This window comes from Ctenopharyngodon idella, chromosome 2, assembly GCF_019924925.1.
Source record: "Ctenopharyngodon idella isolate HZGC_01 chromosome 2, HZGC01, whole genome shotgun sequence".
Lineage (NCBI taxonomy): Eukaryota > Metazoa > Chordata > Actinopteri > Cypriniformes > Xenocyprididae > Ctenopharyngodon > Ctenopharyngodon idella.
The window spans coordinates 36,752,315-36,881,205 of record NC_067221.1 but is presented as its reverse complement, the minus strand read 5'-3'; the positions used below and the strand labels follow the sequence as shown (position 1 = coordinate 36,881,205).

The 128,891-nt window shown below is 36.2% G+C and overlaps 3 protein-coding genes and 1 non-coding gene across 5 annotated transcripts; 2 read left to right on the top strand and 2 right to left on the bottom strand.

Annotated features, from left to right (window-relative positions):
- Positions 1 to 14,773: 14,773 nt before the first annotated feature.
- Positions 14,774 to 44,305, bottom strand: acsl3b (acyl-CoA synthetase long chain family member 3b). The gene is made up of 17 exons (XM_051861294.1): positions 44,090 to 44,305; positions 33,511 to 33,751; positions 33,253 to 33,403; positions 32,264 to 32,464; positions 29,831 to 30,008; positions 27,995 to 28,104; positions 27,769 to 27,907; positions 24,951 to 25,101; positions 23,854 to 23,977; positions 23,573 to 23,644; positions 21,920 to 22,059; positions 21,622 to 21,794; positions 20,044 to 20,118; positions 19,762 to 19,953; positions 18,420 to 18,534; positions 18,149 to 18,306; positions 14,774 to 17,600 (listed from the first exon to the last, which is right to left on the bottom strand). Exons 3-17 carry the CDS (start codon positions 33,400 to 33,402, stop codon positions 17,443 to 17,445), a joined length of 2,136 nt encoding a protein of 711 aa, XP_051717254.1. The 5' UTR covers position 33,403; positions 33,511 to 33,751; positions 44,090 to 44,305; the 3' UTR covers positions 14,774 to 17,442.
- Positions 44,306 to 45,147: 842 nt separating this feature from the next.
- Positions 45,148 to 45,218, top strand: trnag-ccc (transfer RNA glycine (anticodon CCC)). The gene has a single exon. It is a non-coding gene; the product is annotated as a tRNA-Gly (tRNA).
- Positions 45,219 to 65,899: 20,681 nt separating this feature from the next.
- pax3a (paired box 3a) lies at positions 65,900 to 102,122 on the top strand. 2 transcript variants are annotated; one of them, XM_051877037.1, is made up of 9 exons: positions 65,900 to 66,420; positions 67,109 to 67,344; positions 67,960 to 68,086; positions 68,333 to 68,476; positions 84,405 to 84,604; positions 85,252 to 85,417; positions 86,288 to 86,508; positions 94,129 to 94,392; positions 97,329 to 102,122. In XM_051877037.1, the coding sequence occupies exons 1-9, from the start codon at positions 66,336 to 66,338 to the stop codon at positions 97,344 to 97,346; spliced, it is 1,461 nt and encodes a 486-aa protein (XP_051732997.1). In that variant the 5' UTR covers positions 65,900 to 66,335; the 3' UTR covers positions 97,347 to 102,122. The 2 variants fall into 2 exon arrangements, with proteins under 2 accessions (XP_051732997.1, XP_051732988.1); XM_051877028.1 differs by having other exon boundaries at positions 65,902 to 66,420; positions 67,957 to 68,086.
- Positions 102,123 to 124,364: 22,242 nt separating this feature from the next.
- LOC127501621 (uncharacterized) lies at positions 124,365 to 126,368 on the bottom strand (the record flags this gene model as incomplete). The annotated part of the gene is made up of 1 exon (XM_051873731.1): positions 124,365 to 126,368. A coding segment is annotated over one exon (2,004 nt), but the record flags the coding sequence as incomplete, so codon positions are not given.
- Positions 126,369 to 128,891: the final 2,523 nt, after the last annotated feature.

Below are 128,891 nucleotides of genomic sequence, written 5' to 3'. Positions count from 1 at the left end.
TTTAAAATATGTCCTCGCATCTCATTCTCACTATTTCGTCTTTTTTATCATGAATCATTACTATTGGTCAACATTTACATTAGTCTGTGGGTTTTGCAAATATTTAACCAATGAAAAGTAGGCCTACTTAAAAAGAGCTTGTGACTAAACCTCGTAACGCCATTGGATCATCAAACTGTCCGTCAAACCTCATGACTCCACCCGCCTCTATCGTGAATGAAGTGCCGTACGCAGTTTGGACCGTCTCTGCTTGTTTGCAATGCAAAGGTAACGAATGAACTGGTTGTTTGAATAAGTACATCGCTTTCTTTACACAAGACAAACTATATATACAGTGTAAAGGCTATTGTTTTATGTATTTGAGGAGCGGAGAAAAGGGTCTAGCATACTGTATTCAACAGCCTGTGTGAAGCACTTCATCTTTAATATGAGATTTTGGCCAAATGACAGAAAAACTAAGCGTCCACATAGCTATAATAAACTTAATAACTTGTAAGTTGATGAAAACGTAAACTTTTCATTGTTCAAAAGGTTCTTTTTTAGTAGAAAATGGCTCTTTAGATTAACTGTTCGCTGAAAGGTTCTTTGGAGAACCAAATAAGGTTAGTCAGTGGCTTCACTTCAAAACCCCCTTTTTGAAACCTTTATTTTTAAGAGTGTGCTGACCTGAAGAACCTATAATTTAACATCAAGAACTCTATTAATCCTCAGATAACCATATACAGCAAAAGGTAATATTAGTCCCTTACAGCACAGAATCAGACCGGAGCATATATTTCTTCATTAAAAGCGCTCCGCAGTTTGTTGACGTATTGTTTTTAGTGCATACTGATTCTGTACTCAACCCACAGTCAGCTGACTGCTCTCTGGGGAAAGAGGGGTGAGACAGGCCCTCCTGACGTTAGTGGAGGAGTCACATGATCAGATGAGTCATAAGCCTGTGTGTGTGCATTTGGGGATGTTTCCATGGCTGTAAAACCAAACAATCCTTTCTATTTTTGCTTCTTGATTCATAAAAAATACATATCTACTGACTTCCATTAGCAATTAGGAGGAGTGCTGGGTTTCAGCACAGCTGTTCTCCTGAAAAGCTGTCTAAAAACTCCTCCCTGCTTTCTCAATAAGATTACAAGGAAATCAATCCACAACTCACTGAATTGCTCAATTTTCTCCCCTTAACAATATTAGTGATTCTTTCTGTTGCAGTGATGATCATTGTAACAGAACCTAGAGAGTGAATTGGGAAAATAACGCTGAAGAGATGACTCTGAAACACGTCTTGCTGGAATTGGCTATAAATAGGCGTTGTGGAGGTGTGAGCAGGAGGTTACAGTCATGTGTGCGTGGACTGTGACGGATGATCTGATAGGCTGAAAGACGTGTAGGCGGGTTGACGAGGGATTCTCTTGGTATAAGCAGGATTCTGCACATTAATTGCATCTAATGAGATGCAAGAATGAATGCGTTTATGTTTTCAGATGTAACTGCTTTTTTTTTTTTTTTTGTCTAGTTCTTCACCTGTTACCAGCTGTGTGGCTAAAATAAGATCTGTTAAACAGGGGCAGAACTGGCCTTTAGATAACCATGGAGACAATAGAGACATAGAGAAATCACAAATGAGATCTCCTTAAAGTCAACATGAAAATGGACCCTATTGAATTTTAAAGAAAATTATGAAAAAATGAAAATTTGCTCTTAATTTACTCACCCTCAGGCCATCCAAGATGTAGTTGACTCTTTTTCTTCAGTAGAACAGATTCTAAGATTTTTAGCTGTAACTGTGGTCATCAGTAATTCATATAATGGAAGTCAATGGGTGCCGTCACTTTGAGATTCAAAAAAACATATGCAGACAAAACAATACCTGCAGCTCCTGACGATACATTGAGGTCTTAAGAAATGAAACGATCAGTCCATGCAAGAAACTGAACATTATTTACAACATTTTTACCTCTAATCCGCAGCCTTGGCAAACATTAAGAAGTAAAGAAGATTTTTAATTGAAACTGTGGTCCTCGGTGATTCATACAACCCGAATTCCGGAAATGTTGGGACGTTTTTTAAAGTTGAATAAAATTAAAACTAAAAGACTTTCAAATCACATGAGCCAATATTTTATTCACAATAGAACATAGATAACATAACAAATGTTTAAAGGGAGAAATTTTATTTACTAAATAAGCTCATTTTAAATTTGATGCCTGCTACAGGTCTCAAAAAAGTTGGCATGGGGGCAACAAATGGCTGAAAAAGCAAGAAATTTTGAAAAGATTCAGCTGGGAGAACATCTAGCAACTAATTACGTTAATTGATATCAGGTCTGTAACATGATTAGCTATAAAAGGGATGTCTTAGAGAGGCAGAGTCTCTCAGAAGTAAAGATGGGCAGAGCTGTGAAGCAGTCCGTAAAAGGATTGTGGAATACTTTAAAACAATGTTCCTCAACGACAAATTGCAAAGGCTTTGCAAATCTCATCATCTACAGTGCATAACATCATCAAAAGATTCAGAGAAACTGGAGAAATCTCTGTGTGTAAGGGACAAGGCCGAAGACCTTTATTGGATGCCTGTGGTCTTCGGGCCCTCAGTCCACACTGCATCACTCATCGGCAGGATTGTGTCAATAACATTACTAAATGGGCCCAGGAATACTTCCAGAAACCACTGTCGGTAAACACAATCCGCCGTGCCATCTGCAGATGCCAACTAAAGCTCTATCATGCAAAAAGGAAGCCATATGTGAACATGGTCCAGAAGCACCATTGTGTCCTGTGGGCCAAGGCTCATTTAAAATGGACTGTTTCAAAGTAGAAAAGTGTTCTATGGTCAGACAAGTCCAAATTTGACATTCTTGTTGGAAATCACGGATGCCGTGTCCTCCGGGCTAAAGAGGAGGGAGACCTTCTAGCGTGTTATCAGTGTTCAGTTCAAAAGCCAGCATCTCTGATGGTATGGGGGTGCTTAAGTGCATACAGTATGGGCAGCTTGCATGTTTTGGAAGGCACTATGAATGCTGAAAGGTATATAAAGGTTTTAGAGCAACATATGCTCCCCTCCAGATGACGTCTATTTGAGGGAAGGCCTTGTTTATTTCAGCAGGACAATGCAAAACCACATACTGCAGCTATTACAACAGCATGGCTTCGTCGTAGAAGAGTCCGGGTGCTGAATTGGCCTGCCTGCAGTCCAGATCTTTCACCTATAGAGAAAAATATGTCAAAGACAACCACAAACTCTTTAGCAGCTGGAAACCTATATCAGGGAAGAATGGGACCGAATTTCAACACCAAAACTCCAGAAACTCATAACCTTGATGCCCAGATGTCTTCACACTGTTTTGAAAAGAAGAGAAGATGCTACACCATGGTAAACATGCCCCTGTCCCAACTATTTTGAGACCTGTAGCAGGCATCAAATTTGAAATGAGCTCATCTTGTGCATAAAATTGTAAAATTTCTAATTTTAAGCATTTGTTATGTTATCCATGTTCTATTGTGAATAAAATATTGGCTCATGTGATTTGAAAGTCATTTAGTTTTCATTTTATTCAAATTTAAAAAACGTCCCAACATTTCCGGAAATCGTGTTGTATAATGGAAGTCAATGGGTGCCGTCACTTTGAGATTCAAAAAACATATGCAGACAAAACAAAATTAATACCTGTGGCTCCTGACAATACATTGAGGTCTAAAGAAGCAAAACAATCATCTATGCAAGAAACCTGAACATTTTTTACAACATTTTTACCTCTAATCCACAGCCTTGGCAAACGTAAAAAAGATATTTTAGCTGAAACTGTGGTCCTCTGTGATTCATATAATGAAAGTCAATGGGTGCCGTCACTTTGAGATTCAAAAAAACATACGCAGACAAAACAAAATTAATACCCGGTCTTAAGAAGCGAAACGTTCAGTCTATGCAAGAAACTGAACATTATTTACAACATTTTTACTTCTAATCCACACAGTGGGAAGCTGCATATTGTATTGTTCATCATGAATCACAGAGGACCACGGTTTTACATTTCTATTGAAGAAAAAAGTCACCTACATCTTGGATGGCCTGAGGGTGAGTAAATTAACAGCAAATTTTCATTGTTGGGTGAACTATTCCTTTAAAAGCCTGTATTCTCAAGGTCTTGTGTAATACTTTGCTCTACCTCTGAAATGATTTCCACCAATATCTCTTATTGAGCAATATAAAATGGTCATCCTGCTGCAAAGTGTGGTATACTAATGCACAAAAACAAACATCTATGATCTATGAGTCATTTCCATTCACTTTAGTACCTGGGTATCGAGGGCCACTGAAGTGCCTGTTGGTTTCTGTTGACTCTGGAATTACAACCCTTGATTGAGATTCCAGTAACCACACAACACCGCTGTCAATCTCCCCAGCAACCAGAGATAAGGAGAAATGGACAGAGGAAAAATAGAAAGAGACAGAGAGATGGAAGCGAGGAGCAGCATAGGGGACATAGAATGTAAAAGAATTAATTGACTGATAGATTTCAATGCTTGTATTTATGAGAATGACAGCAGTGAGACGATGCAGCCCTCCCTTTCTATTCTCATTGACATTCATCCTCTTCTCCTCCCTCTCTCCCTCCCTCCCTCCACTGTGCTGTCAGCCCATCCCAGAATACTGAACACAGCTCTGGGTAACTGATGCTTTCATTGAGCCGAATCAAATCAACAGCCTTCAGAACAGGCCAAGCATATAATCTCAACTCAAACTGTCAGTTTACGAGACAGAAAAAATCTTGTATTCTCAAAGCTCTGGGCTGCTTCAGTTCAGATGCATTAATAGAATGAATTATTTTAGTATAGATAGTAAAGATATCACTGATTTTAGTGATTTGAACAAGCGATAAGTAACAAATAACCTGCATTGTTTGTGCTATGAACATGATGACTTGTTGAAGTAAATAGGGTCTATAGGTTTCGTGTTGACTTTGAGGAGATCTCATTTGTGATTTGTCAATGAGAGGCACTATAATGTCTCTATGGTTGTCTAAAGGCCAGTTCTGCCCCTTAATCTCTCTCCCCCTCCCTATTTTTTCCATCTTGCTTGACTCCTTGTCTCCATGGTGATCTTCTGCTTTACGTCTTTCACTCATCTCTCTTGTTCACTTGTTCTGTAAGTGTTGAAGCGAGAGGCTACGTGTGTGGCAGGTGGGTTGTAATAAGGATGGGAAGACTATCGTTTATCTGTCATTTTCTTTCTCTTCCTTTCTGTCTGTCTCTTGTTCTCTCTCACTCACCTAATGAGGCAGATTTTGTCCGATAAAACAAACGGGTTAGTTTATAACAATTCTGCTCTAAAAACAAGCTCCTGCGGAGAACAGGAGGGGGCGAGAAGGGTCGAATCCATGACCTTGTTGGTGTTAGTGTTAGTGCTTTAACTGCTTGAACTACAGGAAATAGTTCACCAAAAAAGTAAATGACCCTCATGTTCCAAGCCCATTTCTTACACTGATTATCCACACCACAACAGAATATAGTGACTAGGTGGTTTTAATCACCACAAAGGTGCAATAACAGTATTAGTTATTCATAAAATTATTTTAAAAATTCTAATATTATAAAAATATAATATATATTTTTTGATTGTCTCTTTTATTTATAATTGCTTTATTTGCACTTATTTTTTATATAATTTTATTATTTTTGTATTATATTATTATAATTATAAATAAAAATATAATTTTAAAGCAATAATAATTTTAGTTTTTTTAGTTTTTTATAATTTAATTTAAATAAAAAATTAAATTGCGCAATAACTAAGTTATTATAAAATTATAAAAATTCTAATTATATAAAAAAGTAATATACATTTTATGATTGTTTTATTTATAATTGCATTATTTGCACTTTTTTTAAAATATAATTGTATTATTTTGGTATTATATTAATTATATTATTATAATTATAAATAAAAATATAATTTTAAAGCAATAATAATAATTTATTTTTGTTTTAGTTTTTTTATAATTTAATTTAAATAAAAACTTAAATTGCACAGTAACGATATTAGTTATTATAAAATTATAAAAATTCTAATTATTTAAAAAAATGTAATACATTTTATGATTGTCTATTTTATTATAATTCCATTATTTGCACTTATTTTGTAATATAATTGTATTACTTTTGTATTATATTAATTATATTATTATAATTATAAATAAAAATATCATTTTAAAGCAATAATAATATATATTTTTTTTAATAATTTAATTTAAATAAAAAATTTAAAACCATTAATAATAATAATAATTATCATTTATTATTTTGTATTTTATTTATAATTTTATTATGTGCACTTATGCAAAATTGTTTTTTTTAATTAATAATAATAAATATAATTCCATAGATTATTTTATTTATAAGTATTATTTGCATTTATACTAAATTATGAAAACATATTAATTTTTTACTGTTTATTTTATTTTTTTACATTTATTTATCATTTTATAATTTACTGTTTTTGTCCTACTATTCACGACCCAATAAAAACAGACCTGGAACCCATTTTTGGGTTGTGACCCACCAATTCATAAGCACCGTTTTAATATGCACATTTGTGAAGATCCAAACCCATCTTTGTGTTTTCTTGTTTATTTTGCTATGACTTTAGTCTTCTTTATTATTAGCCATTTCTCCTTCATTCATTCATTCAGTCAGTCTCTCTCTCTCCTCCCTCCAAACTCCTTCACCTTTCTCTGACTCATGGGTCTGAATGACGTATTCTCTTACGTGTGGAGCGGAGGCTCTTTTCATTTTTCTATCTTTTAACAATGCATCAGTATCCCTAATGAGGAGAAATGGACATTGACGTCAGCCGGTTTCTCCTAGTCTTTCCGTCTCTCTTGCAGTCTCCTACGTTCTCTATTCTGTTCTGTCCCTTTCAGAACTCTTTGGAGCACTGAAATGTCCAAACAGCCACATGTGATGGTGACCTTGTGCTTTTGTCGAATTACCAGCATATTCGGTGGTCAGATGTGTTAGGTTAGCTGCCACATTCACCAGCTGTGATAAGCCCAACACCATCTGCTTCGTTCTGGCACAGTTTGTCATCCTTTTTGAGCAGCATTCGGGAAAATATTAAAGCATTTAGGAAAGTATTCCAGCAGATGGTACAGTATTTAAGATATCTTCAGATGGTACAGCCGCACTGATATTGAGAATAAGTAGTGTTGTGTTTTAGAAGCTGATGTTTCCCCCAAGCATTTTAATTCACTTTTGAGACCAGTTAAAGGTGCAGTGAGCAATTTCTGAGAAACACTGCTGATATTTGAAACCCAAAATTACGCACTCCTCCCTTCATTGCTCCATCCCAAAATTCACGAACACGCAATGCAAGAGTGGATGTCTCTTTATCATAGCTGAAGCGAAGCAAAATAAAGTGAGGATAATGAATGAACAACAAGGAAGTACAAATAAAAAGAGTTGGTTGTTAGTCGCCAGCAGCACACCAGCTCCAGACAAATAATGACACTCAAAACTGTCCTGTCAACCCTCTACGGACACACTTAAGCTTGAGTCGCCATTGGCTAGTACATTTTTTATTTTACTCACCAGACATTTTACATGGAATGCAAGAACAATGCAAATGAAAAAATTCTATATAAATAAAATATGAAAATATAAATATATAAAATATATTGCCATATCATGTAAAAACCTTTTCAGGTAGATCTAAGAGTAGTTAGATACAGATTAGGTAGAGTACAAAAATTGAACAAGTAATCATATTTACATTAACACTGCAGCATTGTCTTCACTGTATAAATTCAATATAGATTAATCATTATTAAAGTTACAAAAGTTATTCAGCCAAGAGCAGTGAGTGATTTTTTGCAGTGAGTCTTTTGTTGTTTGATTAACATTAAAAACACAGACAGCAGCAGGAATATTAGGCTGCTGTCGCTTTAAGACATAATGCATGGATCCAATATACTGATACTGTTCCATATGCGTTTTCATTCTTGACTGTTTACATGCACTTAAAATAACCGACTATGTTTAGGTCATAAACCCTGCCCTCTCCATGTAATCTAATAGGACGTGAGACAAACTAAATAATCAAATTATTACACTTCAAATACTTTTTTTTTTCCAAAGATGGTTTCTGTTATTTTAGGTAGATTTTATCACACTGATGTAAGTTCAAGTGTTAAAATAAGTTTGGTTTTAGTTAGTTATTTGATGCTATAAAAACGGGGGTGTGATGTCATGATTGACAGCTGAGATTGACAGATTCTCTGAACGAAGTGTTCACTGACGCACCAACGGACTTTATTCGGGATTTTTGGGAGGAGATTGGAGATTTCTACATTTCTGTTTATTTCACACCAACATAATGAGTTATTCTGCAGTAAACTGTACTAACCAATTCTGCGGGAGTGTGGGCGGGGCCTTGATACTGCGGCTCCACTTAATGCTCACTACTGCGCAGACTTGGTTTCCAAGATGTTAGCGCCATATTGGGACATAAAGCTCAGCTGCCGTGACCCAGATGGGATTGAGGTTTAGGGGGGTGAGTGTCACGGAGGCCAGCTAGTAAAAGCTGTGAGGATAAACCTCACTCCCCTTGCCTCAAGAGGCGCACTAGCGACTGACGTTAGAGGCTACAGTCTTTAGCCTCCCTGTTAGTGTGCCTGCCTCCCATGCCGGAGACCCGGGTTCAAAGCCCACACAGAGTGGGGTGAGTATGACCTGAGGGGTTATATTAACGTATTCATATACCATAGCATTTATATGGTGCTGTAAGGTAGGAATACTATGGTAATACCATCTTGGTTGTGTCCAAAAACTGTGGAACCAGGTCCAAAACATACACTAGTACCATACTACTTTTATAACCCAGGATTATTGGAAAAACGTGCCTGTAGCATCATTTCTGCGTTATATTACATTGCATCTTGCAAAAGAGCCACATGGAGCTGGTTGTATGATGCAAACATCAAAATGTATTAGTTTACAAATCATGCATGATGGTAAAAGTGTTTTGAAGTCACAACATAGTATTGTGCAAGAAACCAAGTGGAAATATATATTTTGATAATCTGCCACATAATCATAATTTGTGTGAAAAGGAATAAATGTTGTTGGTGTTTTACTGCCATTACTGTTCGTTTCAGTTGGAAACTGCAGCGAATTGTATGAATTGGCATGTTTTTGGAGTTTAGCAAAAATTGAGGTAGAGGCATGTTTTTCCAACGAGCCAATGTTGACTTTTTTTGTAAATTAAACCAGCATGGATTTTCATTATTGGCTAGTCATTTCAGTAGGTTAGAGACTGGTTAATTGGATGTACTGTATATTTGTTGAATTGAGTTTTTTGTAAATCTCTGGCTACGACACTCCCTCGAGCCCACGCGTAACCAGCATGAACACACTGTTGTTATTGTGGCAGATTGTGCGAATTAGATTCCTCATACAGAAAATCGCAGATATGGTTATAATTATAAACAGTCAAGAAATGAGCCAAGCAACTGCATAATTTTGTGTTTGTGTATGTATGTGTGGGGTTTCATGAAAAGGAGTCCAGAACGTTTTCACACCTTTAATGAATCACAGTTCTGAGAAAAACACTGAGCACTGAGGGGAAAACACAGGAAAATGACCTTTGCTTGCATAGCCGAGCGCAGTTGGAGTCTCTCTGTTCATTAAAATCATCCAGCTCTACATCTGAGAGAGCCAGAGGAGGCCTGTACATAGGGGAAAGGGGTGACAGCCCTGTCACAGTGCTAAAAGTGCCAGAGTTTGACCACACAGTGAGTTTCTCATTAGATCTTCCCTTCCCACATGTACACAGAGCTGCCCGCTGACACCCTCCCTTCCTTTCTCTACCGCTCTCTCTCTCTCTTTCTCTATCTATCTTGGTGGAGGGGCTATAAATATATCCCAGTGATGACTCATATACCAGACATATCAATATCTCCAGCTACGCACACACACACACACACACACATTGGGTTTCGATGTTTTATGGGGACTTTCCATAGACATGATTTTTAAACTGTACAAACTGTATATTCTGTCCCATAAACCTACCAACCACAGAAAACATACTGCATTTTTACATTTTCAAAAAAATATCATTTACTTTGATTTATTAGATGTTTTCCTCATGGGGACACAAAATGTCCCCACAAGGATTTTGGATATTGCCATCTTTGTGGGGACATTTTGCATTGTACTATTTTTGTACTATTTATATTCTTTGTCATATATATCATATATATATTTATCTTATATATGACACATACATATATACAGTGGGGTCCAAAAGTCTGAGGACATGTATGAACATACTTTCTTTTTTTTAAATGAAATGTTATTTAATAACTGGTATTGTTATTTAAAATTGTATTATCAACATAATTTGAGTGACAAGTTGATTTACAGTAGAATGAATATGAGAATGTCTTAGTATTTGGTTTGTCCTCTTTTATTTTAATGACAGAATAATTTTATTTTCTATTTCTCATCATTTTTCTTTGTCCATCTTTCATAGTGTATATATATATATATATATATATATATATATATATATATATATATATGGATGCATTTGTTTGTCTATGTGGGAGTCTAAGGTTTCCCTAATTTTCCCCTGATGATTATTTTGTTTATTGCTTTTTTCCTGATTTGTCATTCTTCATCTCTCACTGCCAGTGTCACAGATGGAGAACAGCAAACACATCCTGACAGTCAGTCTGCTGTCTCTCTCTCTCTCTCTCTCTCTCTCTCTCTCTCTCTCTCTTTCTTTCTCTCTCAGACACACGCACGCAATGAACAGAACATTTTAGATTTATTAAAAAAAATAAAACAAAGAAAAATGACGAGAAATAGAAAATGAAATTATTCTGTCATTAAAATAAGAGGACAAACCAAATGCTAAGACGTTCTCATATTCATTCTAATATAAATGAACGTATTACTCAAATTATTTTGGTAATACAATTCTTAAATAACAATTTTTAAATAGCAGTTATTAAATAACATTTAATTTAAAAAAGAAAGTATGTTCATACATGTCCTCAGACTTTTGGACCCCACTGTATATACAGTATGTGTGTTTATGTTTAGGGCCAGTGAGAGGAGGACTGAGACACTGACAGTCAGGGTTGGGCAAAAATACATCAAAATGTATTTTAAAATAAAATACCAAATACCTTATTTTTAAGTGTATCAAAATAAACTACAAAATACAGCAGCCACACCATGTATCAAAATAAACTACTGTATTTTTGTATTTTAAAAATACTGAAAAATACTTTTACAAGGGAGCATGAAATTTCTTCGCAAACCTTCCATCAGTTGGCCTATTTGATCTATCCCTTCACCATTACACTGACTCAGTTGATTAAGAAAACAATGTTTGATAGCAACTGCCTGAGTCATACAATAAATCTGACATATGCAATCAGTTAAAGGCACAATACGTACAGTAGGATATGGATTAAAATATCAAAAAACCACTAGAACAGTGTTATATATTTTGTTGACTTGTGTACTTACATTATCCCAAATGTTTCCAAGAATGTTTAAATCCAGAGAAATAAGCAATTTTAACTTGGACACGGGCTGTGTCCATGCATCGTCTATCAATGACATCATACCCGCCTTACCCTCAGTTTCTGGTTTTATTTTGTAGAAACCATGGAAACACCAAAGATGCATTATATTCCTCATCTGTCTAATAAAACATATTATATGTTTTATTAGACAGATGAGGAACTGTTTGGATTCATTCATTGACAGAAAACTAATCATGTTATATAGTTTCTTGTTACCGCGAGTACCATGTTTTACCATGCCTAATATCGATCTAGTTTACTGCAGTGTGCAACAAGTGTCTCATAGCAGCTGCCAAGCGAATGCAGAGTAGCATTATAACAACTTTCAACACACAAATGTATCTAATATGATAAACAGCGCTGTTTTACCCCACATACGCTTGACAGGAAGAAGCGGAAGCGGTGACTGTGGCATAATAAAAGTTCTGCGGCTCTCGAGACATGTCGCGCTCGTCTCTTATTAGCAATCGCTCCAGCGGTCTCGTTCAGCTCCAACATCACTCAGCCCTGCTCTGCTTCACACTACAGTAACGTTAATAATCTCATCCATGAACATGAGTCCCATCCCGATTCTTTTCCACTGGCTGTAGACGTGAAGACAACACATACCATGATTCCACAAAATCAAGGAAAAGCGACTGAATAAGTGACCTCTAGCGGCGAAAATTTACATATTGTGGCTTTAACAGATCAAATATTCACATATCCCTGTGATCTTCCAGATTGTTAGTTTTAAAGTAACCAACAGTTTAATGTTTAACAGTTTGCGAATAACTCATAGTTGTATCCTAATTTAGTTACGTGGTGTTTGGTAACAAAAGGCCTACTTTGCATCAGCAATACTGACTCATTCATAAGAAGACTGATGGCACCTGTATTCATAGCAACTAGTTTCTAACTAATTAATCAATTGATTGTAAATCATAAATATAGGGGGCTGGTGCTTGTTATAATAGTTTTCAAGAACATTATGTAAATTAGTAAACTATTTAGCCTAGGCTACTAAAACGAACACCAATCAGAGGCTGCATTTTTATAATGTCATCATGTAGACTTCTTGCAAAGTATTTTACAGTATTTTAAAACTACAAAAATACAAAACACTAAAGTATTTTGATACAAAATACAAAGCCATTTTCATCAACCCTATCAAATACAAATTACAAAATACTATTTTGTATTTGAAATACGTATTTGAAATATATGTATCATAAATACTGCCCATCCCTGCTGACAGTGATCCATACCATTGACTTGCTGAGTTTGATGCACATGATTTTTTAATAATGGGGTTTTACTGAACAGTAAATGATTTGTGGATACCGCAATATTCATTAAGTTATGAATAAGTAATAATATTCATTATTCAGTCTCATTGGAACAATAAGTGCACGTCATAAATACAAAATCATACATGCTGTTAGAGAGGGTGAGGGAGAGAGGATTCTGAGGATTAGTCATAAATTGAAATTGGGAGAATCATGATGTGTTTGGCAGTGATCCATGTTTACCACAAGCTCCCAGCGGATCCTCTGATAGAAATTCCTTTTGCTTGTTGGGCTGATTTGCAGTCAGTGATTTGAGTCAAAGAGCCTGAAATGTACCTAAATATATCCATGCAAGAGTTAAAACATGATTTTCTATCTATCTATCTATCTATCTATCTATCTATCTATCTATCTATCTATCTATCTATCTATCTGTCTATCTGTCTATCTGTCTGTCTGTCTGTCTAACTGTTCGTCTAACATTTTTTGCAGTGTTTATAGGCGATAACAGAATGAAATTTTGTGAATTTTGACACCCAATCTCACAGGAAAACAAAACAATTTTACGAGGTGGGGATTTTGTATGCATTTGTATGTATTTAGGTCCTCCCCTAAACTAACCTGCCACTCGGGCGTAAGCAGATCATACTAAAACGCACCAATGAGATCGTACAGATTCATATCAATTAGCCACCAATTCACCAAAACATAAAACAGTTACCATGAGATTGAATTGGGTTTAATGTAGCATGATCGATGCACGGCTGAGTCATTTATCTGTTCCTGATCCACAGCTGTGTGCAGCGCTTGACTCACTCTGTTTAATTAAAAGAACTATGCTTGATTTGATGTTTTCAACACGTTTTATAATGCCATTCACTGACTTTCCTTTCTCTTTCACAAAGCTCTGCTGACTTGTCACCAAGTTTCTAAGAATTTCTTTGTTTCCTTCCATCTCCACCTCCTGATGATCTCAAAAGACAGTCGCTGTCGGCTTGTGGCCTTGGTTTCCATGGACACCGATACTTGTTCTAAGGACTGACTTGTTTAGTTGACTCTAGTCTTGTATAGGCGCGATTTGAAGCAGAAATCTGCCGAGCATTGAGTGCTACTTTCACACATCATCTGAGGATTCAAGCCCCGGATGTTTAAAGAGTAATGATTAAAATGTCTGACGTCAACAGAGCAAGGTCACAGATGTGCTTTATATATGCGAACTTATTCAAAATATGTCGTCCCACTCTTGAGCTTGCACAATTCTGACACACTTCTAATAGAAAATTGAGATTTCTTTTTAAAAAAGGAACTTTACTTTTAGCTGTATTAAGATTTTTTTTTGTTACAATTTTTAAACTTGCATTAAAGTAAATGTAAATGGCTTTTTGCAAACAATTTCCCTTCTGTAATGGAACAGTATTTTAATTGTGCATCTGGGAATCTGGTTCTGTGAAGTAAATAGAGTGAATTTTTATTTAATGTTAACTTACTTTGGAATAAGGCATATCTTGCTTAGACAATATTGCATTTTTTTTTTCATAAAAATGTTTACATGAACAAGATTGTTGCTTGAAGAACTCAAGTCATCAGGGGCTAGTCTCTCTATTCTGAGCTATAATAAGGAACATTCAAGCATATTATCATCATTATTATTATTATTTGACATTAGGCAAGAGGTACAGTAGATATGGATTTCAGAGTGATTCTCTCTAGGGTAAATTATCTGATACTGACATCTACTGGTGAATAACAAGAGATCCACCTAAATTAAATTACTTGTTCTCCTATAAAATTATATATATATATACACACAAATCTATTTAAAATAATTCAAAATCATAAATATGAACCATTCTGATGATCATTTCCTAAGCATTTTCTGAAAATAATGGCACATGAATAATACTCAAAGATCCCCTCGTAATTCACGAAACTTTATTCCGTATAACATAGTTTCAAGGCCAAATTACAAATAAATAATGGAGTTGTTTGCTATGACCTGCTTGTTGTAAGACAGTCACCAACAACACAGAGGAGAAAAGACCCCAAACCCGGTCAGTAAGAGACTAAACCTATTTAAAGGAGGTATTACATCTGTACATGTGCTAAATGCAATTGACTTTAAATTTCTGACTTAAAAGTCATATTTACAGAGCGGGCAACAGAAGGAGAGAGAATGAATCCACCAAACATCCTCCTTGTGTGTCTGAAATGCTCAATTAGGTCTGTGTGCAGACATTAAACATCATTCTGAATCAAGAATGTAAATTAGGATGTGGGTAATGTTGATGGCATCAGCGTCTAACGGGCTGTGATTCATTTGGGTTAGTTGTTGCCAAGGTCATGACTGACAGGTGAATACACCAGTCAGATTATGGAAATAAGGTGGAGCTCTCTCTGGACTAACTGCTGATTGGCCAGCTGCTTGTGGCTGGAACCAATGACATTGCAGGATGTAAATGAAGCACAATCAAGGTGAGCAGTACAGCAGCTCTAAGAGGAGATGAGTCACTCCCTGAATTTGAAGACAAAAATAAATTAATCAAAAGTATAAATTCCTATAAACCACTTTTAATTTCCACTGTGTAAAAAAGGCAACCAACATCCTCCATCGAGCTCAGGAAAGGCAGACTTGTCTAGTTTAGGAACACCATTTTGCTTTCTTGTTCCTTTTAGGACAAACAAAAATAACAACAATAATAAAACAAAGTACTTTCAGTAAAGAGCGTCATGTTGTGACAGTAAAGCTGGAGTGTTTCTACAACTAAAGATTAACCAAAACTGTGTCTAAAGGAATCCAGAAAACATCTCATATAAAAACCAAAAAAGAAAAAAAAGAAATGTTAAGTGCTGAAAATCAACAAATATAGTACATTTTCACATAAATAATGAATAAATGTACAGATTTAGAAACATTTGCATCATATTTGCAAATGCCACATTTGTTAATGTCCGAGATACAATATGTTCTTATTCGAAGCTTGTTTGGTTTACATCTCCTGAATCATGCAAAGTCAAATGCGAATCCTAATGCATCGGTTCTGGAATCATAGCGATCGGCACAGTCTGAAGCAGAATATATGCGTCTCTTCCGTTACATCGAGGAAGCTGGAGACATTCATGCTCTTGGGGCCGAACTGTGCGTATCATATGATGTATACTCCTAATACACAAGTCTATTGCACATTCAAATTCACACGTCTCCTCTTTGTTGAAGTCACTAATCATTTCATACAATGACAATATCACAATATAATAAAAAAATGGCCATTTAAGAAAACAAAAAGTTACCCAAACTACTCCACTTCAACACTTGGCTCCCTTGCAAAACATCCATGCAACACAATGGCTGACATCATACTGTATAAAAGAAATAAGGTTAAAGGCTTTACAAATTCAGACAAAAAAATGAGTTCAAAGGAATATACGCTGCAAGTATGGAGTCATACATTTTGTGTGATCCTTAGGCAAACCCTGTAGAGATGAGTAAAGGAACGTGGGAGAGCAGAGCGGTACGAGGAGTGAATTGTTCAGATGCAGATCAGATATTAAATGCAAAGCATAGACTTGGGTGGACACCAGCTCACTGACATAGAAACACAAAATTTGGATAATGTATGTGAGTGAAATTGGATTAATGTTAAAGTTTCCCTGACCACAAAAAAAAACTCATAGCTTTCTGTAGTATTAGAGCACATCTCTGGCTTAAGACCGCTCTCTTTGCAGCATCAAAACTGCTTTTGTTGCATTAGAACAGCTGTCTGGTGTAATAATGGTCTCTCCTGGTCTGGATTGTTAGGATTTTCATCAGCTCTTTCTAGGTACACAGTTCTCAATGTGTGCTAGCATCATTAATTTCATACAGGGCAACAATAACAGCCTTTGGATACAAGTAAACAACAGAAGCCGAGGTACAAAATGTCAAGTACACATGCCAAGATTCCATTTTGAGAAAAAGGTAACATTGTAACAGATACATTTAGAGAAACATTCCACACACATCCAAATCTCGCACGGCTCACAAAGCTGTTTCAGACCAAAACATCAGTCCTCAAACATCCAAAAAAGAAATTAAGTCTGAACAAATGGGTCAAAGCTAACAAAGAAATAAGCAACAAAAAATACAGCCAAATTGTAAAACGTTTCCCTGCATAGACTCAAGATGAGAATTCAGTGTGACCGCTTCGCAGTAGGGTGGAATCATCAAGCGCATCTGCCTACAGGAAAATGTAAGAGGGCGGGTCTACCAAAGAGAGCCAATGAGAGAAAAGGAAGAGAAGTGGGTGGGGTCCAAAAGTCTCACAGTCTGTAGGTTGTATTGTGTCTTTTCCAGGAGTCACTCTTGTGAATCATCTGAGAAAAGTACATTTAGTACCTGCTTCAGCAGGTGGCGTTTGCTTTCGCTCCGTTCCCTCTCATCAAACCATAACCAAAATTCAAGTGTGTCCCCGTTTTGATCGCAGAACATCACAGGAAGCAGGAAGGCAGAGGATTGTGGGTTGTTTTTTTCGTATATAGGCATTGTGGTATGGTGTGTCCTAAACCCCTTCCCCCCACATCACACCGCCGGCTGATGCCTGGTTTTATTCACTTGCCGCCGTACATCCTCTCGATATCGTCCTGATAATGCGTTTTTAGTTCCTTGCGTTTGAGTTTGAAGGCGTCGGTAACCAGGCCCGTCTCGGGCGTCCAGGGTTCGGCGCTCAGACGGATTTTCTTTGGGATCTCAAAGCGCTCCAGCTTACCTGTGAATCAGAAAAAAAAGATTTTATTTCAAATTCAGAGCCTTACAATGATGAGAACTGTAGCTTGATAAACTACTTAAACAAACCAAAAATGTAAAACATAGTAATAAACAGCAAGAAGCTTAAGAAGATGACAAAATGCTGTGCATAGTCTTTTGGCAGAAGTTTTGAGTGACATTTTAGGGGAATTGTTTTTTATTGGAACAGGGACAGTTAAATTACTCCAGTCTTCAGTGTCACATGATCCTTCAGAAATCATTAGAATATGCTGATTTGCTGCTCAAGAAACATTTCTTATATCTATGTTGAAAACAGTTGATCTGCTTATTTTTCAGAAAAACAAACTTTTTTCCAGGATTCTTTGATGAATAGAAAGTTCAAATGAACAGCATTTATTTGAAATATAAGATTTTTGGCATTATAAATTCCTTTATTGTCACTTTAGATCAATTTAATGCATCCTTGCTGAATAAAAGTATTAATTTATTTCAAGCTAAATCAATATATCCTATCCACACAATTGTTATTTTGCCCTGTTGTTGACAGACCTGTTATAGCCGCATCGGTGATGATACGTAGAACCTCTTTCTCCATCTCTGCGTGGTTGCAGATCTCTTCCCATGATCCTCTGATGCCCCTCTGCGCAGCTAGGGTGGTTAACTGCTTCTGATTGGGCACCACAAACCCAATCACATAAGACTCATCACTGTGTAAAGAGAGGGAAAAATTTATACATCTCATCTAAAACACTACACAACATTTATGAAGCATGTGCGAGTGCTCAATTGTCACAGTATGTATGTGCATGTTTGCACTCACCTGTTGGCATAAGCACAGATGTTGTCGATAAATGCGCAGTTTTTGAGCACAGCCTCCACTTTGCCCAAAGACACATATTCACCAGCTTGCAACTTCACCAGGTCCTTCTTACGATCTACACACAAAGGCCAAAACCCATTTAGAGAAACGTACAAAGAGAGTACTATGATAACACTTAAATAGCTCTGAGATTTTATTGCCCGGTTTCACAGACAAGGCTTAGGCCTAGTCCAAGACTAAAATGCATGTTTGAGCTGTTTTAACTGAAAGCAACTTGCACTGACATATCTTAAAATAAGGCACTTTTATAAAAGCTACTTAAATAGGGGCAGTCATGGCCTAATGGTTAGAGAGTCAGACTGTTAACCTGAAGGTTGCACGTTCAATTCTCAATACCGGCAGGAAATGACTGTGGTGCCCTTGAGCAAGGCACCTAAACCCCAATCACTCCCCGGACACCACAGCAAAATGGTTGCCCACTACTCTGGGTGTGTGTGTCCACGGTTTGCTGTGTGTGTGTGTGTGTGTGTGTGTGTTCACTACTCACTGCTCCCTGCTACTAATGTGTTCACTAACTTGGATGGATTAAATGCAGAGGACAAATTCCGAGTATGGGTTACCATACTTGGCCTTCACATGTCACTTTCACTTCAAATGTCCTAATTGAACTAAGGCCTACTCCTGGCTTAAAGGAATAGTTCACCCAAAAATGAAAATTATCCCATGATTTACTCACCCTCAAGCCATCCTAGGTATATATGACTATCTTCTTTCAGATGTACACAATCAGAGTTATATTAAATAATATCTTGGCTCTTTCCAGCTTTGTAATGGCATTGAATAGTGCCTTGAGTTTTTGAAGCTCCAAAATCATAAAAATTATCCATACGACTCCAGTGGGTTAATAAATGCCTTCTGAAGCGAAGTGATGGGATTTGTAAGAAAAATATCCACATTTAAAACTTTATAAACTATAATCACTGGCTTCCGGCAACGGCTGTACGCGTTATTCTTACAGAAACCCATCGCTTCGCTTCAGAAGGCATTTATTAACCCAATGAAGTCGTATGGATTACTTTTATGATGGATGGATGTGTTTTTTGGAGCTTCAAAAACTCTGGCACTATTCAAGGCCATTACAAAGCTGGGAAGAGCCAGGATATTATTTAATATAACTCCAATTGTGTTCAGCTGAAAGAAATTTATATACACTTAGGATGGCTTGAGGGTGAGTAAATTATGGGATAATTTTTGGTGAACTATTACTTTAATTTAAGACTTGTCTGTGAAACCGGACCTATGTCTTGAAAGAAGGTTTGTGTGTAAGTGCGTCTCTCCACACCGATAATCTTGAGGCAGCCGTCAGGGTGAAACTCTCCGATGTCTCCGGTGCAGAACCAACGCTGGCCGTTCGCATCCACAAAGAAGTCTTCTCGGTTCTTCTGCTCGTTTTTATAGTAACCCATGGTAACGTTGGGACCGCCAATCAGAATCTCTCCTCGTGGGTTTGGTTTATCTGTGCTGAAATAACCACCTATGGAGAAAAAGAAAAAGACATTAAAATGTGCAACATTTAATATTGTTTCAAATCTCAGTATCTTAATAATTTAAAAGCAGAACTGGCCTTCCTCCCAGTCCTTCAGCATGATCTCTGAGCACACCAGAGGAGCTCCAACACGTCCAGTGCTGTAATCAGAAACTAAACAAACACACTGAGTATTAACACACTTATTCAATTTTAGACATTAATTTTACTTAGCAATAATTGAATGTAAACTGCATTGAAGGTGTTGCTTCTATCATATTTTTATATGAGATATAATTTCCCCTCTCTTTACTATTAATACTGCCAATTAATGTTCCTGTAAACTAATGAATAGTTCCATTAACCCGGTGGATTAACCCAGGTTTTTATTCAAGACCCCATGGCATTGATTTAAATGTATTAATCCCAAGGTTCACATACTTTTTGACTCATGAATTCCTATTACCTTTTTCTTAGTCGTTTGTGATTGCTAGATACTATCTATAATTTCTAGCCAATTAAATATTTCAGAGTTGAACATGACACAAAAACAGGTTTTTTTCTTTATTCCTCATGCCAATATGTTATCCAAATGTAAACGTCTTGGGAGAAACACAACGAGTTGTATTAGCAACACTTTTTAATTCATTTTACAAAAGCTCTCAACCACTTTGATACTTCAAAAAGGTCATAAAGGGATCGTAAAACTAATCCATATGAATTGAGTGGTTCAGTCCAAATTTTCTGAAGAGACTCGATTGCTTTATATGATGAAAAGATTGAATTTAGGCTTTTAATCACACATAAACAAGGCCTAAATTAAATATGTTCATCATATAAAGTGATCCCGTCTCTTCAGAAAATTTGGACTAAACCGCTGAATTCATATGGATTATTATTAGTTATTAGTATTATTAATTAGTTTTACGAACTTTATGATGCATCAAAGTGGTAGTTGCGTAAACTGTCAATGGAGGGACAGATTTCATTTAAAATATCTTAATTTGTGTTCCGAAGATGAACGAAATTAATGACAGTGAGTAATTAATGACAGAATTTTCATTTTTAGGTGAACTAACTCATTAAGAGGTTATTTACAATGATTTTTAAGAACATTCTTTTGAGGAATTTGAATTCTTGAAGTTTTTTCCTTTGAAACAATCAAAAAAAGATAAAGAACATTCTTAAGAAATGTTTGACGTGTTTGCTGCCGCAATGACGGAACAACCTGTCACTCACATGAGATCGACCAATAGCAAACTCGACAATCCAACATTCCAATTAATTCCCGAAGAACAATATCAAGTCCCGTCCTACATTTTTCTTGTTCGAGAAGCAGTTTCTCTCAGATATACGTCACAATAGGGGAGAAAAGACTATTGCAACTTCCGTTTCATGCCAACTTTAAATTAGAAAATAAGGAAACAGCAGGATTCTTTTGTGAATCTGCCCAAGCTTTTAATTCTATATATTTATTTTAATACTAGAACCTACACCCTTGATTTAAAGTACTGACACACCTTTTAATTCTAGAGCTCACACTCTTGGTTTTACTGCACCTTACAGGTCCAATCTCTGATTGTATTAACATACTATGAGTCCTGTGAGGCCTACGTTTAGTCTCAATACTCCTGTCCGGAGCCCTAGCTTCACTTCTAAGTGAATCCCATTGCTTACACTCGCTGATGGTCCCGGCTCCGCAGGTCTCGGTGAGGCCATAGCCCTGTCCCACAGGACAGCAGAAACAGATGTTCATGAAACGCTGAGTAGCTGCGGATAAAGGAGCTCCGCCAGACAACAGCACACGTGTGTTACCGCCCAGCAACGAGCGAACCTTCTTGAACACAAGCCTGCAGAACACAAAAACAAGATGCAATTGGACATTTAAAAATATAACAGTGAAAAACATTACTGCATCTGAACAAACCTAGCGAGATTTGGAGGAAATCATTACGTTAATATTACTGTATTATACCTGTCACAGAGAGGTGTGCTGTATCCTTTAGAGATCTGCTCCATCTTGTAGTTGTACGCCAGAACAAAGAGAGTTTTCTGCACACTGCTCATCTCTTCAACTTTAGTCATTACATTCTTATAGATACGGTCCATAATCTCCTACACAGATATAATGAGAGAGAAACACTTCACACCTATTTTAAACTCAACAGCTATTATGACCAGGGCTGGGTATTGACAAATTTCGATTTGATTTTGATTTACAAGCTTGCGATTCGATTCAATTCCGATCTCGATTCAATTTGATTTGTTATCGATTTGGTATAGCATGTCAATTTTTTCTGTCAAGGACAAAAACTCTCTCAACTAAAGCCCAAAGTATACGTCGGCCATCCACGTCCGCTCACCATCAGCATGACGTAATTTTCGTCATCAAGAGGGTCAGTGGACATCCGCATACCCTATCCATGTGCAGCCTAATTTTTGAGACAGTGCGGATGGTGCGCATACAGCAGCGCATGTGTGACTGACTTGAGCGCTTGAAAGCTAAATCCACTAGATAGTGCGCAGGTACCAATGCGAAAAATATAGTATACCCGGGCCTTCAAGCTGCAAACTACACAGGGAACTGTGGAAGCTTGTTCCCGCCATGGAATAAGAAAGAAGTTAATTGCAACTTTTTATTTTACAATTTTGACTTTTTTTCTTAGAATTGTGTGATATAAAGTTGCAATTGCGAGTTATAAAGTCAGAATTGTGAGATATAAAGTCACAATTATGACTTTTCTCACAATTGCAACTTTATATCTTGCGATTCTGGCTTTATAACACGCAATTGATAGTTATAAAGTCAGAATTGTGAGACATAAACTTCTCCTCAGAATTAGACTTCATAACTCCCAATTGCAAGTTTATATCCTGCAATTCTGGAAAAAAAAAAAAAAAAAAAAAAGTAAGAATTGTGAGATAAAAAGTCACAATTATCTTTTAATTTTTTTATTTTGTGGCAGAAACAAGCTTCCATAGGGAACATATATTTAGCAAAATGCTCCTCTCTGGAGTTTATTTTTCTAGATAACTATCGAGCTATGGTCAGTGAATGGCTTTTCTGAGGTAAATGTGATGTTACGTGACAATGTTTACAAGCTATTTTACTGACGTTTTTCCGCAGTTAAAACACAGACTGAGCGATTACATGAGACATTTCGCTAAGCTGTATTGTATCTTTCAACATACCTTCTGATGTTCATTCATTTTCATTTTATGCTATAAATAGTTTGATAAAGAGATTATCTGTTCTCATATGCTCTGCTGCTTCACTTGAACTGGGGTGCTACAGCGATCTGTCACGCCACATTAAAGAGTGCCAAAACAGCATTTATTGTTTCAATTTTATGATAAAACTGAAAGCTGAGACTTTGTTTCATATACAAAGTAACAAAGCATTTATTAGACAGGAGGCATGCTACAAATAATGTTTAGTGAAGTTTTTTTTTTTTTTTTTTTTTTTTTTCACACAACTGAAAACAACAGGGACTAAAAGATTGATTTCTGGGATTTAAGAATAAATATAGGTTCATCAAAATGAGAATCAATTATAATTGAGGAATCAATATTTTCAGCCCAGCCCTAATAATTACCACTATGTGTTTATTTGAATGTGAGTTCTTACAGGTACAGCTGCCATCAGTGTTGGTTTAAGCACGCTGGTGTCTCCTTTACTGCCTTTTTTAATTTTAGATGACTGTGGGAGAAAGGACAAAAGAAGAGAAGATATTGCACACTAGATGCTACTATTGCAATTTTAGATTTTTTTTTATTATCATTATTATCATTGTTTGCAGTTATGATGCAAATGCTTTGGCAGTCAAAAGTATCCTGAGATTGTAAAAGAGTTTGACATGGTGATGATGTCACATAGCATGACTGAAGTGTTTGTGTGTGTGTTGGTACCTGGTCAGCAAGAGTCTGGGGTGACGAATATCCAATCCGGCAGCCATTTGACACACACACCAGCTCAGCGCTGAGTTCCAGGACATGAGCAAGTGGCAGATAGCCAATATAGGTGTCATTCTCACTGTCACAATAAAAAAGAAACATTGTTAACAGAAATTCTTTTACCATTATCTAAATAAGCTACTACATTTTGGACAATTTGGCAGGTCAGTGTTCAGTCACGCAGACACAGAAATCATCAAAATACAATACAATATTGTTTAAAAGTTTGGGGTTGATAAGATTTGTTAAATGTTTTTGGAAGAAGTCTCTAATGCTCATCAAGACTGCATTTACTGGATCAAAAATACAGTAAAAACAATATTGTTTAAAAAAAAAAAAAAAAAAAAAAAAAAAAAAAAATGTATATAAATAAAATATATATTTTTAATGTATTTTAAAATATAATTTATTCCTGTGGTGGTAAAGCTGAATTTTCAGCATCATTACTCCAGTCTTCAGTGTCACATGATCTTTCAGAAATCAAACTAAAATGCTGATTTTATTATTATAATTATCAATGTTCAAAACATTTGTGCTGCTTAATATTTTTGTGGATTCTTTGAAGAACAGAAAGTAAAAAAAACTGCATTTATTTGAAATAGAAATATTTTGTTACACTGTAAATGTCTTTACTGATATTTTTGATCAATTTAATGCATCCTTGCTAAATAAAAGTATTAATTTCTTTCAAAAATAAAAATTCGTACTGAACCCAAATGATAGTGAACATTAGTGAACATGAACCATAAGGTCAGGATCATGGGTAAATTAACTTTATAAAACAGACGCTTTATAAAGCAGTGCTAGTACCGCCAACATCACGGATTTGCTTCCCAGGCAACCATTTTTTGTCATTAGTGTCTTTAATCATATCGCTGTGATTAGCTTTTTTCTTTAACACCTTAATTAGTAAGACATTAAAATGCTAATTTATTATTCAGACATAAAATGAAGCACCGCCAATGAATAAAGCAATGGAGATTAGCATTTTAACAGCTAAAAATCAATGGACAGACAGAATCACGCTAGATAGAAGCGTCAGAGAAACGTACTTCAGATTAGGAATGCGTTCAGCCATGCCGGTGATGCCAGCGATGATGTTGCTATGGGAGATCATGACTCCTTTAGGAATGCCTGTAGAGCCGCTGGTGTACATGATCACTGCGATATCAGATGGGACAGGCTGCCTGCGGGACACCATTACTGCACACAGAGAAAGACAGATTCACATCCCTTCATTAGTGGCAGCCATGTTGTAGTGCCATTTCAGACAGAACTACATTGAAGGAGAAAAAACAAACTTTTTTTTTTTAATAGTAAATTGGTGGCCACTTTGCTGCGAAGATATCTCTTGCACATCATCAGAATTTCTCAGTCCAAAACAGATGTCATAAATCTGCCCAAGATAATGTAAATTAAACCACCGGCACCAGTAAATGTGTTCTAGTTTAATAAACAAAAAGCTGTGATACCCTTCATCTCTGTCGAGTCACTAAAAACCTTTTCATTTAAAACCACAATTTGTATGTATTTTGTATAGAAATAAACAGAAATGAATATTTTACCTAATATCAATATTAAAGGATTCGTTCACATTCCAATTAAAATTTCATGATAATTTACTCACCCCCATGTCATCCAAGATATTTATGTATTTCTTTCTTCAGTCGAAAAGAAATTAAGGTTTTTGATGAAAACATTCCAGGATTATTCTCCTTATAGTGGACTTCAATGGTCTCCAAACGGTTGAAGGTAAAAATTACAGTTTCAGTGCAGCTTCAAAGGGCTTTAAACGATACCAGATGAGGAATAAGGGTCTTATCTAGCGAAACGATCGTCATTTTCTAAAAATTGTTTAAATATATGCGCTTTATATTAACACATGATCGCCTTCAAGTGGTTCCGCCAAAACCGCACTTCCGTATTCTTCAAAAAGCATGTCCTACACCTTCCCTATTCAACTTACGGAACGAACGTGGTGCCAGTTCCGCTTTTTCCGTAAGTAGAATAGGGAAGGCGTAGGACATACAGCGTAAGCTTTTTGAAGAATACGGAAGTGCGGTTTTGGCGGAACCACTTGAAGGCGATCATTTGTTTATATAAAGTATATACATTTAAATTTTTTTTTTAGAAAATGACCAATCGTTTCTCTAGATAAGACCCTTATTCCTCATCTGGTATCGTTTAAAGCCCTTTGAAGCTGCACTAAAACTGTAATTTTTACCGTCAACCGTTTGGAGACCATTGAAGTCCACTATATGGAGAAAAATCCTCGAATGTTTTCCTCAAAAACCTTCATTTCTTTTCGACTGAAGAAAGAAATACATGGACATCTTAGATGACATGGGGGTGAGTAAATTATCAGGAAATTTTAATTTAAAAGTGGACTAATCCTTTAACATATTAAATTAATATTTGATAGTCAAACATCAATTTTTATTTATTTGTATATAAATATATGCTGACCAAGGCTGCATTTATTTGGTCAAAAATACAGTAGAAACAGCAATATTGTGAAATACTATAATGTAAAATAATTTTTCCATTTTATATATTTTAAAATGTAATTTATTTCTGTCATGCAAAGCTGAATTTTCAGCATCATTACTCCAGTCTTCAGTGTCACATGATCCTTCAGAAATCATTCTAAAATACTGATTTGCTGCTCAAGAAACATTTCTTTTTATTATTATCATTGTTGAAAACAGTGATACTTTTTTTTTTTTTTCCAAGATTCGCTGACCAGCATTTATTTGGAATAGAAATCTTTTGTAAAATTATAAATGACTTTGCAGTCACTTTTGATTAATTTAATGTGTCCTTGCAGAATAACAGTATTCATTTCTTTAAAAAAAAAGTTAAGGAAAAAATAAAAAAAATAAATAATAATTATATATATATATATATATATATATATATATACATAACTGATGTACAACTGACTGTGGTATCTGTCAAGACCAGCTAGACAGGCTCTCATAAAAAACAAAGGTCTAATTCTCCAGTGAAATGTCTAAACCTTTTATCTCAGTCTTTCTGAACAGAGAAAACCTGCTCTAATAATGATAACATCTCCCTCTCATATCTCCAGAGGGGTTTTCTAAACAGTTGCTCTTATCTGACACAAAGGCTGAGCATGTGAGCTCTCAACACCGGTCCGCATGCCCTCAAGTCTTCTTTTCATCTGACAGGAAGATCCTGCTGTCTTTCTTCCTCAACAAAATCTATGTTTACAGCTCTTTTGGTCCTTAGTCTGTTTATTATGTCAGTACCCTTCAAAACATGACAGAAAGTGGTGTTTTTATCGTCAGCAAGCAAAGGCTACAGTGAATTTCTCTCATACTTATTCTGTATATAGGCTATATTTAGACTGTTTAGTATATACTATATACTAAAGTAGTATGTGGACCCATATGCAGCATGTAAATATAAACTAGTGTTTGACCAATATGGATTTTGTGTAGGCCGATGCCGATATCTTGAGCAGAGTGGCCAATATAGGCCTATATAATATTAAAGATGGTAGATAACACCTGCATAACAATTTCTGCGATTAAATTTATATTTATTTGACATATTTACTAAAATAATTAGAAATAATCTGAAAATGAATCAATTTGAAAAAAATATTTAAACTAAATAAAATATAAATCAATCTGTAAAATAAACAGTGAATATGACATGAATATGATTGACATAGTGGTAAACTGGATATAGTTTAGCATAGTTTGAAATCAAGGAATAAATCTTGCTCGCTTGTGCGTGCCCAGTGACAGCATTAAAAATTGTCAAATATCGGCCTTGGTGGTCGACCACTAATATAAACATTTTAAACAAAACAGTATGCTACTTGAGAGTTTAGGCACTTACCATTTTCAGTTTTGGCCCCCAGTTCTTGCACTGCACCCATGTTGTGGACCAGGATGCCTCTGGGGAGATCAGGCCAACTGGTGGTCTTTATATCAACCAAAATTATGTGCTTCAGTCTGGGCACATCCATCAGAATGGCCTGAGAGAGAGAATCATTCAGAGCAATAAGCGACAGCAGCTTTGATACTTCATGATCCCACTGTTGTGTCGTCTGTCATGTTCTCACCTTGAGGCGGCTCTGCAGCAGGTCTTTGCTTGTGATGATGTGCGTGACCTCAGTCTCATTTAGACCATGAGCTATAGCTGCGCCACCCAATGTAGAGTACAGAGTCACCACTTAGATGGAGAAAAGGAAAATTATGTAGAAAATGAGTTACTGTGCCTTTAAATAAATAGTGAGAGATTATTAATATTATTTAGTAATAATTAATATTTATTATTTATCATTTAATAATAATTATAATCAGTATTGTTATTATTAAACATTTTTATTTTATTTATTTACATTTTTTAAATTAAAATCAATAAAGAAATGTATCACAATTGCAATAAAATTGCACCATAAAATAAAAAGCAGAGTATTTAATAAGAAATAGTAGGGGTGTCAAAATTAACGTGTTAACACATGCGATTAATTTTTTCAGTTGATTTTCAGTTCATTTAACGCAATTAACACAGCTTCCGTTTTTTCCTGTCAACCTTTGGATAGCGTTACATTATATGATGAAGCTATCATTTTTTAAGTGCTATTAAACCATTCAAGTGCGATAACATGCAAAAAAAAAAAAAAAAGGTGGAAAAAGAAATCTGTCAAATCTGCACTCGCGCGCTTTCTATGAAGTGGCTCTCTGTGAATAAACACCTAAAAACGTGCACAAGAATGCCACTTCAGACAGCACGTCAGCGCCGTATTTAGTTGTCTTTCATGACAAAAAACCCCACATAAAATTATGTTGAAATACCCTTTATTGGCGAGTATCCTTTTAAGCAGATTCTTACGAGTTAAAAAGTGTTACATGAACGTAAAGAGAAAATAGGATGCGTGTCAGATCTGCGTCGTGTGCGTCAGATCTTAAAGTGACAGCAGCCTAATAAACCTGCTGCTGTCTGTCAATTAATGTCTGTCAAGTTAATTTCAACATTTACTAATACATTATTAAAATCTTATTAACATTAGTTAATGCACAGTGAACTATCATGAACAAACAATGAACTACTGTATTTTCATTAACTTACGTTAACGAAGATTAGTAAATACAGTAACAAATGTATTGCTCATGGTTAGTTCATGTTAGTTAATACATTAACTAATGTTTAACTAATGAACCTTATTGTAAAGTGTTACCTTGAGAGCACTAAAAATAATAATAATAATAATAATAATAATAATAGTTAAAAAATACATAGTTACAATACTATTATTTATCCATTTACTATAAGTTATTGGCTGGAGAGTAACAGCATTTCATAAAGTATACTCGCCAACAACAATTTTTACATTTGGCACTTGGTGATATCGTAAAGTTATATTTACCACAGGCTTAATTTTACTCATAAATTGAAAAACCCCCATTATAAAACCCCATATGAAAATCTCGAATTAGTCTTCTGGGTTTTGATGTTATCCCTGCACAACTCTTTTAAGCTTCTCCATTTCTGCAACGTTTTGAATGAAACTCGAAACTCACAAATTCCTCTTCTGTAACATCCAAGACAAGGGTTGTGGGTAATGTTAATCTTAAAGAAAAATGCACAAATGGACAACTAGAAAATCCATCCGGATACCTTTGGCATACCATCTTCAACATCATAGTGCATCTATAATTTGAGATACACTAATTCACATCTTGCATACTTTTAGTATTGTGAATTAGAATGAATCAGAATGAGAATCAGATTGTGTGCTTGAATAGTGAATAACAGTTTTGTTTTCAGTGTGATATTGGTCTTGCATCTAGTACCACAGCAGTGCTGCTATTTTTGACTTTATATTTTTGTCCTAGTCAGCACAATACAGCGAATATTGGAAACAACACTGTGTGTGCGTGATTTGAATGCTCACAGGGGAAGTTGTACATGAAGCATGCCTGCGCTGCTATGATCCATTCAGCTCGAGTCTCGCAGAAAATGGCGATGTTACAAAGAGGCTTCTGACCCAGAGCGGCCAGACCGCTACCAAACCTCTGAGACAGATGGAAAGTTTCTTCATACGACAACCAGTTATAATCACCCAATATCACCTAGAGAGTGAGAGTCAGAGTCAGAGTTGCATTGTATTAAAATTCTCAGTGGCTTACACAGTAGCATGTGACTTCTTTTCAATTTCATGTAAACAGTTCTGGACAACAACAGACCAGAGATAAACTCTGTTTACAGAGAGAGACGGCCACTGTATTTCTTCCTGTAGAGCTCAAGAGAGTTTGTGAGCGAGTTCTCTTGGGATTTGTCCACTTAACCTTAGACACACTCTATATATACTTGAATATTGTGCGAGTATATGTTTAGAAGAGTGTTTAAACCATTTCTCATGGAAAGGGCTATGTTCACACTGACCGCCGAAATCGGATTTTAGTCACACTTTTTACTACTTTTATTCAGTGAGGCCGGATTAAATTAATCAAAAGTGACAGTGAAAACATTTATAATTTTATTTTATATTTTAAAGAAATTTAGAATTTTTTAATGTTCTATTTTTACATAATCCTGAAAAAAAACAAATATATCATGGATTCCACAAACATATTAAGCAGCACAACTTTTCAACATTGAAAATAATAGACACTAGTTGAGGTAGAGCCATATTCAATTTTTGGAATGAAAACTATGCTGTAAGGGATAGAATTGCAGTGTGTTCAATGGTTTGTACTGTTTAACAACATACATATTGTTCAGCTGATGAAACGTCTTTCCAAAAAATAATTCAGTAGACAAAAACTTCACAAAACAGTTTTAAACGATGTGAAAATGATGTGCCATTGTAAAGACTACAAGTCTATCCCTCACAGCCTAACCTGATTAAGGTCTATAACAAATGATTCCTGAGCACCAAATCAGAATGATTTCTGAAGGATCATGTGACTCTGAAGACTGGAGAAATGGCTGCTGAAAATTCGGCTTCGCCATCACAGGAATAAATTACACTTCCAATTACATTAACTGTTATTTTAAATTGTAATAGTAATTGAACAATATTACTGTTTTACTGTATTTTCGATTCAATAAATGTAGCCTTGGTGAGCAGAAACCTTTCAAAAACATTAAAAAAAAAATCTTAAAAATAATCTTTTTGCAGTTTGAACAGCGAATGAAATCCAAAAATTCACAATAAGCAGATTTTTGGAAATCTCTTTCAGTCTAAATAGTGTGATCAAAACTGAAGTTGTTTTATTGCAGACTCAACAAGTTCAGCGCCACACATATAGAGTTTTTCACACTTGAAATAGTTAACCCTGGGTCATTCTAAACCCCGGGTAAATGGAATCCTGGGTTATCTTGCTTCATGTTTAACACTGCTCATAATTTACCCGGGGTTAACAAGTAATCCTGGGTATTCATAAGCTGACGTTTCATTCCTAAACCCTGGGTTAACGTTGTTATGGTTATTTGCAGTGTCAGTGTCATTGATTGGATAAACGCAGCACGTGACTTGTTTACATAGGCTAGCTAGCTCTAGCATTGCGGATCCTCGTATTGCCGACTGTACTATCAAGTTTATACTGAATGGAATTGTCTCGCTTTCTGTCAGCATCTGATTTTTTTCCTATCAAACGCTGAATTTTCTGTTTATATACAATACGCAATGTTTCCGTGACCATCCAAAGCAGGCAAATATGAGTAAGCGATTGGTTGTCTGTTGCTAAGCATCTAGCTGTTACATTCTAACACTGCACCGTTTCACACTGTACAAGTTTGGCACCGCAATGCAGGGTTAACACTGCAAAAGCGGTGCTAACCCTGCTTCTAAATTACAAGTGTGAAAAATTCCTTTACCCAGGGTTAAAAGCGGTTTTTAGAACGATAATAACCCGGTGTTAAGCGCAGTGTGAAAAGCCCTTATATAATGCGTTTAGGGTGTTTAGTAGTCTAGATATTTTTAAAATACAAAAATTGATTTTCTCTAATGTGCCTTATTAGTTCAGGATCACAATGAGATGTCATAACATACATGAGCTCATGCCAAATCTTTAGTTTTCCATCCTTTCAAAACTAACTGCTTGCTACTTTACATAGAAGAAAGTCTCTTGCCATTGTGCTTCTGCTTGCATCATTATCATAGTAACCAAAGTGGATTTACTGAAATTTGACTATTCTGTGTGAACAATCACTTCTGCAAATTCTGGGCCGAAAACGGTTTGTAATCGTGCCTGGCCATAACAGGCTCAAGTGGAAATACAAATGAAACTGTTCAACAGTGAAAAAGTAGCTGAAGTTCCAAAGCCATTGAGAGTGTGTGGCCATATGAGTCAACATGGGGGGGTGTGTGTGTGTTTCTTACCTTCTTAAAGACCTTGCCGTTAGGCTGCATCTCATCCTCCTCGCTCAGAACCTCTCTTGTGCCTAGGCAGTCTCTTTCAGGAAAGTGTACTACAGCATATTCAAACACTTTATCTAAAGTATCCACACCCTCGTGTAGCAGGGACGCCAACCTCTGCTGGCTGTTCACGGCCCGGTATGGCCCTGCCGGATTCCCGCTTACCTGATGGGACAGGAAATTAGATTGAGGTCATGGGGGAAATGATCAACAAGCAGAGGGATTCAAATGTGTCAGGGAACATTATTGTAAGCTGGAAAATCATATTTTAGTTTCTCTAAAATATTATTATTTTTTAAACCAGCAATTTAATAAAGTGACGTTATTCAGTAATGAAAGTGACTCAAATCCCTCTGTTAATCTAAGATAAACTGCAAAAATCTCTATTTATAATAGGTACATTACCGTTTAAAAGTTTGGGCAAAGTAAGTTTTTTTTAATGAAATTAATAATTAATACTCAGCAAGGATGCATTAAATTGATAAAAGGGACAGTAAAGACATTTACAATGTTTTAAATTCAAATAAATGCTGTTCTTTTGAACTTTCTAAGAATCCTGAAAAAAAAATGTATCTGTTCTCACAAAAGTCGATAATTTATAATAATAAGATGTGTTTCTTTAGAAGCAAATCAGCATATTAGAATGATTTCTGAAGGATCATGTGACACTGAAGACTTGAGTAATGATGCTGAAAATTCAGCTTTGCTATCAAAAGAATTACATTTTAATATATATTAACATAGAAAAGTTATTTTAAAGTTTAAAATAATATTTTACAATATTACTAATTTACTGTATTTTTGATTAAACAAATGCAGCCATGGTGAGCAGAAGAGACATCACAAACATTTGAAAAAATCTTACTAACCCCAAACTTTTGAACAGTAGTGTACATCATGCCCAGGGTTTGAATGCTCATGTTTTGGGCCTATTCTTCCTAAACTCTACTCACTGTGCGCGCTTTGACCCTTTTAGCACGGGCCAGGTTCCCGCTTGCTCCGGAGAGCAGGTACCAGGGCAGGAACGTGATGACGGAATAAACCCAGACGACCGATCGAAAGACCTGCAGCAGGAGAGGAGACATGTCCTCCTTTAACTTCATCCTGAGGAACAAGAAATCAGGGGACAAGAAGACAGAAAGAAAAAGAAGTTAGTCATTACGGTCTACAAACCACACTAGCTTTACCTTTGATTTTTGTCCTCCACTCACTTTGTGTTGTTCTTTACTTTCCTCCAAGCACTTGATAGTATTCCTCTTTTTCTGAAGGTCTTGCTGGCTTCTTCTGGTTCTTGAAGTGCTCTATGGTATAGATGGTACTTCTTGACCTTTCTACTGCCTTTTGTCAAACCTGCTGGCTGAGAGGGCAATTTCCTGTTCCATTTCCTTTTCCCACTCCAGCTTCCTGCTCTGATGGGGTGCAAAGCCTCCTGGGTATAAGGATGTGCTCTCCCTATGGGGCAACACAACAAGCAAAGTTTGTTTTGTCAATATGCTTTTTAGAAATTACAATTCAGAATTTGTTCAATCATAGAATATTTTAAGACAAGGTGAATCACAACATTACAAACTTTGATTTAAAGCAAAAAAAAAAAAAAAAAAAGTGAAAATTAGACAAAAAGATAAAGGTACAAAACTGCGTACTTAATGGCTTTAATGAGAGAAAGAACTACAATCAGCAGAAATAAAAACGATGGTGAAATATAATGTTTATGTATATAAAACAATATATTTTATGTTTATTGCAAAATATGCATATTTAAGTAGTTTGAGAGCGTAGACTTGAGAGCATATATTACGTCATTTGCAGTGCTTTATGTAAGTGGCTGGGTGCTAAAGAGTTGTTTTGGTGCAATTTGTTTGTTTCGATTAGATTGATGAAGATATTTTGCAGAATCATGGGTAATGTAGTTTTTCACCAGTAATTTCACAGTAATTACACCATTGTTGAAATAATGTGGGCTTATGGCTTCAAAAAAAGCATGAAAAGGATCAGGAAATGATGCTAGCTGGACTCAAACTTAGGCTGTGTCCAAAATTGCCCAATATACCCTTAAATAGGCACTATTTTGTAGTAGTGTAGTAGTGTCCAAAACCATAGTGGACGTTATTGAGTGCACTCTTTCATTCCCACAATGCACCGCAATAATGAGTGTACAACCATTGTACACTCAACGGCTAGAGAACATTAATGCACCGTGAGAGTCGCGCACCGAATGAATTCCCGCATCTGACCAGAAGATGGCGCCCGCAGTTAAATCATCCATCCATTTTCCAAAACGCTGGTCAAATGTGTAACATTTTTGATTATTAAATTGCTTAATTAAGGTTTATACATAGTTTCTATGACAGAGTTCATTCTTTTTATTACTGGAGCTGCCAGTTTGCTAAGTTTCAAATAATTATTAAACAGCAAGCACAAACTATGCAAAAGCGGCAGCCCTTCCGGCACACTCAGTGTCTGAATTCACTCCATCGTTATCATTTCACTCCCTCAAGTGAACTATAATATTGGAATAATGTAGGGAATAGTGAATGAGGGCATAGGGGACGATTTCAGACGCAGCCTTACTCTACCCATATGAGCATGTGTGTTAACCATTATGTCAAGAAGTCTCTGACAGAATCATTGTGATTTAACTGGGGACGGCTGTTAGACAGTGTACGCTCTGAGCTCAGAGGTCAAACAAGACAGGCTTTGTCACTCTGGAGAGATGAAGCTCACACTAAAACAGTGTTCTGTTGGAGAGGAGGATGTGTTCATGAATGCATGTGTGTGTTGAGGGGAAGAGATGGGGGGTGGATGAGCATATCCAAAACATGAAATACAAACCAGGATATTTGGCCAAACTCTGAAATCCCAAATAAAGATTGACCTGATAATCCAGCAGCCCATATGATATGAGCAGTGCTGAACTTAAAAATGAGGTTTGAAATAGGTCAATGATTTTAGATGCATGTTTTACAACCACAGCAACATAAAACAAAAAAGGAAACAGCCTCTTTCCCATTTTCTTTCTGGGAAAAACAGAAACTGCAGACTTCTTTCTTTGGTTTTGATACTTTGGAGGAAGGTCAAAAAGACAATCCAGGATAGAGGCGTTCTCAAATATCAGCTATACAGCAGAAATGCGTTCTCTCTTTGGGAGCTTCAGTCGTGGACTCACCAGAGAGGTTTGTGGTTGGCCGATGTCACTGTATACATTTCTAGAGAGTCAGATGGCCTATAAAATGCCAATATATGATGTGTAATACAATTTAATGATAGTCTTGTCAAACAAGACCCTGAAATGATTAAATGCACATTTTACAGATTTACAGAACATTTAAATGGACAGTTCACCCAAAAAATGAAACTTCTGTCATCATTTACTGTTAACATCATTAACCTGTATCAATTTTTTTGTTCTGCTGAACAAAAAGGAAGATATTTAGAAGAATGTCAGTAACCAAACAGATCTCACCCCCATTGACTACCATAGTAGATAGATTTATGTGTTGAAAGTTGTTATAATGCTACTATGAGCCACTTGTTGCACACTACAGTAAGCTATCAGTAAGCTATGTCTAAGAAAACACATAATATATTAAAGCGTCTTTGGTGTTTCCATGGTTTCCACAAAATAAAACCGGAAATAGAGGGTAACGATTGTTCGTGTCCTGGTTAAAATTGCTTATTTCTCTTGATTTAAACATCTACAATAATGTAAGTATACAAGTCAACAAAATGTAGTTTACACTTTATTTCAAGGTGTCCTTATTTAAGTACTGAGTAATCTTAATTAACAACATGTACTTACTATAGAGTACCTCAGGGATGACGTGTTTTTGTAGGCAAAACCCGGAAGCGAGTTAGCATTTTAGGACTTCCGGTTCCATCGCCCTAAAGTCTATGGGTTTTTTGAATGGGTTTTTGCTAAATCACCTGAAATAAGTTCTGTGGTTAACAAAGCCTCTAAATATTTTCACATTTTGATCTCTGACATAAAACACACCAGTTATAACCCGCTTGTGATTTTTTAAACCTTTATTGTGTCTTAAAAACGGCGGTTGCTAACAAATTGCTAAAAGGGACTATTTCCTTTGGCGGGGACTTTAGACGTCATCATGACAAACAGGAAATTTGGACAGCATTTATCATGAAAAAGTGGATAAGTATTCATACACAGCGCAGATCATAATCAGTGAGCATGTTTTTAAATAAAGTTGTTTCTTAAATAAACTTTGAGCAAGCTTGGTGGTGGTGACGTTGATCCGCGACCATGGTGTGCTGTAGTCCGTTTATAGCCTACTGTTAGCTTTTTATATCTGACGACTTTATTCAGGCTTCAAAATGTATAAATGTTGTGTTAACTTGTAAAGATTATCCTGAAAGAGAAAACGTGTAATTGTTATAACCCTTTGTTAAACACAGAGCTTATTTTTTGCGATTTTCCAAAAGTCTATGGGAAAAATGCATAGGCTTTCGATTGAGGGAACCTGTGCGCCACTAACTTCCGGGTTGGCCTACAAAAACACGTCATCTCTGAGGTACTCTATAGGGTTAGGGTTAGTTGCATGTTATTATGCATAATTTACTGTTATTACTACAGTGAGTACATGTAACGTGTAACAAAGACACTGTAAAATAAAGTGTTACCCAAAATATATAACATTGTCCTAGTTGTAGATATTTGGATATTTTAATCCAAAAATCTTACATATTGTGCCTTTAATCAAGGTTCTTGACCTGTAACTTTTTTTTTTTTGAAAAATGTGCACAAAAGTAGACATTTTGAAGAACATTGGGAACCAAACATCATTGACTTCCATTGTATGGAAGACATTTCTCAAAATATCTTCTTTTATGTTCCACAGAAGAAAGGATATACAGGTTTGGAACAACATGAGGATGAGTAAATGTTTTTGGGTGAATCTTTTTAAGACTCTTATTGAAAATCCAATATTGCAACATGATCTCTAGTGTCTTAAAGGTTCAACATTCCTCTATCATGTGAGGAAAAATAGACTTCTCAAACTACTTGTGGATAGTGGATTGCACGCAGAATGTTGCTGTGACAAACATATGGTAAAGCTGTTGTCCTCAAGCACTGTGAGAGAGAGGGTTGAGTATGGTGCAGCAATAACAGACAGCACATTCCCTGACTCCTGTGAAATCCCAGACATGTTCGCCTAGAGACCGGCAGCACATGGACGTGAAAACCTTTCCTTCCAGAGAGGAATGTCACAGACTAGGGAGACGTGTACTATATAGACATACTCTAATTCTAATGTTCACAACTCCCTCTCTAGTCCACACAGACCATTTATAGAAACTAAGCTGCAAAAACTAGGTCGTCCAGAAATCAGTGATGTCATAACCATGAGCACATTAACATATGACAAGTTTGACCACTATATTAAGGCATATTCACTATTCAGCGAACTGATATTCTGATGGACAACAGTGTGGAATATGAAGAATGAGCTTAGCCAATCATAAAAGAGGTCATTTACATACCCAAAGAACAGCAAAAACAGGCTGTTTCAACTAATGCTGTTAAGGAAGGAAAAAATCAGTGCAAAAAAGAGTGAATACGTTAGGATCTTATAAATACATTTTCAACAGAAATAAATAAGTATGATTCCAACTTAATTTTCAACAAAAAAAATTGCTTGTTTAAACATTAAAAAAAAAAATTACATTTACATGACATTTATTCATTTAGCAGATGCTTTATCCAGGATCAGTATGATTTTATTTTTTGAAAGAAGATGCTCACCAAGGATGCATTTTTGATTTATTTGAAAATTGTATTGCGAAATATTATCAAATTAAAATAACTGCTTTCCATTTTTATATATTTTAAAATGTAATTTATTCCTGTGATGGCAAAGATGAAATTTCAGCATCATTATTCCAGTCTTAAGTGTCACATGATCCTTCGGAAATCAGTCTATAATATGCTGATTTGCTGCTCAAGAAACATTTCTTTTGTAACATTATAAATGTCTTTACTGTCACTTTTGATCAATTTAATGTGTCTTTGTTGCATAAAAGTATTAATTTCTTAAAAAAAAAAATCTTAGTGACTGCAAATTTTTGAACAGTAGTTTTATGAAATCATGATTTTAATTGATAGGCCAGAATATGAATTCTCAAATAAATAGCTATTAAATCACAAAAACAATATTACACAATAAAAGGGTCATGAATTAAGAAATCATCTTGATCTTCAAACATATAAGAGGTCACTGTACTATAAAAATATCCTGTAAGTTTCAGAACTCAAAACTTCCTTTCTTGTTAGTCCAAAAACAGCTTTTATTGAAACCAAGCTCAGAAAATGACTGACAGAAAAAGACCGCCTCTGCAGAAGAAGATCAATGCCTACTTCTACATCATTGTCTCTTTAGACCCGCCCACAGATTCGCACGTCATGTTGTAGTAAATATGAGAGAGACGCAAACACGGGATTACTCCAACAATAAAACCATAGAGATGGATTACAAGATGTTTTGAAGTGCCAAGTTGTGGAAAAACAGCCTTTGTAATGGCGGGGATGTTAAAAATTATTTTAATAAGCAAAACTGTTGCCCAATCATAGTAGTGGGCATTTACTTCCAAGTGTTGAATGCGGAACAGCCATCAAAATGAAATGTTCAACAGAAAGGGTCAAAAACAGGATAAAAAATAGCTTGTTACTTCTAAATTAGCATGTTTTTTTTTTATGTAATCTTGATAACATTATAAATGGACATTGGAGAACATTATAAAATGAAAAATGCAGTTCATGACCCCTTTAATAAAATCCTTTCCAAGTGGATGGGGAAAAGGAAGGACGTTGCTGAAGGTGTTCTGAACATTAAAATAGGTGTCTATTAACTTAAGGCCTCTAGCTGTCTAGTTATTTATTATTATAATTGCTTACTATAATGGGAGGGATTTAATTTTGTCAGGTTGTGACCTGCTGTGCCAGACATGTCTGGTGTAGACAGAGTAAGGATCAAACAAAGAGTGGAAAATGGCCAATACAGAGGAAAAACATGCAGAATATGGCCTTTTTTAAAAGATACGGACGTCTCAAAAATCATTTGGACAGTGGACACTAAACCTTCCTAAATGTCTTTTTTATACTTTGATGTCAAGCATTTAGGTTAACTCCACATTTACAATTCAAAAATGCTGGATGGGCGTAACCATGTGATGCCAAACCACTTCTACCATTGAAATATGATTAACAAATGTGCGATCATCCCATGTCCCTTGTACTTCCATTCTACACGGTTTCAATCACAATAGACCCTTTTCACAGACTGTGATGACGTTTTAATGGTCATCAATATCGTAAATACTGTTTTTTTTTATATTTTCATTTTTAAAAAAACGTATGTACATTTATAACACTATACTTAGTATTATATTACAAAAAAAAACTAGCTAATGCTGCTGTGAGGGTGTTTCTAATACAGTGGCTATGGGAGTGACGGTAAAAATGACATCTTTCTCTCTTCTGACTGCTGTTATCAATCGCTCTCTATTTTTTTCCTCTTTTTGAAAGTTGTGAAAACACTATTGTGGAGTTTTTCTTTTGCTATTTGAGCAAATGGAAACACAAAAAATATATTTAATGTATTCTCTCATTCACCGCTATAGAATTTTACCCAACTATGACGACTTCCGCTTCTGAGAAACCCGGAAATGTGAAAAGGGTCTATTTCATAACCATGTCCAGTACTAGTAACAAGTGCATCTATCTGTGATAGACTGGTGCATCTGATCTGAGGCACAGTAGTTAGTTACTACTAGATGGTCATCTGAGAAGTGGTCAGTGTAGTGATGATCTTCTGCAAAACTCAGGTGTCAAATATCATCTCCCCTTGGCAACCGGATCCAAACTCACCTGAACAACACAGAGTTGAAAGACAGCCTGTTCACCTGTTACTAGGGCTGCATGATTATGACAAAAATCATTATTCCCTTGAAAATGTAATTGCGATTATTAATTACGATTATCACAGTTACATTGAATGATGTTTTTAATAGCTTAATACCATTGTTTGAAGCAAATGCATGCTGTTATAAGAAGAAAGTAGACAGTATATGAAAAGTATTAGCGTTTGCCGTGTGGTTAATGCCCAGGATTTTTCCCATAGCGTAAGGTTAGGAGGTCCATCTATCACTGTTTTCCATGTTTGTAGAGTTAGTTTGTGGAGTAAATATATACTAGGCTATGTACACGGCTTTTTAAAAATGGCGGGTGCTGGTGTTTCTCGTTCGTTTGACCAATCAGCATATACTTACGTCACTGGTAGTTCTTTCCTATTGTGCCGGCTTAAACTTTTTACACTGAAGTAGTCGTTATTTGCCTCTCACAACGTAACATGCTTTAAACACCTCTTAAGCACGCAGAATAATAAGTGGATATTTTTTTGTAATCGCGCCACTGAAAATGAAATCATGGCATCCATAATCTGAATCGCGATTAGAAATTTGATTAATTGTGCAGCCTTACCTGTTACTTTAACATTTACACTTTATTAGTTCTAATTAATGATGCTTGCTTTACATAAGATTAATATACATGATTGAACAAGTGGAAAAAAATCCCATTGACTTACATTGAAGGACGGATCCGACTCCTGAGAAATATCAACCAGCCGGAGGAGCATGCTAAGTAGGAATGTGCTAGAACACATAGCAACCAAATAGCAACACTCTGGTGACCATTCACAACACACTAGCATTGAGACAGTGAGATTTACAAAGGCAAGCACCAACATGGTTTGCATGTGAAAATCTGATAACACTAAAGGCAAGTGACAAATCTTTAACATGGAGAGTACGGGTACGAGTCTGTTGAGTAACTACTAACATCAGAGACAAAAACGAGTTTGGAAAGTGTTCTCTTCCCTTTTTTTCTCTTGTGATCAAACTTCCCCACACAAAAATGCAGACAGCGGTTGCAGAAGTGGAGGAACAGACACACCTACTTAGATTACTGATCAGAGCCCTATCATTCACTACCCATAATCCCCATTATACACAACTAGAAGAGCTTGGGTGTGATCAGACTTGTTCAGCTGGTCCAGCACCTCGTGCTCAGAGTGTGAGAATAAAGACATTAGTTACACACTCCTGTAGTGGAACAATCATGAAAAATCCAGCCCATAGGGAAGTTGGAAATCAATTCACACTCTAACACTCTGACACAGTCTATGGTGCATTTTATGTGTGTAAACCAGGTTTCCAGTGACGGTACAGTATAAACCATCACTAGCTATGTTTCCATCCACCTATTTTTATGCGCATTTTGGGATATTGCATCAAAAACTGCTGGATGGAAGATGTGCAAGATGTGCATAGATTCTAAAAATGCATGTAAAAAATGTATGAGCTCGTTTGAGTTGGATACATTTTTTATCCGATAACATAACATGTACATAAACTATGATTGAAACACATTTTCCGAATAAATTCTTCAATGCGCATCAAAAAAATCATGTGACTTTGCGATGTGACAGCGTAACTGGACTAACCAGCGGACCGATCTCATTGCACAGCATCTGAAATGCTGTTTTGGTTGTTCTGAAATGCCTGAGCAAAGTCTGTTGTCAAAGTGGTTTGGTATAATTACCTTCCAGAACTGTCTTACATGACTGGGTTCCCAAACAGCAGCATCTGCCTTCGAAAACAAGATACAGTAACACGTTTGTTGCGGTTCGTCTGCACGGTCTGAGAAGCAAGTAATTTATTATATATAAAAATACAATGGCTTCTCCTGCTGTTCTTAGTGATATGGATGGAAACGCTGCTTTATTCGCAAATGTTTTATGCAATATTTTGCGCATAAGTTAAATTTGCAACTTTAGATGGAAACATAGCTCTAGAAACCAAAATAAAATCTAAGGATCACATTTTATTGCTATTGTAATCAGGCTTGGTGCATCTTTCTCTTCCACTAAATGAGTTTTTTTTTTTAAATAAATGTCATTGAATATGCCCTACAGCACTGATCTCTCTGTAAAAGATGCAGCATCTTGCTTAGGACTATTTATAGCGTTAAAGGGACAGTTCAGCCAAAAATGAAAATTCTGTCATTATTATTTACTCACCTCATGTCATTCCAAACTCATAAGACTTTTTAAACATACATTAAGATATGTTTAATTATTATTATTATTATTTTTTTTTTTTTTGCGAAACCTGAAAGAGCCTAAATTAAATCTGTTGACATGGATTCATTTTACAGCGCCTTTTTGGATCTTTTAAGTTTTATGGACTTTCAATGGAGGAACAGAAAACTATCAGGTTTCATTAATCTTTGAGTTTCAAAGATTAACCAAAGTCTTATGTGTTTGGAATGACATGACAAAAATAATCTTAAATACTAGAATTTACATTTTTGGGTGAAGTATTCATTTAAATATCATGGATTGTGAGCTGTGTGACCCTACATGTGTATTTTGGACTTGATTAGAATTAAGTGAAATTAAGTGAAATAAAGATTTGATGTACCTACAAGAAAACATGGAAAGAAAAATATGTGTATTACATAAATATGCTGTGAGCATATGAATAAAAAAAAAAAGTCAATAAATGTTTCAAAATCCGGTGCTTCTATTAAATGTGCAAATCCTTAGATACACAGATATCTGCAGTTCAAGAGTTCAGATATGATTCAATATAATATCACCTTTTCAACAATGTAAAAAATGTCTTGTGGTGACAAAAGCTACCATTTTCTTTTTAGTATCATCTTACATACTGTATATCAGAGAAAAATACACGCACACTTTAAGTTTTCATGTTTAATGGGGACTTTCCATAGACATAATGATTTTATACTATACAAACTGTATATTCTATCCCCTAAACCTAAACAACCCTCACAGAAAACTTTCTGCATTTTTACATATTCAAAAAAACATCACTTAGTATGATTCATAAGCTGTTTTCCTCATGGGGGACCAAAAGTGTCTCCACAAAGACAAGGATTTTGGATATTGCCATCATTGTGAGGACATTTTGTCTCCGTAACATAGGCTATACCTAAACCACAAACAAACACAAAGTCTAGTTCCCTAAAACTATATAAAAGCTCTTCATTATCAAACACTTTCTACAACCAAGTTCAAGTCCAGTCATCTAGTAAACTAACCTGCATGGTCACCATGGTCGCTTATTCTTAGTGCTGGCCTTCAACTGATAGCACATAATCCACAGGATTATCTCGAAGCATGTCAACCCACTATCTTCCCAATCACCCATAACAAACTGCAGTCCCATCGTGCCACCAGTACACTTGATATGTGCCCTAATTAAGGTAAAACATCTTACTCAAGACAAAATATGCTCGTCTGCCTTTCTATCACACAGAGAATCTAATCTGATGAGGTGTGAATTGTGTAAATGTCATGTTCGCTGATGTGAGATCGTGTTTGTGTGCGAGAGAGATTAGTGTGTGGTCATCACCTGAGTACTAATGTGTTTAGTGTGCATGCAAGTCTATGGAGAATGAGCCATAGAGCACAGACATGTTCCATGTATGTATATGGATGTATGTGTGTCATTGCAGCCTGGGAACAGAAGAGGCCTGAGAGATGATCATCAGTATCAAGAGTGGAATGCGATACCATCCATATCCTACATTCCTCCGGCTGAGAGATGTCAGAGCATTCAAACACTGCTCATACCAAAGTAATAACATGCATCTGATGCTTTACTATTATGCACGTGAGTCTTTAATATGATAATCAACCTTCTCCGCGAGCATCTGCACCATACGAACCAGAGACAATAAACACTCACCTTATTCTTGCACGCTGACGCAGTTCCTTCGGTCAGACTCACAACGTCCCATTTAAAATGACGAAAAAATGTTGTAGAAGAGCAAGACGCAGCAAATATATAGCGATGGTTGTGTTTTCTTCTGGGTCGTTGTAAATTGCGGTCGCTGACTCGCGCCGCCGTAGCTCTCAGCCCGGAAGTGATGGAAGCGTTGTCATGGCAGGGGCCGGCTTCTCGCCGCTCCCATTGGCTGACGCCGGGTGGCGCGTGTTGGAGACTGACGTGACATCACACTCGGGTTACCAGCGGTCATTATCGATTTGATTGATTTATTTGTCAATTTGCATTGTTATTTTTTTATATGTATGTATTTTAAGGCCAATCTTTTGTTTTTAAGTGACCTTTAGCGGTAGAGGGAAATTGCGATGCGTAACAGTGGATAGTGTCGTTGATTCTTTTGTCAGCTCGGTGAGAGCTGTGCTGCAGCGCCCCGAACAGCTGGCAGGCAGCTAGAGAAATTCGACTCATTTCCGCGAATCGATTCTTTCGAACGCTTCAAAGAACTGGTTCAAAAAGCGATTCAGTTAATCATTACGTCACTACGTCACCTGACATCCCAGCGTGGCATGCTCTAAAAAGTTATATTAATAAAAGTCATACTAAAATCATTGCTGAAAAATATTTAGTGTGTTTTAATAAACGCAGTTTATTAAAATAGACTCTTGTTTCGCTTTATTCTCCTTTGACATGCTTGAAACAGTTCTCGGTTTAATGGATCAGTGATTTGTTCACTCGAGAACCGCAAGGACCGATTCAGTCCGACTCCTGAACGAGTTGTTCAGACTGGTTCTGCGACCCATCATTGAAAAGATCTGACTCAAAAGAACGAGTCATTCACAAAGTGATATCGCTACAGCAGATTCCTTTTTGTCGTTTCTTGGAATGTAAGTTTCAAATATTCCCTCATGTAAAAAGATATCCTATGTTACAAAAGTGGAAGGTTTTGAAACGAAATTTTCACACCTTTCAGGTACACGTTGGGAAATTGGGATAGGTGGGATTTCCCCTCAATCATACAGGCGCCGCTGGTGTAGTGGTATCATGCAAGATTCCCATTCTTGCGACCCGGGTTCGATTCCCGGGCGGCGCACTGCTTTTTGAAGTAGGTATTTGACTCGTATCGTAAAAAAAACACATTAGCTCGTGTCTTCATTAGCTCAAATTGTCATTGCTGGGTAAAAAATGAATTTATAGAAGTAGAAATATGCCATGTGGTGTCTTGATTAACCTGAGGCCATAAAATCTGTATGCTAATGAACTAGCAAAATGTTTAGATGGATTTTAGTGGTGTATATAGTATAGTAGAGTATAGTACATCACAACACAAGACGTGTCAACAAAAATTATGTCATCTAAACTACCTTATTTTCTTGCACAATCAGAAGTCAAGTAAAAAAACAGCAATAAAGATGACAATATAAAGTTTGTTTTATATATTTTCAAATTGTACATGGCATCCAAATCTCTAATACCACCAGTGAAAATGTTTCTATATTGCATTTTTATAATATTATTCATTTTACATTATAACATTTTTTGTTGTAAATTTTATTTTTAAAAGTTCACATGTTAAAATTCTAAAACATGTTCCTTTATTTCTCCCATTGTTTACTTGCAATAGAACAGGTTGTGCAGATTCAGGTCTATAGTGTGCAAAAAGAAGTTGATGCCTCTGTCATCTCTATATCAAAATCTTAAACATTTCCTCATGTTCCTCAGTTTCCCACACTCTTCTGGTTCTGCTAAGGATCACCACTGACTGTAAAATGTCTGTGAAATAGTTTTGGATACAAACTGGATCACAAATCGCAACAATATGTAGACAAAGCTTGTTTAGACTGATGGCCCACCCATATTCAAAATGAACAGAGCCAAATGTGAGTCATGTTCTAAGTTGTGCTGTCTTTTTTTTCTCCAGAAAGTCAAATTATGACTTTGTGAAGCCATAACCTATAATGTAAAGGAACAGTAGTAAAGCATTGTCTCCTTATTAGATCCTCTAGGTGGTACACAGCGCCATCATTTGGACAAGTTTTTAGGCTGTAGGCCTTCCTGCTGTAGGATGTGGATTGATTTGAAGCCAGTAGAGGTCGCTCATTTTCTGGCTATAGTTTGGAAAAGCACCTGTTGGCGCGAATGATCCACAAACTTCAGGTGTGAACACCAAAGTTGTAACCTTCCCAAAAACAGACTAAACAGAGAGTTTGTTAAGTAAAATTAAATAAAAACTAGAATGAATGAATAAATGTCACTGAAACTAATAAATATTTTAGTCAAAAGGTTCTTGACATGGTAGTTTTTCTGCAATGTCGACCATGTTAGGCCATTAGGGGCTACAGATGGAAAGATATACTGTATATGATTAAGCATCTTCTGGTTCATATCAGAAAAGGATTTAGTGTACTTGTACACTGTTCCTATGAAATAAACTCGAAAAAAAAAAAAAAAAAAAGACAAAATTAACCAGTTGTGTAATATTACATGGAAATTATACCAGTTTATACTTGAGAGATTTAACTCAACGTCAGTGCCTTATGTTGGGGTAAGTTAAAACACTGGCTCAATTTACCCCACAGCATTTGGCTCACTTTGCCCCATAGCTGCCATTTTGGGAAAAACAAGCTAGCTTACCAACTCAGGCTAATATTTAGCTAAATGGCTTGGATGGTTTTATACGTTGCTAAATCACCAATATGCATCATAAATATTTTTAGACCTGGACAAATTTGCTTTGATGAAACAGCCTTACATCTGTGTTAAAATTTTACTTTGACAAGCCAAAAACAGTTTTTAAAGTAAATAAGCGACTTCCACTCCTCCCATTTGCTTCTCCTTTTCACAGTCTGGCAGAAATGATGGGTGGTTCCAAAATATATGGTCACATGACAGTAAAAGTTTAGATACAGGGGGTGGGTCAACTTACCCACTCCCTCATCTTACGCCACTCTCCCCTATATATATATATATATATATATATATATACACACACATACACACATATATATACACACCAATCAGGCATAACATTATGACCACCTTCCTAATATTGTGTTGGTCCCCCTTTTGCTGCCAAAACAGCCCTGACCCATCAAGGCATGGACTCCACTAGACCCCTGAATGTGTGCTGTGGTATCTGGCACCAAGATGTTAGCAGCAGATCTTTTAATTCCTGTAAGTTGTGAGGTGGGGCCTCCATGGATCGGACTTGTTTGTTCAGCACATCCCACAGATGCTCAGTTAAATTGAGATCTGTGGAATTTGGAGGCCAAGTCAACACCTCAAACTCGTTGTGCTCCTTAAACCATTCCCGAACCATTTTTGCTTTGTGGCAGAGCGCATTATCCTGCTGAAAGAGGCCACAGTCACCAGGAAATACCGTTTCCATGAAAGGGTGTACAAGGTCTGCAACAATGTTCAGGTAGGTGGTACGTGTCAAAGTAACATCCACATGGATGGCAGGACCCAAGTTTTCCAAGCAGAGCATTGCCCAAAGCATCACACTGCCTCCGCTGGCTTGCATTCTTCCCATAGTGCATCCTGGTGCCATGTGTTCCCCAGGTAAGCGACACACGCACCCGGCCATCCACATGATGTAAAAGAAAACGTGATTCATCAGACTAGGCCACCTTCTTCCATTGCTCCGTGGTCTAGTTCTGCCCACGTGCCCACTGTTGCCACTTTCGGCATTGGACAGGGGTCAGCATGGGCACCCTGACTGGTATGTGACTATGCAGCCCCATACGCAACAAACTGTGATGCACTGTGTATTCTGACACCTTTCTCTCAGAACCAGCATTAACTTATTGATCAATTTGAGTTACAGTAGCTCGTCTGTTGGATCGGAACACACGGGCCAGCCTTCGCTCCCCACGTGCATCAATGAGCCTTGGCCGCCCATGACCTCATGACCCTGTCGCCGGTTCACCACTGTTCCTTCCTTGGACCACTTTTAATAGATACTGACCACTGCAGACTGGGAACACCCCACAAGAGCTGCAGTTTTGGAGATGCTCAGACCCAGTCATCTAGCCATCACAATTTGGCCCTTGTCAAACTCACTCAAATCCTTACGCTTGTCCGTTTTTCCTGCTTCTAACACATCAACTTTGAGGACAAAATGTTCACTTGCTGCCTAATATATCCCACAGGTGCCGTGATGAAGAGATAATCAGAGTTATTCACTTCACCTGTCAGTGCTCATGATGTTATGCCTGATCGGTGTGTGTGTGTATATATATATATATATATATAATATAAAAATATAATAATATATAATACGTATAATATATAAACATATTAATTATATAATTAGAACATAGTGGGGGTAGGTGTGTAGTAATTTGTTTAATTTAAGAACAACTGAAGTCCATGGGAGGACTGACCCACTAGTGTGTGTACATGTTTGTGTGTATTCTGAGCCTCTTCACCTCTCATGGCCACTTAACCTTGAGTGCTCTCACCGTATGTTCAGCGGTGTCTGATTACACACACTCAAGCCTGAACACATGTAGGTGGACCTTTCCGCTTTGCACGTGCCTGTCGTGCCATTTATTGTGTCTTCCTGTGCCTGAGCCTCCATATGATTGTCCACTCAACATGATTGGCAGTGGTGTCCAAGTCCAATAGGGTGCTGCAGTCAGAGGCTGCAAAAAAATGTTTAAAATTAAGTTACTTTTACAGTTACATTACATTTAAATAATTTTACAATTAAAATGCTAAATATTATTTGTATATACCTTTCAAAAGTTTGGGGTCAGTAAGATTTTTAAAGCAATTAATATTTTTATTCAGCAAAGGCACATTAAATTGATCAAAAGGGACAGTAAAGTCATTTATAATATTACAAAAGATTTTCAAATAAATGCTTTTCTTTTGAACTTTCTATTCATCAAAGAATCCTAAAAAAGATGTATTGTACAACATGTATTGTGCAATAATTCTTACCGGTCTCTTTGAGATCATCAGTGTGAGACGTCAGTGTGTGTGGCTAGAGGGCAGATTAAATCTTTTTAAAAACTCTTTCATCTTTTCTTTTCATCTTGTCATGTCATGTGTGTGTCAAATGTGCTGATTACTGGCTGGATGACACACGGGAACAAACCTTCTGTTCTCTATCAGCCGCCTGAAGCTGTATTTGTTTTGGTGTGTGTCTATCAATTTGTATCACAGTCATGTGCATGTTCTTGTATGGTCATGTGATTTTGCCAAGTAAGACATGTTCCTGGATCAACATATTTTGTTGATCCTGGAGCGATATTTTTGTTCGAAAATTTTGTCCTACCCCTAAACCAAACCCTAACGTATCCTTAAAATCAGAAGGAAAAAGATGGTGAATAACACTGATGTTGTAAGCCTAAACTTGACATAAACTGTAAACTTGCCTCTCAAATCTGATTGGTTGATTGGAATGTTGTTCCAGGATCAACATCTTTGTAGCTATTTGGTAAAATCACGTTCACCATTCTGGTCCCATAATTTGGCATCATTTTTGCAATTTGGAAAGGTGTGCGTGTGGGTTTTTATATCGGTCAGATATGTGCACTACCAGTCAAAAGTTTCCTTCTGATTTCATATATACAGTACCAGTCAAAAGTTTGGGAACATTACTATTTTAAATTTTTTTGAAAGAAGTCTCTTATGCTCATCAAGCCTGCATTTATTTGATCAAAAATATGGAAAAAACAGTAATATTGTGAAATATTATTCCAAATTAAAATGTTTTTTTATTTTATTTTATTTTAATATACTTTAAAATATAATTTATTTCTGTGATGCAAAGCTGAATTTTCAGCATCACTACTTCAGACTTCATTACTTCAGTCACATGATCCTTCAGAAATCATTCTGATATACTGATTTATTATCAATGTTGGAAACCGTTGTGCGGGTTAATATTTTTTTATAACCTGTGATCATTTTTTTCAGGATTATTTGATGAATAAAAAGTAAAAAAAAAGAACAGCATTTATTTAAAATAGAAATATTTTGTAACAATAGACAGTATACCGTTCAAAAGTTTGGAGTCAGTAATTTTTTTTCTTTCTTTCTTTTTTTTTTTTTTTTTGTTGAAAGAAATTAATACTTTTATTCAGCAAGGATGGGTTAAATTGAGTAGTAAAGATTTATATTGTTAGAAAAGATTTTTATTTTGAATAAATGCTGTAGCAGATCAACCGTTTCTAACATTGATAATAGTATCAAATCAGCATATTAGATTGATTTCTGAGGGATCATGTGACACTGAAGACTGGATTAATTATGCTGAAAATACAGCTTTTCATCACAGGAATAAATTACATTTTAAAGTATTTTAAAATAGAAAACCATTATTTTAAATTGTACATTTATTTATTTATTTATTTATTTATTTTTTTTCTGTATTTTTGCCCAAACAAATGCAGGCTTCATGAGCATAAGAAACGTCCTTCAAAAAAATGAAAAATAGTAATGTTTCCAAACTTTTGACCGGTTACTGTACACACACACACACACACACACACACATATATATATATATATATGTGTATATGTGTGTATATATATATATATATATATATATATATATATATATAATATACACACACACACTACCGCTCAAAAGTTTGAGATCGGTAAGATTTTTAACATTTTCAAAAGAAGTTTCGTCTGCTCACCAAGGCTGCATTTATTTAATCAAAAATACAGTAAAAACAGTAATATTGTGAAATATTATTACAATTTAAAATAACTGTTTTCTTTTTGAATATATTTTACAAAATAATTTGTTCCTGTGATGGCAAAGCTGAATTTTCAGCATCATTACTCCAGTCTTCAGTGTCACATGATCCTTCAGAAATCATTCTAATATGCCGATTTGCTGCTCAAGAAACATTTCTTATTATAATCAATGTTGAAAACAATGTTGTGTACTTTTTTTTAGGATTCCTTGATGAATAGAAAGTTCAAAAGAACAGCATTTATCTGAAATGCAAAGCTTTTTAAACTACCGTTTAAAAGTTTGGGGTCAGTAGGAATTTTTATTTTTTTGAAAAGAAATGAATACTTTTATTCAGCAAGGATGCATTAAATCGATCAAAAGTGACAGTAAAGACATATTGTTACAAAAGATTATATTTCAAATAAACGCTGTTCTTTTGAGCTTTCAATTCATCAAAGAATCCTGAAAAATAATATTGTACACATATTTTGTACAGTTGTACACAATACATTTTTCTTGCAGCAAATCAGCATATTAGAATGATTTCTGAAGGATCATGTGACACTGAAGACTGGAGTAATGATGCTGAAAATTCAGCTTTGCCAACACAAGAATAAATTACATTTTAAAATATTTTCAAATAGAAAATTAAGTTTTTTTTAATCAGTTTTTTTAAATTGTAATAACATTTCACAATATTACTGTTTTTACTGTATTTTTAATTAAATAAATGCAGCCTTGGTGAGCAGACGAAACTTCTTTTAAAAACATTAAAAATCTTACAGATCCCAAACTTTTGGTACTGTGTGTGTGTATGTATATATATATACACACCAACTTTTATGTTAGATGTGATTAATTGTGATTAATCGATTTTGACAGCACTACCTAATAATGATTTAGGCCTATTAATGTTGATCAGATTATGCAAATGGGTAGATTTGTACTTTTTTGTAGAACATTCAAGAGGCTGTATATGCAAAACTAGTTGCTAGGAGGTTGTTTGTGGTTGCTAAGGCATTGCTAGGGTGTTCTGAGAGGTTGTTAGGATGTTACTTATTGGTCCAAGACAAGTCTATATTCTAGTCATTAGATATGACTCAGGTCTCTGCTACAACAATGTGATACAACAATTTGTCTGTTTTATTGTCCACCAGTCCTTAAAATAATATCCAAAACAATCACCATGTGACATATTAGTGGAGTCATACAGTTATGATGAGGTAAACCACATTAAAGAGTCATTCCTAAGCACAAATCTTGTTACTCCACTCACTCATTAAGGCAAATCCATTTTTTTGTTTTTTTTTCATGTACTGGTCAATGTTCAGATTTTGGGCTATTTTGGTCTTGCATAACATGTCTTCTTTCAGACTAGTGGAAAGAAAACCTCCAAAATAAACATTTAAGACAAGTGTTTATTTTATTACACTTTATTTATTTGTACTTTATCAAAAATCTCCACTTCAGTAGCACTTACATTCACCAAACATTCCAGTTTGTACATTTATAATTTGCCTGATTTAAAAAAAAAAAAAAAAAATCTCCTAAAAACATGATGAAAATTCAGCATTTTCTGATTTATATGATAAAAAGAGAGATCCAAAATCCCCTCTGTAAAACATTTAACTCTGTTATGTCAGCAAAATGAAACAAGAATTTTGAACCTGGCTTTAATCAGTGTTCAGATTTGTGTTATATGCAAACATAATGGCTTATTTACATATTTAAACATACATACAGAACATTTGTAAAACAAAGCAATTGTCTTAATGTACTGTGTTTAATCAACAGAGAAAGTATGGTGATTTCTATTAGTTAAAAATGTGACACTCTTCACCCTTGGTGTCTTGCCATATAACTTGTTTCTTATTGTTCGAGGTAACCTGCAGTGAAAGTCAAGCGTATTGACGTCCAACTTGTGAGGAACTCTGAACTTTGTAACTGAACAAGCGGTTTGAAACACGCAAGGGCAGATTCCTCGGCGTTCGGGACAAGCGCGGGTGGGGAAGAATGCCTCCATTGAGACCCTGAGCTTCAGCACAGCCTCTCTTTGAGGTCCAGTTGGGCTTAAAATGTTTAAGACCAGAGAAGGATTAGAGAACAAAAAGATCCTTCTCTGTCATCAAAGAGGATCTTCTCCGGGACTCATCTAACTGCTCTCCACGCCTGCCCGCAGGTCTGAGCGATGGCGAGAGAGAAGGAGAGTAAGAGAGAGAGGAGGGGTGCACATTTCAAAGGTAATCTTTAACTCTAAGCCTGGCAGACTGGCTGAAACAGACTCCCTCCTCCCAGTCTGAGCCAGCATGTTGTCCATCCCTCCCATTGGGCTCGCCGCTCCCCTAGTCGCCTGCATTCTTCCTGCCCTTTTGTTCCGAGGGCACTGAAGTGGCTGTATTCATGGCCGGGCCGAGCTGAGGAGAGAGGAGGATTTTGCATGACCTCGAAAGGGGGCGACTTTAACTCGAGACCGCTAAGTCTCTTCCTAAAACAACACTCCCTTGAAACAAATACCTGCTTTGTTCCGGCGGCTCTTTCAGGGCTGTGGCGGGCAGGCTATTAACACAAAAAGAGGGCAGTCCAGGAGAGAACGGCTGCTGTGGTCAACCGACATGATCCCAAAACAGATATGGCTTGTGTTGGCGTATGTAGATGACCTTCTCTGAAAGTCCACGCATGAGGAGCACACTTTGTTTGATTAAACTCCCCTCGGACGACACAGGACAATGTCTTTTGAAGCCTGGATTGTTGATCGTTATCTTTTGTAAAAGATTCAGAGGCATTACCAAGGGTTTTATGGTTTAGTTTAGTTTAGCACATGCATGAAGAATAGGCTGTTATGTTTGCTTGATTCAGTGATCTCTGCTGGCCTTTAAACAACTTTTCTTTTATGATCTTTTTGTCTCTGTTTGTATACGCACGTATAGACAGGACATTTATTTATGCATTTGACAGACATAGTGAAATGTTTGCATTTACAGTATTTGTTCGACTGGTATCAATGGCAAGGTCATGGGTTCGATTGATAAAATGGAATAAAACCCTTGACCTTGGTGTTGCTAGCGCCATGGTCTACCAGTTGAACAAATAAATCAACAAATATGCTTTATAATATTTTTTTGAACCATGTACCATTTGTAGTACCTTTGAAAATACCATAGTATATCAATATAATCATGCAGTGATATTGTGTCTGAAACCTGCTCAAAAAAATTAAAGGAACACTTTGAAAACACATCAGATCTCAATGAGGAGAAATATCATGCTGGATATCTATACTGATATGGACTGGTAATGTGTTAGGAACGAAAGGATGCCACATCATTTGATGGAAATGAAAATTATCAACCTACATAAGACTGAATTCAAAGACGCCCGAAAATCAAAGTGAAAAATGATGCAGCAGGCTAGTCCATTTTGCTGGAATTTCATTGCAGCAACTCAAAATGGTACTCAGTAGTTTGTATGGCCCCCACGTGCTTGTATGCATGCCTGACAACGTCCTAATAAGACGACGGATGGTGTCCTGGGGTATTTCCTCCCAGATCTGGACCAGGGCATCACTGAGCTCCTGGACAGTCTGAGGTGCAACCTGGCGGCATCGGATGGACCGAAACATAATGTCCCAGAGGTGTTCTATTGGATTTAGGTCAGGCGAGCGTGGTTGCCATTCAATGGTATCAATTCCTTCACCCTCCAGGAACTGCCTGCATACTCTCGCCACATGAGGCCGGACATTGTCGTGCACCAAGAGGAACCCAGGACCCACTGCACCAGTGTAGGGTCTGACAATGGGTCCAAGGATTTTATCCATATACCTAATGGCAGTCAGGGTTCCATTGTCCAGCCTGTAGAGGTCTGTGCGTCCCTTTATGGATATGCCTCCCCAGACCCACCACCAAACCACCACCAATGCTGAACGATGTTACAGACAGCATAACGTTCTCCACGGCTTCTCCAGACCATTTTACGTCTGTCACGTGCTTAGGGTGAACCTGCTCTCATCTGTTAAAAGCACAGGGTGCCAGTGGCAGACCTGCCAATCCTGGTGTTCAGTGGCAAATGCCAATCGAGCTCCACGGTGCCGGGCAGTGAGCACAGGGCCCACTAGAGAACGTCGGGCCCTCAGGCCACCCTCATGAAGTCTGTTTCTGATTGTTTGATCAGAGACATTCACACCAGTGGCCTGCTGGAGGTCATTTTGTAGGGCTCTCTGGCAGTGCTCATCCTGTTCCTCCTTGCACAAAGGAGCAGATACCGGTCCTGCTGATGGGTTAAGGACCTTCTAACTGCCTGTCTCCTGGAATCTCCTCCATGCTCTTGAGACTGGGAGACACAGCAAACCTTCTGGCAATGGCACGTATTGATGTGACATCCTGGAGGAGTTGGACTGCCTGTGCAACCTCTGTAGGGTCCAGGTATCGCCTCATGCTACCAGTAGTGACACTGACCCTAGCCAAATGCAAAACTAGTGAAAAACAGTCAGAAAAGATGAGTAGGGAAAAAATTGTCAGTGGCCTCCACCTGTAAAACCATTCCTGTTTTGGGGGTCATCTCATAGTTGCCCATCATTCATTAACACAAAAGCAGCTGAAACTGATCAACAACCCCCTCTGCTACTTAACTGACCAGATCAATATCCCAGGAGTTTAACTGACCTGATGCAATTCTCTGATTAAAAAGTGTTCCTTTGATTTTTTTTTTTTTTTTGAGCAGTGTACTATCTTTCAAATGTTTTGGTAAGATTTTAAAAAAAATGTTTTTGAAAGTCTCTTCTGCTCACCAAGGCTGCATTTATTTGATCAAAATACAGTAAAAGTAGTAATATTGTGAAATATTACAATTTTAAATAACTGTTTTCTATTTTAATATACTTTAAATGTAATTTATTCCTGTGATACAAAGCTGATTTCCAGCATCATTACTCCTGTCTTCAGTGTCACATGATCCTTCAGGAATCAGTCTAATATGCTGATTTGCTGCTCAAGAAACATTTATTATTATTATCAATGGTGAAAACAGTTGTACTGATTAATATTTTTGTGGATACATTTTTTTTAGGATTTGTTTAAGATTTCAAGATTTTTTTTTTTTTTTTCAGAATTCTTTTATTAATATAAAGTTACAAAGAACAGCATTTATATGAAATTGAAATATTTTGTAACATTATAAATTATTATAAATTATTACTTTCACTTTTGATCAGTTTGATCAGTTTGATCAGTCAATTGCTTGCTAAATAAAACGATTACTTTTTTCAAAAGGATAAAAAAGTACTGACCCTTTTAAATGACAATTTATGATTTTCCGAATCATGTTTATTTTAATCAATTTACATGAAATAATCTGTATAAATAACATGCTGATGACAAAGTAAGGCTTTTATTGATGTTTTTCCCCTTTTAGAAATAGAGTATCAAGAATTTCTTAGTTTGAATATGCATGTTTAAGTCAGCATGAAGCCAGACACTTTTTTCCAAAGAAATATACACTCCAATGAAGGCGTATTTTGGTGTTGCTAGCACCATGCTCTACTGTTTGAGCTTCAAGAAAGCACGCAAAAATAAAACAAAAACATTTAAAATTGCAATACTGTTTATAATATTCATATAATACAAATGGTTAAAAAAGTTAAATACAGTTTCATATCATACAAATGGTTAAAAAAAATTAAATGCAGTTTTAAAAATAATTTGTTCTCATGTATATTTTGTTGTAATATGTAAGAAGTACTAATTCTTATTTCTATTTCTAATTTTTATTTCTAATTGTATGAATTGGTACATCCTTATTTGTACGTTTTTGTATGATTACGCCTCAGCGGTGGTTAGGTTTAGGCTGGGGTTAGAGGAAGACCTTCATGCTTACTTTTTACTAAAAATCTTACATTTTCATATGATTTACATCATTCCAATTTATGTGAAATCGCCACCTTGTAAAAGTTACATTTTCCTGTGAGTTAGGATACACCATTAGGAAACAGTTGTTGTGGCGTTCAGCCAACACTCAATGCTTGTAGCGGGATGGTTGCTGGTCACGGCCAATCAGCATTATGCCCTTGAGCAAGACACTTAACCCCAGGTTTCTCCATAGGGATTGTGTCTGTATAGTACTGTTCTGCTTGGAAGAAAAGCTTCTGCTAAGTGGCTACTTGCTTAAACATTTCTGTACATTTTGAGGTGTACAATACAAAGACAACCTCTTTTTTTTTTTTTTTGTCATTTTGTGTATTTTCACAATCAAGTACATGCTAATGGCTGATGGGGAAATGACTTGCATGCATCATTACTGAAAACGGATTTCACGTCAAAGTGCTGTATATCCCCATGCAAAATTTGAGCTTAAATCAATATAATCCATTAGACATTTGAAAAGCACACAACAACTTGTGATATTGACAGGAACGGCCCCCTCTCACTGACCTTGCGAGGACCTCAGAGCTTAATGGACTGTGTGTGTGTGTGTGTGTGTAAAACTGGCTGACACATTGCAGAGATCAACTCTTCTGTTTTTGCATGTCTAATTTGATGATTACTGGTAGAACCACAAAAATGGGACATGCATATTTTGTTCTGTATCAGTTGAAGCTAAAGATGTTAACCTCTGGCATATGAAGCTGTTTGGCACAGCAGCTTCAGTAAGTTTACAATTAACTGTGATATAGATGTTTAAAGACAAGCATTGTTTAGCTGATGGTGTGTGAGATGTGTGAGATCATCCTGCAGCCTGAGGCCCTCTTTAAAACACAGATTGTCCCAAACAACGCCTTTCTCTGCCCTTGTGAAGGAGCACTGCAGGGGTAAAACACAGGACACAGAGATTGAGAATCTAATAAGATCCAGACATTAAGTCACAAAACTGATGTTTTTGTGCTTACTGAGGGGAATGTTGATTGGAATGTTTTGGTTTGGAAAAGACAAATGTATTTAGACAGATGAGTTCTTTAGTGTCATTTGGACATTAAGTAAAGATTTAGCTTTACTGGCCTCTTACTCTGTATCTAATTGTGAACACACACACACACACATAAATTTGTTTTTGTGAATTGTGGGGACATTCCATAGGCGTAATGGTTTTTATACTGTACAAACCATATTTTCTATCGCCCTACACCAACCCTACACCTAAACCTGCCCATCACAGGAAGCTGTGCACATTTTTACTTTCTCAAAAAAACTAATTCTGTATGATTTATAAGCCTTCTGAAAAATGGGGACATGGGGTAATGTCCTCATAAGTCACCCTCTCCTTGTAAATGTCAGTCATTATACAAATTTGTGTCCTGATATGTCACAAAAACACACACACACAGAAAGAGAGAGAAACAGATGTTATACAGGGAAAGCTATATTTTATTTTATTTTATTAGTATTAAAGGGTTAGTTCACCCAAAAATGAAAATAATGTCATTTATTACTCACCCTCATGCCGTTCCACACCAGTAAGACCTTCGTTAATCTTCGGAACACAAATTAAGATATTTTTGTTGAAATCCGATGGCTCAGTGAGGCCTGCATAGCCAGCAATGACATTTCCTCTCTCAAGATCCATTAATGTACTAAAAACATACTTAAATCAGTTCATGTGAGTAAAGTGGTTCAATATTAATATTATAAAGCGACGAGAATATTTTTGGTGCGCCAAAAAAAACAAAATAACGACTTACATAGTGATGGCCGATTTCAAAACACTGCGTCAGGAAGCTTCGGAGCGTTATGAATCAGCGTGTCGAATCAGCAGTTCGGAGCACCAAAGTCACGTGATTTCAGCAGTTTGGCGGTTTGACACGCGATCCGAATCATGATTCGACACGCTGATTCATAACGCTCTGAAGCTTCATGAAGCAGTGTTTTGAAATCGGCCATCACTATATAAGTCATTATTTTGTTTTTTTTTGGCGCACCAAAAATACTCTCGTCGCTTTATAATATTAATATTGAACCACTGTACTCACATGAACTGATTTAAATATGTTTTTAGTACATTAATGGATCTTGAGAGAGGAAATGTTATTGCTGGCTATGGAGGCCTCACTGAGCCATAGGATTTCAACAAAAATATCTTAATTTGTGTTCCGAAGATTAACGAAGGTCTTACGGGTGTGGAACAGCATGAGGGTGAGTAATAAATTACATTATTTTTATTTTTGGGTGAACTAACCCTTTAAGATCTATGACCCACACACATTTGGGAAGCGGTAACATAGCCTACTTGTAGTTACTTTATTATACCTCAAGGTGGCGATGTTGACTTTGTCTGTATTGTTAACGAAAATAGTTTTAGAAAACTGTTTTCTTGTGTTGACAGCGTTAAATATTAGTGTGTTAAATTAATACATATTATAATTTATTTTAAGTAGGCCTAGTCTGTTTTCTATTGCTTTAAATACAGTACAGTCCTTACTGAATGGAATACGTCGTTTGGTCTCAGGCTATTCGGCAGAGTCGTATGAGTGATCTCATCGGTCACGTGAGGGCAGGGTGGCAGTCAGGAGGTGTGAATCTTCCGTGTTGAGACCGCTGGAGCTGTCCGGCAGCAGAGGTGCTGAAATCACACACAGGTCGCTAATTATCTCCACTCACAGTCTGAGAGACATAAAGATAACGTACACAATATAGGCTAAATATTGTAATTCCAATAATACATAGCCTATAAATACACACACAGATCTTCGTAGAGAACAGTATACTTGCCAGCTACAGTTTCGGTGCAGTTCTTTAATAAAAAGAATAAATGAATAATAATAAATAATAATAAATGAATAATAAATCACATACGCACGAGGGTGACAGCATGAACTGACAGGTTCTCAGGTAAGCTAAGAGTTGGTTGATTAACTTTTCGAGTACATTTTGAGTAGAAAATGAACTCCAGATGTCACAAAACAGCAAGTTACTAAACCTAACAACAAAAGTAATGATAAAACAGTGAAAAATGCAACCTTAAATAATTATTTCCCAGTGCATGATGGGACACCAGTATCAGAAACTTGAGGTTTAACTTAATTTTATAACGTACTTTGTTTTTTAATTGTTTTTTAAGTTCTGAGCTAACTTATTCAGGTAGTAATTACATTTGTTTTTTTTTCTGTGCACTCTAAAAAATGCTGGGTTAAAACAACCCAAGTTGGGTTGAAAATGGACAAACCCTGCGGTTGCGTTAAATGTTTGCCCAACCTGTTGGGTAGTTTTATTCTCAACTATTGTTTAAAAAATAATGTATTTTTTGCTAAAAATGAACTCAAAGTATGTTTGGAAATTAATATTTATTAATATGTTTAATAAACGAACATTTATTATTAAATAAGTTTAATGAATAATAATTAAACAATAAACATTTATTAAATTGCTTATTAATAAATGTTCACCTTTTGATTATTATTGTTGCCTCTAGTAATTATGTGTCTGATTTTTCATTTCCAACCTATTTTGGGTTCATTATAAGCCAGCCATATAGTAATTTTTAAACAATAGTTGGGTTAATTAAAACTACCCGGCACGTTGGGCGAACATTTAACCCAACCGCTGGGTTAAAACAACCCAATCGCTTGGTTTGTCCATTTTCAAGCCAACTTGGGTTGTTTTTAACCCAGCATTTTTTACAGTGTAGCATTTACTTTATCAAAAAATATTTTTATTAGATTAAACCAGATTAAATTAGTTTAAACCAAATGGTCTCAATTTACTTTTAGATTACACAAGTCAGTCAAGAAATAATCAGTTTTATTCAGCAAGCAAGAGTATGAAGTCCCTACATTGTAAAAAACAAAAAACAAAAATGTATTTCAAATAATCGCTGTTCTTTTGAAAAGTTAAGCAGAACGATTGTTTTTATAATTGATAATAAGAAATGTTTCTTGAGCAGCAAATCGGCATATTAGAATGATTTCTGAAGGATCACGAGACACTGACTGGATTAATGATGCTCAAAATGCCATCACGTGAATAAATTACAATTTAAAAGAAAGTTAAAATGGAAAACATTTATTTTAAATGACTGTTTTATTGTATTTTTGAACAAACAAAGTCAGCCTTAGTGAGCATAATGCCACTAGATTAATTTATTTCTTTTGCTTGCTTACTGCCAACACATTTATATACAGAGCGTCAAAAACTTTGCCACTGTAGAGCGTTTATTATTAGTTTCATGCGCCCTCCGGTGGACACAAGTATATCACATGCAAAGAGGCTTTGAGAGCGCTTGAATCTTCATATCTCTCAGGCTTACCACCTGTTGAGAGGAGCGCTACTGGTTGCCGTGATCACCTGAGAGCGATAATGCCGAAGCACTGGCCCCGGGGCCAAGGTTCACCGCGGGGGCAATAAACTCCCTGTCCCCCTGCCATCGTGTAAAGACATTACTGTGCCCCGAGGCCCTCACAACAAACGCTTCATTTCCAAAGGCTCTCTGGCTCTTACTGGGTCACTTTATTTACCCTGTGTCATGCAAAATTCTTAATTTCCTTTGAATCCCAGTGCTACTGTATTGCCTTGAGTTACTTACATTCATTACCACCATTTAATTAGTACCATCAAACACTTCACGGTTTACAGTGGCTCAATGTGACATTAGTCGAGACTGTTAAACTCATTAGCAAACTCTGATAAGGGGTAAAGGTGAGATAGTTGGCATTTCCTACAGCCAGGAGCCTAGTTCTTTAAAAAAAAAAAAATCATTTTAACGTGCGATGGTGATAATAATAACGCTTATTATTATTATTTTCATGAATGTGTCCGTGCTTTGAAAACAATTGTATCCTCATCATGTAGTGACAAAGGCCTCAGTGATCATTCGACCTCTCTAAAATAATAATAGGCTAAACGAGTGAATAAATAGGCCTAACTAATCAAATAGGTAGACCTATCTCATGTCAAAATTGTTTGGCGATTTTTGTTAGTGTTGCTGTGAGCTGAACCCTGCCAGAGCAAACATTTAACATGAGAAGGAAACTGCTAACAACCATCCCTTTATAGTTATTCTAATGAGCACGGTAGTAAATAAAGTCATCACAACAGCAAGACGCCATTGTGAGGAGAAGTATTATTGAGTAGTTTGTCACTTTACTGTAAGAGCGATGTGTTTCCCGCGGCAGCTCGTGCTGTAAATATTTACTTAAGCATTCGACAGTGGGATGTTCTAGAAACGTTACATAGCCTACATAGGCTGTGTTTGTTATTTCATATATATATATATGTATATATATATATATATATATATATATATATAATACTTGGTACACAGATTTGTTCTGGAGACTGCCAAGCCTATTATGGCTTTTGAAGACCGTGTAGTTCGAATTAAATAAACATGATTTATGAAAAAGTCTATATTTTAGGTAGACTTATTAGTTGTACTATCTTCATCACTTTTTTTTTTTTTTTTTTTGGCTTTTTTGCATTCAATTTAAATAGTTTTGTGGGTGACAAATGAAATCAAAAGTACAAATTTCCATGTTGCTTTTCAATTGTTTTGAGGACATACAAACTGCATGTATAATATTTTATATATATATATATATATATATATATATATATATATACTTAAAAAAAACTATATATTATACTAAATACTATAAATATATATATATAAAGTATATATATATATATATATATATATATATATATATAGTTTTTTTAAGTTATAGGTTAACGTACTAAAACTGTAGCTGTGGACTTTATGTATCCATAGCCTATATTTTTATGTATATTTTTGTATTGTATCATGTAAAAGTGTTTCATAGTTATGCGATAACACCTTTTCTTTAATCCATTTAATATATTTATATTATAATATTGTTTTTCATTTCTACTCGATTTTCAAAGCGGACATGAAAAAAGTGCAATGAACTTACTGTACTTTGCAACTTTAATTTGCACCACTTAAAAACATCAATAATTAAACTTTAATTTTAGTTGGTTGAATTTTTTATAATGCAGCAAAGTTACATTTACAAATATATTTCAGTTTACTTTGAAAACCTAAGAATGGAGCAAAGGGGCCCTATTACATCTGAAGCCTGAAAACGAGAAAGTGAGTTATAAATTCTGAAAGTTATAAATTATGAACAGAAATGACCTACTGCTAAGAGTGTACATCAAACCATATCTTCAGTCACTTCGCTTCTGTTTCAGTCTATCACTTCGTTTTGCAGTCTCTCCTCAGAGCTGAAACATTGTTCTTGAGTTTAATCATGATGGCATTTTTTTTTTTTTTTTTCCACAGTTCTATGAAACACATCCCGGGGTTATTTGGTTTTCGAGTCTAAACTAAACCAGGGGCGCTTACATTTCTCCAGTGTGGCGTTTGCCTCTTTATTTATGATGTCTTTTCTTCCACCGATGTAGAAAATTTCTGACTTGGATTTTTCACTCCAAAATTGATTTGACACGGATATCCAGTATCCCTTTAAAGATAATCAAACTGAGTCTCTCCTCATTCCGCATATATCCCCACTCACTTTATGACCATATCGAGTTACGGCCAGCCTGTTGTGTGCAATAGACATTCTTCAATCTGAAAACATTATTATAGTGTTTATTGCACTGTAAGTAGGGAAAATAGCTCATGTTCGCCCTAAACATTTTGTTCATAGCAGGCTTTTCTGAGATAATGCAATGCAAAGAATTAATTAAAATAAAGTTTGTTGTGGCAATGCTATTAGACACCCCCCCACCACACACACACACACACACACGCAACCTGAAATGCACTAGCAACCAGGCCAAAGTACAAAGAAGCAATTAGTAAACAGTCAGTTGAGCCAAAAGTGGCCTACCGACACGCACACGAAAACTTCAGAAAAAATAATAAAAATAAACAGGGTGACTTGCTCAAATCGGAAAAAAACATCCATACAAAAACATCTGATACCATCGCAACATACGCGAAGCAGGTTGTATTACAAATATGCAAAATATTTATTAAATTACTGCCAACGTGTTTCGTCAGGAAACCGAAAATATGGTTTATGTGGTACTCTTAAATTAACAGCTTTTATGTCATGAAAGCAAGTCATGAATATGATATAATACATTTTAATAGACCTAACTACATTAGGCTACACCAAAGAGTTATTTTAGGGGTATTTTCTATTTTAGTATTTTCTTCAGATAGCACCTTTACATTTTCACTTTTACTGTGCATTATTTACTGCAGCCTATATTAAATTAAATATTTAAAACTACTGCGACATTTTCGCTATGTCTTTCCCTGAGACAAATTCCAGACCACTATATGCTCAGCTATAACACAATTTTATTTTATTACATTTGCGTGACTTACATGACTTCACCTTACAACAGTGAGAGAAATGTTATTAGTATATATGCGTAAATGAACGTCCTTTTCTCCATGGTCTGTTATCGAAGTATAAAGTGTTCTTTTATCTATTGTTATTATTATTATTAACCATTATTATTAATATTGCTCAGAATATTTATAATTAATAAAGAAAAATAACGACGCGTGTCCTTTTTTTGTTTAGCCTACAAATGAACGCATACTGTCTACATTAGTGCTAAATTAACGACAACAAAAAAAAACAACAACCATATTAATATGTAGTGTAATAATTACTATAATTATTTAATGGATTTTATGGGGTTTTCGATAGATAGATAGATAGATAGATAGATAGATAGATAGATAGACAATTATTTTCATGATTTGTTATCACAACAATTTTTTCTTTTGTCAAATCAACTTAATATGTTGAGTTTCTGTTGATTAAACCAATTGCCTTCATTGTATTAACTCAGATAGATAGATAGATAGATAGATAAAGAATCTCGTGTGGGAAATGTCCGATATTAAATGCAATAATTTCCCTTCACTTTTGATGTTTTGTCCCTCAGGCCAATCCGGCAGAAACGGTCAGATGTCAATTAAAGTCAGGATGGGCGGCTGTGGCGCGGCTCTTGTTCTGAGGGCAGCCTGGCCTGTGGCGCGCGGGCTCCGCTCTCCACGCCGCTGCGCTAATCCGTTTATGGAGCACCTGGGACCGTGGACGGCAATAACATGCGCTTATCCGTCGCCGCCGCGAAACATGCTCATCTGAGCAAAGCAATGCGATAATGCCCACATCCCAGAGGACCAGAGGGCACTTTACCCTCTGATTGAACTGTCGACGTCTCTGAGTTGATAACTCTGAGATGACAGCCAGCGTATTTGTCACATTAGTCTGAAGGAAATCGGAGATTCATAGGACTTTCTCGTCGTTTCATTTAGGTTCCCTTCTTTCAGTTTTTTTAGCAACAGAACTTAAGTATTTTTTAAATATTTTAACTCAGAGTGTGTTCTTCTGTTTGAACAGTTGAAAGATTTTTCTGTTTGATTGATCAGGGTTCTCTCTGAATGAACGGGGCCGTTTGACTGACGTGAGGTTCTCAATGAGCTCCTGCAAAGAAAAGGAACTTCAGTGACTGCGGGGAACAGAGGAGGAGCATCTGAATGTGAGATGGAGAGAGTGAGTGCGTGTGTGTGTGTGAGAGAGAAATGCGGAGTAATGCAAGAGAATGAGTGGGATGGATGGCTATATTGAATGTCTCTGCGTTATAAATAACGCTTCTTCACAATTGTATTCGTCTCCACAGACAGCTTTTACGGCACTCTCGGCGTCATACCCTGCTGAGACCCCCGCAAGCTGCTCCTTTCATTCTGTAGAGACTCTACTGTCCACATGCATACAATAAATACCTCTGTGCTGTGCAGCTTTTGGGTTTTTACTTGAAAGTTGGGGTTTGCTGAGAATTCATGTTCAAGACGGTTGTGGCAGTTTCCCAACATCGTTTCTGAAAGCTTCCCAACTCATCCCAGTACATTTTAGATGTCTCCCTTATCTGACACTTCCATTTCAGGTTTTGGAGCCTCTATTAACGATCTATGATGATAAGGAAGACATCCAAATTGTCTAAGTTTGGAGAGCGTCCGGGAACGGTCGAGAACCACTGCTCCAAACCACAGAAACTAAAACGAAATTATTTTAAGAAAACTTCAGTTTTATCTTCCAGATTGCTCTCAGCATCACAGTTTATGTCTGAGGGTGTTATCAGTGACACATCCCCTTGAACTCCCGAGGTCATGGCACAAGAAAGTTTTGAGATCTGGACCAATCAGAAGGCTTTCCCAGGTCTTTGGACCCTCCCTCCTTGACCAATCACAGTCCTCGATGGGTAGAAGGAGCCAACAACTCAACAACTAATAAAATGTTTCGCCACCGATCACCGTTTCAATTCACAACAACAAGTGTGTCAACAACAACGGAACTGAAGCTCTGAGAGTTTTATCTTCCAAACCGCTTTGAGATACACCACGATTGAAAACCTGGATATCCGTGATTAACTCCAGAGGATTGGCTTCGACGTTTTGACTTTTGAAGTTGACTTTTCGTTTTCAACTGAAGACTTCTTACTTCAACGGTCCACTGACACTTGACGATCAGCGCTTCTCTTTGGATAACTTCACTTCTTCTATCAAGTGCTCCGTGCACCCGTTTTCTTCTTGCAGAGGAGATATGACCGCATTAGCGGGGGGCATTTCCAGGATGATGCGCCCCACGCCACCCCAAAACTACCCGAGAGGAGGCTACTCCTTGGAGGGTAAGGTGTTAGCTTGTGTGGTTACTACATAGCCCGAGCTTAGATGCCTTCACAAAGTTGAATCTTCATAAGAGAGATTTGATCTGATGCACTTTAATATTCTGATTGGAGAATGTGACATTTATAAAAACTGAAATTACATTGTAAAAATTTAAAATCAATAACATTGAAAAGTTTAATTCTTTTCTGGTGTCATGGTTACAAAATTATAATTTTTCATCCACGTTCAAAATGAAAACAACAACATAATGGTGAACATTTTGTACAGTGAAATAAAATTTAGAAATGTATTTAATACTAAGCTAACGTGTTTTATAAAAACTTTGTTTTAGACTATATAAAATGTTAGCTATATATATGTATATATAAACTTGACAGCCTTTATATAGCCTACTTTTTAAATACTTGGTGTTCTGGCAACAAGTAACACATTTGCTAATTATTATCATTAATTTGGCTCTTTTTTTGCCAAATGGCCAACACTTTTTTATTAGCATTTATTAATAATTATCATTTGTTATTAGTATTAGGCCATTAGTTGTAGTTTTATTGATGTTGTATTGTAGTTGTTTAAATGTTGGCTAATATTTCAAACACAGGAAAGAACATACCGCTGTCATGCTGATTATATTTTCACTTTTAGCACAAGTAAATCGTCAGTCACTGACTTTTCCTCCTCTTACTGCAGTCTCCACGCCGTTAGGTCAGGGCCGCGTGAACCAGCTCGGTGGAGTCTTCATAAACGGACGCCCTCTGCCCAATCACATCCGCCACAAGATAGTAGAGATGGCCCATCACGGGATACGACCGTGCGTCATCTCCCGACAGCTGCGCGTCTCGCACGGATGCGTGTCCAAAATTTTATGCAGGTACCAGGAGACCGGATCCATTCGTCCCGGTGCGATTGGAGGCAGTAAACCCAAGGTAGGACACCACAGAGGCCATTTCATGTGTTGCTAGTGCTGAAGTGTATTATTGACTTTATTAGACAGTTTACATAAGTTTTACATTAAACTGCAATAAAGAGTTTTGTTTGACTTCAGAACTAACAAATGTTTGGGATTTCTTTCGTTGTGCCCATTGTTTTTTTTAAGAGTGTACACAATAAAAGCTATGATATTTAATGGTTCTCACCTATAGGTTCAGCAAAAAATAAACAATTTTAACTATGGTTTTAATTAGCCAAAAATGGTCTTCAGATCAGTTCATTTGTCTTTGGGACTTTTGAAGCACCATGCATAGATGATTTCTTAAAGAATTAGAGAATAAAAAGTTCTTCCATGGCATGAATCTGTAAAACGCGTATTTTTATGTGCAATGCGAATTTACTGTTGTTGTACAAAACACGATATATTTTTCCCTTCGTTTAATGACTGCCAAACAATGGAAACATCATAATAACATCATAATATGTTATAAACTAAGATACAAACTTGTTCTAATTGTTGCTAGATATTTTAAAAATGTTTTAGAAAATTATAGGCTATTAGGATAACCAAAATTTAATAAATTATCGTGTTACCATTGTAATAAAAGCAGAGCGCAACTCCCGATGTGGAAAAGAAAATTGAAGAATACAAGAGAGAGAATCCAGGGATGTTCAGCTGGGAGATTCGGGACAAACTTCTGAAAGATGGAATCTGCGACCGAAATAACGTGCCCTCAGGTACTGTAGCCTACTTTATCTGTCAATCTGTGCAGTTTAGTTCATGTTTTTAAGATATTGCTTACCACACCTGTTGCTTGAAATGAAATTAAAAAAAGATGGATTGTGAGACTTTAAAACAGCCCTATAACTTCATAAATTCAGATATATTTACATGCCTCGTGTTAAGGATTTTCAAGCGTTTAAACATTCAACAAGTGCAATTCTGTGAAGCCATTTCATGAAGCTTTTCATGTTTCTCCGCAGTGAGTTCCATCAGCCGCATGCTGCGCTGTAAATTTGGTGGAAACGGAGATGAAGATGAGGATGATGATGAAGTGGAAAAAAGGGAGATCGAGGAAAACGAAAGAAGAGCCAAACACAGTATCGACGGGATTCTCGGCGACAGATGTAAGTTCTGACGAGATTTCTTTTTCTTTTTTTTCCTGCGGAACTGAGATGAGCACAATGGGTTTAGTTTTATTACAGATAGAACACATTTGTGTATGTTCTTCTGCTTAATAATAATAACAATAACAACAACAACAACAACAATAATAATACAACCATCTATATTTTTATTGCTGTTGTTATTATTATTATCAGATGCTAATAGCCTATATGTTCTGTTAAGACAATATTTTAACAGTTTTGAAAAAGCGTTGGCCTGTAGGTTTGGAAGTGCGTGAATGTCATAAGTTTTATTTTTATTTTTCCCCCGAGTGAATATCGCTTTTAGTGTTTCAATTTGAATATTTTGGCACCAAATGCTTAATAGATTGATGGGAAAAATGGCCCTTGTCTTCAGCATATTTTTAGCGTTTTTTTTGGGGTTTTTTTTTTTGTCTTTCCTTAAACTCATTGAAACTGAATTGAGGAGCATCGGAGATTAACCTCCTAAAACGAGACGTTCCCTGAGTGAAACTGGCCGAATCAGTAAATCAAACATTTGTCCAAGAATAGCGTTCACTAAAAGACGCTCCTGCGGTGCACAATCGGACACTTGAGGATGAACTTGGGAAACAAAAGCGAAAGAGTCCATGAGACTCACGCTTCAGTTTCCCCAGGACAAAGCTCGGCCTAGCAGTAGCTTGGTCCTGACAAAAGACTCCAAGCTTTTCAAAATTTGGAAAGAAAGGAAGAAAAAACGGTCCAACAAAAGGTGCAGAGAGGACATTATGGACGGGCAATGAGAGATGAATTATTCACGAATGACCGTAGTCCCGACTCAGAAGTGTTTTATAGACTTCGAGGCCTGAATAATGTGTCCATTTTTACCTAGATCATGTCGTGGAATTTTCCCTTTCACCCCAAAAACGACGTCAACGACATTCGAAAACAACGTGTAATTTTAGGATGTTTTAATAGCATAGCATAAGCATAAAATTAACACTTGTTGATCAGCATGTATGAATTTTCAGATTGAGGCCATTAAAAATAATGTTTCACGTTTAAATATTTGGATTTAGCCTATGGAATTCCTTGTTCGATTGTTTCAAGTAAAAATGCATAATACTTTAATTTTATAACATAATTTAGCCTACATTTTTTAAAACAAGTTAATAAGTAGGCTATGCGAGTTTGATCTAACCCCTATAATTATGAATCTCCCAAAGAATGTCAAAATAAATATAGGTTGATGTCTGAAAGTGATCAATTCTTTTTGCATATGCTGTTTAAACGTTTCAGTAACCATAAAAGCTAGATTACGACCGCGCTGGTTCACTAGAGTCGAGTTCACATAGCAACAGTTTGCCGCTCTTTTCGAGGATCTGTATCTGACGGTATACATCGACAGAATAATCTCAGATTACTTTTTTTTTTTTTACAAATGTACACATCACAGGTATTTCATAAAAACGTTTTTGTGCTTAAAATTTTGCTGGTTTAAAATGCTTTACAGATAGGCTAGTTGACGGTTAACACGACTAGTATTGCTAACATTAGTATTGCGACTCGCGAGACAATATTACGCCGCGAAAATCGCTGAAAAATTCGCACAGATAGTGAATCGTTAGTTAGGCCTAATAAGTAAATAAAACAGCATTTTTTTTCACGGATTAATTATTTAATTAGTGACACTCAAATGTCAAAACAACGTGTCAAAATATCATGAAAATCTTCAACATCCTCACAGTCGATAGCCTCGAGGCAAAACCCATTTCCCCAGTTGAAGAAGAAATTGTATGTATTAACTTGGAAATTGATACAGGCAGCGCGTTTATCTAACCCCCACAGGCCTGAAATTCTTGCGCAGTGGAGTTTGTTCTAGATGTCAAGTGGAGAGAGAAACTCTGAGCTCTGTGCGCGCTAGCCGGATCACCCCGCGTCATGGGCCGCGCTACAATTGGCGCACATTATACTCAGTCATTGCAATGAAAACCTTTTCTAGTAGATTAAATCGAGCCCTTTATTCCTCCCCACTTTCATCTCAAGACAAAAACCCGCCCCCTTCCTCTCCGCCCGGGGCGCGCATTCATTCCTCACTGGCCTTTTCCTTCTCTCTTTTCCAGCACCGCCATCACGAATACAGATCAGTTGGTAATTAGTTTAACAAACGACTGTCGATATGTTGTTGTTGTTTGGAGATTGATGATTGATATGAACTTTTGAAACGCACAACATTGCAAATGCTCTGTAAAAACCTTGCTGCGTTAACAAAAAACTAGTAAAGTAAACTCCAAGATGTTTTAGTCATTAGTTCGGCTCCATAATGTATGGATTGACTTCATTGCTCAGACATTGATATAACTACATTTTACTTGCTTTTTAAACGTAGAACTGTATATTTTAAACAACCAACATGTCCTGCTTTATTGTTTCATTGACTTATTCCAGACTTATTCCAAAGTTCTCCATAACAAAGTGTTGTCAGGCATATTGGGTGTTTTTGAATCACATACATATTGAGCAATGTTGCTTATTTGTTAAGGGTTTTTTTGCGAGCTCCCAACATGGTTTACAGCACGACTGCGTTGGTGTTACAGTATGTTTTGCTATTTGCAGACTCTTTTCATGCGTTTCATTACACTTAATCCAGCCACTCTGAATTTATTTGTGATTTACTTGCCAGAAATTATTGTGATAAGTCAAATGACTCAAATAAACATCTTGTTAGAATTTTTTAACAACGTAGCAGAACTATTTTCCATGAAACTTTTTAGTGCTAAAGCATTAGAATCTTTTTGTTTTGTATTTGCATGCATTTAAACCTGGACTTGCAACAAAGTTAGTTAGATGTCTATATCTGCATTGAAAAAAGAAAAGAAAGAAAGAACAAAACAGTGAATGAAAGAAAGGAAACGCAAGGGGAAAAGGAGAAAGGAAAACAGCCTTTTCAAAGCCCCGTTAATGTTTTTGTTTTCCTAGAAGGATCAATCACCTCTGGCTTTTATTCACATGTAGATGTGTCTACATCATAAAACTCAATGAGTCCTGATCTCCATTGACACACTGTAAACTTCTCCTCTCTCCATTCACTCTCGTCCGTTTGTTTGCAGTGGGCTGATTCTGCGCCGGCTGTATTTCACTCTCTCCTCCCTGCTTGTGGGAGTTGTTGTTTTTTCCTATTCGGTACTCAGTTAAAATCTCAAAAGGGTGTTTTCAGAATCAAGAGGGTGTTCTCTAGCCAAATATTGATTAAGTACGTGTTTGCTGAGTCTATAGTTGTCGGGTAAGAGGGGTGTGTTGGCTCTGGGCCCCTGCTCCTTCAAAACCTATTGTTGGGCCCCTTAAAGGCTTGAGATCAAAGCAAAGACCCCTTCAGATTTATTTGTCTGGGAAAAGGCAGTGTAGAAGACCATTGCTTACTAATACTGGATTGAGCATATACACCTCAAAAGACATTTCTCAAAAGTTGTTTGATTAGGAGGCTCAGAGCAAACATTTTTATTTTTTGTAATAATTTGTGATTTTTAAATTATTTAAAACTTTTTTTTACTCCCTTAAAAACTCTCTTAAACTCCCAGTTTCAGTTAAACTTAAGTTCATCTAAATTAAAAGAAATGAGTTCATAAAACTCAAAGCAATGAAACTTGAAATATATCAGTTCTGTGAACTCGAAAGAAAAAGAAAGTGCTAAATACTCATAAAAGTTAATTTGTTTAATTGAAGTTTGTCCTACTCAAATCAATTAATTATTTTGAGCGTTAGGGTTTACAGTTGGCTTTTCCCCCCTAAAATTCCTCTCTTGTTTAGGTTGAAAATATTATAATGAGTTAATGAAACAAAAGCTAAAACTTTTGAAAGAAAGATTTCGAGAACGTCAAGTGATCGTTCTAGTGCCTGCCGTCATAAGTGAATCGATAAAACTTGTCCCACAATGCTGTGTTTGCCTGAGCACATCCCCTCCTTTTTCCTATACCATTAACTTTGGGAAAACTGACAATCCTCGAGCCTCATTTAGCTAATTAAAAGTAACTAAAGTCATCAAAGAGCCACGGCCCCTCTCTCACAGATTCTCATTCACGGCAGGCGAAAAAGAAAACTCAGAAATACAAACAGTCAAAGGGATCAAGTTTTTTTGAAAGGGAGTCCCGTGGAGGCCAATTGAATGAGCTTAGTGCTTTCAGACGTGCCATGGTGAACGCAGTCAACATGTAATAATTAGTTTCATTGAGCTGCATTCCAACAATCTGCTGCTTTTCTCCTGGGCTCATTGTCTCCCAGCAGGCCAATAGCCAGGAGGACAGAGAGAATCAAGCAATGACAACACATGAAAGATTCAGCTGCCTTTGTCCGAGAAAGCAAGGAGGACTTTGTTTGTGTAAATAAAATAGGGCTTTTGCCTGCTTTGCTGACTGGATACTTACTCAATAGAAAAAGGGGGAGATGCACAGAGATGCACAGCTGTGTCACACAATAATAAACAGATATTTTTGGGACAATTTATTTTTTTCGCAACCACAATTGTACTCGGAGCTGTAAAGCCAGATGTATTTTTCCAAAATTGGACCACAGATGGGCAACTATAGCCATATCTGGCTGGTGGGGGTCTAATTTTATACATTCTTTTGAGATCTGCCTCTTCGATCAATAAACAAGGGTTCTTCTTCTCTCTCTGCTGGAATGTTCCTCAGTCATGATTCCGGGACCCTGCGGGAATGGAGATGAGCAATCATCTGCCTTTTATTCAGCAGTTCCTTGAAACCTAACAATCTTCAGTCTTTTTACTCTGTCTCTCTAAGTTTATCGAGGTTACAGATCGCACGAAGTTATCTGAACATCAATCAAGCTTTTTAGGCGGCAATAAAGATTAAACGTCTTTTGACCAAGAGAGATTGTGTAGAGTTGTTGTTATCACATTCGCACGTTTGCGTGGCGTTCTCAGAAACGGCCTAGACCACATGATGTCATTCCATTTGATTTCAAAGTGGCACGCAAAGGAAGAAAACACGCATACACGCGGTCGCACCGAGCTTATCTCCAAGTGAATGCTGCCTGTATGCTTCATTAGGTCCGCTTTATACGCTGGCACCAGCATTGTGATCCTCAAATATTAATTCAAAGAACAATTAATGAATGCGAGCCATCTTTGAAGTGGGGGTGCGGGGTCAAACCCGGACCAGCCCCTAGCGACTGATGGACTCCTCTTCCACTCCTCTCTTCTCAAAGACGGTTTGAAGTGTCCAAAAGAAAAAGTGAGCAATAGAAGGTCAATGAGAATAGGGGCTCCTCGCCGAATAGAGCGCTCTGTTTTCTTGCAAGTGTTTGAGTGAGTGAAACTCTGGCAAAGGAGTGATGAAAAGGAGGGGAAAGGAGAGGTCGAGGGTTTCAGGGGCCTTGCCATAAAGACTCACAATGAGGCAGTTAATTGAGAAGAGCTAGACGCCGTTGTCAATCACTTAACTTGAGGAAATTCACTTCTTAACTGCCAAATGATGCTGGTGAGAGAGGGAGAGAGGGAGATAAAAACACACAGAGAGAGAGGGAATCTGTAAGAAATTACGGCAGAAACATACTGAGATGACTAAAAGCTTGAATGAGCTGTAGACTTTCACTCTGTCTCTCGTTGTTCTGGAGGTTTTAGTGGCTGGAGCTCCAGCCTTATGACTTTCAGCTTGTACAGTACACCATTGTTAGCTCACTTTCTCTACTTCATGTAACTTAGACTAGCAGAAATCATCATTTCCAACTCAAATGTGCAATTTTTGATTTGTTTCAGACAGAATTCATTTGCTTTTGGAGAATTTACAGAAGACTTTCTGTTGGCTTCATTTGAAACTTTAAACGTGTTCCAACTGTTGTCTTCGCCTGTTTACATAATTTTAAAAAGCAGGTTTAATGAGTAAAAATTGCAATGAAACACTGTCATTTTATAATACTATGTCTGAAATATGCTTTACTAAGTGTTTTTTATGCATTACACGCTTAGTTGTGTGGGTTTTTGAACTTCATGTTTCGTAATTCACCATTTATGTTGCATCATAGCCTTTGAATTTTGTTTCTTCGAAGTGCCTTAGGTTCTGTCATTATTTACTCGCCCTCAAATTGTTTCAAACCTGTATGAATTTCTTTCTTCTGCTGAACACAAAAGAAGATATTTTGAAGAATGTCGTTAACCCAACAGTTTATGGACCCCATTGACTTCCATAGTATAATTTTTTTTCGTACTTTGGAAGGCAGTGGGGTCCATCAACTGTTTGATTAACCATATTTTTCAAAATATCTTCTTTTGTGTTTAGCAGAAGAAAGAAATTCATACAGGTTTGGAACAACTTGAGGGTGAGTAAATGATAATTTTCATTTTTGAGTGAACCATCCCTTTAATTTAGTGGTATTTTGTTGGTTAAGAAAAACTTGATGCTGCATAGACCTAGTTAAATAGATTTAATATTTAAAATAGGTTCCTTTTGGCATTAGGCTTTAAAACACTTTTTTGTAAAGAACGTGGTGCATATTAGCTGTTGTTTTAAGAAATACAAGAACTTTTACCTACTTAGTGTGGTCACCAAGTTCCTGCTGAAATGTTTGTGTGTATTTGAATCAGGGCCGCAGGGCATTGGATAGGACTGTCAGTCCCTTATTCGTACCCCGGAGAGGGTGAGATGTGGCTGGGCAGGGTCAAGGGGGAGTCCTGGGTCAGTGGCTGTGCAAACTCCCTCTCTGTTGGAAGTGCGGGTTAAGATAATGTGTTTGTTCAGTGTGACAGGTAACAGACTCTCTATGATGGCCAATAAACGCTTTGAAACTAAAGAACACAAAGGAGAAATGATTTGCATTTAATGGTTGCATTATACTGTGTTTTGGATGTGCTATTTAGCATCATTAGAATAGATAATTCAGAAACAATGTAAACAATCCGATTTTTAATCAGTATATTTTTTTAGTAAAAAAATATTTAAATATTCCTAAAACAAGAGAAGAAAAATGGCACAATATATCAGATTTTCAGAGCATTCATACCAAATTTTGTCTTTTTTAATATTATAATAATATTTTTGTAAATATTTTTGTAATTATATTAAGCATACACAAAGAATATAATTATTTTAAGCATAAGCCATTCAATTAATTCTACAGTTTATTTTAAATTTTTTAATGGCCATTTTATGTGGTGTAATAAGTTCTTTAGGGGTAGAAGTGGATATCAAAGATAATGTGTTTTGTATCATGAGAGGTTTTGTCCAATGTATGGATTGTATCTGCAGTTATCATGGGATTCATTTTGTCAGCTTAGCATGTGACCCACCTGTCCCATTAATGGCTTACTCAATATGTGTTTGGTACAAAAGCATGCATAAATATAACGTGATGTCAATGTAATGAGCGTGCGTATATTTAAGAGCATGTGGTGTGTGTTCCTGCGGTGCGATCGCTGCGTGGGTGCTGCGTTTTGGCTTTGTCCTGTTGTTGGGAGTGATTCCATGCTGCAACAGGCACCTCTGTCCTGTTCTGACATCATAATGAGCAAAGCATGCTGGGAACCCATAATGCCTCAGCATCCCTCTTTTATGTTCCTTGTGTCCGTGTCCAAATATGTATCTTAACGTATTTCTTTTTAATACACAGAACAACAGGTTAAAAACTCACTGGCTCTTTTTCCTGATTTTTTGAGATTTTTTTTTTAACCATCATTCAGTTTGTTTGATTATATATTTTATGTATTTATGTATTACATTAGCTTTCAAAAGGTTTGGGTCAGTAATTTACATTCATGAAAATCAAGCATGGATATTTATGGACTTTTAATAAGGACTTTTATTCAGCAAGGATGCATAAAATTGAACAGAAAGAAAGACATTTAGAAATATTTCTATTTCAAATAAATGCTGTTCTTTTTACATTTCTATTCATCAAAGAATCCCAAAAGAAAAAACAAGACAATTTATCAGTTTTCACAAAAAATAAAATAAAATAAAAAATAAGCAGCACAACTGTTTTCAATCTTGATAATAATGTTTCTTGAGCAGCAAATCAGCATATTAGAATGATTTCTGGAGGATCATGTGACACTGACTGGAGTAATGTAATCCTGAAAATTCAGTTTTGCATCCAAGAAATAAATTACATTTTAAAATATATTCAGATAGAAAACAGTTATTTTAAATGGTAATAATATTTCTGTTTTTACTGTATTTTTGATCAAATAAATGCAGCCAAGGTGAGCATAAGAACTCATTTCAACATTAAAAAAAAATCTTACAAACCCCAAACATTTGAACAGTAGTGTATATTGATATATTGACTGACTATATAATGATATAGAAAATAAATAAATATGATATGAGCAATTCCAGGTCATTTTAATGCAGGTTTCATAGCTTTTGGATCATGCATCTAACCCATTTGCACCCATATACAGAAACAGGCAAGATCTGCCCCTGATACCATGCTATTTTTCAGTACCATGGTAAGAATAGGCTAGTCACAGTTAGCAGTTAGTCATCCAGAAGGTATTTCAAGGGTAATGATACTGTCCATAAGTGTGTCCGGTCATGTTTTATCCACCTGCAAGCTAAAAAATGATCTTTCAAGTGCGCTCCTCCTCTTTGTCTCTCTTTCTCCGTCTACCTCTCTTTCTCTCTCGCTCGGTTTCTCTCGGGGCAGCTGCTGGGGTCGTGGCTCTTTAGCGAGTTGAGTGACTCCCTGCTCCTCCCTCTTAACAAAATGCCAACCCCAGATGGAGTCGTGATCGTTCCGTTAACCATTCTTCTCCCTACATCTGCTGGGATTCTATATACTCCTTAATTCACTCACCAGTGGCTGGCTGGGGCGCGGGCTGAAAGGGCCAGCACTCCTCCACGCTGCAAATAAATGCTTCATTTGTCTCTTCTCTCTTTTGTTTTGTTTGGGGAACACATGTCACGAGCTCAATTACCCAACCATTTAACAGCCCCTGAGGAGGAGAAGACTCTCCCCTACTAGGAGCTATAAACTGCCCAGATGGTCGTCTGTGGACTGTGGTGCTTTCGCTCCAACATCCCTGTTTACTTTCACTTTATCTCTCTTTGTTTTTGCGGCTTTGTTTGCGTGTCAAAGTGTGTGTTGCATTAGAGTTACCAACCTGACTTTTCTGTAGAAAAATCACAAAGGAGATCTCTGTTAAATCTCAATTTCTTCAGCAAATGGAGTCTGTTTCTTCTGAGGAAAAACACTCCAGTAATCTCACATATTGCAGATAAGACCCCAAAAATGTCTCTAACTGTGCTCAGATTGAACTCAAGTGTTTCTTATGAAATTCTTCCAAGACTATATGATCTGATTCATTTTATTGTTCCATGTTTTTCATGTATGTCAATAATAAACACATTTTTTGTGTTTCTAGAAACAGAAGCATCTGAGACAAAGTTGATCCTTAAAGCGATAGTTCACCCAAAAATAGAAATTGTCATCATTTACTCATCCTCAGGTTGTTTTAAACCTGACTTTCTTTCTTCTGTGGAACATAAAAGAAAATATTTGGAAATTTTTTTTTGGTCCATGCAATGGAAGTCAATGGGCTCCAATGTTGTTTGGTTCCCAAGATTCTTTAAAATATCTTCTCGTGTTCCACAGAAGAAAGTAAGTTTGAGGGTGACGGAATTTTCATTTTTAGGTGGAGTATCCCTTTAAATGAAACCGAGAACTCAAGTCTGTTGAGCTATGAAATTAGCAACCTTTGAGCAATAGTTTTCCTCTGGGTTTCCAAGTCCATCATTTTAAAGTCAACAAACTCTCTTCGAGTTTCACACAAAGCTGCATTTGCTTTGCGTCATTTTGGCTTCTGTTTTTCAGCCTTCTCTTATTTCTCTGTGATTATGCCTGGAATTCACCACATCCACTTTAACGTCCATCCAAATGCTACGGAGCTCATTCAGTAGAGCACTCATCTCTCTCTCTCTCTCTCTCTCTCTCTCTCTCTCTCTCTCTCTCTCTCTCTCAGCGCACTGATAAATGCTGTGTGTAGCTGGCAGGCTGCAGGTTTGTGGGGTTTGTCCTGTGTGTGAGAGGAATATAAATCTGATGTGTGAGCGAGAGGCACCATGCTCTAGTATCATGAATTAACGCTCACTAAATAACAATAGACCTACTGGTGACTCTTCCTGTGGTTAGAAGCTCCAAAACTACAACATGTCCTCCAGCTAATGGGATATTTAAGCAATGATTACAGAATGAATGATGCTTGACTATTATATATAACTACTGTGAAGTTAAGCAGGTCATTTTACTATGTGTTTATAATTTAAGACATTAAAGTTTCTGTCTAGAGGTGTAAAAATCTGACAATGAAAGTTCAATGCATTGATTACAGAATTTTATTTTGATTTTAATTAGTAACAAAAATAATTTATTTTAGTTAATACAATAAAACCCAATGTAATACATGTTCATTTCCTATAAAAAATGTATTTGTAGACCTATATTCAGTAAAATTCCTGTATGTACACACTATAAACCCGAATAAGTTGGCAAAACATCAATTTTTTTAAGTTAAGAAATTCAAAGTTTAAGCAAGCAGAACTGGCAGATTTCAATTTTGTACTCATACATTTTAATTGCTCTTAACTTGAAATTGTTGAATAAGTTAATTCATACATAAAATTTAAAATTATCATGTAATCTTAACTATAGAAGTGGGAGAGAGAGAGGGGGGCGGGATCGGGAAAGCGCAACGGCACACTGCCCACAGGGATATTAGCGCCAACATCTTAAATTATATTTTTAGTAGTTTAAATTTAGCTAGCTATAACTAGCTAATTCAGCAAATGCTAATTGGTAACACAATGCTTTGATAACATTAGCATAGCAATTGCTGAAAGAGTATGGCAATATAGAACATTTATGAAATACCTGTTCTCAAACCAAGCCCATGCTTCACTCGTCACCATGATAGTAACTCTTCTAAATTGGGATAGCAAAGCATTAAACACTACTAATTTCCTACTTAACATTAATCTTGCACAAAAAAATCATTATATAACACTAGCATTTATTCTCCCTTTCGAGTGTCATGGCAAAGCATGTTGGGAAATAGAAATCCCAGCTCAGTTTCAGGTGAATTTATGTTTGTCTAAATTAAAAGAAACAAGTTCATAAAACTCAAAACAATAAAACAGTTCAGATTACTTAAAATGTGTCAGTTTCGTGAACTCAAAAGAAAAAGAAAGTTCAAAATACTCATAATTTGATTGAACTAATTTGTTTAATTTGAGTTTGCCCTTTTAATTTTTAATTGAACCAATTAATTATTTTGAGTGTTAGGGTTTACAGTGCAGATCCTGTCAACTTCTAGGTGTATATTGTCCCTCCAGTTACACTTTATTTTTGAAAATAATTATGAATCATACCAGAAGAATTCAAACCAAATCACGACAAAATTGTCAGATTTTATGACGCATGATTTAGTTTGTCAAAGCAAATCCTAGTGCTTATGTTTGTTGTTTAATTGTTGTTTGTTGGTTAATTTAATTTGGCTGAATAATGTCTTTACTTTTATAGCGTAATGCCAGTGAAGTGGTCCACAAGTTACCTGTCTTGCTTCCTCTGTCTTTTTCTCTTTTTTTCTTGGTACATAATATCACTTATTGTAGCTAGACTTTCAGTTGTCTGTTTTAATGAAAATTTTGCTAATGAAAGACAAAGCCTCTGTCAAAAGTCAAAGAGATGCAGAGTAGATGCAGAGTAGATGAGCCTGAGGGAGAGAAGATAGATGGGCTGAGCTGTCGGTGGTGTATTGGGACAGGTATGCCGTGGGAAGTGGACACAGTATGAGTTTCCTGTCCTGCTGAAATTCTGATGGACAGTGACTAAATCTTTTGGTGAGTCTGTCAGTGTTGCCATTTAGCAGTACAAGATGTTTTCAAGTCATAAGACCCCTGATTCATTTAGAATTCAAAACTTTTTTAGTGGCGTTTTCAGCGGCTTAACAAGTGTTTTCATACAATTCCAGACTAATGGTACTTTAACACGACAACAATGTTGTCAATGAGAAAAGTTTTTCCTTTGTGTTTTTCGTGTACAGAAGACAACGTTGTCAAAATGATCCCCGTTCACACTGATCCTCGAAAACGACTAAAGAAGGCTGCATTATTCTGCCAGGCCAGTAGTTGGCGACGTCACTTTGTAAAGAAACACTACGTGCCTGTAGACTGAACTCGTAATACACATACACATAACGTCACCGTCTTCACAAATTCACGGTGTTGTTGTTTACGTGGAGACGTTTTCAAAAACTTGCACTTCGAATCCCGTTTTAAAAAGTTTGTTTTCAGGCCCCCATGGCCAAAACGCATAAAAAAGTGTCCTGTTTTTTAGTTGAAAACGGTGTTGTGTAAACGGCCCCTAAAATTATTTTTTGACATACACTACTCTCCCTATGGGAAGCTTTTGGTTATTCTGGGAAAATTCTATGCAATTTTTTTTAAAAAGAGTTGATTGAAAGGATTTTAATATTGCTAAAATCCTGTTTCTTTTTGAGGGAAATTATGGGAGCAGTTTCTGTCTGTATTGATCTGGTTCATGATGTTGAATGATTCTCTAATCCGATCTATGGCTGTTTGTTAAAATGCCTTGTCAGTGAAGTTAAAAATCCATGGAAAATCATGGAATGATGAATTATTTGAGAAAAGTGCCTGTTTAGCGTACGTCAATGCTGTAAATGGACATGATGGACGAGACCGGGACTGACAATCATCTTAAATCGCTATTCCCACACAGCCCTCTCTAGTCGCTAAACTAGTCCCCCAGGTGCCATTGAGCGATCAGCCCCCTCTTCTTCTTCTTTTTTTCCCCTAACTCTCTCCGTATCGCTCTTTCCCCGTCACCCCCCCACCACCTCCACCTCTGTAACCCCCTGGCCACGGAGGAGGAAGGGTTCGGGGGCGGCCCCCCGCTGTTCCCCTGCGGAGCCCCCATTGCCCTGCGTCCAGCCCTCATTGTGCCCACCTCCCCCCCCGCCCCCTGCCAGGCAGGTGACAGGGGCCTCAATGCTGCCCGGACCGAGCTCATGGAACCTACAGATGGAGCGTGGAAATCAGACTCCAAAGAGCTCAGTCACCATTCTCACTAAACAGGCCAACAAAAGACTGCCAAATAACTCCCCAAAAGAGATGGAGTGAGAGAGAGAGAGGGAGAGCGCTCGAGAGAGAAAGAGCCAAATGCAACAGTGTAATTTACAGATTACAGTCTGTAGCATTTGACTTTTTTGCAGCAGTAATGATAGAAACTCAAGGGAATTATGTCAAGACAGAATTACTCAATTATTTTGTATTTTCAATTTTTTATTTTTACTTTATTTAGTATTTGATTTTTTGCAGCAGTCCTATTAGAAACTCAATGGAATTATGGGAAGACTGACTGACTTATTTACTTATTTTATTTTATTTTATTTATTTACTTTTTATTTTATTTTACCTTACTTTTTTTATTTTTTGCAGTGGCAATGATAGAAACTCAAGGGAATTAAGTGAAGACTGATTTTATTTTATTTTATTTTATTTTAGTTTAGTTTAGTTTAGTTTTGCAGTGGCAATGATAGAAACTCAAGGGAATTAATGGAAGACTTATTTAATTTTATTTTTTTATTTGCAGCACTTTTTGTTTGTTTTTGCAGCAGCAATAATAGAAACTCCAAGTAAATCACGGGAAGACCAAGAAAAAGAAACCGAAAACTGAGATGTTTTGCTTGTACCCAGATCATAAAGTGATTTGGAAGCTGTCTTGCCCTTTTTTTCTCATTCCCCTGCAAACTTGATTTGATGGTTTGATTTCTGGATGTTAGTTTTGGGAGAATAACATGTTTTTATGTGCTTTTCTAATTTGCGAGTCAGTTCTCTGAGGGCTTTCTGTGTGAAGGACATGATGGATACCATTTCCTCAAAAACTGTCTGTTCACTGTTCACTGCTGTCTACTGAAAATAGTCTAGACTTTTGGGGTAAATGGCATGAAAAAAAGAGAGAGATTTTTCTCTAGTGTTAGAAAATGGAAAAGTGGTAAAGGACAGGCATCCCTGTCTCTCTTTCCATTCCAATTCCTGTGAGATGCTGGAGAGATTCACGCTGGCAGTGGCAGCAGCATTTCCTGTGTGGCTCCAGGGTGGAGACAGAAGGGTTTGCTTTGCGTGACTCTTCACTTTCAATTAAACCTTGAATTCTCTCTTTCTTCTTCACTCTTTCTCTGCAGGAGAAATACACCTGCATATTTGTTGGGAAGTCCAGATGAGTTTTTGTTTGTGAAATAGAAGCATTACCTGGTTTATTTATGGCATCTGCATTACTTTTTCCAACAAAAGTAAACAAGCTTTTACATCTCAACTGTAAAATCGTATTAAATGAGTTTATATAGATTCTTAAAGGAAAAAGCATGCGATTGGCACATTGCGGATCTTACTTTTTGCATATCCCTTACTTTTTTGATTATTATACTTCATAAACTGAAACTTAATGAAAAGTAAGTTTAATAGACATTTTTAATTGCAGATGTAATTTTAGGGTCTGCGGATACGGTTTCGCTTGGCGAAGTCTGGGCGTCTTTTTACGCTTTGTGTTTTCAACCATATGGGGGTGAAAATCGAAGAGAGAGCGAACAAGAGAAAGGAGATGGCTAGTGTCAGACGAAGCAGATGTGGCGTTGGCGAGTTCTGGACGGGGGCTTTCGAGGCGTATTACTGGACAATAGCTGGCTGTCACGCTAGTTTGAGGAGCCTAATCATTTGATAGGGCCCCCCTCCTCTGGGTACAGATTCCCTGAGCTTTAGTCCACTCACACTAACATTCTCTTCTGCTGAATTAGCTACGAAAGAACCTCTCACCCAGTCCAACTTCACCCCAAATAATACCTGCATATGAGCGAGTGATGTGTGACGTGTGCATGGGTGAGAGTAAATGTTGGAGATACTGGCCTTCAATTTTAAGCACAAAATAACTTACAACAATATTGCGGTCAATTTATCTAGCCGAATATAAAAAGATTAAAGTGATAAATGCATTTGAAGTTTTTAAATATTAATTTTCAGATATTGTTTTACAGGTGATTTATACACTGTAAAAAAGAATTGTTGGTTTAACTTAAAAAAGTAAGTTACCTAGTTGCCTTAAAATGTTGAGTTCATTGAAATTAAAAATTTGAGTTAATACAATGAAGGCTATTGGTTTAATCAACAGAAACTCAAATTATTATGTTATCTGAACCATATTAATTATTGAAGTTGATTTGACAAAAGACAAAATGTTGTGATAACAAATCACGAAAATATGACGTAGAATTGCCATGTTTAACTTTTTTTCTTATTGTATTTCATACATTTTTACTTTAAATGTGTATGTTTGTATATTCAGTATGCAGAATTTTTTTTCATTGAAATATTTTAGTTATCGCTTGTGCATCAGGACATGGACTACAATATAATTTTCAAAGCGTTGTTGCTAAAAATCTATTTCTAGTGGGGAAAAAATGTATATATTTACTTTTTATTTTATTATTATTTTTTTTAATTTAATTTAATTTTATTTAATTTTATTTTTGTTTACTACATAATTTTCAAAGCACTGCTGCTCAAAAACTATTCCTAGTAGGAAAAATGTATATATTTACTCACTTTTTTATTTTTATTTTATTTGATTTTGCTTTAACTTGTGACTTTCTTTAGTCTGTGGAATGCAAATATTTTGGTCACTCTTTTCTTTATCATGAAACTCATTGAGGACTGGGGCTGTGAAAAGCACCATAAATGTATCATAAAAGAGACTTTTGTTCTGTATTCCAACTCTTTTGAAGCCATGCAATAGCTTTGTGCAAGGAACAGATCCAAATTCAAGTCATGAACTTCTCATTTTAAAGTTTGTGCTCTCACAGCTGATAACAGAGTACTGGGTTTACTCTTTATTTCATAATAACCTAATTTTAATGTTTACTTTGTAGCAAGCCACTCAGATGAGGGCTCAGATGTGGACTCAGAACCAGGTTTGCCCCTAAAGAGAAAACAGCGGCGCAGTCGGACCACGTTTACGGCTGAGCAGCTGGAGGAGCTGGAAAGAGCTTTTGAACGCACCCATTATCCTGATATATACACCAGAGAAGAGCTCGCTCAGAGAGCTAAACTCACCGAGGCACGAGTACAGGTATATTTATCCACAAACTTTTAATATCCAACTCTTTTACTTCCTGTAAAAGTTTTGTTAATGATGTGACCATGTCAACTTTTTTGCCTGTAATCACTCTACACACTTTCTCATAAGTTACATTGCCGCTAAAAAAACGTTAATGTGGTTTACACTGGAAGACTAAATTAACCAGCATTTAGCCCTGCACCCCTGCCCCGAAGTCACATGACACACTCGCATAAACACAGGCTTCTTTGTGCCACGTCTGACCTCTTGTTTTTACCCTAGTATTCTGTTGCAGAAAACCCCCAAAACAGAATCTTTTAATAAACTCTATTATTAAGTCCTTCTAACCCAATTAAACTAGAACCCATGACATGATGTCATCGCTTTTTAATGAGCACAGATGTTTCGATCGCAATCAGACCAAACACGCTTCGAGCTACTGAACACACAAAGAGTGCCTGTGTAAACTCAGTTACAACAAGCATACAAACACATTCTTACAGGAATAACATGGTCGAATATCGTATTCCTGAATAAAGGGGGGTGTTGTAGGAAGCCCATGCTGAAATGTGTCATAAATTTGGCACCAGTTTGTGTATAAAAACAGTCTTACGAGTGTATGAATGTTCAATATAAGTATATTGTTTGTTGTTTTGCAGGTTTGGTTCAGTAATCGAAGAGCTCGCTGGAGGAAGCAGGCAGGAGCCAATCAGCTAATGGCGTTTAATCACCTGATACCTGGTGGTTTCCCACCCTCCGCGATGTCAAGTCTTCAGCCCTATCAGCTGGCGGACAGCCCTTACCCTCCCTCATCTATCTCACAAGGTGAGAACTGTAAAGCATAGTAATACACTACCATTCAAAAGTTTGGGGCCAGTAAGTTTTTAAAAAAAAATAGAAATTAATACTTTTAATCAGCAAGGATGCATTAAATTTATCAAAAGTGACAGTAAAGACATTTACAGTGTTACAAAAGATTTCCATTTCAAATAAATGATGAAAAAAGCATCATGAAAAAAAATGCATCACGGTTTACACAAAAATATTAAGAAGCTCTGAAGGATCATGTGACACTGAAGACTGGAGTAATGATGCTGAAATTCAGCTTTGCATCACAGAAATTAATTACATTTTATTGATATATATTCAAATAGAAAACGATAATTTTAAATAGTAATAATATTTCAAAATATTACTATTTTATTGTATTTTTGATCAAATAAATGCAGCCTTGGTGAGCGTAAGAGACTTACGGAAATCTTAAAAACACCAAACTTTTGAATGGTAGTGTACTTCATTTCAAACAGTCATGCAAAGTGTCAAATAGTAGCCATAAGGCCCTTTCGAAACAGTTTCTGAATCTATTTTTGGTTCATTTAGTCCTTGGAAGCTCAAAGATATGAATTTGGATGGGATTTATGTTAGTACAAGGAAAAAAATCTATTCAAATGGCAATAAAATTGCCAACTAGCACCTGTAAAAATGGAAATGACCTTGAAAATGTCTTTATGTACAATAATTGTCATCCAAAAAAGCCTAGTTTTTATAAAGATCAACTTATAAATATAAAACGTATATAACTTTTCCCCCTATTTCTCTTTCTCTGTTTCTGTTTCTCTGTTTCTGTTTCTGTTTCTGTTTCTCTTTCTCTTTCTCTTTCTCTTTCTCTTTCTCTTTTTCTTTCTCTCCCATCAGTGTCTGATCAGCCCAGCACTGTGCACAGGCCTCAGCCTCTTCCCCCCACCTCAGTGCATCAGACTGGGCTTGGCAGCGGACCGGGGGCCCAGGAGGGGAGTTCGGCCTACTGCCTCTCCTCTGGACGTCACGGCTTCTCTGGTTACTCGGATGGCTATGTGGCCGCGCCAGGCCATGCAAACCCAGTGAACCCCACCATCAGCAACAGCCTCCCATCACAGGTCAGTATCATCTCATGTGACATATATGTTTTTTGTACATATGGCTGTATATATTGACCAGTTGCCAGAGGCGTTATCTGTGTTATGGTTGAGACGTTGTTACTCAATTCTCATGCAGAGAGGTTAGGCAATCATACAGGGCCATACAAGGAAATCTTAAAGGTACAGTCACAAAATACAGCTGTTTAATTCAATGAGTTTTACTAGAAAGGGTTGACCGCAGGACTGTAGTCATTATCAAGGTTAGTGCAGATACAGTTTGGGGTCAACAATTTTATTCTTGTTTTTGTAAGAAGTCTCTTATACTCACCGAGGCTGCATTTATTTACTTAAAAATACAGTAAAAACAGTAATATTGTGAGATATTATTACAATTTAAAATAACGGTTTTCTATTTTAATATGTTTTAAAATGTAATTTATTCCTGTGATCAAAGCTGAATTTTCAGCATCATTACTCCAGTCTTCAGTGTCACATGATCCTTCAGAAACAATTCTAATATGCTGATTTGGTGTTCAAGAACATTATGCATCCTTGCGGAATAAAAGTATTGATTGATTTATTTATTTATTTATTTTTTTTACATCTTACTGACCCCATACTTTTGAATAGTCAATACAAGCTCAGATCATTGTTTATTGTGGTGTTGCTTTCTGAAGGTCTCTGTTTTTACACCGACCAGCGGATTGGCAATGTGAGTGAATGTGAGAATGAAGGTGTGAGGAGGGGTAGGACATGACCGTAAGGATGATGATGATGGAAACGAGAAGTGAAAGACAATTATTTGTGATTACACACTCATCAGCTGTTATCTGTCGGCTCGCCTGCTGCGCAGAATGTGCTAACAACCAGAAAATGAGCTCCTAACTGCCTCAAAGCATCCGGTAGTTACACAGGAGTGGCATTCTGGGTACTGTCCTCAAACTCAAACCCCTCTGAGTGCTGCGTGATACAGATAAATGGAATGAAAGAGATGGACAGAGAGAGAAAGAAATGGACGCAGAGGAAAAATTAGAGTGATTGAGATAGAGAGTGGCCTGAGGCTATGAAACAGAAGATGGTGTTGAGAATGAGGTTCTTTCTCATAACACCCACACACACACAAAAGAGACAAAAGCCTGAAAATGCAGTAAGATTTATGGAAAACAAGCAACACTGCAGTCTAAACACATCGCCATTGATCAGATATGATATGGTACAATAACGTTTTTGTTAAAGGGATAGTTCACCCAAAAATAAAAATTCTGTCATTATTTACTCACCCTCATGTTGATTGAAGCTTGAATGACATTCTTTCTTCCAGAAAACATTTTGAGGGATTGCTAAAGCTCTTGTGATAAAACAACAGCTCACTGTTTCCATGGTTGTCTGTCTCCAAAAAATAAAACACAAAAAAGCACCATAAATCATAAGAGTACATCCAACTTAAATTTAGGTCTGTTCCTAATACAAATCTATATATGCATGGCTCCAGAAGATCACTTTAATGCTACTTTTTTTTCCCCCTTTTTGAGACTTGACAGCCTTTGTTCACTATATTATTGCATGGAAAAAGCTGCATGACAATTCTTTAAAAACTGCCTAATTTTGTGTTTCATGGAAAACATACAGTTTTGGAATGACATGGGGATGAGTAAATAACGACATTTCGTATGAAAAGTTAGGTAACACTTAATAAGGCTCCAAACAATAAGGTTCCATTTTTGTTAACATGAACTAACAATGAATAATACTTCTAAAGCATATATTAATGTAAGTTCATGTTAATTTCAGTACCAGAGTTGGGGAAAGATAATGCATTACAATATTGCGTTACTATCTAAAAAAGTAACTAATTGCGTTACTTTTTATGTAAAGTAATGTGTTGCGTTATTTTTCTCATCTGGGATGGGCTGTTTGTTTGTTTGTTTTTATAACAACAAAAAAGTTATATTTTTGGCAAATGTATAGGTCCTTTCACACCAAAAGTGAAATGAATAAGCCTCAGGCTGAAGGAAATGCAAATTCACACCTGTACAGTAGAGGGCGCAGCTCAAACAAGCCTTTCAGTTGTGCTGCCATTCTGGATTAAAGAAGAATAGGACACATAAGTAAATGAGCTCACATTTAGTTTAGAACTAGTCTAGAATAACCAACACTATCTCATGACCAATTCATACGTATTTTACGAGGTGGCTTATTCATACGAATTCATACGACCTCACTCGTACTAATTCATATGATTTGTCTAAACCCCATTGATGGGTAGGGTCAGGGGTAGGCGATTCGTATGAATTCATACGAATTTGGCAACTCGTAAAATACGTACGATTTACTAAAAAACGTACGAATTCGTGCAAATTAGCCACCTCGTAAAATAAGTACAATTGCTGTGAGATCGGGTTGGAATAACCAGCATGTTTACACAATGCACACAACATGTCAAAGTAACTTGCCTACCTTATTTGAAAAAGTAACTCAGATATTTTGTCGTAAATTTAAAAGTAATGCGTTACTTTACTAGTTACTTAAAAAAAAAGTAATGTGATTATGTAACTCAAGTTACTTGTAATGCGTTACCCCCAACACTGATCTTTACTATTACATTATTAAAATCAAAAGTGTATCTGTATCTCTTAATATTATTTAATAGACCTAAACTAACACGAACTAACAATGAACAGTTGTATATTTATATAATGATATAATGATAAATCCTGTAACAAATGTATTGCTCATTGTTGGTTAATGCTAGTTAACTAACGTTAAGGAATGGGACCTTATTTTAAAGTGTTATCAAAACATCTTTATTTTTCTAATTATGCTAAAGTTCAATTCATGATTTTAAAAAGCATAAACCTTATGAAATAAAGACTCCTCTCCGTGGATTTGGACGATCGCCTCGTGTACAGTAATTGAACTGCACAAAGTTATTTAACATGACGTATTAATTGAAGTGTGTCTAATTGCAGCGCCCCCAGCAGCAGGGTTTGTAATCAGAACCAATTCCTAGTCATTAAGGCAGCATTCCTCCGTCAGGAATGACTTAGAGGTCAGGTAACTCTCACACTCGCACTCAGTCTGTTATTGCCATTAGTGTGTGTGTGTGTGTGTGTAACCTGGCTCAGGGTCGGCCAGTGCTGTTGTGTTGTTGTTGAAGGGCAGGGATTCTCATCGTCATGACGATGTTGGAACTCTCGGCGTCTGGGATTCTAATTATGAGATCCTCCAGACTCTTAATTGATTGGAATGGGAGAATTTACCCTCCATAATGCGCTGTGTAATTTATGCAAATGAGCCACTTTGTTGGCTAATTGTTTGAATTATGTATTTATCTGTGGTTTAATGTATGCTGAAATAAGCTTGGGATTCGGAGTGTGTTGAGGAGGGTTGTCCCTGCAGATTGGTTTGTAATTTATTAGCAAATGAAACTGATTATTTAGAATGATATATCATTTATTTCTTATCTATTAATTACAAAAAATATGGTGGTGCAGCATTGGTATTAGATGGAGATACTTTGATAAATACAGTGCTACTGAATGATTGCCGTGGTACATGTAAATAAACATGGTATTACCATGGTACATTATGGTCCATTTTTGTGTTTTTGTTGTTCTGAAATTCTGTCATTAATTACTCACCCTCATGTCGTTCCAAACCCGTAAGACTTTCGTTCATCTCCGAAACACAAATGAAGATCTTTTTGATGAAATCTGAGAGCTTTCTGTCCCTCCATTGACAGCTACGCAACTACCACTTTGACGCTTCAAAAAGTTCATAAAGAGATTGTAAAACTAATTCATATGAAGTGAGCAGTTTAGTCCAATTTTTCTGAAGAGACTTGATCGCCTTATATAATGAACAGATTGAATTTAGGTTTTAATTCACATATAAACATTCATTAACTCACACATCAGTTATGGTAAACGGAAGCTCAAACATGTTTGCTTGATGCCTGTGAGAACCAATAAGGTTCATTCTCGTGTGTTACGCATCACGTTTGAGCTTCCACAAGAGGTTTGTTCCCGCACGTCAAGCAGGTTCAGTTGAGCTTCTGTTTATGTTCACAGATCAATGTTTATATGTGAATAAAAGCCTAAATTCAATCTGTTCATCATATAAATTGATCGAGTCTCTTCAGCAAATTTAGACTAAATGGCTCAATTCATATGGATTAGTTTTATGATCTCTTTATGAACTTTTTGAAGCGTCAAAGTGGTAGTCGCTTAGCTGTCTATGGAAGGACAGAAAGTTCTCAGATTTCATTAAAAATATCTTCTTTTGTGTTTCGGAGATGAACGAAAGTCTTATGGGTTTGGAACGACATGAGTTTAAATATAAGAAATAATTTCAACTCATGCATCAGTTTGTAAAAACAACAACATCAACAACAACAAATAAATGGTAATTACAAAAATCTTTTAACTAATTTTTAATCTACAATATTCCATCAAAATGACATTTTATATTGATTTGGAAATGTGTTTTTGCTCTTTGAGCTCTGCCGATTGTAGGGTTCTTTATCCCCCAAGTTCCTCCGGACAGCTGCGTACATGCATCAAACTGGCTGGGAAAATGTTTTATGAGGAAGCTTTTTGTCAACAACTCCTGTCTGTGGTCTCGACATGGAAGGAACATTTTCGCTTTCACCTCACATGTAGCCGGGGCCCAGGCCCCCCATGGGGAGGTGAACGAGAGAGTTTAACCTCCATGTGCTTTTCATTTGTTAAGCATCACACATCACCGTGTGACTCACACATGCTCTGCTGTACATGATATACGCTGTCAGCTCGTGTGATCCTTGAGTTATCTGCAAGGTGGGGAAAGCACCTGAAAATCTGTGAGCGCTTAGAGCTTTCAGTTCATTTCTCTCCTGAACAGCTGTTGAAGATGAACCCCAAAAGGAATTTCATGACCCTTCACACAGCTTGTAAAAGTGTTAACCGCACAAACACACATGGTTTCCTAGCGAAATGAGGAAATACCATAGACGCCTATTGTTTTGAATTAATATACTGGGTTCAAAATAAGTTAAGCTCATTAGACAGCATTTGTGGCATAATTTTACCACAAAAAATTATTTAGATTGTCTATTTTATATATATATATATATATATATATATATATATATATATATAGCAAAAAAAAAAAAGGTTACAGTGTGGCACTTACAATGGAAGTTAATGGGGATAATTTTTGAAGGATTTAAAAGCAAAAAAGTGAAGCTCATAATTTTAAAAAAGCACTTACATTAACTCTTCTCTTAGAAATTGTTTATTTTATTTGTATTCATTTTTATAGTCATAAAAATAAAAAATTTATGAGAATAAATTTACACTGAAAAATCATGTTAATAATAATATTTATTTATTTATAATCATTTTTATATATAATCAATATTTATTCATATATATATAATCATTTAGATACTTTTATAGTACATATTAATATTTTTAATTAGTTTTATTTTTATATTGTCTGTTTTCATTTTAATTTTAGATAAAGTTTTAGTCATTTTATTGTTTTTTTGTCATTTTTAATCATTTTTTTTTAATCTATATATTTTTTATTAATTTAATTTTATATAATTTTTATAACATTGTTATATTGTATATTTTTATTTTTTTAATAATTTTTATTTTATATTTTATATTTTTTAGTAATTTTATTTCAGTTTTAGTTATTTATTACATCAAGTTAAGCTAAATGAAAATGAGAAATATTGCCTTGGCAACTAGCTGAAATAAATTTTCATATTTTATTTAAGTTAACATTTATATTATTTTAAAATGTTTTTTTTTTTTTAATGGTTTTAGTTTAATTTTTCAACCTTGGTAAGTGCATCACTGTAACCGAGATTTTTGAGTTTTAAATAAATAAAAACATGATTTATGAATTGTTTTTTCAGTTGAGGACTTTTCCAGATGTCCCCAAAGGGAGGTTTTTGTAAGATTTAGCTCACGTCTGAGGACAAATTTGTCTCTAAAGTATATCTAAGCAAACCCACCCACATATTTAATGTGCAATACTTTCTCTGCAACTGTTACTCCTCTTCCCACGGCATGTGGCACACGTATACCCTGTGCTTCTCTTGTTCTATTAAATTTTAACATTAAATCTTGATAGAAAAACGTTTTTAGTTTTCTTACTCTTTTTGTTTTTTTCATCTGGTTATGCTCTTTACCCAAACACACAACTTTTTCAGGAACATGTTAACCAGGCAAAGAAATACAGCCCCTCTTGTCTGACTCCACCCCCTCTTTGGTTGCACCGGGTAACTGTTTAAAAGGAACCATGTGTCCAGCAGGATGGGGAATAATTTGACTCTCATGGACTCTGGACGGAGTCAGTGGGCCGGTTGTTCAGTCTGTGTGCAGGAGATTTTTTTCTGGGCCGGACTGGTTTTGATTAATGATTAGCAGAAGGAGGGAACTGATATGTACTTGGCCCATCAAGGAGCGTACGAAAGCTCGCAGACACTGATGGCACACTCACGTCCCGCTTCCATCTGTCTGTCACTTTGTGAATTAGATACGGGCGGCCAGAGACGCTGTGTGAGAGCTGGAGAGATCTTCACTCGCTGTCACCGAATCATTTCAGATGCGTGTTACACTTAAGTAGGGTTTTTTTTTCTTAACGGTTTGGATTAAAAACTTTAGCGTTTTCGTTATGTTTAGTTTGGTATGCTGAATTCATTCAACATCACAGAACTCAAATTAAAAGCAAATTTTCATTGTTTTATTTGGTGAAGATGCAGAATTCTCATAGATCTGGGAACTTAAGTTATTCCAGGTGTCTTAAAAATGGGAAAAAAGGTGTTAAAAATTATTGTACATTTTCTGAAGTAAATTTGAGAGGTTCTGAAAACTAATTGACTGTGCTGTGAGTGGTTGCCAGGGTGTTGCTAGGTGCTTCAATGTAAGTCTATGGGATTTTTCACCCATTTTATCATCTGCCAGGTGAAAATTTGAAGACTGCTCGCTTGGAAAATTAATAGCATACCTGCAGGATTTGAGGTACCAAACAGTTTGAGCACAAATGTGGGACAAATTATGTGCCATTTCATATTAAAGGGATAGTTCACCTAAAAATTAAAATTCTGTCATCATTTACTCACCCTCAAGTTGTTCCAAACCTGTATGAGTTTCTTTCATCTGTTTAATATTTTGGTAACCAAATTGTTGACTATAGCCATTAACTGCCATAGTATTTACCGTCAACTGTTTGGTTGCCAACATTCCTCAAAATATCTTCTTTTGTGTTCAACAGAAGAAAGAAACTCATACAGGTTTGGAACAACTTAAGGGTGAGTAAATGATGACAGAATTTTCGGTTTTGGGTGAACTAACCCTTTAAGTTTAATAAGTATGGTTATAAACAATAGTAATAGTAGTGCTAAAAGTACTAAACATTTATTAAAACAGCATGGTTTGTCTTTATAAAACTGGTTTGTAAGCATATAGATGATTAAATGTGGTTTTCTGAACTCACTTGGTCACCAAAATTTGGTCATGTCTTAGCTAACCAGCATAAACCAGCCTGAATAGCACAGAAATCTATACTGGTCCAGGCTAAATTTTTTCAGCAATTTGCTTGTTAAAAAAGGAACTCAACATGTATTCTCTTTTTTTTCCTCAGGTGATGGGGCTGTTGAATCCGGGTGGAGTTCCCCACCAGCCGCAGAGTGATTTTGCCCTCTCTCCGTTGACTGGCGGTTTGGAGCCCAGCACAGGCATGGCTGCCAGCTGCCACTCCTCTCAGAGACTGGAGGGTCTGCCAGGCCTGGCCAGCATGCCAACTCTGCCCAGCTCCCAGTCCTACTGCCCCTCCAGCTACAGTTCACCCGGGTACAGCGTGGACCATGTGGCATCTTACCAGTACAGCCAATATGGGCAGAGTAAGGTGAATACCAGCACTGTTTGTACTGTAGCGAGAGTGACCCACATATTTATGTTCTAAAAACATTTCAAAACATAAAATGTTCGTTTTTGGATTTGCTTTATAGTACGCGAGAACATTATTTAAAGGTTTAGGTCTTGTTAGAAGAAATGTTCTTCTAACCTAGTGAAAAGTTTTAGCTGGTGCTGTCAAATCGATTAATCATGATTAATCACATCTAACATAAAAGTTTGTGTCTATATAATATATGTGTGTACATATATGTATATACGTGTGTGTGTCTGTACATATATACATATATCATATCAGGTGATATATGTACATATATCGAGATTAATCGATTTGACAGCCCTAGTTTTAGCGAATACTCATTACATCAAATGCATATACCATTAAATTTGGCATGAAACGGAAGTTGAAATAGTGTCTTTGTCCCTATTGTGACGTATATATCCAAGTGAAACGGCTTCTCGAACAAGAAAAAATGTAGGACGGGACTTGATTTTGTCCATCAGGAATTGTTTTTTAATAATGCTAATAATGTTTTTTTCTTGGTTAGCTGTCTTCTTTAGCTTTTTTAAAGTTGCGATGTAACGGGAGTAGCGGCAGATATCTTCTTCCATATTGTGATGTACGTCTGAGTGAAATGGATTATCAAAAAAAAAATTGTAGGGCTGGGACTTGGTTCTATGTATCAGTTCGGTTGTTAATTGGATGGAGGCAAATCTAAATGCGAGCTTGCAGTCAGTTGTAAGAAAGGGCAAGGTTTAAATGAACTAAATTCATTCAATTTTAATTTCATTTAATCATATATTTTTAATTTGTACACTTTTTGACACTTTTATTGATAAAAAAACTGTAAAAATTTATTTTCATGATTTGTTATCACAACATTTTTTCTTGTTAAATCAACTTCAGTAATTAATGTGGTTCAGATAACATAATATTTTGAGTTTCTGTTGATTAAACCAATCACCTTCATTGTATCAACTCAAATTTTTAATTTCAATGAACTCAGAATTTTAAGGCAACCAGGTAACTTACTTTTTTAAGTTAAACCAACAATTCTTTTTATAGTGTACAAGTCACGTGATTTTGATAAATTGCAATTTTTGAAACACGATCATCTGAACGTCAGCTGAGATTATTTTCAGTGGAGTACTGGTCTTTTAATCTGAGACGTAATCATCAGTTTACATTAGTTAGCCGCCGCACAGGTTAGCGCTGTCATGGTTTATGATGCTTAACCCGCAACCTTTCACGACCCTGTGAGATGAGCTATATCTCATCAGCTCTAGGCATCCGTCAGCCAGCCATGTAATGAGCTCTGGGTAACAAAGATATCGTTCATGATCCACTCAAACACACTGAAATGAGAGGAGCAGCCATCTCAGAACATGTTTGGCAGAGGCGGAGGGGGGGGACTGCATGTCGAGTGCCCAATCCAGGACTGCATCTTGATATCATTAATTTGCTGGGGTCCGCACCCCGTAAGCACAGAGCTGGGGGTCCGTGGAGGAGTTAGTGGGGGTCTCGTGTAGGAGTAGAATGGCCCGTGGCAGGCAGATATTAGAACCATGTGTTGCAGACGGGTCAGATCTGTAGTTGCTGTTGATCATTGACTCTGATCCATAAAGAACTGAATATAGGACAGCTCTCTTTTCATTTTCCCCACTCAATCTCTCTTTTTCACTCTGTCTGTCTGTATTCTTAGCGGAATTGGCACGCACTGGCTCACTCAATCATGTGCTGTATTTTTTGCTTTTGCATATTTCAGTTTATTTTTCTTTCTATTGGCAAAGACTATATTGATATAATCATATATTGATGTCAGTGTTTCTCAGCCATTGTCCCGGAGCCCACTAGGAGGCATCAGTAAACTTCCAAGACCTTAATGTAAAATAATGAATGTAAATAATAAATAAAATCATATCATTTCAGGCCTTTTTGGCATTTTGTGTGTATTACAAAACTAATATTATTATATTAAATAAATAAAAATAAAATGCTATATTGCTATATGCTATAAAATGCTTTGTTTTATTTTATTTTATTATTTTATTTTAGTGTATTAAATTTAATTTTATTTTACTGTTTAGAGATATTTATGTTAAATTTGTCCAATGTAACAAAGTAATGTAAAATAGTAGAAGCAGGTTATATAAATGAAGTCTGAAATTTACATTAATTTATATTCAATTATACACATTTTAATATGTATTTCATTAATTTTTAAAACATGTTTCAAATTGTATATATTTAATACACATTTTTTTAATCATACATTTTATTAAAATTTTTATTATATAATGATATACTATCATTTTTTTGGTAATATTTTGAATTTTATTTTATATTTTCTGTTTAGTAATTTTTTGTGATATTTTTGTATTTCATTTATGTTTAAAACATGATTTTACATGTTTAAAATTGTATATATTCAATACACGTTTTTTTAATTGCACATTTTATTAAATTTATTCAGTATTATTTTAGTATCATTGATATACTATCGTTTTTTTTTTGTAATATTTTTAATTTTATTTTATGTTTTCTGTTTTTTGTTTAGTAATTTTGTTGTTTTTTGTATTTTTTGCATTTTTACTATTGTTATTTTTTTAATATATTTATATAGTTTTTATTAAGTTTTTTCTTTCAGTTATTATAGTATTTCAACAAACTAAATGAAAATAATAAACAAAAATAGCTGAAATAAAATAAGTTTAAGTTATATATATATATTGGTCAATCTATATTGGTCTATATATATATATATATATATATATATATATATATATATATTTATTTATTTATTTTTTTCAATGAATGTTTATTTTATTTCAAGTAATGAATATGTTTGTTTGTTTGTTTTTTTTTTTTTTTTTTTATGGTTTTAGTTAATGAACCCTGAGGTTAATTTATGTCTCTGTCTCTTTCAGGTGCCTTTCATTATCTGAAACCCAGCATCGAATGAAGACAGACAGGAAGGAGATGAAGAGATCTATGGATGGTCTGACCGTAAACTCTTGCACTTGAGCTCTCCTTCACCTCTTGAATGTTTGACCAAAACGACCATCCATCCTCAAACTCCCGCTCCTCACTGGGTCTCTGAGCGAGGAGCGTTGTGGAGAAGCCAGGAGTGACGGCGGTCCTCCCTAACACATGTGGGTCCAAAGTGCGACTGAGTTGTTTTTACGAGGGGGGTATTGTGGGGTAGGGTTGGGTTGGGTTTAGGACCAGGATTGAGGTGTGTGGTGGACGGGTTAAAACCAGTCCGTACATCCATCCCATTTTGGAGCAGGGTACTGCATCACACATTCTGACGACACTTACTGCCTCCTTCCTGAAGAGCGACAAGTCATGGGACACACGACGGACAAAGGGAAAGGACAAAAAAGGACAAACTCAAAGACTGAGACTGTGCTTATAAACAGCATCGAATGGCAGGGAAGAGTGTGGCGCCATACTCTGATATCAGCTGTCCACTGACGGACGCACTTTAGTGGCTGGTTTGTGACGCAACTCGACGGTTGAGACACATTTTTGTTTGATTTTGTTGATATTTTTAGGAAATAAGGGCTTGGAAAAGTCTGCCAACTTTCCTTATTTCTCATTCATAAATACACAAGAACATGTTCACATTCAGCACAAGTCAACGCTCTCAGGTCCTCTTCAGAGAGAGAAAGAGGGTGACCTAGAAGGAATGCACTCAAGTGTCCAATGGCATTTCAGTCATGTCAGAGAGATAAACATACTAACTGAAGAAGTGTGACCCCTTTATTACAGTTCATCTGAGCACACATAAAATATCTTAGTATGAGACAGAAGTGATGTTCAGAATGGAATACTATCGTATCGCTTATTGCATACTGTATACTACAGTATATACTAAAATTGTTTGAGAAACAGAACTTTATGCAACGATAAATATTTTAAATTGTAGTATGCAACCTTGTGAATGCTGTTGCAGTTTAATGTCATTTAGTGTAAAACATCTTTAAATGAATCAAGAAAATGAGTTCATTGGTCACAATGGAATAGGAAGGTCAATTTAAATGCATTGCATTGTGGTATTGCGTATTTCACAGTGCAATAGCAAATGTAGAAGGTCATCTAGTTAGTTTTGCTTGCAGATATGCATACTGCAGAATTAGTATGAGTAGTATGGTAGTACGCTATTCTGAACATTCTGAACGAACCCAATGAAAGTGCAATACACACTCAATACCTCATAAACACTCGTCTGTTCTCACTCGCTCAAGATCATCTGTTCTTAAACTGTGTTCTGATTCCAGATTATGCAGCGTTTCATAATGCGGATGTTTGTCGCTTTTATTTTCACACTGCAGTTTGCAGACGATTCAGAACTGAGTTCTTTGTTCTGTCTCTGTAACGTAATGTTCATCTGCCTTCACATCTTAAGAATTGGGGCAATTATTTTTTACCTTGTTTTTTATACTTTAATGTTTTTTGGTTCTCGACTGCATATAATTGTTGATGGAGAATGTGTAAAATGCAGCACTATTTACTATTTATAAGAAAAAATAAATAAATTGCATTCAAACTTGTTGTTTTGAAATTATTGACATTTTCTTTTTTCCCCTTTCTTTATCTTTCCCATCTTTTTTTGTCTCTCTCTTTTTTCCCCTTTCATTTTTTATAGTCCTTCTACATTTTTGTGGGAATAAACAACAAATTGCATTATTTTCTGGATCTTGTTTAACATTTTTTAAATTCTGCACCTGTGTATGAAATGCTGTTTTAGGGAAATGAGCGTGACGGTTCAGTATTTCTATCAGATTTATTTAGCTTTAGCTTCATAGAGCAGATTTATTCATTCAGAAATATATTCAGTTTCATAAACACTCTTCTCTCCAGGGGCTCTTATGACTGAAGCAGAGCTGGAAAACATCAGACACTTTCTTTCTTTCTTTCTTTCTTTCTTTCTTTCTTTCTTTCTTTCTTTCGCTCTTTCTTTCGCTCTTTCGCTCTTTCTTTCGCTCTTTCTTTCGTTTTCTTTCTTTGCTCTTTCTTCCGCTTTCACTCTTTCTTTTGAAAGTTTGCTCTTTCACTCTTTCTTTCGCTGTTGTTCACTCCTTTCTATCTTTCACTTTTTCTTTCACTGTCTTTTGCTCTTTTGCTTTCTTTTGTGCTTTCTTTCACTCTTTCTGCTCTTTTACTCTTTCTTAACCATTCTTTCTTTCACTCTTTCTTTTGTTCTTTACTTTGCTTTCATTCTTTCTTTCTTTTGAAAGTTTGCTCTTTCACTCTTTCTTTCACTTTTGTTCACTCCTTTCTAGCTTTCTTTCACTTTTTCTTTCACTCTTGTGCTCTTTTGCTTTCTTTCACTCTTTCTTTCGCTTTCTTTCGCTCTTTCTTTTGCTCTTTCTTTCGCTGTTTCTTTCCTTTTTCTTTTGCTCTTTTTTGCTCTTTTACTCTTTTTCTTTTGCTTTCTTTTTATGCTCTTTCTTTCTTTCTTTCTTTCTTTCTTTCGCTTTCTTTCGCTCTTTTGCTCTTTCTTTCTTTTGCTCTTTCTTTCACTCTTTCTTTCACTCTTTCTTTTGCTCTTTCCTTCGCTGTTTCTTTCCTTTTTCTTTTGCTCTTTTTTGCTTTTACTCTTTTTCTTTTGCTCTTTCTTTCGCTTTCTTTTGCTCTTTCTTTTGCTCTTTCTTTCGCTTTCATTCTTTCTTTTGAAAGTTTGCTCTTTCACTTTTTTACTCCTTTCTATCTTTCTTTCACTTTTTCTTTCACTTTCTTTTGCACTTTCATCATTTCTTTTTCTCTTTCTTTTGCTCTTTTTTTGCTGTCACTTTTCTTTCTTTCTTTCTTTCTTTCTTTCTTTCTTTCTTTCTTTCTTTCTTTCTTTCTTTCGCTCTTTCTTTCGCTCTTTCTTTCATTCGTATTAATGTGTGTGATTGAATGTATATGTCAGCTTTTAACAAGTATAGTTACATGTTTAGTTACAGTTTTTTTTACAATCACTAGGACACATTTCTCAATACTTAGGTCACTTTTTTTTTAACTCTTCACACATTGAGCAGAACAGCAGTCTTTGTGGGCTAAACTGTGGATCATGTAATTGCTTTGGCACAAAATGCATTCATTGACTACATTTTTCAGTTTACATGAATTGTTTTCTCATACATAAACACCAAAACCTAAAGGCCAGTCTGCACATGTTTGCATACTCTTTTCAGAACTGTTAAACTTAAGTTCGAAAAACCTAACATAATACAAAAATGGATAAGCCAGCAATTTGCTGCATTTCTACTGTAATATCATATTGAAATAATATATTCTGAATCTAAAAAAGATGAAATACTATTAAAACAATTACATGTAGCTGAACACCTATGCAGGTATTAGTCTTTCAATTTCATTACCATCTAGACAAAAGGGGAAACTTAGGAATAATTGTGTACTGTAATGTAAACATGGACTATGTAACATATACTGCAGTGAATTCTAAGCAGTAGAAAGTGTTATTCTTAGTTTCTAAAGACATTTTAGAACTGTGTGAAGTTTTGAAAAAGTGACCTAAGTATTGAGAAATGTGTCCTAGTGATTGTAAAAAAAACCTAAAAACGATATAGTGCAAAAAAAGCCCCAAATGTGTTTCCCAATCTTTTTTTCCTTGTGTGTTCCCATCCACATAAATTGACAAAATGTACACATTTTGTTTTCTTTCCTTAAAAGATAACTGAATGTTTTTAGCTAATCATTTTTTAATCATGAGATTATTTATTGAATTTATCAAATTTATTTTTAATTTCTATTTTGCCCTCATATTTGTATTTAAATGCCATCATTTTTGTTTTATGGGCTTTGTGAAAGCAGTTAAAATCTTTCCAAGTACCCCCTAGAGTCTGCTTAAGGATCCCCTGGGGTTGGGAATCGCTGGTTTAAACCATCCTTTGGACATTAAATTTAATGTAGCACACCTTTATGTCTTTTTACATTTGTTTTTCACATCCACAAAATCTGGATGGCTTTGCAAGTGTCCCTCTCTTTTGCTCCCTTTTCCAGCATGGAGCCCGGTGTCAGACACAATAACATATACTGGAGACAACTTAACCTTTGACCCCTCGCACTCTTTGAAATCAGTAGACAATCACAGCATAGCTGACAGGGCAAGAGTTACTCTCCACTCCCCCACGTCATTCTGAGACAGACGGCTGAAAGAGGAGAGAAACGGTGGAAAAAAAAACAACAGGGAGAAAAACATGAAAGACATGAGACTGTTTCTCGCAGTAACGAATGACATGGAATTTGGTTAGTTGAACCTTTCGGCTCATACAAACATGCAGGACAGAATGTGAGAGCAAATAATTCAGGAGTTCAACAACTTTTTGAATGTTTTTTAATGTCCTGAACAGCTACATCAGTTCTGCAGAACTAATCATCACTGAAATATCTGCAGCAGTCATTCGTTATTCGTCATTTTGAACTGAACCAACATGGGTTGCATGTCTGTTCTGATTGGTCATGGACAGTGCGGAAAAAGATAATGCTAAATGCTAAGTGATAAAATGCAGCTAAATATATAATCGTGTATAGTTACAATGGCAAATAAGCAGGCTCAGTAACTAAGGGGAGAAGAAAACACGTCCAGTCAAACTCTGATGTGTTATGCCGCAAATTTATGTCATGCTCTTGGAAGAGACTACGGCCAATTTAGACAGATGCCAGTGTAGATGAGTTGTGTCACGTTCTCATGCTCAAAAACCATCAACTACACAAAGAAAAAAAGAAAAAAAGAAAAAATGACCGACTAGTGTTTTGAAATTATTGTTCATGGTAATATTAGCAAATGTCAATATTTAATTTGAACCCTTTACCCCCGGTTTCACAGACAAGGCTTAAGCTAGTCCCAGACTAAAATGCATGTTTGAGCTGTTTTATCTGATAGCAACTTGCACTGACATTTCTTAAAATAGGTCAGAGCCATTGTTTTGTCTCAAGATGCACACCAGTAATCATTTTTTTTCTAGTGAACGTTTATAAAAGCTACTTAAATGCCCTAATTGAACTAAGGCCTAATCCTGGCTTAATCTAAGCCCTGTCTGTGACACCGGGCTTAGTATGAAATAATAGTCAGGAAAAATCTAATTCTTTAAAATGAATTAAAAAAAAAAAAAAAAAAACATTTTGCATGTGTGTTTTTGTTGAGTTTGATACATCAGGCTTTTGTGACTCTTACAGTGAGAATATGGAGCTCATACTTGAGGAGAAAAAAAAAAACACCTCAGTTTTATTTAGAGGCCAAACCTGAGCAAAAATATGCAATTTGGTGCAGATGTTGTTATTTGTATGGCCAAAAAAGTAAGATTCTGATAGCTTGTAATGTAAATCCATGAGATCTTTATTACTGTATTGCACATTACTAACATAAAATCCAAATAAATATCAGTTGTCATTTTATATGTCCCCAAAATATGTCTTGTAAAATTATATTTAAATGCTTATTTTTATAAGCTGATGAAGCTCTGTGGTTTATATTGTGGGGGATAAAACATATAATGCAATACAAAATACGAATGATTGAGAGATGTACAAATAAACGTTCCTCAAATGCCTGATGTATCATTTGATATTCACATTTTAGAGGGTTAATTCACCCAAAAATGAATATTCTGTCATTAATTACTCACCCTCATGTTGTTCCAAACCTGTAAGACTTTCGTTCATCTTTGGAACACAAATGAAGGTCTTTTTGTTGAAAAGGTTTAGCTTTCAGTCCCTCCATCGACAGCCTATGCAACTACCACTTCTCCATCATTTCTATGGTATCCGCAAACAGTGATCGTCTGTTGCACAACTCTGAATGTAATTCAATGATGTCAAGGCTGTAATGTGATTGGTTATCAAGACAAGTTAGCCATTACGCTTTCTCCAAAGGTAGAGCCATGGACCCTTGTATCCCCCAATAAGAAGACCATCTCCGGAGCAGACGTGCACATCAACATAACACGCATGCACTTGTTCACAAGAGCATCAAAACGCACGCATGTTGTTTTGACAGGAGAGCGGACGTTGTTGCGTGAATGCGCGTTGGAGATTAATATTTTGAAAATAAAGTGGTAAATTATGTTTTTTGTGTGCAAACAAAGCACTCATGTCACTTCACAAAACTGAGGTTAAACCACTGGAGTCACATGGATTACTTTTATGATGTCTTTACTACCTTTCTAGGCCTTAAAAGTGGTAGTCACGTAGCTGTCAATGGAGGGACAGAAAGCGCTCAGATTTCATCAAAGAAGATCTTCATTTGTGTTCTGAAGGTGAAAGAAAGTCTTACGGGTGTGGAACGACATGAGGGTGAGTAATAAATGACAGAATTTTCATTTTTGGGTGAACTAACCCTTTAACATTAATTTTCTATGAAATGAAGTATGGATAATCAAGTAAAGTTGCTTCAGTCTAGTAAGTGTTCATCTTGAAATATTACTAACAATATAAAAACGATTGTGATGCTTATTTTATAAGATTTCACAGCAAAAGACACATGCACCATGACCTAAAGGTGGACATTTTTAGAATTATACAAGACCTATACTTGCTAAAAAAGTATAAACCGACAACATAAGGCATGTTGTATTCAACAGGTTTTTCAGTAAGATTGATTATACATAGGTTATACATAGGTTTGGTGATTATAATAGGATTAATTTAGAATTGCATTGCTCGGTGTGTAGGACTACAAGCCCACGATATGGGCAAAAGAGAAGCTTTCAGCTGTATTTGTCAGAAATAAATAGTGACATGTTCAAACATTAAAGTAATTTATTTTCATCTGCACAGCTGTTGTCAGCTTTAGAAGAGCATATAGGATCATGTACTGTATGTTCAGTAGTAGTGGTGGAGGCCTTTATCACACTCAGCATGAATGATAAAGAGTGTTTATCATGGCAGTGAGAGAACAATTGCATGTCAGACAGCATTCCTTTCCAAAAGTGTCTCGCTATCATTTCTCCCTCTCTCTCTTTCTTTGGACAGGCTACATGGTGTTTATGTAACAGACCGAAATCCTCACAATCATCAGAGCAGGTCCAGTGGATGAACTTCAGCAGAATCCTATTGAAGTCTCTCTGACATGAAGTTTAAAGAGCAAAACAAGCTGTGTTCGATAATTGAGTGACTCCAGCATGTCCAGGACTGAATTTCTTTGAGTGACAAAAGCCTTTTTTGAAACATCTTACTGAAGAACTTCAGTCACACATTGACATTCTGAAGTAAACGCCTCCATCAGAACGCAACTTCTGAACGGCACGGATAATCTATCCCATATTGCTCCAGCAGCTCCACGTCTACTCTTCACATCAATATCAGCAAGTCTTTGTGAAAATATCAGCGATGTTCATGGACAAAAAGTGTGCGCTCTGAACTCTTGTTTTTACCACAGCTCAAGGTGAAGCAATCGTCTTTTTGACCTTGTAGAGAACTACAAACAGATGATTTCTTGAAATTCTGTGAAGTTACAGCATCTGTTTCTTCTTGAGAGATTGAAACCTTGAATCTGACCTCATTATTAGTATCAAAATGCCTCTAGGTGGCGCTACAACGAACCAAACATTGCTCCTCGCTCTGCTGGCCAGATGCCGACAGGCTATTCTGAAGGAAATCGAGGCCAATCATCAGGTTTCCCAAGATAATGCGACCACAACAGTCTCGACATCCACAACGAGCAGACGCTCCTACGACAACGCCTACTTCTACATCCTGTTTGTGATGTTCTTCTACTCTTTCCTGGCTCTGACTCTGTTTAAAGGTTTTGTTCAATATGATAAAGGCAATAAGGATTCGTATGAAGAGTTTATGACCTCCACTGACTCCTCAAAGCAGAAATACAACACAGGCCCAGTCACTGACAAAATCGATTTTGAGGAGGAGATCAGCATCTGAGTAGATTCAACAGAGATTTCTAATGCATCAAATGAAATTCTAACAAGAATGCTATTGTTCAAAAGTTTGGGGTCAGAATTTTTTTTTTTTTTTTTCACAGAATAATACTTTTATTCAGCATATATGCATTAAATTGATCAAAAGTGACAGTAAAGTCTTTTAAATTGATACAGAAAAATTATATTTTAAATAAATACTGTATGAACTTGTAAGATAAAGGGATCCTGAAAAAAATGTATCTCAGTTTTCATAAAAACATCAAGCAGCACAACCGTTTTCAACATGTATAATGTTTTTTGAGCAGCAAATCAGCATATTAGAATGATTTTTAAAAGATCATGTGAGACTGAAGACTGGAGTAATGATGCTGAAAATTCGAAAATTCAGCTTTGATCACAGGAATAAATTACATTTTAAAATATGTCAAAATAGAAAACACTTATTTTAAATGGTAATAATATTTCACAATATTATATATACGATTTATAACAAAGATTTAACAGTTAAAATTGAATAGGTTTTGACAACAACAACAACAACAACAACATTACCTTTTACTGGCTGTAAAATTCATGGAATATGATGCATGAAATTACAAAATGTTCCAAATATGAACATACTGTACTATAAATGTGTCAATGCAAAAATAGCATGTTTAAAAACTGTGAACATTGAATATTGTCAATGTTTTAGATGCCTCTTGTCTGAATGTATGTCAGTCTGATTTATTGTGTTGACTTGTTTACCCAATAGGTGATATTGATATTTTAATATGTTAAAGAATACTATGGCAATTTCCATGTGGTCTTCCCTACTAATTGAATCGAATAAAACTAATGTATAGACCTATGTTTTTTGGTGGTTATTTGGCAACACATGATTTAACAGTGTAAAAAATGCTTTAAAGTTTATGTAAAAGCATATTAAAACTATTCGTTTTTAAAGTGAACTCACAATTGTATGACAATAGCCCTTTTACATCGCAAGTATGTTGTGTTGGCGAGCAATTTTTAATAGCAAGACCAGCAGTTTCTCTCTCAGTGACCCCTGTGCGCAAAGTTACCAGCAATTGCAAGGTAAATTTACAAATTAACAAACGCAGCCCTATAATTACATTTGTTTTGACAAAATCAGTATTAGGAAGTAAGGTTATACGATGTGTGCTCTAAGGTTTTTTTGATGTGGAGAGGTTAGATTTAATCAAGCAGAAGGCAGAAGGCAGGGATGCGGAGCAGGGGACGGCCGTGTACGGGATTTGATCCGTGCAGAAAGCGGCGAAAAATGCGCGCGGAGAGCGCTCGTCTAATTTCAACCTCCCGCTGACCTCGTGTGATCTTACATCTTCGACCCAGAGCGGCGAGGACGCCATGGAACCTTAGACTTTATCGGTTCTGTGAATTAACGTCAATTGCATCTTGCAAGGATGGCGGGGGATGCCTTTAATGAGAACATACGCTTTTCATTTTGACGACATTCTGCCGGCCAGATCATGAAAGCCAGATTGAGAGAGAGAGAGAGAGAGAGAGAGAGCGCGTGCGCGCGAGCAAGCGGTGTAATCTTCAGCAACGCACCAACATCTTGCTATATGCAGTTTTGAGTTTCCTCGAGTTTCCAAAAGCAAAACAAGGGCGCATCGGAGGATGGTGGCCCGGAGAAGCGAATGCAGCTGGAGATGTCGAAGGGACCTGAGCGTCAAACTGCTCCTGGAACGGGTTCATAGGACGGATTAGAGTCTGTGAGGCCCTGCAGGGGTTTGATGTTGTAGCCACAAATATTAGAAGGTCGCGATTGTGAGATAAAAAGCAAGAAATAAAGTTGAAAATAACAGAATGAACAATTTGCAAAAGAGACCATGTACAAAGACAGATGAGAGGGTTTTCAGTCTTTTAGATATCACGGACCCCCAAACACGATCATCCTCGTGTGAGGGACCCCAATGTGCCTATCTTGAAATTTAAAAGACATCTATCTTTTATATTTACCCAATTACAGACAAATTAATAGGCCTATTATAAATCTAAAATGAGTTTCTATTAAGTTATAGCCTACTATATATTTTCTACTCATTATAGTAATGTACTGTTAAATGTATTATTTATTTATTTGCGTATTTAATTTTAATCCAATTTTTATTTATTTACATTATTCAAAATGTGTATTTATTTATTCTAATCTCATTTAATCTGTTTAATCTACTGATAACTAACTAATAATTTGTATTTATTATTTTAATCTAATATATTTTAATATTATTTATTTATTTATTTTATTTACTTATTTATTTATTTTTTACAATCTTTTCCACTGACCCCCTGTCACTCCCTTGGGCCCCCGGAACCCAGACCCCAGTTTAAAAGCCCTGTAGAAGGTGTTGAGGAGTAATATTTCTTTTTATGTATGTCACATTGTGGCTGATGTCACTGGCACACATTCAAGTGCTGTTTTTTTTTTTTTTCAAAAGTTTATTGAACAAAAAAGGACAACAACAATACAAACAACAGTACATATATTAAAAAAAAAAAAAAAAAAAAAAAAAAAACGAAACAAACAAACAAACAAACAAAACGGGGAAATTACTCAAGTTCAAGAGCTCAAATTAATGAGTGAATCAAATCAAATTAAATCGGATCACCTCAACCAGTCTTTCTGTGACTACAAAGGGTTTTCTCATTTGCACCATTAACTCGAGCAGTACATAGATGTAGAAGAATCACATCCAGAAATGTAAGGATCCAACGTTTAACAAAAAGTGAATGATCGGGTCTTCATCTTAAAGGGTTAGTTCACCCAAAAATGAAATTTCTGTCATTAAGTACTCACTCTCATGTCGGTCCAAACCCGTAAGGCCTTCGTTCATCTTTGGAACACAAATTAAGATATTTTTGATGAAATCCGAGAGGTTTTTTACCTCCCATAGAAAGGTCCAGAAAAGAAGTAAAGACATTGTTAAAATAGTCAATGTGACTGCAGTGGTTCAACCTTAATGTTATGAAGCAACAATAATTATTTTTGTGTGCAAAAACAAAACAAAAATAACGACTTTATTCAACAATTTCTTCTCTCCCCTGTCATTCTCCTATGCTGTTTATGTTGTATAGAGAGTGCAGCGCTTCCAGGTTCTACGTCAGAACGTCGACTCAGTATTGGCCGACGCTGTTCACGTGAGCAGCACGACGCATGCGTGTGATGCTGGAGCCAGCCAATAACGAGTCACCGTTTTGACATAGAACCTGGAAGCTTCTACGTATTTTAACGATGTCTTTATTACTTTTCTGGACCTTGAATGTGGTAATTTTGTTGCTTTCTTTTGAGGATAAAAAACCTCTCGGATTTCATCAAACATATCTTAATTTGTGTTCTGAAGATGAACAAAGATCTTACGGGTGTGGAACGACATGAGGGTGAGTAATTAATGACAGAAATTTAATTTTTGGGTGAACTAACCCTTTAATACAATCATCTTTTTAGCAGCTGTGAGACCCGCTAGTACAATGCACCTATGCAAATTATTAATATTCAAGCTTGTTATCTTGTTCAATAACAAGACGGGCACAGTTACAGATACCAAATCAGACAATCTGGAGGTTTCCTATGTCCAAACCTGAGCAACAGGTGGACACTCCAATATCATGTGTAGAACCTTCAGGGCACATCAAATAAAGCTTGTGAGGGGTTAAATATGTTCTATGTACAAAATTAAAATGTATTTGTTGGTGGTCAGGATTACGAGAGTCCCCCTTTACCAAATTTGGTTAATCACATCTGCACAGCCTATGGCAGTTTATCATAGGAAGCCTCCAGAATAAAATTATATAATATGGACCAAGCAATTCATACAACGGGTGTACAGGCAAATGTTGCCAAGGTACACCGTATGCTCTGAGGGCCGATCTGAGCTGTAAATAGAAGTGCTGTTTGTCTGTCTATATCAGTTGTACATCTACAGTGGCTTGTTTCCAGCTGTTGGGTCACAGGGCCTCTCAGTTTGAGGCCAAAGGCTCATTTGGCCTGGTTTATAATCCATCATAATCCAGCATCATCATATTAATGTGTTTCTGTACACTATATCAAATCTAACCCACTAAAACTGAAAAGTTTAGATTAATTGCTGCCGTCAATTTTTTTAAAGTGATTCTGTACTCATTTCATAAGTTCTTTTCAGCCATGACTCTTCCGATTAGGAAAATGAAATTGAAACTCTGAAAACTTTGGAATTATTGTGACAAGTTTAATTTAATGATGAAAACATTTTTTGGCAACACTTTACAATAGGTTTCATTAGTTAACATTAGTTAACTACTTAACATGATCTAAGAATGAACAATACTTCTACAGCATTTATTAATCTTAGTTAATGTTAATTTCAACATTTACTAATACATTATTAAAATCAAATGTATTTATTAACAGTTAAATTAATTTAATTTTTAAAGATTAATTTTAAAGATTAATAAATACAGTAACAAATGTATTGCTCATTGTTAGTTCATGTTAGTTAATAAATTAACACATGAATCTTATTGTAAAGTGTTACCTTAAAACAAACAAACAAACAAACAAACAAACAAACAAACAAAAAAACTGCATTCTCCCTTCTGCCAACAAAGGTTTTTGCACAGGAACCGCATTAATTAAAGGGATAGTTCACCCAAAAATGAAAATGTTGTCATCATTTACTCACCCTCAAGTTGTTCCAAACTTGTATGAGTTTCTTTCTTCTGTTGAACACAAAAGAAGATGTTTTAAAGAATGTTGGTAAACAGACGTTAACGTTAGTAGTCTATAAAAGGAAAAAAAATAAAAAAAATACTATGGAAATCAATGGCTACCGTCAACTGTCTGGTTAATTTTCATTTTTGGGTGAACTATCCCTTTAATTGCTGTGCAAAAATCTTTGTTAGCAGAAAGGAGAGTGCAGTTTTTTGTTTTGTTTTGTTGTTTTTTAAAGGTAACACTTTACAATAAGATTCATTTGTTAACATTAGTTAATTTATTAACTAACATGAATTAACAATGAGCAAATGAGTAAATAATGACAACATTTTAATTTTTTGGGTGAACTATCCCATCTCTAATGTGTTTGAATTTTAACTGCCAGCAGGTCTAATTTGCTTAGAAAATAAACTTGAACTGAGTTTAATTTGCAAGAAAATTAAGAATAAGTGAATTATTGAGTGGGTTTATCTCATGATTAGAATGACATCCCACACTGTCTGCAGAAAGTTACCAAATGAAAATGAGAAAATTAATAAATTATGTATCAATTTATGAAATAAATTATAACAAAAACATAGACTAAAATCTTGCTGAAAAATTTCCAGCTCTAGATGGTTTGCTGGTTTCCCAACCTGGTCAGGCTGGACTGTTTGCTGGTTTTAGAGGGGTTTTGGGCATTTTTCAGATATTTTAACCTGCTTTTTTCCAGCAAAGAAGATGGTGTGACTTTAAGTGGCTTATTGTAAAACGCCTGCAACAACAATATAATTGAAGACATGGCAAGTTTTATTTTTTGTAATACATTATAGACATATTGTTTCAAAGCAGCTTTACAGTTTCAAAGCAGCTTTACAAAAAAAATTCTGCCTAACAATTCACAAATCCCCAGTGAACTCGCAATAGATGACTTTGTGTAAATAAAAAATAATTATTCTTCAATATATGTAATACACATACACACACATATATATATGTATATACATATTGATCCTTATTTTTATAGAAATAAAATATAACGAATAAAATCACCATTTTGTTTTATAGCAATAATTTCATCTAAGCATGACGTGTGCAAACACATCCACTGACTTGAGTCTGATGGGATATCAGTGGCTGGATATTTGACTATAGAACCCAGAAACTGTTTCTCTGAGGGCAGCTGCATATCCTGGGTCAAGAGAGGAGCATCCTGACCCGAGGAAAGGCTGACCTGTCTTAATTTAATCTATCCGCCCGCTGTTCTTTGAAGACATGTTGAAGCCTGGGGGCAGAGCTGAGCTGACCATCTCACTTCTGTGACCTGATCCTCCAGCTTCAGAGAAGAGCAAGACAAGCTAACAAAACAAGAAATGTTTTCAGTCGGCAAAGAACTGTTTGACTAAACTGATTATTTTACAGAGAGTGACCATTTTTATTTGACATCCTAAAGATTGAAAATAATAATGACCCCTTTACATTTTTAAGGTCATGTTATTGTGTGTTTGTTAATTATAATAATTCATTCAACACTTTACAATAAGGTTTCATTAGTTAACATTAGTTAACTACATTAGTTGACATGAACTAAAAAAGAACAATATTTCTACAGCATTTCTTAATCTTAGGCTATAGTTAATGTTCATTTCTAAATTTACTAATACATTTTAAGAATAAAAAGTTGTATCTGTTAACATTAGTTAATGCAATGAACTAACATGAACATTTTTATTAACTAACATTAACAAAGGTTATTAAATGCTGTCAAAATACAGTTGCAAGAAAAATTATGTGAACCACTGTGCAAAATTGTAACAAAATAAGAGAGATCATACAAAATGCATGTTATTTTTTATTTAGTACTGTCCTGAGTAAGATATTTTACATAAAAGATGTTTACATATAATCCATAAGACAAAAAAATAGCTAAATTTATTAAAATGACCCAGTTCAAAAGTTTGTGAACCATTGATTCTTAATACTGTGTGTGATTACCTGGATGATACTAAATAAAAAATAACATGCATTTTGTATTATCTCCCTTATTTTGTTAAAATTATTAACATTTTCACAGATTCTGCAAGTGGTTCACATACTTTTTCTTGCAACTGTATATTGCTCATAGTTAGTTCATGTTAGGCTAATGAGGCCTTGCTGTAAAGTGTTAATAATACAGACTTTACAGCTAAATGTAAACAGAAAAAGTGTAAAAATAAACATATAGAAATGAACTATTGTTTTAAAAAAAATGCAATAAATAAATTGTATACATTTATTGGGGCATGTGACCATATAAAGGGACTTTTAAAAGTTTTAAATGTACATTTCACTGTATGTTCTGGTGCATTTGGCTTTGAGTTGGTTTACAGCTTTCCCAAGAATATTCTGTAAATAATGGTTGCATAATGTTGAAGTAGCAACACATTTTATTTGGCACAGAAACATGCATTTAGTGAATGTTTTGTGCATTTGTGGTTTGTGGACAATAAGTGTTTCGTTTTCTTTTGTGCACATTGGGACGTGATACTCATTTTTATCAGCTCTACAAAACAAAACAAACAAAACAGAACAATCATAGTCTATTAAACAGTGTGGCAATATAACCTATAGGCTAATACATTTTTTTTTTTATTATATGCTTTTATGTAATGATAATAAGATAATAAAATTAGTTGCAAAGATATAAAAATATATAAAAATTATAAATAACACAAACTTTATTAAGCATTTGAGTTACTTAGTGACGGACATCAAGCGACGTTCCATTACAAGTTTCGTACTCTAGCGCCATCTTGTGACATCATTTACACACCGCGGAGTATTAACACTTGGAGGAAGACCAGATGCTGAAGGTCAGGTAAACTACTGAAAAACAATGAATTATCAGAGGTTTTGCTGCTCTAATATGGTAAATGTGATTTGATGTTATGGCCAATGTTATTTCTTGCTAATGTTTCGCACTCGTATGCTGCAGTCTTCATATCGCTGTCTCCTCATCAAACCCTCAAGGTGGAGAATAAACTAAAGCCAAGCCAGAAAGGAAATATAGTTATTAGGCTACTCACAGTAGTATTATCTAATTTGAGTGTGCTATAGCATGCGTTATGAACGTATTATGTCAATCAGCACTCAAAATAAGCTCTCCCTCAAATATCAATGGTAACAAACCACTACTAATTAGTGTAACTTTCCAAATAATGAATTATTTGTTACCACTATCAAAAATATAGCGTCTTAAATGTGTAAAAAACAAAACAAAAACAACCTTATTGCCTATAGACCCAACTGCATCAGATAGATCAGAGGTCAGTCAAACGTTGGCCTATTTAAAACTACACCTTTCTAAAAGATTGAGTTACAAATTATATTTTTAGTCATGAATAGTAATGAATCTAGTAATGAATCTAGATTCAAAGTCAGATCAGACCATTCAGTGCTAAAAGAAGTTGCTGGTGATGAAAATGCAGAGGGTGGTGGTGAGGGGGAGGAGGAGGTAGGCCTAGGTGGTGTCGAGGTTGGTGAAGATGATGTTGGTGATTGATTGGTTGATGAAGGCAGTGGTGAGGATTGTGAGGATGCTCATGGTTGACAGTGATGGTGGGGATAATAAAGATGGTGGTGAGGTTGATGATGAAGGTAAAAGTGATGAAGTTGGTGAGACTGATAATGGTAAAGATGGTGATAATAAGGGTGAAAGTGTTGGTGTGATTGATGCTGGTGAATATGAGGGTAACTGAGTAGTTGGAGATGAGGATGGTGAAGAATGTGCTGAGGTTGCTGATGAAGATTCAGTATGTAGGCCTATATACTGTATTTATTAGTATGTGTTGCTTAGGACTTACATTTCATCAGTTTTAGTAATGTAAGTTTACAATTACAATTTTTGTTTGAAAAGTGTCATTTATAGATACAGTCAAACCAAAATTTATTCAGACACCTTGAACGTTTCATTCATTAATACAGTTTATTCACTATAGTTTAAAAAAACGGTAATAAAATATGACAAGATCTCAGAGTTAAACTGTGTCAGAAAAAATTAATCTTAATTATGTCAGATAACACTTGAGCAAAACATGGTCATGGTCAAAGTGTCTGAATAATTTTATCAATTTTCTTTTATCAGCTTTATCAGTTTTACTGTATGAAGAATTTTTGGGTATAATATGTCACAGTTTACTTTATTTTGCTATCCTCACTTACATAAATGAACTATAGTGTCCTGCACCCACTAGTAAAAAAATATAAAAATATAAAAAATGTCTAAATAATTAATGGTTTTACTGTATATTCTAGATGTGCCTGTTGATTATAGTGGGTATATATTTTGTCTTACATTGAATGCATGTGTGAACTGTACTGAGCACAGTGTTATCAGATACATGAATGCACAGAAAGCTCACATTATGTGTATTTGGGGCTTTCCTTTTGTAAAATACAGATCTGACACTGTACAGCTACATTCCTCTGTCTAGACATGCAGCACAGGGTGTCAAATGTTAATTTTTTTGTTACTTTGGAATTAACACCATCCCAATCTGTTGTAATTCCTCAAGTTTGTAAGTTTTGTTCAAACTATAATCAAAACAGATTCCTTTGATAATATTATTTTTTAACTTACCAGTATTATTATCAGTATTATTTTGAAAACCTAAAACTTGCTAAGATTATAATAGATAAAAAAAACAAAAAAAAAAAACAAGAAATAATTTAACCTTTTTTTTTTAAGTTTTAAAACATTTTAATCTTAATCATGTGACTGATGTCAGGTGATACTTCCAATAATTTTTGTTATAAATATATTTAATATACAAACAGAACACATCAGTTCACAATTTTCAAGTCAGTTGCACTGCTTTGGCAAAATTTTCTGACCTGCTTTAATAGCTTTGTTACAAAAAAAGGAAATTTTTTTAACCATTTTTCTTTCTGCACATGACATATTTTGTTGTAAATATAAAATATGTGAATTGAATATGAGATTAACAGCATTCTTCTCATACACTGTCACAAAAATAAGCTAAGATTTTTGTTTGTCTATCTGTCTTACCTGAAACCTGGTTCCTGTTAGTTTGGACAAGGAACAGTTAGAGAAAAAAGGTGTTTTTTTAAATAGATCATTAGTTAAACACCCGCATTTGGCAGAAGCATTTTTTTAATATTTTTTCCCTGTACTACTTCAGCTGTGGGCACAGTGAGGAATTTAACATGCAACATTTAACACAGTACTTCCTGTTTGTCTGAAGCTGATGATTAATCTCCCAAATATGAGTAGAGCACAGGAAAACAATTTTGTTCCACAGAATACTGCCATAAAAATAATTTGAATCATAATTACATCTTATCATGTATGATAAAAAATAAGAGGACATTCACAAAGTTTTATTAAACAAATATTTATTAAACTTAAGTAACAATTTTTTTTTTGTTTCTTCACATTGAAAATTTCTGCCTCTTTATATTTGTGATCCACTACTTTTAAAAACATTGGACAACAACAAAGTATACAACACTCAACTTAATTTCAACATTTACTAATATATTTTTTAAGATCAAAAGTTGTATCTGTTAACATTAGTTAATGTCCTGGGAACTAACATGAATAATATTTTTATTAAGTAACATTAACAAAGGTTAATAAATGCTGTAAAAATTCATTGCTCATTGTTAGTTCATGTTAACCTTATTGCAAAGTGATACCAATTATCTTAGATTCCTCGTTTGGCCACATTCAAATAATATACAGTATCTCACAGAAGTGAGTACACCCCTCACATTTTTGTAAATATTTTATTATATCTTTTCATGTGACAACACTGAAGAAATGACTCTTTGCTACAATGTAAAGTAGTGAGTGTACAGCTTGTATAACAGTGTAAATTTGCTGTCCCCTCAAAATAACTAATGTCTAAACTGCTGGCCACAAAAGTGAGTACACCCCTAAGTGAAAATGTCCAAATTGGGCCCAAAGTGTCAATATTTTGTGTGGCCACCATTATCTTGTGGACATACTATGAATTGCACCTCGAGCATTCAATTTTTTTCTCTTCCCTTTCGTTCTCCTATGCTGTTTACATTGTAGACACAGTGCAGCACTTCCGGGTTCTACATCAGAACGCTGTCTCAGTATTGGCCGGCACCTGCGTCAGCATCACACGCATACGTCGTGCTGCTCATGTGTACAGTGTTGGCCAATACTGAGCCGGCATTCTGACGTAGAACCGGGAAGCACTGCACTGTACCTACAATGTAAACAGCGTAGGAGAATCACAGGGAAGAGAAGAAATTGTTGAGAAGAATTGAAAGAGTCCAACTACATATCAGTCATGCTTGATGGTGCAACAGATTCTTCTGTGACAGAAAATGAAGCTATCTGTGTCACGTATTTACATGATAGGTTGCCATTAAATCATCTTGTCTTTGTCACAGTGCTGTCACATGCTCATGCTGATGGTGTGACTGACTGCATTCAATCCTCAGTGTCAAAATTTGGATTAGATGACTGGAAGCAAAAGCTTGTTGGATTTTGTGCTGGTGGTGCAAATGTGAACATGGGCCAGACAGCTGGTGTTGTCGCAAAACTGAGAGTGGACAATCCAGAACTGATAGACATTCACTGTATGGCTCTCAGGCTGGAGCTGGCACTTCTTGGGGTTTTGAAAGAGCTGAGCTTAGTGAGTCGTGTAAATGACACCTTGCACTTGATTTGTAAAACCTACCATTTCAGGAAAAAGAAACACAGAGAACCTAAGCCAGTTTTTGAAGAACTTGAATCTAGGTTCTACAAACCAAAGCCAGTGAAAAGAACACGTTGGGTGCCTCATTTAGACTGAAGGTCTTACTGAGAGGAAAAGACGATCTTGTGAGTCAAGATGGGCAGTATGCAGCTGTTGCCATTCATATGGAGAATTTGGCCCAAACCAGTCACAATGCTGATATTGCTGGTAGAGGGAAAAAGGTTTTCAAAACCCTGAAGGATCTGCGGTTTGTTGCATTTTGTCATTTTCTGGCTGATGTAAGTATGTTTTGTTTAATTTTTATTTTTTTTGTTCAATCGCATTGTTCATGCATTTCATGTAAAAATTCTGGCGAGTAAAATAAAAAGTTTACTAGCCAATGGTGACTTAAATTTCATTGTGTCCTTAGAGGGTTGCACTGGACACATTTTGCTGTGCTTCAGACATTCATCACAGAATTGGGACGACTCCTCAAGCTCCTTATCCATCCCAGGCCACCAAAAATAGGATCTAGCCAATCCTTTCATTTTTGACATCCATGAGTGTTATTGGTGTAACAACTTCTGAAGCATTTCCTGACACTGACTTGTCACTATTATTTTGGCTCCCCAGATTACACATCCATCACGCACGCACAGTTCCAGTTTCCTCCTGTGGTAGGGGTTGAGCTGAGGATCCACCTCTGCTGGCCAACCCTTTAACAGATAATTGCGTACCTGAGATGTTAGTACATCTTTGTTTGTCCAACTTTTTAGTCGAGTGGCACTGATTGGTTTAAATTCCAGCATGTCCAATAACAAGATATGATCTGGCTTGATCCTGTTCCACTTCCAGAAGAAGAAAGTCTGCTTAATGCATCTGCATTTGAGTGATTTTCTTTGGACTTGTACACCATTGTGTATTCGTATGCACTCATCAGCATGGCCCATCTTTGAATTCGGGGGGAACCCACCTGTGGAATGGGTTTCTTTTCTCCAAACAGGAAGATCAAGAATTTATGGTCCATGCAAATAGTAAATAGATAACCATATAAGTACTTGGGGAATTTATGAACCCTGAAGATGTCTGCTAAAGCTTCTTTATACAACTGGGTATATTGTCACTCTACTGGTGTCAGTGTACAAGTTACAAACCCTAGGGGTTATGATGTGAAAGCACGGCACCCACACCGTAAGGAGAAGCATCGCACGAGAGAATTATCTCTCTCTCTGAAGAATAGTGTTCGAACACAATTGTGGACTGAAGGAGTTCTTTCATTTTTTTTTTGAAAGTGTTGATTTGTGCTTCTCCCCATATCCATCAAGTGTCTTATCCTTGTGGAAGGGAGCTAGAATGCTAGAAAGTTGGGTAGAAACTTGAAGTAATTCAGCAACCCCAAGTAGGCTTTCAATTCAGTGACATTGATGGGACATAGAGTCTCTGTCAGACCTTTCACTTTGTTTTTTAGTTGGAGTAACCCTTAGACATCTACCAAATGGCCCAAATAGTGCACTTCTTTTTGGAGAAATTCACATTTGTTCCTTTTTAGGCGCAGACCAGCATCCCGTAGTCGAGTGAGCACAGTATCCAGGGTTCATAAGTGCTCTTCGTCATTTATCCCAGTGACTAGTATGTCATCGAGATACTGTAGACTGCCACATGCGTTAACCCCTGTAGCAACACTTCTATGGTCCTTTGAAATATGGCGGCGCGGAAGCCACTCCAAAGGGAAGGCAATTGTATGTAAACATTCCCTTGTGGGTGTTGATGGTGAGATACTGCTTGGAGTTTTTATCCATCACAATCTGCTGGTAGGTTTTGAAAAAGATGAGCCCCCAGACAAAGCTGTGAAGAGGTCCTCCGCACGTGGAATGGTATATTGTTCCAAAGGTGAGGCTTGGTTTATTGTGAGCTTATAATCTACACAGTCTAATATAACCATCTGTTTTGAGGATTGGTACTACTGGTGCTGCCCATTCTGAGTACTTCACTGGGGTGATTATACCTTCATTCAATAGTCTGATAATTTTTGCATTTGCCTTAAACCACATATAGCAAAAGGTACCAATCTGGGATGAAAGAACCTTGTCACAGACCTGGGTTTAACATGTATCTTTACTGTAGTCACTATAGTACAAGAGTGCCTAATATCTCTTTGAAATCTTCCTCATGATTTCGTAACACATTCTGTCAATTTTTCTTTAAGGGCTTCCTAATTTTTCCTTTGTTCTCACATTTTGGATTTCCCCGCAATACAATGACACTTCTGAACTTTTGTTTTGGCATTGCAGCAAGGTTGATCAATGTGTCTAATTTTCCACAACTATGACACTTCTCACTTTTGTATCTACATGTAGCAGCCGTGTGATTTGAGCCTTTACATTGATAACACTGCCCACTGTCTGGACAGTTTTCTTTTTTACTGTGCATTGGCATTGAAGAATTTTTCACTCTGTGACATACAACAGAAGAGGGATTTTGCAAAACCTAAACGTTTTTATTTGCAGCTTCAACAGACAGGGCAATTTTAATGGCATTGTCAAATGTCAAATTTGCTTCCGCCAACAGTCTTCTTTGAATTCTGTCATCGAGTGCGTTTACATGCATCCTCTTAATGCGATTATAATGGGATTTTGGCAATATTGCGATTAAACTTTACCTCATGTAAACGCAATACTTAGATCAAACGAATGCGATTAAGCTCTTAAATTGCATGGAAACTGAAGTGAAGAGTTCTGCTCGTGTTATGTAAACATCTTACTGCGATTAAGACATTACTCGCATTATGAGAAATAATCGCTTTATTGGTGCACATGTAAACGTGGTCATTGATGCCGCACACAATCCGACCTCTCAACATCTGCTCTAGTGTGGCTCCATAATTGCAATTTTGTGGCAATCTTTGCAGCTCGGTGACATATTCTGTTAAGCCCGGAACACACCAAACTGACGCCGACGAACTAGTGGCGACAGCGTCTGGGTCCCAAGTTGGCCTGACACACCAAACCGACACTCGGCAGCCAAGTAGCACGCCCGTTCTGCACCTGCGTAAGAAGAAATGCCTTTCCGTACCAGCAGGTGGCAGTAGCTGAACAGCCAATCAGAATGATCAGATGGCCTGACTGACAGACGAGCTCCGACGCCAATTCAACATGTCGAATTGGCCGAAAAACAGCAGACGAGGACCAACTTCAGCTGACGGTGCAGAACACACTGAGAAAACTTAGTCGGCCGACGAACAAAAACTGCTCGACGGCCGACGGTCGGCTTGGTGTGTTCCGGGCTTTGCAGAGTCTTTCGGCTTACGAGTGCGCCAATCAAATTTGTACCTTTGCACAACTTTGCTAGGTTGTGAATTAAAATGATTCTTCTATATGAATACAACTTGATATGTTTTGTCTTATGGTTTTTCAAGACTTAATAGGTTGCGCAACAAACTGTATGTTGGCAGACCAACTACACTAATCAGAATGGCTCTCTGTCTGTCTTCATCATCTTTTCTGTTTGTCTCGAAAAACTGCTCAATAATTTCACAATATTCCTCCCACTCTTTGCATCAAACGCTGTCAGGGTTCTTATAGTCAACATTTGTCAATGCCATTGTTTTCCTCTCAACTGAAGTGAGAAAGAAATTCAGTGGAACATCTGGATAAAATCAGTCCAACTGTATGTTCATTAATATATCCATTGATCCTCATAGCCAAAAATATATAGTATCATGCCGATTGACAATTGGATGTACAGACTATATCCTAGTGCTGGGCGGTATACTGGTTTCAATTTAGAGACCAATATGTAATTCTCAAAAACCGCCATACCGGTGTGTAGCTGAAACAGATGCTGTGTCTATTCAATGGCCATGAAGCGCTATGTAGAGCGTACAGAGAGCGGACTTCTATTAACTGCATTCCCTTCTTACACTAATGGAAACAACTTTATAACACAACAATAAATAACTCACAAAACGATCTCTCTTTAGTACTTCAAATACCAGAGCTATATGATTTCCGCGATGCAGAAAACACGGATGAAATCACGGAATCCAGTCACAAATAGAACTATACTGTATAAAGCTGAACGTCACAGAATTTGGCAATTTTTGGATGAATAAATCAAAAGTCGGGCTGTACAATGAATCAGATATCGATACGGACTAATGTCTGTGAATATTTAGCTAAAAAAGTTTGCTATTGAAATTTGAAGTCTGTATGAACGAGCGCCGCATTTTCGTCTGCTACTACACATACTGAAGCACGTGTGACGCTCGCGATGATTTCAGTGTCTGCTGTCTCACTCACTATACACATGAACTTCATCTGCAGAGCTGCTGTTAGGGTCACTTTATGAACATTTCACCGTTTAATTTGATAAAACTATCGACAATTGTCGTATCATATACGCAGGAAGTCAAAGGTCTTCACGACCCTGTCAAAATAAAAGTTCGGTATAACTTGAAATAACAGAAATATACTATTGTACAATCGAGTATACTTTAATTAATTGAGATAATAATAATAATAATAATAATAATAATATTAAACACCGTTTATTAAAACACAAACTCAAGGTCTTCATTGAAATGACAGAAATTGCACAGTAAAAATGTAGTCTACTTATTAATATTATTAATTTAATTAAATAATTTAATTATTTGATTATATTTTAAACTAAATTGTTAGCTTTATGAACTGATTTGATTACAATACATTTTTAATTGTCCTTACAATGTTTATATAATATATTCTCTGTACACCTGACAGTAAAATATGCCAAAATAAAGGTCCAGTGCAAAAAAACATGACATACCGTGAAACTGCCAAAATCTTAAAAAAAAAAAAAACCGTGATAGAGATTTTTGGTCAAACTGCCCAGCACTACTATATCCAAATAACTGAGTTTTTAATCTAAGCAGGGAAGATAATAGTTTTGTCCGAATTTGAAAAAAAAAAAAAAAACTTTCTCCTTTCTATGACTTTTTCTTTGAAAGGAACGTTTTTTAGTTCGTTTTTAGTTTTTTTGTTAAAAACACTTTATTTTTTTCCCTTCTAAACATACTCATACACACAACCATAGTCACAAAAATAACAAAAAATGATGGACCACTTGTTCTAAGTTCCTGCAAGTTTTTTTGTTTGCTGTAGTTTCTCATAGAACTTTATCTGAAGCATTCCGTCTGTCTTACCTGAAACCTGGTTCCTGTCCGTTTGGACCAGAAACAATAAGAGAAGCCAGGCTTGAGCACCTGAGACCTTCATCTTAGTCCAGCTGAGTGTGTACATGGTGGTTTGGGTGTTTTTTTTTTTTAAAGTAAAGCATTAGTGAAGTACACGCCCAGACACCAGCAGAAGCATAATTTCCTTGTACTACCTCATGTTTTGAAAAAAAAAAATATTTTTTTTGTTTACATGTATCTTGTCATTCAGGTTCAGCTATGATTAATGGGGAATTTAACATTTAACAGGGTTTTTCCCGTGTTTCTGAAGCAGAATACTAAACTTCCAAATAGGAAAAGAGTGCAGGAAAACTTAATAACTGAATGATGACTTAAATTTCATAGGTTTCTCACTCAAAGCTATTGCATGACTTGAGAAAACATTGAACATAACCCTTGTATTTATATATACTCACCCAAAGCATTTTGTAATCTTTCCACAATTTTTTTTTTTTTTTTTAGATTTAGTTTCCTCTTACCTACAGTCTGACACACATGTTCTGCTATGCCACTTGGCATCATCAAAATGATTAGAGTGGAATGCACCCATAAAAATGTTTTGTGTTATGCGAATAATTCCAAATATTTTCTATGAACAAAGTAGAGGAAAAGTTAAAACTCAGATGACATTCACAAAGTTTTATTAAACTAAATTAAAACAAATGTGTTTATTAAATACACAAAACATGGGACCCACCACATTCAAAAGCATTGGTAAACAACACAGTAGAACACTGGACTTTGTACTTAAGTATGACATTAAAATGCAGTTCCAGAATGCACTGCAATGACCTCAGTGAAAAAAATCAATTTAAAGTGTGAGGCAAGAGAAGTGTAGATTGTAAATATAGTTACATTTCAATTAATATAATATAATTATGTAATTGTATATCATTATAGATATTATTTTAATTAATATAAATATTTCTAATTAAAAATAGACTACTTCACCCAGTATTTGTGCTGGCGTAGTTTTACTCAGTGTATGAGAGTATGTATTCTAATATCAAACTCTATTTGATGGCAATATTTTAAACTTGTTCTGTTTACTGGTGTTTTATGCTCTAGTGACACCTAGTGACAAACCTCTTTACCTTGCAGTAACATAGGAATAGTCATAACTGTAGCTCAGGAAATGAGAACAGTGAATATTTGCAAAGGTACTGCTGCTTTAATACAGCAGATATTATATGATGTGGATGATGTCACGGTCAGTGATGTGTTGATTCATGTTGATATTTCCATAGCTGTGCCATTCAAAACTCGTATCCTGCAGTCTTCAGCCTGCTGTCTCCTCATGACGGCCTCCATGTGAAGAACAAACTAAACCCAGAGAAGAAGAATATTACTTACAATACTCTCTAATCTAAGTGTACTGTTGCCAATGTTGTTTTTGCTAGTCATTGTTAATGTAATTTTTTTAATGCTAGTTCAATGCCTTCTTTGGGCCCTATCATACACCCGGGCACAATGCGGCGCCAGGCGCAACGCTAGTGTCTTTTGCTAGTTTCAGCCTGACGCAGTTATCATTTTCACGTCCTGTGCCACATTGTTTAAATAGCAAATGCATTTGCGCCCATTTGTGCATCCATGGGTGTGCTGGTCTGAAAACGAGGTGTGTTCAGGCGCATTGTTGGCGCGTTACTATTTTGAGGCAACTGAAATAGACTGTGCCATTGACCAACTGAAACCTGGTCTAAAGTCAATGGCGCAATATTTGTTTTGTTATTTAAAGAGCGCGTTAGGAATATGCGTCTACTGTATATGCGGGTGCACAACGTGGGTACGCTGCTTATTACACAAACACACAGGGACGCCCAGCAGCACACAAACATGCCAAATATTAAAAATAAAAGGATTACAATGTAAAATATTATTATTGTGTGCATAAAGATAAAAATGCTTTGTTGGAATCCGGCTTTTCCCGTAGATGGTCTGCTCGCACGATTTAACCTCGCCCACAAGCAAATCAGTTTTTCTGCTTGCAAATTCCGCCATGTAAATAGTGAATCCGCCATGGCGCGAACGCAACTGGCTTTTAAAGGGAATGGGAGATGAGACTCTGATTGGTTTATTGCACGTTACGGCCAAAACACACCCATTACTCATTAAGAGAATAGGGACATGAAAAGTGGATTCTGACACGCCCTAAGTGCACTTGTGCCGTGCGCTTTAGACCATGTGCTTAGATCATTAAAATAGGGCCCTTCGAGTTTTATTACTGAAGAAACCCTTGAATTTTAATGCTGTAAAATTCTCATTGAGGAGCAGTTCTTAGTTGGTGATTAAGCAAATTCCTGCAGGCAGTGATGCACTATTGAAAGTAATTTTAGGAATGACTTACACCCTGTACAGCCTTTAGCATTGCTTCCTTATTAGCCCTGGAACGTACAAACACACGCAGGCCTGTGGTCACTCTCTTCTTATATGCGAATGATGTTGATGGTGAGGATGATCTAAATGAGCGGGAGGTCGGTGATGATGGCTGTAATGATAATGATGATGATGATGGTGGTGAGGATGATGATACTGAGGTAAGTGTTGATGAATGCGATGATGAGGATGCAGAGAATGATTGAGAGTTTGGTGATGATGAAGATGGTGGTGTAGTTGGTGAAGTCAGTAAGGATGGTGGTGAAAAAGGGGATGATGGTGTTGCTGCTGGTGGTGAGGTTATTAATGAAGACAATGGTGAATGAGGTGATGAAGATGGTGCTGAGGCTAGTGTTGGTGGTATTATTGGTGTTGTTAAAAGTGTGGATGGTGAAGATAGTGGTGTAGTTAGTGAAATCAATGAGGGTTGTGGAGAAAAATGGGATGATGGTGTTGCTGCTGGTGATAATGATGGGAAAGTTATTGATGAAGACAATGGTGGGGATGGCGAATTTGGTGCTGAGGTTAGTGATGATGATGGTATTGGTGTTGCCGAAAGTGACAATGATGTAGATGGTGGTGTAGTTGGTGAAATCAATGAGGGTTGTGGAGAAATAGGGAATGATGTTGTTGTTATTCGTGGTGAGATTACTGATGATGATGATGATGATGGTAAGGATGATGAAGTAGGTTGTGACGCTGGTGATGATAATGCTGAGGATGATGAAAATGAGGTTGTTGTTGATGATGAGGCTGCTGATGATGACAGTGCTGATAGAGATGATGGAAATGATGCTGGAGTTAGCAGTGATGAAGATGGAGTAATTGCTGGTGAAGATGATGAAGATGATGAGGGTAGCAGTGAGGATGGTGAGGATTGATGAGGTGAGCTTGGTGAAGAAGATAAGTATGATGTAAATGGAGGTGATAGGGATGATGATAATGACAGTAGTGGGACTGATGGAGATGGAACTGAGGATGGTAAGGATGATATTATTAAAGATGTCGCAGCTGATGTTAATGTTGCTGACGAAGATGGTGATGAAGATGCTATAGATGATAGTGTTAAAGAAGATGATGACAGTGGTGAAGATGATGAGGATGGTGTAGATGATATTATTGATGTTGATGATAATAGAGATGATGAGGATGGTGTAACTGATGGTATTGAAGATGGTGTTGATGATAGAGATGATGGTGTAGATGATAGTATTGATGGTGATGATGACAAAGATAGTGGGACTGGTGAAGATGGTGTTGAGGATGGTGAAGATGATAACGATGATGTTAATTTTGGTGATGAAGATGGTGAAGATGATGTAAATGATGTGAATGATAGTGTTGAAGATGATGATGATGATGACGACAATAGTAGGACTGTTGAAAATGGTTCTGAGGATGGTGAAGATGATAAGGATAGTGTAGATGGTAGCATTAAAGATGATGGTGATGTTGGTGCTGAAGATGGTGGGGATGATGATGGAGGCTGTGAGTTTGCTGATGATGGTAAGGATGAGGAAGATGATGTGGAGGTTGCTGATACTGAGGGCTGTGCTTGGGTAGATGATGATGACGATAGTGGGACTAATGAAGATGGTGCTATGGATGGTGAAGATGATGAAGATGGTGGAGATGACAGTATTAAAGATGTTGATGATGATGTTGTTAATTTTGATGATGAAGATGGTGTAGATAGTGTTGAAGATGATGATGATGATGATAATGATGATAATGAGGAAGATGATGTAGAGGTTGCTGATAGTGAGGGCTGTGCTGGTGGGGTTGATGATGTTAGTTGGACTGATAAAGATTGTGCTATGAATGGTGAAGATGGTGGAGATGATAGTATTGAAGATGTTGTTGATGATGGTAATGTTGGTGATGAAAATGGTAAAGATGATAAAGATGGTGTAGATAATAGTGTTGAAGAAGATGATGATGACAGTGCGACTGATAAAGATGCTGCTGCTGGTGATGGTGAAGATGAAGATGGTGTTGATGATAACAATGTTAATGTTGGTGATGAAGGGTGCAAGATTGCTGATGATGGTAAGGATAAGGAAGATGATGTAGAGGTTGCTGATAGTGAGGGCTGTGCTTCTGGGGTTGACAGAGTTGATGAAAATTGTGAAACTGATGATGTGGATGATAATGTTGAAGAAAATAATAAAGACAATAATGGTGCTGAGGATGGTGAAGATGATGAGGATGGTTTAGATGATATTATTGAAGATGTTGATGATAATAATGATGATGTTAATGTTGGTGATGAAGATGGTAAGGACGATGATGGAGGCTGTGAGTTTGTTGATGATGGTAAAGATAAGGAAGATGATGTAGAAGTTGCTGATACTGAGGACTGTGCTGCTGGGGTTGATGATGTTAATGAGACTGATGAAGATGATGCTGGGGACAGTGTAGATGATATTATCAAAGATGTTGTTGATGATGATTTTAATATTGGTGATGAAGAAGGTGGGAATGGTGATAAAGACTGAGAGTTTGCTGATGATGGTAAGGATGGTGATGTAGAGGTTGCTGATACTGAGGGCTGTGCTGCTGTGGTTGACAATAATGATTGTGGGACAGATGAAGATGTTGCTAAGGACGGTAAAGATGATGATAGTGTTGATAGTACTAAAGATGGTGATGATGGTGAAGATGAGGATGGTGTTAAGGATGATAGAGATGATGAGGACAGTGTAAATGATGGCATAGAAGATAGTGTTGATGATGATGTTAATGATGGTGATGAAGATGGTGCAGATGATGATAACAGTGTGACTGATGAAGATGATGAGGATGGTGTAAATGATGGCATTGAAGATGGTCTTGATGATAGAGATGATGGTGATGAAGATGGTGTAGATGATATTGTTGAAGAAGAAGAAGATGTTGAGGATGGTGGATATGATAGCATTGAATATGTTGTTGTTGATGATGATGATGTTAATGTTGGTGATGAAGATGGTGGGGATGGTGAGGAAGGCTGCAAGTTTGCTGATGATGGTAAGGACAAGGAAGATGATGTAGAGGTTGCTGAGAGTAAGGGCTGTGTTGCTGGGGTTGATGATGATACTGGGACTGATGAAGATGATAGTGTTGAAGAAGAAGATGATGACAATAGTGTGACTGAAGATGATGAGGATGGTGTAAATGATGGCATTGAAGATGGTCTTGATGATAGAGATGATGGTGATGAAGATGGTGTAGATGATATTGTTGAAGAAGAAGAAGATGTTGAGGATGGTGGATATGATAGCATTGAATATGTTGTTGTTGATGATGATGATGTTAATGTTGGTGATGAAGATGGTGGGGATGGTGAGGAAGGCTGCAAGTTTGCTGATGATGGTAAGGACAAGGAAGATGATGTAGAGGTTGCTGAGAGTAAGGGCTGTGCTGCTGGGGTTGATGATGATACTGGGACTGATGAAGATGATAGTGTTGAAGAAGAAGATGATGACAATAGTGTGACTGAAGATGATGAGGATGGTGTAAATGATGGCATTGAAGATGGTGTCGATGATAGAGATGATAGTGATGAAGATGGTGCTGAGGATGGTAAAGATGGTATAGATGATGGTGCTGAAAATGGTGTTGATGATAAAGATGATAGTAATGTTGGTGATGAAGATGATGTTGTAGATGATAGTATTGATGGTGATGATGACAAAGATAGTGGGACTATTGAAAATGGTTCTGAGGATGGTGTAGATGGTAGCATTGAAGATGTTGGTGATGAAGATAGTGTGGATGGTGATGAAGGCTGAGAGTTTGCTGATGATGGTAAGGATGAGGAAGATGATGTAGAGGTTGCTGATACTAAGGGCTGTGATTGTTGGGTTGATGATGACGATAGTGGGACTAATGAAGATGGTGCTATGGATGGTGAAGATGATGAAGATGGTGGAGATGATAATATTGAAGATATTGATGATGTTAATTTTGGTGATGAATATGAAGATGGTGCAGATGATGGTGTTGAAGAAGAAGAAGAAAGTGTTGATGATGATGACAATAGTGGGACTGATGAAGATGGTCCTGAGGATGGTGAATATGATGAGGATGGCGTGGAAGATAGTATTGAAGACATTGTTGATGATGACAACAATGATGTTCGTGATGATGATGGTGTAGATGGCGGTGAAGGCTGTGAGTTTGCTGATGATGGTAAGGATGAGGAAGAAGATGTGAAGGTTGCTGATAGTGAGGGCTGTGCTGGTGGGGTTGATGATGATGTAATTGGGACTGATGAAGATGGTGCTATGAATGCTGAAGATGATGAAGATGCTGGAGATGATAGTATTGAAGATGTTGATGATGATGTTAATGTTGGTGATGAAGATGGTAAAGATGATGGTGTAGATGATAGTGTTGAAGAAGAAGATGATGATGACAGTATTGTGACTGATGAAGATGGTGCTGCTGATGATGGTGAAGATGGTGTTGATAGTATTGAAGATGCTGTTGATGATAACGATATTAATGTTGGTGATGAAGATGGTGGGGATGGTGATGAAGGTTTTGAGTTTGCTGTTGATGGTAAGAATGTGGAAGATGATGGAGAGGTTGCTGATACTGAGGGCTGTGCTACTGGGGTTGATGAT

Excerpts from the sequence above, each read along its gene's own strand:
- pax3a (XM_051877028.1), top strand. The coding sequence starts at position 66,336 with ATGACCGCATTAGCGGGGGGCATTTCCAGGATGATGCGCCCCACGCCA. Across the intron at positions 68,477-84,404 it reads CGGGATTCTCGGCGACAGAT|CAAGCCACTCAGATGAGGGC; the intron begins GTAAGTTCTGAC and ends TTTACTTTGTAG. Across the intron at positions 86,509-94,128 it reads GCAACAGCCTCCCATCACAG|GTGATGGGGCTGTTGAATCC; the intron begins GTCAGTATCATC and ends TTTTTTCCTCAG.
- acsl3b (XM_051861294.1), bottom strand. The coding sequence starts at position 33,402 with ATGAAGTTAAAGGAGGACATGTCTCCTCTCCTGCTGCAGGTCTTTCGA. Across the intron at positions 23,978-24,950 it reads GAACGCATTCCTAATCTGAA|TGAGAATGACACCTATATTG; the intron begins GTACGTTTCTCT and ends TTATTGTGACAG. Across the intron at positions 21,795-21,919 it reads AGCACACCTCTCTGTGACAG|GCTTGTGTTCAAGAAGGTTC; the intron begins GTATAATACAGT and ends TGTGTTCTGCAG.